At 36.2% G+C, this 144179-nt stretch overlaps 2 protein-coding genes across 2 annotated transcripts in view; one reads left to right on the top strand and one right to left on the bottom strand.

The window, feature by feature from the left end:
* The window catches only part of LOC115430443 (sorting nexin-18-like), a 37902-nt gene extending 24897 nt beyond the window's left edge, over positions 1–13005 (top strand). The window contains exon 4 of the mRNA XM_030150451.1: positions 11891–13005. Within this exon, the coding sequence (XP_030006311.1) occupies positions 11891–12114 (224 nt within the window). The 3' untranslated portion in view covers positions 12115–13005. The remainder of the gene's footprint in view (positions 1–11890) is intronic.
* A 20244-nt stretch (positions 13006–33249) lies between these two features.
* Positions 33250–109254, bottom strand: LOC115430434 (chondroitin sulfate proteoglycan 4-like). Its single transcript, XM_030150435.1, is given in 24 exon segments — positions 33250–33688; positions 35455–36252; positions 36254–36606; positions 38640–39221; positions 40619–40771; positions 43248–43671; positions 46434–46605; positions 51726–51918; positions 55465–55640; positions 61139–61270; positions 63762–63960; positions 64706–64882; positions 66102–66284; positions 66448–66633; positions 70242–70382; positions 72685–73182; positions 76894–76986; positions 82585–83913; positions 87123–87231; positions 90971–91092; positions 91176–91586; positions 95068–96189; positions 100407–100570; positions 109051–109254. Coding segments are annotated over 23 exon segments (7743 nt in total). The 5' UTR covers positions 109115–109254; the 3' UTR covers positions 33250–33688; positions 35455–35492.
* Between the last annotated feature and the right edge of the window lie 34925 nt (positions 109255–144179).

Below are 144179 nucleotides of genomic sequence, written 5' to 3'. Positions count from 1 at the left end.
AATGTAACACACATACTGTAATTCCTTGATCCCAATTTAGTTGTGCCACCGTTCACATATGATTTTGGTCAATTTAAAAGATCCTTTTACAAATTAAGGAACAATTTGTGGTGAAAATAGTGAAATATGATGTAGTTTTATGTAAAACCGTAATTTCTCATCAGATGAGATTGACGTCAAAAACAGCTGCCAACTCTGTTAAACAGCGAGGTTGTCAGTAGTATAAGCAGTGAAAATCACTTCAAGTCTGGTCATGTTTAGTTAGCTTCTGTGACTGTGAACAGACTGGAAAGAGAAAGATAAGATAACGTCAGATCTGGAACTTTTTGTTTACATGTTTTCACCGCCTGATCCTTCAGAAGTTTTAGTACAAACTGACTCTCTGGATTTATCTGTAAACTTCAAAACATGATATAAATAAATGATGAGGTAATTCAAAGAGGAGAAAAAAAATTACATGTTTCTTACAACTGACTGTGATACACTGTTTTTTTTCCAAAATAAGGTCCTGTGGGCACAACTGGAAAATGTGAGACTTTGACTCTATTGGGATTTAGTTTCTTCTGCATAGATGTCAGTGTGAAGGCTGTTGTCGTGGATGTTGGTGATACGTAGTTGACATAGATGATGTTAACTAAGGTCAACAAATGTCCATTCCCAACACACATCAGCCTTCAGTATAGACCTCAAACACATAAGGATGCAGAAATGTTATTGGGAGAACTTTCAAAAGGTTTTTTTTTTTCCACACCTAGGTTTCATTATTATTTTTATTATCTTATCTATACTACACAGGTATCAAACATGCGGCCCGGGCACCAAATCTGGCCCGCCAAACGGTCCAATCTGGCCCGTGGGATGAATTTGTGAAATGCAAAAATTACACTGAAGATATTAACAATCAGTGGTGTCAAAATCATTTTAATTCAGGTTCCACATACAGACACATACGGTCCAATTCGATTTCAAGTGGGTCAGACCAGCAAAATATTATCATAATAACCTATAAATAATGACAACCCCAAATTTTCCTTTATTTTTTTGGTGTAAAAAAAGTAAAATAACATGAAAATGTTTACATTACCAAACTATACTTTTTCAAAAAATGTGAAGAACCTGAACGAATATGAACAAATGGAAATGTCTTAAGAAAAGTAAATGCAATTTTACCAATATTCTGCCTGTTACTAAATGTTTTGTCCAATTGTAATGCACATGTGTAAACAATAAACTGATAAACTGAGGCATAATATTGTTAAAATTGCACTTGTTTTCTCTTAAGACAATTTAAGTTTTTCATCTTATTCAGATTTTTAAGGAAACTTTGTAGATGTAAACATGATCACAATATAATTTTACTTTTTTCCCAGTTATTATTTTACTGGTCCGGCCCACTGGAGATCAAATTGGGCTGAATGTGGAACTGAACTAAAATGAGTTTGACACCTCTGCCATATTATAAAAGCCAAGTGGACTCTGTGTGCATGTGTGTGGAGTAGTAGTAGTTGTTATTTATTTGTCCATTCAACAAAACATGATATATATGTACATACAGTTTGAATTTTTATATTAAATACGGGTGAAGAGGCATAGACTGAAGCAACAGCTTATTTATGCCTACTCTATTTACAAGAAGGAAAATTGCAGAAACAAAACAACATAACAAGATGGCACAGGGTTTTTTTTTAATACTCTATTTTTTAACAGATTTCACATTTTTTAACAGGCAATAAAAAAACGAAAATGTAAAGACATAAGAAGCAAAAGATGCCAACAAGCACAGACAAGGCAGTATCAGAACTTAAAGTACAACGGTAAAGAAGTGGGTCAGTGAGTCACAATATTATCCCATCATGATAAGAGGGTGGAGTCCTGTTTCAGTCCATGTCAGATCACTCAGATATATTCTCATGTTGCATTAGATCATGTCCAGGTGTCAGAAATTATTCCTCTGTGACATCACTTTGTATTCATTAAGGAGTTTCATACATCCACCCACAAGACTACAAATATAAGCATATGTACAAATTGTTGTGGCACACAAACAACTACTTAATAGTATCCCAATAGATACATATACACCTTCTGACATGATTATACATCCATCATTTTCATAAACATTTGTGCACATTTTCCTGGAGTGCGTATTTACATATGTTGATAATGAAACACATAGATGCTGAGATGTATGTGTATTTTTCATGAGAAAAACAAGGTGTTGTCCTATTGGGGTGTCACATCTTCTGGGATAGTTGTCCATTTTAGCCAATAAAAGACGGCGCAGTTTTAAACAATAATATAGATAAAACAAATAATATAATCTAAGCAAAATCTTAGATTCATACTGATAATTGGCTTAGTTTAGCCCAGGCATGTCCAAAGTCCGGCCTGGGGGCCAATCACGGCCCGCGGTCAGATTTAATACGGCCCACAGCTTGGGTTTTAGAATGTATTATTTACGGCCCTCTTGGACTGTTGAACCGAGTACATGAATCATAAAAGGTTCAAAATGCAGTTTCTCCTTTCACCTCATGGTGGCAGCACCACTCTAACTCTATCTGGCTCTGTGACCTCGTCATGAACCCTTTTCGCTAATTTCTAACCACGGCACCTGTAAATAAAAAAACAAAGTTGACAGTGAGGGCCGCCGCTTCCAGGAGAGATGGGACTTATAATTTTTTTTCACTGAAAATCAAGGCGATTGTGTTTGCCTAATTTTTCAAGAGACTGTTGCCTTGTTCAAGGAATTCAATGTAAAGAGACACGAGCAGACAAAACATGCTAACACATATGACAAGCTAGCAGGGAGTGAAGCAAATTCAAGCTGCTTTAAACTCAACAGTGACTCTTCATGTGAACCTGGAGTTCGATGAATTCGCCACCAAGGCAAGCTACCAATTTGCCAGGTTAGTTGCCTCTAACTGCTGGTGTTGTGTACTTGTAGATGTGACACAAAATATTACTGTCTGAATGATTTTGTGAAAGACAAGAGTAAGAGTCATATGTTTTCATCTTAAATGTTAACAGACTTTGCATTACTGAGTAATATATGAGTAATGATTACTCATATAAGTAATGTTTAAAATGAATGTGGGGTTAAGATTTTTACCAACTTGGAAGTTTAAGATACTCCACACAGTTTGTTCTGTTATCTGACTCCAGATGTAAAAGGAAGGCAGATTTTTTTTTTTTTTTTAATTTGTTCAGACCTGAGTGGCCTAGATTTAGTTACATTGCCATTTAAAAAAATGATATTGTGACAATGAAAATTAAATTGTTGTAGAACAGCGTTTTTATATGTAATTTTTACTGTTTAAAAAACATCCGAAGGGACCACTGGCCCCTGGCAATCTCCACATCATCAGATCTGGCCCTCTTGAAAAAAAGTTTGGACACCCCTGGTTTAGCCTAATATTTTATTTATTGGATACCTTAGTTTTAAGCACTAGCGGCATTGTACCCGTGGTGCCATTGTACGATAGCATGATAAGTAGAACTTGTCTGCCACCACTATCCATTTGCAAACTATCATTTAATCATGCATTGTGCAGGTAATAATTTGAGCCAACATGTAAGGCATGAAGGGAGGAGCATGTATTTGTTTGGTCTGTGAAGCATGATTAAATTCATACAGCGGTAGTGAACTGCAGCCTTCACATTTTAGCATCGTCTGCTAGCAGTAGAAATTTCATGAACGGCAGCATAACCACTTCCGAAAATGGAGTATGGCGGCAGGGATGAAGAATTTAAAGTAGAGAGAAGCTAAAATCACCCAGCATACCTCACAACATTTGAATACAGACTTAAAATTGTGCCTCGTAGATAGTCAGGTAATGTTTCTATTCATTTGGCGAGTTTGGCGGCAATCGGGCCTGTGAAGGCTGAGGAAAACCTGTACAAACGCCCTCCTGTGCTGCAACATCGATCGGACAGATGGACACGGAAAGTGCATAATATAGTAGGATTCTTTTAAATGTAATGACTAGTGATGGGACTTTTGGTTCTTTGAAGGGAGCCGTTCAATCAGGAGCCGTTCACTGAAAAGAGCCGTTCAAAAGACTGGCTCTTTTAGGTTTTTTGCATTATTTTGAAACATGAATGTTTTAATGACTAAATAGGCTACATGTGATGATTGACATTACATTTTAAAGGTGTTTAATTGGCGCGGCAGTAAATATTATCTTACTGTAAAAAAGAATAGTTAGTTCAAATATGTGGGCTAAATCCATGACATGAGAGGTGACATTAGGCAAATGCTGGAATTGGACCAAAAACATCACGGTACATTATGTGGACTAGTCTGTAGCCTACAAATGAAGAAGAAAATAAAACATTATCTTATGAAATAACATTTTTCTTTGGCTCATTACTCACAGGTGGTCAGTCACTCACTCACTCTCAAACTTTTCTCCGGTTTCGACCAGTCTTCCAGCTCCGCCTTCTCCAGTATGCTCACCTCACGCTTCAAACTGTAGTTTTTTTTTAACTTCTTGCCATGAGACATGCGATGTGTGCAAGCGCTCTTTTTTTTTTTTCCTGCTCGAACATTCTCCTCCAGCCCAATGCCTCCCCAGTGACGCTAAATTGACAGGCAATCGGACACTCCCTCCTTAAAAAAAAAAAAAAAAAAAAAAATGAACGGCTCTTTACAAAGACTCGGTTCTCATTGTTCATTTCAAAGAGCCGTTCAAAAGATTCGATTCATTCGTGAACATCACATCACTAGTAATGACTGACGTGCATGTTTTGAATTCTTTATCAAGGTTGTTCCATAATTATTATTGTTAGTATATTTTTTTGTGAGGGTCTTCGCCATGTTCTTCTTTCTTTTTCTCCCCCCTTCACTCTTTCCTTCTCTTCTCCCCCTTTCTTCTCCTTCCCCCTGTTCTTTTATGTCAGGTTCAGTATCGAAATGTGGTTCAATGAAACTCAAAATAAAGATACTTTATGAAGTTTCCCTTGGCAAAGCAAATTTTTTAAGCACCAAAAGGCAGCCAGACTACCATTCTGCTGTTATGATGCTGGAAAGACAAGTTTAAAAAAAAAAAAAAGGTTATTCCATAATTTTACTCCAATTACACATATGCATTTGCCTTTTGTGTTGGTCCTTGCCTTTGCTTTCTTGAACATCCATGTCCCCCTAAGGTTGGACTGGGACTGTCGGACTGAGAACAGCTCCTGTATGCAGGTGGAAGTAGGCTGTTGTGTGCCTTATAGATCAGGGGTGTCAAACTCATTTTAGTTCAGGGGCCACATTCAGGCCAATATGATCTCAAATGGGCCAGACCAGTAAAATAATAACAGTGACAAATGTACAATTACATTATGAAAATGTTTACATCTACAAAGTTTCCTGAATAACACAAACATCCTGAAATGTCTTGAGTGCAATTTTAACAGTATTATGCCTTAGTTTATCATTTACACATGTGCAGTGCAACTTAAATTACAATTACAAATACACAAAACATTTAGTAACAGGCAGATTATTGTTAAAATTACACTCACTTTTCTTAAGACACTTCAGTTTGTTTCTTATTTGTTCAGGTTATTCACCTTTTTTTGTAAAAGCATTGTTTGTAAATGTGAATATTTTCATGTAATTTTACTTTTTTTATGCACAAAAATAAAGAAAAATGTGCAGTTTTCATTATTTCTTGGATATTATGATAGTATTTAACTGGTCTGACCCACTTTAGATCATATTGTTCTGAATGTGGAATCTGAACTACAACGATTAACGTCTTCAATGTAATTTGTGCATTTCACAAATTCCTCCCGCGGGCCGGATTGGACCCTTTGGCGGGCCAGTTTTGGCCCCCGGGCCGCATATTTGACACCTGTGTTATAGATGAATACAGCAGTGTGGAGGTTAACCAGATCTAATAATTTCAGAATATTTGTAGTGATAAAAAGTGGATTGGTTGGTGTGTGTGTGTGTGTGTGTGTCTCAGACATCACACTAACTCCGTACAAAGCTGACTGCTGCACTTTGTCATACTTATATGCTTTGGGTCAAGGAAGACAGTAGCGAAAACAACAAGTTGATAGGACCAATATTTTGGGAGATATTAGTAATTTTGAGTACAATAGCCTTACAATCACTTTGCTATGCCCAGAAGGCTTTGGTGGTGAATGCAGGACAAATGCGGTACAACATGCACGAATACACACCAGCAGAAAAACTACCACATCTAGAACCTGTGGATCTACACGGTCAATACACTACTTTTTTTTTTTTTTTTTTGCAATATATTTTATTGATTTCACAAACAACAAACAATGAACAACACAGCACAGATACAGCCAAACCACAGAAGAAAACAACGATTCACATACATAAACTGCACATATAGCTTATATAAATTTACACTGGGGCTATACAAAGGAGGGGATAAAGAGAATAAAAATATTCTATGACTTATTAGTGAAGACAAAATACGGCCGCCCTTTCTTCAACAAGTTAGCGGTATCGTCGGGAAGGTAATTCAGGAAGGGATGCCAGACATTATAAAACAAGTTGTCATTGCCCTTTAGTGTAGCAATGCGCTACTTTTATTTTATTCTTTGTGCACACATAACTTTTTGACAACAAATAGTTCTCTGGTAGATGGACTTCATAATCTAATCATAAGCGCTAATGTTTCGGATCCACTTAGTGAGAAACAACAGAAGGAAGTGAGTGATGATAGGAACAGGAGTGTAAGTCAATACAGAAACTCAAGTTGTGTTTTAATTTTGCATTAGTCATTTTAGTTCTGATTCAGGTTTCATGTTTTTGAGAACTGTCAGATTAGTTTGTTCAGTTAAATTTTATTCTTCCTCAACCATTTTCAGTTTTAGGCTTAGTTTTCATGAACTATTACAGCTGTGGACAGAAGCAGAAACTCTAAAAAGACACTTGTCCCCTTGTTAAAGCTCCAGTTCGTTGTTGACCTGGTGTTGGAGTTCCTCATGTCTGCATTATTTCCTCCCAAAACGTTAGTCACACTTAAGATGAAACTCTGAGTCACAGCTTTTAACCCCATAAAGACCCAAACATCCACTGGTGACTAAAACCATCTGCTGATCTAAGCTGTTTAATAACTTTAGAATCACTCATCCTATCAATACATGTCAATAATTGGTGTAAAATACAGTTCTTCATCTTTTCATGGTCATCAGATATGACCCATTTGAATGTTCAGAGGCTCCGTAGTTACCGTGGAAACATCGTTATCTTCTACAACACTGAGCCTGTTTACATGACCATGAAAGTATGATATCTGGGAGTAATCGGATTATTGTAATAATCAGATCTCACACATTTACATGCACTTAAGAAATGTGATAATTAGGTCTTACTGGCGAGTTAAAGACCATTACAGAATACTGGCTGAAGAGAGAATGCCCTCCGATGACTGTCTTTACCAGTACTGTAAAACATCTCCATTTACTAGATCCAGGGCCAGATTAACACTTCATTGTACCCTGGGCAAACAATATTCAAGGGCCCCATCATCACAACCCCAGGATCCCTATAATCTGGCAAAATACAGAATAAGTTCCAGGAATATATGTAAATATACCCCATACTTCAATATCTAACTATCATCAAATGCATTTTGATGTACAAATGTGTAAATGCTCATAGAACTAGAAAAGCACTCTGAGAGCGCAGACCTCCGCCAAGGCAGATCAGTGCCCCCCCCCCCCCCCCCCCCCGATCACCACCAAAATGTAATCATTTGTTCCTTGTGCCAGTATCAATATTTCCTGAAATTTTCATCCAAATCTGTCCATAACTTTTTGAAAGATCTGGATCAGTCTTTGCCATTTGATAGAACACCCCATTGTAAATTCCTGAGTCAAACTGCATGTGATTTGCACAATTCCCCCATATTGTGATTTCCACCATAAATATTAGTCCCATATTTATTTTACCTATATTTTAAGATTCCTTGACCATGAAAACATACCATTAGCAACTGGATTCATAATTATATCCTTATTAGTTCAGTAGTTATTCACGAAAATCACATTTCTCGTGATGGCGGTTTTCTTCTGGATCTAGCTCCTTAAGTATTAAAGCTACATGAAATCCGGTGGCGTACTCCCGATGTGGAACTGGCTGAGCTACACGATGGCGCTTGTCAGAAATTTCTACCTTTAATATTAAAGGCACAGTAGGCCAAAAAGTAAGGGCACCCCCATTTTTTATATAAATTAGATAAAATCCGCCTTCTGGATCAGATCCGGATCAGCCTTTGAAATGTGATAGAGGACCCCATTGTCAATTCCTGAGTTACATTTCATGAGTTTTGGTCAATAATTAAGCGAGATATTGGGAAACGAAAATTTTGGCCCCATTTACCACAATGTTAACGAAAATTTCAAAGTGATCCAGAATCCAGGATTTCTTCCGGATCACCCCCAAAAGTTAATCATTTCTTCCTTATCCCATTTCCAACAAACCCTGAAAATTTCATCAAAATCTGTCCATAACTTTTTGAGTTATGTTGCACACTAACGGACAGACAAACAGACAAACAAACAAACAAACCCTGACAAAAACACAACCTCCTTGGCGGAGGTAATAACTGAAGAACTACCTCTAAAAGAGCTTCCTGTACAATACAGTAAATAAAGACTTCTGGTTGTATTTGCACATTCCAGGGCAGTGATTTAAAGTGAAACAGTGGAAAATAAAGTGTAGCAGTGATCTAAAGTGAATCGGTGATGTAAGTGTAACAGTGATTTAAGTGATCTACGGTGGTTTGAAAAGTAGGTGTGGCACAGCTACATAAGGTGCGTGGATATTTTAAAGTCTCTTCGTATTAGTCCTGCTGTGGTCATGACCTACACAATATGAATGAATGAATATTTTATTTCAGTTATGTACAAAAACACATACATATAAAAAAAAAAAACAACGTAAAAATGAACACAATTGGTAACTGAAAAAGGCAGAAGCTGAAGCCAGAGTTTTATTTCTGCTTCACCTACTCCCATCCTTAACTTAAAGCATTTTTAAAACTCAACAGTGAGCTACACAATTTTAGTTCATCCTTCAACTGGTTCCATAATTTGACCCAATAACAGAAACACAGTGATATTTACCTCCGCCAGCAGGTATTGTGATCGCTTTGCTTTGTGTGTTAACTCAATAAGTCAAAAAGTTATGGACGAATTTTCATGAAATTTTCAGGAAATGTTGATACTGGCACAAGGAAGAAATGATTAAATTTTGGTGATGATCAGGGGTGGGGGGGCTTGACGATGCTCAACTGATTTATTGTGCAGCTCTATTTGAAACATTTCAGTCAGCGTACGTCATTATTGAATCATCACAGCTGAAGTGAAACTCCTGAGGCAGGACAGGGGCAGGGTTAGGCGTGTCGTCGCAGATATGTTGAGGAGGAACTGGGCCCATGTGGCAGAATAAACGCACTGGAATCCTTTGACTAACAGAAGTGTGTGCCTTCAATTCAAATCCTGAAGTGTAAAACCCAAATCTGGACTCACTGAGCAAATTTTGCTGTTAATTTTCCGTTTCCCACCGATGTATGACATCTTTGTATAGATGGTAGGGGGTTCACATGTCAATATTTTTGTCCTGTTTTATGTATGTAAGTAAAAGACCAATGGAACTTTTCATCCATGGTGTCAGATCTCATATGAACCCTTACACTTCCATGTGCAAAAGACTTTTATTTTGCACAATTCCAAATTCCAGGGCCATTTTTAAGTGCCGGTCTGTCTGGCTCCACCAATCAGCAGCTTCCTGCATGGGAAACAAAAGGGCAAAAGACAAACACAGCACCCCTACAGGACTGGGGGGAGAATACAACTCACCATTAGACAAAATATATACACTGAACAAAAATATAAATGCCCCACTTTTGTTTTTGCTCCCATTTTTCATGAGCTGAACTCAAAGATCTAAAACTTTTTCTATGGACACAAAAGGCCTATTTCTCTCAAATATTGTTCATAAATTTGTCTAAATCTGTGTTAGTGAGCACTTCTCCTTTGTCCTTTGCTGAGATAATCCATCCACTTCACAGGTGTGGCATATCAAGATGCTGATTAGACAGCAGGATTATTGCACAGGTGTGACTTAGGCTGGCCACAATAAAAGGCCACTCTAAAATGTGCAGTTTTACAGTATTGGGTGGTCCAGGGGGGTCAGAAAACCAGTCAGTATTTGGTGTGACCACCATTTTCCTCGCACAGTCTTCTTCATGAATTCTCTGAAACAGCTTTGGAGATGGCTTATGGTAGAGAAATGAACATTCAATTCACAGGCAAAAGCTCTGGTGGAGATTCCTGAAGTCCGCATGCCAATTGCATATTCCCTCAAAACTTGTGACATCTGTGGTATTGTGCTGTGTGATAAAACTGCACATTTTAGAGTGGCCTTTTATTGTGGCCAGCCTAAGGCACACCTGTGCAAAAATCATGCTGTCTAATCAGCATCTTGATATGCCACACCTGTGAGGTGGATGGATCATCTCAGCAAAGAAGAAGTGTTCACTAACACAAATTTAGACAGATTTGTGAACAATATTTGAGAGAAATTAACCTTGTGTGTACACAGAAAAAGTTTTAGATCTTTGAGTTCAGCTCATGACAAATGGGAGCAAAAACAAAAGTGGAGCATTTATATTTTTGTTCAGTGTATTTATAAACATAAATAGACCAATTATGACCCAGGGTCATAACAACACATATGAGCAGATTTTCAAAATGTCTTCACATTTTGGTTGTTGTTTTTATTGGGGGTCTTCTTTTTTCCCGATACACCCTGTAGTAAATGGTGATAAATCATTTCAGAAAGGTGACAATTCACTTGGGAACTCCCACAAAAGTTACACTGAGTTAAAAACACTACCATCTAAATCTTGGTTTGTGGATCTTTTACATCATTTAACATTGGAAAAAATCAGATATTCTATAAGAGGATGTGTCAATTAGTTTTTCAGTACCTGGCAACCTGTTCTGAATCACATAAAAGAGGTAGATCCTTCACTTATTCCACAGTAGTTTTAGTAATACGAGTCTGTGTCTAATATCTGTGTTCCTTATTTATTTATTTATTTATTATTATTATTATTATTATTGTAAATTACACTGGGTTACAAACAAATGTTTTTTGCAAGTTGTCTAGGTTTTTTTCAACTGAATTAGGACCATTTTGCATCGCTAAATCCAAAAATGACATCTGTTTTTCTCAATCAGGTCAGGTTTTTTTGCTAATTTGATTTTGAAAAATTTGATCTTCTCACAAAATGTAATAATTAATACCAAAATAAGATTGGTAAGCACACTTTATGAAACTTGTGACTTGATTCCTGTTAGGTACAATGGTGTATTCACCGCAGATGTAGCAGAATACATCAGGCTTATTTTTGCAAGATCTTCTAGTCGAAGCCATTTCATTCACCTGTAATATTAAAAAAACCCATTAATCATAAATTGGCAAAAGTAAAGTCTTCAGAACTCATTTATTGCAAGAAATATGAAAGAATTTTGTATCATATGATGTGAAAATGCCCATAAATGTAAGCAAAAATGATAAAAAGCCAATATGTAGCATAGTTCAGAAAGTTGACCTGATTGAGCAAAATTAATGTGATTTTTGGATTCAGCACACCAAAATTATCCTAAATCAGCTCAAAAAACTTAAACAACAAATTTGTTGTTGACCAGTGTTATCTTTTCTTTTTTTTGGGGTGCAACATGGTGGGAATGTTCATGGGTTTGGGTTAAAAAACAACAAAAAAAAAAACAATGACTGTATTATGCTTTTCTGTGACTCGATATATGATAAAAATAACTTTGGACAAAAAAAAAAACAAAAAACACTACCATCTGAACGTCCTCTCTTCTCTCTGCTGTTTTCTTCCAGGTGCTTTGACCAAGGTGAAAGACTGTCCGAAGCAGGAGGGGGACCTTCACGACCGATGCAACATCATTTCCTGCGCCACGCTAGCAGAGATCCAGCACTTTCACCGCACTCGTGTACGGGACTTCCGAGCCCAGATGCAGCACCACCTCAGTCAGCAGATCAGCTTCTTCCAAAAGATCACCGCCAAGCTGGAGGACGCGCTGCAGAGTTACGACGACCAGTAGAACCAGACGGAAAACAGAGGAGGAACCGAACTGAGAACGAGGATTACATAGGACAGGAAAACATCTGAATATCCTTAAGAGACAGAACCTTGGACTCTTGTCTGGTCTGGGCCCAGTATGAGTGTTGGATGAAAAATAGAGGCCACTGGACTTTAAAATGACGACTTGTTGGACTTTGTGTACAGCTCTGATGAATGTACCAGTACCGGGGATTTGCTGACGCTCCAGGCATCTCAGATATTAAAACCAGCTGCTGTGGGTCTGACGAGGCAGCCCGCTGGATCCCGGCGTCAGCGTCACGTGATCCCTGGTCTTATTCCTCACCACTTCATGGAAACGTTCTGCCAGTTTGGCACCCAAACACACTTAGTCCGACAGAAGCTGGGGTAACTTCAACTGGATGTTTTCATTCTCCTTTTAGTTGGTTTTTACTTGAATGACCTGCTCAGTATTGTTTTCATAGAGGACGACAGTAGACGAGTGATACTCTGTAGAAAGAGAAAAGTCACTTTAACCCATAAAGACCCAGGGCTAACTTCTGTCTTTTCAACTTTTCTTAAAGGGCTCATATTTACTTTATCTAAACACACTTTTCTTAGTCTGTGGTTCATTTATTTGTGTATTTGGACCCTGATAGTTCATAGAGTTTGAATTTGAACCCTCCAGCTGCTGCAAAACTATCTTTATATTCATTTGGGCAAAAATCTAGTGGATTTCTATAACACACACACACACACACACACACAGAGGCCACTTGGCTTTTATAACATAGATTAAAGGGGCAGTCAGTACTATTGTGCCTATTGTCTGGTATTTGATTTTTGGTTTGTATTTTTGGTGTCTTATAAGCCCATGTAAGGGCTGGGCATGTTTTAACCCTCCGGTATCCAGGTGTGCTTTTTAGGCACACTTTGCACTTCGTGTTAAAAAACTTCATATTATTTTTCACAATTTAAATAAGGTTAGAATTCAAAAGTTGTTCATTTGTGCATGATCTTTAAAATTCTGACCACCAACTAAAATTTGCACATTGTAAAACAAAAGAAAATTACAAGACTAACATCTGTCTCCCAAGTGTGCCTAAAACGCACTACTTCTTCCATTATAACCACTGTTTTTGATCTGAAAGCCATTAAGTCATAAATCCTGCTTTTACTGATATCTGGGCTTCATTTGAGAAGTGAGGGTCTAAATTAATTTATTAACGTTGTTAAAGTTGCTGTTTCATTGACATATGCCAGGCTGCAAAAATCAAATAATATGTAATCCAATTTTTCTGTAGTATTTTGAAAACAAAACAAAACAAAACATATTTTGTGTTTTTTGCATCAAAAAGTATAGTGACATCATGATGAAAAGAGATCATTTATAGCAGGGGTGTCCAAACTTTTTTTCAAGAGGGCCAGATCTGATGATGTGGAGACTGCCAGGGGCCAGTGGTCCCTTCGGATGTTTTTTAAACAGTAAAAATTACATATAAAAACGCTGTTCTACAACAATTTAATTTTCATTGTCACAATATCATTTTTTTAAATGGCAATGTAACTAAATCTAGGTCACTCAGGTCTGAACAAATTAAAAAAAAAAAAAAAATCTGCCTTCCTTTTACATCTGGAGTCAGATAACAGAACAAACTGTGTGGAGTATCTTAAACTTCCAAGTTGGTAAAAATCTTAACCCCACATTCATTTTAAACATTACTTATATGAGTAATCATTACTCATATATTACTCAGTAATGCAAAGTCTGTTAACATTTAAGATGAAAACATATGACTCTTACTCTTGTCTTTCACAAAATCATTCAGACAGTAATATTTTGTGTCACATCTACAAGTACACAACACCAGCAGTTAGAGGCAACTAACCTGGCAAATTGGTAGCTTGCCTTGGTGGCGAATTCATCGAACTCCAGGTTCACATGAAGAGTCACTGTTGAGTTTAAAGCAGCTTGAATTTGCTTCACTCCCTGCTAGCTTGTCGTATGTGTTAGCATGTTTTGTCTGCTTGTGTCTCTTTACATTGAATTCCTTAAACAAGGCAACAGTCTCTTGAAAAATTAGGCAAACACAATCGCCTTGATTTTCAGTGAAAAAAAATTATAAGTCCCATCTCTCCTGGAAGCGGCGGCCCTCACTGTCAACTTTGTTTTTTTATTTACAGGTGCCGTGGTTAGAAATTAGCGAAAAGGGTTCATGACGAGGTCACAGAGCCAGATAGAGTTAGAGTGGTGCTGCCACCATGAGGTGAAAGGAGAAACTGCATTTTGAACCTTTTATGATTCATGTACTCGGTTCAACAGTCCAAGAGGGCTGTAAATAATACATTCTAAAACCCAAGCTGTGGGCCGTATTAAATCTGACCGCGGGCCGTGATTGGCCCCCGGGCCGGACTTTGGACATGCCTGATTTATAGGGTTAAAAAAAATCTAAAATGAATGATTATTTGATATGTATGATTAGGGCTGACCTTGATTTACAAAAATAAATTCAGATTAAAGCAGAAAAATAAATCAATATATAATATTTAATAGTTTGATTTATAGGTGTGCCATTTTGGCACACTTGGTGACAGATGCTAGTATTTTTGAACATTTGACCTAGCACCAAAAATAATCATGCAAATTAACCAATGTTGAAGTTATTCATTGACATATGCCAGGATGAAAAAATCAAATAATATGTGATTCACTTTTATGTAGTATATTGAAAAAAAAAAATTTTTTGTGTTTTTTGCTTCCAAAAAAATGGTTTGTTTACATTACAAACACGGCATTTAAAGGGTTAAAAAATGTGACAATTATTGAGTATTTGGTGTTTTTATTCACGGCTCAAGTTAATGAAATAGAAAAAAGTGTAAAAGAATTAAAAACAAACTGTATGAACATTTTTTTGACATTATTCCACAAGTGTGCAAAAAAGGCACACTTGGTGCTTAGTAAGGGCCTTGCTGGACGGGATACCGGAGGGTTAATGCAAGACACAATAATAAAAACAATTAATTCAGTCATTCATTCATTCATTCACTAGTCTGATGATGCTAAGCAGACTTTAGAGCAGGGTGTCAAACTCATTTTAGTTCAGTTCCACATTCAGTCCAATTTAATCCCAAGTGGGCTGTAAAATAATAGCATACATAAAACTATAAATAATGATAACTTTGAATTTTTGTCTTTGTTTTAATGTAATAAAGTAAAATTACAAAAATACATTGTAATTTTACAGTAAATCAAATAAAATTGATTTATATAGCATCACATTACAACAAAAGTTATCTCATGACACTTTACATTTAGAGCTGGTCTAAACCAGACTGTTAAAGGGCTCATATTTAACTAAACCCACTTATATTAGTCTGTGGTTCATTTATTTGTGTATTTGGACCCTAACAGTTCATACAGTTTGAATTTGAACCCTCCAGCTCCTGCAGAACTATCTTTATATTCATTTGGACAAACATCCAGTGGATTTCTACAACCTGTTTTAATTCCTGCTTAATTTGTTACACTTTATAACTAGTTCCGTCTCCGCATTTGCACATATAAGGTCCAGACTTCAGACGAACATTTCTCCAGTATTTCTCCATAATTGTTTGTCAGCAGCATCGGTTGTAGTCCACACTGAAAATATTTCCAAACTTGGAGCCGATTACCTAAAATGTTCAATTGTTGGTTGAACGGGACAGAGCAGCACAGCTGACAACCTGGAGGGGGCGGGGCCTGAAGTGGCTCATGTGCATTTAAAGGGCCAGCGCTCCAAACCACCTTTCTGGTGTCATTACTCAGAAATAGGGTTGAAGATGGATCTGTGGAGTTGAATGAATGAAGAATTCAGACCCAAGCAAAACATTTACAGTTTATGGAGACCACAGGGAAATGTGGGAAAATGAAGAATTCCATTTTTAAAAAAAAGCAAAATATCACTCCTTTAAGGGATTTATCATCATTTATAACAATATTATCCTCTGTATTTTGCATTTTTTCAATGAAAAAATTATATTTTGCTATATTTATTTACCTATCATGTAGATGTTCATAAAAGCGCAGATTAAAGTTGAGGGATATTAGATCAAAACAGAAAAAAACTGAAGAAAAACTGATTTACTCAGTAAAATATACCATGATCTGAACATAAACGCAGTGTGTCCATCCACTGTCATTGATCCGACTCCATGGGTTTTACTGGTGAATCAATGTTGTAGAAGATGACGGTGTTTCCACGGTAACTACAGAGCCTCTGAACGTCCAAATGGGTCATATCTGATGACCATGAAAAGATGAAGAACTGTATTTTACACCAATTATTTACATATATTGACAGGATTAGTGGATCAACAGGTATTAAACAGTTTAGATCAGCAGATGGTTTTGGTTGACGGTGCTGTTTGGGTCTTTATGGGTTAATACATAGTTTGATTTGCATTATGACTAACCCCTATCACACAGTGGACAAATTTAAGCCTCATATTATTGTACAGGGTGTCCATAAAGTCTCTTTATAATGAAACAAATTTATTATTAAAGCAAATGAATAGACAAATCTGTGGGAATTATTCCAAAAATAAAAAGTAGATGTTGAATTTTGTTTTGCCTCATTGAATCCACCACTGTATGGACTAGGGCTGCATGATATTGGAAAAAAATGACATTGCAGTTTTTTTTAACCCTGCGATATAAAAAAATATTCAGGAGGATATAATATCTGTGTGGTGCTGACATAAATGGTCAAACAAATTAGTTGTGTTTCCTCTCGTCGTGTCGACAGGTGGAAGACACTGTCGACACAGAACACGTGTTTCAGTTTCATCCTTCTTGTAGCTGAAATAATTCCAGATAACTGACGTTGCTTTTCTTTTTAGCACCAAGTCTTAGTTTTAGGTGATTTTCACACGTACATTGTGATGACGATGCTCAAACGATATACTGTGCAGCTCTAATATGGACACCATTAGTTACACGCAGCACATCAACCCTGAAGGTGTTCTCTGTCATCCACTCCTACTTTTATCCAACTCTGTCCCTGTCTCCTTACGTTTCTTATGCCATGCGCGAATTGACGGACGTGATGGTGGATATCTTCGATACTTAATCCTGTAGTTTTGCTGAGTCTGCGTATCTGATTTAGTTACAAAAACCCACGATACACATTGTGCCTTTTATTGAGGAGCAGGGTTTATTTAACAGCAGAGTACCTGAAATACACAAAGACAATATGATTAAAAACTGTGATCACCACTGAGTGCATACTAGGGCTGCACGATGTTGGAAAAAACTGACATTGGGATTTTTTTTAACCCTGTGATTTGCAAAAAATACTCAGGAGGATATAATAGCTGTGTGGTCAATCAGATTAGTTGTGTTTCCTCTTGTTGTGGCTACAGGTGTAAGACACCGTCAACACAGAACAGGTGTATTAACCCTCGTGTGGTGTTTGGGTCTGTGGGACCCATTTGAATTTTTTATTTAAAGAAAAATGATGAGTAATTATTTAGGTTATTTTAATTTTTTCCTCATATCTTGATTACATTACATTTTATTTAAAAAAAAACAAACTAAAAATGGGAAGCACTTCAATTCATAAATCAGAATCAGTTTATTTGCCATTTGCAGAAAAATTGCATTGGAAGACAAGTTGCAAGAGTTCAGAGTAAAAATACATAAAAGACAGAACAAAGTAAAAGACAATGAAAAATTACATGAATAAGAGTAATAAAAAGACAGATGCCCCCGTAGATCAACCGACACTCACTTTGTAATGATCAGTGTACGAAAACTGAACCCAGATGCAGAACCCAGAGACAGATGTAAAAGTTCACAGTGTTTATTGAACACCCAGCTCACTGACAGATCAATGAAAATGATAAAGAACAAAATCTTGAGGACAATGGACGCTGAGTTCTTCTCCGGGTTAGAACTCCGGACTGGGGATGAGAACCCTCCGTCCGATTTGGTTGTACACGTCGGTACCCCGACTAGGGAGAAGCAGAGGGAGGTCAGTGGCGGAAACAGGTCATACACGGGAAAGCAGTCAGACAGGCAACAGGACATAGGGATCAGGCTAGCTCATGTACCGTATGTAGTCAGGCGAGGAGATCCAAAACCAGGAGGTCAGAATGAGACAGACAAAACCGACAGGGATAAGGCAGACAGGCAAAAACAAGATGGCAAACCGGGTCAAAAAACAGGTAGGCAGACAGGATCAAAAACGCTGGTAAGTACTTCACAAGGAAAATACGAACTGGCGACTGACAAGGGGTAAAGACAGGGCTTAAATACACAAAAGGGAGGGAAGACAACGAGACACAGGTGGAACAAATTAGGGCGGAGTCAGGTAATCAGGAGCAGGTGGACACAATCAGGGAAAGGAAGTAAAGACACCAGACAAGACACACGAGGGAAACTTAACAAAATAAACCAGGAAATGACAGACAACATAAAAGACAGACAAAACCAGACTATCGTCTGGGGACAGGCTTGACACACTTGGACAAAGCGCATGGATAGAAAGTGCGTTATTTATACACAAATGCAAAAATAAAACAAGTGTTCAGAGAACGCAAACCTCCGCCAAGCACCCCGAATGGTGTGCATGTGTGGATCGACTATTTCTTTTTACACAATTTTGTGCCAGATACCATGATATTGTTTTAAGCTATGGGTGGATCAAATTGGAGGCTAAACGGAATTGTTTTGATTTTTTTATGAATTTTTGAAAATTGCTCAATGATGACAGATAGGAAAATTGTAGATTTTGTGACCTTGCTGTGACCTTGAACTTTGGCCTACTTGGCCCAAAATTTAATGGGTTGGTCCCAGGGCCTAGGCCTATCTGTGGGTACAATTTGGCAAAGATGGTTGGAATACTTTTCCAGTAAAGTTGCTCACAAACAAATAAACAAACAAGAAAAGCACTCGGAGAGCGCAGACCTCCACCAAGACAGATTCCCCCCCCCCCCATCACCACCAAAATTTAATCATTTATTCCTTGTGCCAGTATCAACATTTCCTGAAAATTTCATGAAAATCCATCCATAACTTTTTGAGTTATCTTGCTAACAAACAAACACGCACACAAACACACAAAGCAAAGTGATCACAATACCCCCTGGTGGAGGTAACATACATTGTGATATGGAGTTGTGGAGGCTACACACAGCACTGGGAAAGAAAATGTGATCTAGCAAATGCAAAAGGCAAATATTACACATATATGTTTTTTATGTTGCTTGTAACTGGGATGACATAAACATCTGTTGAGTATTTTCACATAAAATTGTTTGATTGTGTTGAATTAAAAACCCACAAATGCAGCGGATCGACTAGCCCCACAAATACTGGCTGAATAACAAACAGGTGAACACCACACAAGGGTTAATATCATCCTTCTTGTAGCTGAAATAATTCCAGATAACTGATGTTGCTTTCGTTTTTGGCACCAAGTCTTCATTTACAGTGATTTTCTCTGATTTGTCACTCAGTTTTCAATGTTGTTACCAGTGACTCACTCCAAACCAAGGTTATTATCGTTAACGAAAACTAATGAAATGACGAAAACTAGATTTGAAGAAACATTTTCGTTCACTGAAATAAATAAAACCTATAATTAAAAGAAAAAAAAAAGACAACTAACTGAAACTGTATTGTGTGCTTACAAAACTAACTAAAATGGATAAAAATTATGGATAAAATTCCCTTCATTTTCGTCTCTGTCAGTGTCGGATTGATATGAAATCGATTTATTTCGCTCTAGCAATTTTAGCTAGCGGCACCATACGACACTTCACAGTCCGTCATTTGTGGTTTATAGTCGTCTTCTGGTCCCCACTCTACCTGGAAACATGGAGACTAAAGTTGGGAGAAAGCAGCAGAGTCCTGTCTGGGATTTATTTGAATACGACGGAGAAGAAGAGAAAAGATATGACAAAACTAAAATTCATACTAGAACTAAACTACAACTAAGCATGTAGAAAAAAATGAAAACCAATAAAAACTAGGAAACCTGCTCTAAAAATGAATTAAAACTAAGTGAATTAGAGAAAAAAAAAAGTCAAAACTAAATAAAACTAAACTATTATGAAAAATCCAAAACTATTAAGAATGAATGTGATTGGTGGATGGCTGTGCCCAGTGTGTGTCAGGTACCCTTGAATTAGACGAAAACCCACTGAGTTCATTTTCCTCCTACATTACAGGATCTGCGATGTGACTATTACGGACACATACATTGCAATGACGATGCTCAAACGATATATTGTGCAGCTCTGGTTCATAGAACACATCTGATTAACATATGTCAGGGGTGTCAAACTCATTTTCTTCTGGGGGCTACATTCAACCCAATTTAATCTGAAGTGGGCCAGACCAGTACAATAATAGCATGATAGCCAATTAATAATGACAACTCCAAATTGTCTTAGCGCAAAAAATAACATTCAATTATGCCAATATTTACATTTACAAACTATTCAAACAAAAAGGATGTGAATAACCTGAAAAAAAAAAAATTTGTTAAGAAATGTGATTACAATTTTATCAATATTCTGCTTTCACTTATCATTTATACATATTGATGGCCAAAAAACAAAACCTCCTATCTGCAAATGTTTAGATTTTGAGTTTTCACATTAAATGGTGAGAAAAAGGATGACTCCACATTTTCAGTCTATCTGCAAGATAATCCCGCCCTTTCTTATGACATGAAGGTCACCTGACAACAACAACAAAGACCATACTATAATGAAACTAAACCATCGACCAATCAATCCAATTTTATTTATATAGCGCCAAATCATAACAAAAGTTATCTCATGACACTTTACATATAGAGTTGGTCAAAACCAGACTCTAAGCTCATTTTAGTTCAGGGGCCACATCCAGCCTAATATGATATAAAGTGAGCCGGACCAGTAAAATAATATAAATAATAGGATAAGAACTTTTGAGTGAAAAAAGTAAATTCCGTAAAATAAAAAATACACTTAAATATGCTTAAATATCCTACAATACACACAAAAATACACTTAAAATTCCGTAATTAAAATGTTTACATCTACGAATTGTACTTGAACATGACATGAACAAATACAGACAACCTGAAAATTCTTTAGTAAATAAGTGCAATGTTAACAATATTACACCTTAGTTTATCATTTATATATGTGCTTCACAACTTAGAGATCACAGTGGATCAACAAATACAACAAACATTAAATAACAGGGAGAATATTATTAAAATTCCACATACTTCTCTTAAGACATTTCAGATATTCACATTTTTTTGTAAAAAACTAGTCTGTAAATGTGAACATTTTTGTGTAATTTTACATTTTTTACACTAAAACAAAGCGACAAATTTGCAGTTTTCATTATTTATAGTTTATTATGATAGTATTTTACTGTTCTGATCCACTTTAGAATTAATTGACCTAAAATTATTTTAACATCCTAGATTGTTAATATTTTCAGTGTAATTTTTGTATTTCACAAATTCATCCCATGGGCCGGACTGAACCCTTTGGTGGGCTGGATTTGGTCCCCGGGCCGCATGTTTGACACCCCTGCTCTAAGCCAATTTACAGAAACCCAACAGAATCCTCCAGGATCCATGTTTTTTTTTTTTTGTTTCCTGAAAAAAGTAATTTTTTCAGATAGGAGGTTTTGTATTTTGGCCATTGATATGCATTACAGATCTGATCTACAAAGGCACAAAACATGTGGTAACAGGCACAATATTGTTAAAACTGTACTTAATTTACTCCAGACATTTCAGGTTATTCACATTTTATTGTTAAAGAATAGTTTGTTAATGTAAACATTTTCATAATTTAATGTTTCTTGCACTAAAACAAGGAGAAAAAATTGGTGTTGTCATTATTTATAGGTTATTATGGTATTATTTTTTAGTTTGATGTCCTGACTTGCACTTTGCAAATTCATCCCATGGGCCAGATTGGAACCATTGGTGGGCCGGTTTTGGCCCCCGGGCCGCATGTTTGACACCCCTGCTCTAAGCCAATTTACAGAAACCCAACAGAATCCTCCAGGATCCATGTTTTTTTTTTTTGTTTCCTGAAAAAAGTAATTTTTTCAGATAGGAGGTTTTGTATTTTGGCCATTGATATGCATTACAGATCTGATCTACAAAGGCACAAAACATGTGGTAACAGGCACAATATTGTTAAAACTGTACTTAATTTACTCCAGACATTTCAGGTTATTCACATTTTATTGTTAAAGAATAGTTTGTTAATGTAAACATTTTCTTAATTTAATGTTTCTTGCACTAAAACAAGGAGAAACTAAAAGCACTCGGAGAGCGCAGACCTCCGCCAAGGCTGATCAGTGGCCCCCCCTGTGGGCCCCCCCCACGCCAAGGAGGTTATGTTTTTGCCAGGGTTTGTTTGTTTGTCTGTCTGTCTGTTTGTCTGTCCATTAGTGTGCAACATAACTCAAAAAGTTATGGACAGATTTTGATGAAATTTTCAGGGTTTGTTGGAAATGGGCCCCCCCGTGGGCCCCCCCACCCCCGATCACCACCAAAATTTAATAATTTCTTCCTTATCCCATTTCCAACAAACCCTGAAAATTTCATCAAAATCTGTCCATAACTTTTTGAGTTATGTTGCACACTAACGGACAGACAAACAGACAGACAAACAGACAAACAAACAAACAAACAAACAAACAAACAAACAAACCCTGGCAAAAACATAACCTCCTTGGCGGAGGTAAAAATTGGTGTTGTCATTATTTATAGGTTATTATGGTATTATTTTTTAGTTTGATGTCCTGACTTGCACTTTGCAAATTCATCCCATGGGCCAGATTGGAACCGTTGGTGGGCCGGTTTTGGCCCCCGGGCCGCATGTTTGACACCTGTGACAGATGCCATCAGTAGCTTTTGTAAAACATGTTTTAAGTTGTAAAGAGCCTTTGTGGACACCCTGTATTTTCCATTTTCTGTCCTAATATCGAACAGAGCTCAGACGGTCATTTGTAGCTGAACGGCTGCTTGTACCAGAAACAGCTTCACGACTCGCTCTTTCTTGATGCTTTATCGAAACCTGATCTGTTTTTAGACACGAGATGAAAGCTTGGAGGCCGGACCCTGCAGTTTGATGTACTTTAATGCAGATGTACAACCCTGGTAAACCTTAAAGGAATGTATTTTTGAATAGTACCACTAGGAGGGCTGGAAGTCCGATTTATACAATTTTTAACCTAAAGCAGGTTGAAATACTGACGGAAAAATCTAGTTTTCATTGCAATGACAATGTGGACAGATGATAAAGTCACTGCAAAAAACCACTTTCACACATCATACAAATGTTCGACAAATCGGACGAAACTTTTGGATTAATTGTAGTTAAACTACGTTAGTTTACTTATTGTCATGACAATACTGAACAGTGTCTCCATCACACTTTGTAGATTTTCCTCTTGTCATGTGACTCCATCTGTTGAACCGGATCCAGACCAATAGAAATTCTGCGACTGTCTAGAAAATCTGTACTTTTTTAGCAAGCGTGAAGTATAGAGAAACATGACGTAAATCCTAAAAACATAAAATCAATAGTTAATAAATGTGTTACCATGTTGTGTAAGTGTCTTCAGTATTTCTGCTAAAATGTTGAACTGGTACAGACGTTCATCCTGGTGAACCATCTCACCTCGATAATATAGGATTTAAGTTCTGAAAATGTAACTCAAAAAGGACAATGTTGCTGGAAATGAATAGAATATATGTGTCATGGCTGTTTATTATTAACAGTTTTCACTAAATATCATCTGTCTGATTTATGGTTTTGTTTGTGTTTTCCTGTAAATTATATGTCATCAAGTCGTGGGTCAGTGTATTTGGAGTACACAGTGTAATTGGATTTTCTTTTCAGAAATAAAACAAAAACTAGTAGTTAATTGATTTTACTTTTAACCCTTTCATGCTGTTAATCCTCCGGCGTTACTAACCGTGGTTCAGCTCTCCGTTTAAATAGGGTCCTGACCTCTTGTGTCTGAACTGGGGTCTTACCCTCACGAACTAACCCGAAGAGGTACTACTCAGCTGAACTTATTTTGGAACACTCGCCTGTCTTCTAACTACCTTTAATCCCAACCTCTGCCCCGCTAACCCTGGTACCAGAACTGCCAGGAGAAACCCACTCTGTGGTCAGTAATAATACCAGTCCAGTTGGTTTTTGGTAGCTGTTCCACATGGATTAGTGCACTTGTTACATGACAGGTAATAATTTAAAAGCCAGGAAAATAGGCTTTCGGGACATAAAAATGGTAGGTGGATAAAGGCTAAAATACTTTCAGGACCTTTGAGACTTTTGATGTTATGCACACAATAAACCTAACGTTTTACATTCACCAGCATATTATGCCACACAGGGAAATAACTCAAGGAGAATTTAGAATTTACTTTTTATAAATTTATTGTAGGCAATTTTAGCAAAGCAAAGCATATACATAAATCATCAATCAATTAATCCCTAATAAAATCATTAAACTGAACTTCTAAAACCATAAATCAATATCCTGATTATTAAACCTAAACTGTCCTCAATTTTCCTTACTTCAACGCAATCCCTGTTGTAATCTCTCAACCCACAGTTCAGCCTTGTGAAAATGTCCCTAATTGTTGCCGGAGAATTCGGATAAAAATCAAAAATTAAAACTTAATCAATATCAAAAACGTAAATAGGAAAAAGTCATGAAGTTAGAGAAATTGAATAAATGTAGAAAAATCAAAAACCAAATTTAATCTAATTACTGTAAAAAGTCAAAAGGTAAAAATTAATTTAATTTGAAAAGACAACCTCAACAGCTTGATCAGGGCTGCCGAGTTTGTCTTAAAATACTGGGTAAAAGAAAAGAAATAAGAAAATGTAAAAATTCTTCTTCTTTTCCAGTCCAGGCCAAAGTGGAGAAAAATACCAAAAGTCTGTTAAACAGATGGTCCGTCGGCAAATGTTCCCCAAAAGGTGGTAAAAGCTCTTAAAATACAGTTCTTGCCTTTAAGAGTCTTTGGTCCTTTGTCATCTGAAGAAATAAGTCTTTGCTTTTAAAAGTTCGATCCGTCGATGCAAAGTTATTCTATCAGATGAGCCTCCAGCATTATTTGAGAAGTAAGATTAACTCCGAAGCCAATCTGCCACGCTCCTTTCGGGTCTCAAAAGAGCATCGCTCAGAGTTATCTTCTCTACGTTTTACAACGTAGGGCACGCAACTTCTTAGAGCGTCTCGCACTTCTGAAAATGCTATAATAGCGGTTCTGGTTTTTAACCAAACTCTAGGCATTACCTCATTGATGCCTAGACAGTTGACTTCATTGATAGATGAGTAATGTCTAAATACCTCTGGCAGAACTTCCCTTTTTTACCGGTCTTGACCAGTTTTGGGTGCAGAAAATAGCCTATTGTTTATGTCACTTCTCTTTTCTTAACGTTATCAGTTAGCTTCAGCTGCAGATGGCTCGGTGCTGCTTACTTTACTTCTCCTTTTCTGCCGGACTTTGCCCTAACATGCCCCTTCACTGCTTTAACATGTCTCAACTTGTCTCCTCTACACACAGTAATCACAAATGAATCAACATTCATTTAAACATTCTTTTCTTAGCTATACTTATTGATCACATTACATATATCTAATTCAATGCAATACATCAGTTCAAATCATCTTTTTAATACTAAGCTGTACTTAACATTGGTTAAAATGCTGGGTGTTACACTTCTTTATGAGGCCTTCTGGTGCCTGGTGTGACCTGTGGGGCCCTGACCTCTGCCTAACTTGACAATGCATACTGGTCACTCCAGTGGACAGTTCTTCTCCAGCTGTTCTCTTATATATTCATGGGTTTTTGTTGTTTTAGTTCCATATCAGCCGACACAGTGGACGCTTATGCATCATCACATAATGCATTATAATTCATACCATTACTGTAAGTTTTTGCATATTTTCTGCATGAAGTTAGTGATAACTGGTATTAGAGTATTTTAAAATGTGACAAAATATCAGATTAGCTGCATGAAAAATGTTTTTATTTCATGGTTTTCATGTAGTTTATCACTTTTGACGATAGGCTTTAAATACATGTTTTTTTGCTTCAAAAATTGGTGTCCAGCTGAGTGGACATTTTTGTAACTCCATGAAAAATAGGTTCATAAAAAACATTTCAATCGCATTGTTTTTTTCATGCCTAAAGAGAAATAAAAACACTCAGGAAAAAAAACTCAACTAAGGTTCTCATAATTCATGCATGAAAGGGTTAATTTACAGGAATTAAAATTGAATTTCAAAGCGTTTTTCTTTTTCAGTGTCAAAACAGATAAACCAAATTTTACAAAACACTGATTGATTTTAATTTTCTCTTTATAATAGCAAAAAAGAAAGTTACTACCTGACAGAAATGGAAAAATGGGTTTTTCATTTTCTGAGACCAGATGTTATTATTTTTAAGGAAAGAGCGCTAATGCCATTGAGGTCACAAAGATTCTTACGAACGATGGGTTTGTACGAATCTTCCAGTTCGTACAAAATCTGGAGTTCGTAGACATTCATAGAGGGAGCATGTCTACGATGTCCAGATTCTGTATAAACCCATCATTTGTAAGAATCTTTGTGACCTCGATGGCATTAGCACTTTTTCTGTAAAATGACAACATCCGGTCTCAGAAAATGAAAAAAACAGGTGTTTTTGGTCAGTTTTTCTATTTCTGTCAGGTAGTAACTTTATTTATTGTTTTTAGAAAGAGAAAACAAAAATCAATCTGTTTTTTTAAATTTGTTTTTTCTGTTTTGACACTGAAAAAGAAAAACACCTTGAAATTCAATTTTAATTCTTTTATTTTAAAACGAAAATCAATTAACCACTAGTTTTTGTTTTGTTTCTGAAAAGAAAATCCAGTTACCAGCAAATATACACTGCCCGGTTTTGCCACACCGATATTTACAAGTTAATTTGATTGTGTTCACAGTGAGACAAAAAGACTGTGGTAAAGAAAAATCTATGGAAAATAACTGACACTCCTGTTGGGATATTGATAAAGCTTTAGAACAGGGGTGTCAAACTCATTTTAGTTCAGGGGCCACATTCAGCTAAATTTGATCTGCAGTGGGCCGGACTAGTAAAAAAATAACATAATAATATATAAATAATGACAAATCCAAATTTTTGTCTTTGTTTTAGGGTAAAGAAAAAAAAAAACATTAAATTATGAAAATACATACTTTTATAAACTATCCAAATGAAAAAGATGTGAATAACCTGAAAAAACTGAAATTTCTTGAGAAAAATAAGTGCAATTTTAACAATATTATGCCTCAACTTATCATTTCTACATGTGCATTATGGATCAGATCTACAAAGACACTAAACACTGATGTAACAGGCAGAAAATAGTTAAAATTGTGCTTAATTTTCTTTAGACATTTCAGATTGTTCGTATTTGTTCAGGTTATTCACATTTTATTGTTATAGGATAGTTTGTAAATGTAAATATTTTCATAATTTGATGTTATTTTTTGCACTAAAACAAAGACAAAAATTTGAAGTTGTTAATTCAAGATTTTTTGCTTAATTCAAGATTTTTTGCTGAATTTAAGATTTTGTTTTTTTACTTAATTGAAGATTTTTTTTTTTTTTTTGCTTAATTCAACATTTTTTCCTTAATTCAAGCTGTTTTTTTTGCTTAATTCAATTCAAGACTGTGGAATTTTTGACTTTGCAAAAACATCCCAAGGGCTGGACTGGACCCTTTGGCGGGCCGCATTTGGCCCCCGGGCCGCATGTTTGACACCCCTGCTTTAGAAGCTGATTAATCAGTTAATCTGGAACAGACGCAAGCATATTATGTCATCTCATTTTGTAGAATAGAATAGAATAGAATAGAATAGAATAGAATAGAATAGAATAGAATAGAACAGCTTTAATTGTCGTGTTTAAAGTCAAATTTGTAGTACTATTCCAGTCAGTGCAACAATATTAATAAGAAAACTAATACTTCAGAAAATAAGAATAGAATGATCATAAAATCACAAAAACTAAAAATAAGGAACAGAAATAGAATATAAAATTTTACAGAAATAAAAATATTTGCCCAATCACAGCATAAAACACCTGCAGGATCATATTATCTGAAAAGAACTGCCAGTGTAATAGGTGTTTTGTGAGTCAGTACAAAGGTATTTTTAAGACGCATGTTTCCACGGGTTGTTTTTTTGTTTCTGTTGAGGCAGTAACATGCGCCGGCAGTGGCGTTCAGAGCATCCAGTCCCTGATATTTGACACCAGCGTTAACAGACTGCAGGTCGAGTTACTGCAGCCACAGGCTTTTTATTATTTAGAGAAGCTGCTCTTCTCTTCTATCAGTTTTCAGCCTTTTTTCAATTAAATTTGTTGATTTGTTGTTCAATTGATTTTTCCTGACTGCTCTGAATATTTGACATATAGGTTTTAATTTAGAAACTGTAATATTGAGAAAGCAGAAATAAAATTAAACAACATTTATTCAGGGTAATTTAAACTTGTTGTGGTGATGGATCATGTGGAAATAATGTACATTTAAAGTACTTCAGATAAGAAATGACCAATGAATGAGCATCACTGTGTGTTAGATTGTTTCTTTTTTACATGTTCTCATTTGACCTGAGGCCTATTTAACCCAATTACATAACACCTGGTAAGTGGATTATGTAATGGTCACACAATAGTCAACCTTGGGTTTTTTTTAGGTTGAAGTGCTTGTTTTTTAATTGTGCATTTCCAGTGTCAGCAGCAAAACACACAAAAAGACAACTGACAGAAAACACTGGAAAAAATCTAAATCTTACCAAGTGTATTTTTCTTATTTGTTGTCAAAATATCTCATCACACTTAAAATGAGACATAATCACCTAAAGAGCAGTGGCGGCTGCTCGTCTTTCAGACAGGGGAAGCTCATTGTCGGCTTACATAAAAAAAAAATTGTCAAGTTATTTAAATATAAATTCGGCCCTCCGTTCCTTTATAAGAAAATGCTCAGTGCCCTTATCGCACCAAGTAGGCGTCTTTTCCAGGGACTGGACCAGTGTCCTCTGAATGTCCAGCAGAGCTGGGCTGCTTAGACGGCCTTGGCCCATTGTGTTGTGGGTGTAAGACTTCAGCCTTTTACACAAGAGAAGCTCCTTTCACTGCGACCTAGCCAACAGTTTGATTTAACTATCTACAAAACGATATTAAACTCGAACAAGAAATGATTAAATTATGGAACTGAAACAAGAAAACGCTGAAATTATGTTAAATTGAAACAAGGAAGTACAATGAGTGTGTTTTATTTATGGTGTAAGAAATGAACAAGTAATTTTCTAGTGGTTTCTCTCTCGATTTCACAGCAGAATGTGCGACGGTATTAAACTGAAAGCAGTAGATCTGAAAATAGCTGTCAATCAAACGGGACTCAGTCTTTCAACTGATCCTCCAATCAGCACGTGGGATTCTGGCGTCCAGCCCAGCCAAGCTCCGCCCACAGCTCCATTCACCCCCAGAGACGCCCGGCGTCTGGGGGCGGGACAACATCGTGGCATTTATCCAATTACCGTCCAGTTTTGAGGCAATGAAAAAAACTGTTCCATTCAGTCCCATTGAAGCCCAGAGACGCCCGCAGTCTACGGACAAATGCACTGAGCAGAGATGGAGGAGAAAACAGCGACACGGGAATGGATGAGAAGTGAACAACATCGAGTACGATGATTTGTGATAAAGCTGATTCTGAACGAACTCATCTGTGAGATGAACGTGTTCTAACACATTTGTAGTCAATGAAATGTCAACACAACCGAACATATTCAACCATTTAATTTTCGTAATTTTAGGGGAAGCTGAGCTTCCCTTGCAGTCTGTGAGAAATCACCTCTGATGCAGAACCTGAACATTTAAACACAAAGTGCAAATGATTTTGCAACAGCGGTCATTTTTGTCAAACACTCTCCCTTGCATAATTACTTCAATTCCCAGCGTGTACCTGTGAGAGAATAAAGAGATATTTAAAAAAAAAAATAGTAGTGTGTAATTTTCATGTCCTTTTGATCATGTTACATGTGGATTTTTGCATTAAATATAATAATATAAAATAATATTTAAAAAAAAAAAAATCTGAAAACCTCAGTAAATATTTCTTTTTAAAACAGACCCAAAGTGCTTCTAAACCTGCTTCGTAACATTAGTCTACATCTGGTTTGAATTTTTAGCCCCATGTCCTGTTTTTAGGACCAGTTTCATAGAAGAACCCATTTACATATGAGAGGAGACCAAATCTTAAACAAGTATCTTTATTAAAAATAAATCTTTCACAGTGTCCATTGAATAGATGCAGACAGAAGTGACACACATGCATGTCTATCACATACAGTACCTGGTTATCGACAGCGTATCGCAATTAAATTAAACCAAGGAAAATAAGGGAAAGACACCTGCGTCTGTGAGGAGTAAATGCCATAAAAATCAGTGAACGTGGATGGATGTGGATCCTTACAGTACTTGGAGTCACATAATCAAACACACACTATGATCTACTGGCTGATGCACATCAAGTCTGTACAGTTATGGTGGTTTCAGGTCAGTGGGTGGAGTTACAAAAATAACACACAGCTGCGCTAACTGGGACTAATGCTACTTTAAATCTGGCAAAACAACCAACCGCCCATGTTTCACTTCCTTGTTCAGCAACAGTTACAAAAATATAATTCTGCTTTCACCTCCACTATGGATGTTACAACATGTACATTTATGGGATTAGACAGAAAATGCTTCGACACACATTTCTGGTGGTCATGTGACTTTACTGCAATTAATGCTGCAAAACTATAACATCTTGAAATAGCTGTGAAAAACAGCTGCTCAAGCTGCAATAATAGATTCTGTATATTTTTAATTAGGTTTGTGACTCTTACAAAGGTGCATCATGTCTTATAGATGTTAGCTATAATATCTGTGTATTCATTGTTTAGTACGACAAAGATAATTTGTCATTTCATGTAAAATTCAGTGAAATTACTGAACCCATAAAGACAAGGTTGAAACTTTGAGTATGATTATTGTGACATTATTGTGAAAAAAAATATTGTGGAATAAATGTATGCCTTTCCTGCAGTGTCTTGTGTTGAATTTATTGGAAAAATTGTGTAGTTTCAGAATATAACATAAAAAAATCATATCACTTGTCCTTGTGTGACTTTTTGCATGATGTTTGCTGAAAAGTGGGCAAAAATTACCCTTTTTCAGTGACAAATAATTTGAAAACCCATATTAATCCTGTTGCTGCTTGTAAATGTTCATTGAACTTGCTTCCTTTTAACCTTAGAAGCAGAGCTTATGGTCTGGCCTTTTGAATGAGCATCAGTTTCAGTGATTTCAGTTCAAAGTCAATGACGTCATATCAGCCAGTTCCTCAGAAGACGCCCTGGGACTATTTGGTTTGGATTTTTTGGCTTCTACGTAAGAATTGGACTTAGAATTCTTTATGTAGAGTTGATATTATCATAAATCTGTATGTATTACACACCATTCTCTTTCTTTTTCTGTTGTGAATAAAAACCCAACAATTAAGTATATTCTAATATTAGATCAGTCAAATCATTACTTTTACTAACCCTGCCCCCATCAGTTTTTAGTTTGTGAAAAAAATACATTAAAAAAACTTGCATTCACTCAATTTTCAATATCTAGCCTCCAAAATTGAATCAATTCTGCCCACCTACATGGGCTACAGTTAGTTTATATTATTTAGGCCCATTTACTTTCCTAAAGTGACATCAATTTTTTTTACAACCACATTTTCATATTTGTTTCTGAAACTGCCCAGCAATTTGTTAGATTTGGACTTGTTCTGTCAATGATGAAGCCAATGTAAGCAGCCAGAATCCCTTTAGGAAGGCTTCTATAGATCAGTTTATAGTTAAACTAATAAAACAGCTCTTACACATGTTATGGAGTAATGCCTGATTGATATATATATATATTTTTTTAAATTCCAGACTGACTGAATAGGGCTAAGATGCCCAGACCAAAGCCATCCAGGGGTGGAGGAAGGAAGGCCTCCTGGGGGGGATTCAAAGCTCACAGATGAAGAGAAGAAAGAATGTTAGGTTGGATTTTTGACACAAATTGAATGGTTAAATCAAGTAGTGCATCGGCCAAATGTCATGTTTTTTTGTTTCAACCTTGTGTCAATAAAGGCTCAGTGATTTGAAAACCACAAAAGATTTTGCATAAATGATTTCAGATTCAGATTCCTGAGAAAATTTGACCCTAAACTGATATATTTTCAGTCCAGAACCAAGAACTTGAATTTTTGCCCTTAATGTCACTAAAATGCAACTCGAACCATGAACGTCGACATAAAGACCCAGTTTTAAGGAATGAATGAATGAATGGATGGATGGTTTATTTTTAGTTTCCACAGTAATCACCACACACAGCACAACAACCACAATAAACACAAAAACCAATAAAGGAATAGGTTCGAAACAAAAGCTTATTTTTCGCCTTTTCTTTTCACCTGACACATGCTTACATTTAATTAAATGTGTACATCATTGGCTTTTGTGGCAGTTCCAAAATATTTTTCTTCTCTATATTTAACTTTTCTTAAGCAATTTATCACCATTTATTATGACATTATCCTCTGTATTTTGTGTTTTTTTCAGTGAGCATAAGGTATTTTCCTATATTTAATTCAGTGGTCATGTAGATGTTCATAAAAGCTCAGATTAAAGTTGAGGGTTATTCTATCAAAAACAGAGAAAACTGAAGAAAAAGTGACTTTTTTTAGTAAAATCTCTCATTATCTGAACATAAACCCAGTGTGTCCATCCACTGTCATTGATCCAACTCCATGGGTTTTACTGGTGAATGAATGTTGAAGATGACAGTGTTTCCACGGTAACTACGGAGCCTCTGAACGTCCAAATGGGTCATATCTGATGACCATGAAAAGATGAAGAACTGTATTTTACACCAATTATTTCCATGTATTGATAGGATTATTGAGTCTTAGGTTATTAAACAGTACAGATCAGTAGATGGTTTTGGTCGTCAGTGGTTGTTTGGGTCTTTATGGGTTAATTAAGATTAGAGGTTTTTTTTTTTTTTGTAAGTTTTTTTTAGTCTTTTAGCTTAGTTTTTGATTGAGTCTTGGTTTCTAGTGCATAAGTAGTTTTAGTTTTGTACTGACTGTTTCATTAGTTATTGAAGTGTGCAAAGACACCATGAACATTAAGAGAAAACAAAAACAAATTGATTTTATGTGCAACTCTACATCATTTTATTCCGTGTTGCACCATAATTTTTCATGTAGTTTTTGTGTTTTTTATTGCAGGTAACAAAACTATTTTTCTTGCTAGTTTTACTTTTAATTTCTTTGTGATTCAGGGAGAACATGGTCATTTTTTTTTTTTTTTTTTGTCTGTTCCCTTTTTAAGTTTCTACCCTATCACAACGTTCAGATTCTTCTTTCAAAAACGTCCATATTTTGGTTGTCTCAGATGTGCCTTAGTCGACCACAGATGTACCTGCCGAGTACATCATTTAGAACAGGGGTGTCAAACTCATTTTCTTTCAGGGGCCACATTCAGCCCGATTTGATCTCCAGTGGGCCGGACCGGTAAAATAACAGCAGAATAGCCTAGAAATAATGACAACTCCAAATTTTTTAGTGCATAAAATAACATTAAATGATGAAACTATTTCTATCCAAAACAGATAAGATGTGAAAACCCTGAAAAAACTGAAATTTCGGAAGAAAAATAAGTACAATTTTATCAATATTATCCCTCAACTTATGATTTATACATGTGCATTAAAGATCAGGGCCCGTATTCCTAAAGATTCTGAGAATCCTCTCACAGAGCTCCTAACTTCACCTAAAAATTCCTAGCAAGGAGTCTTAGCTTAGGAGTGATTCCAGAACACTCAGAGAACTCTGAGTAAGGAATGGACAGAAATTCCTATCTTAGTGAGGAGGTGTGGTTGACCCCGTTGCTAGGTATGAGTCATCATTTCAAAAGCTGTGATTGGTTGATCCTAAATGCTAGAAAAAAATATACTTTTGGTGATAATGGTCAAGGGATGGATCCTCAAATGGTTAAACTTAATCACAGAATCTAATCTTATGAAGACTGTGTAATTGTAAATAATATTTCACATAAAAGAAAATATCTGTTCAATGAATAGTAAGCTATACTTTAAAATTATCCGACAAAATGTGTGAAAAAACTCAGGCCCACTGGCACAGTATTCACATAGTGATGGTTATATTTATTTGCTCATATTAATTGGCATGTTGGTAATTTTTGCACTTCCAACTTTCAACATTTCAACTCAATTTGGTATTAACGAGGGTAAAACATCTCAGCTTTCATCAGTGTCTGTGATCGCTGACCGGCCTCAGGAGGCTGATGACCCTGCAGATGGACGGTTGTGACAGACCCAGGTCATCACTGCGGCATTGTTCCATTTCCCCTGTTGCCAAATACCTCAGTGTTGTGATGACTTTCATTTGGGTGGTGTTGCATTGTGGCGTTGGGTTGGAGAAGTAAGTGCATCTCTAATGAGATCAACCACAAACATGATTCCTGTACGAGCCAATCTGTAGCGTTTAATTAATTCACTGTCATTCAGTGTTTGGAGAATATCCCTCCTGCCTCTTCCGTCAGCCATTTTGTCCCTTAGCATAGGGAACTCTTAAGCCCCTTAAAAGTCCTCTTCCCTGCTCTGAACAGATCTCACCTTAGGAGCTCTCTTAAGGGCTAGGATTCTTTAGGAATAGCTTTTATCTTTACTAGGATCTACTCTTCATATTTAGGGGAAATTCTGAGAAAACATCATGATTCTAAGAATTTTCTTAGAATTTGGGCACTAGGGGCAACAGTTTTGCACTAAGAATCTCTAAGAACAGGGGCCCAGATCTACCAAGACAGAAAACAGGCAGAATGTTAAAATTGCACTGATTTTTCTTAAGACATTTCAGGTTGTTCATATGTGTTCTGGTTATTCACATTTTCTTGTTAAAGGAGATCAGAATTTAATGTTCTTTGCAATAAATCAAAGAGAAAAAGTTGGTGTTGCCATTATTTATAGGCATAATGTCATATTATTTTTTTCACATTAAACCAAGAACATTGGGAGTCATTACTTCTAGGTTATTACGCTGTTATTTTCGAGTTTGATGCTCTTGACTGTTAATAATCTTCAGGGTAATTTTTGCATTTTGTACTTTGTAAATTCATCCTGCGGGCCAGATTGGAACCTTTGACGGGCCGGTTTTGGCCCCCGGGCCACATGTTTGACACCTATGATTTAGAACCTTCACACTTCTAAGGCACAGTTTTTCTTCCGATTCTACGGCTCAGACCCAGTACTGGCGTTTTTTAAGCGTCGGAGTGGGGGACTTCAAAGGGGTTTTTCCTCCTGAAGCCTGAAGAGAATTCCTATGAGGTACATTCTCTTTCTCTTGACTACGTCTGTCTCTAACGATGCCGTCCTCTTCGACTGGACCCCAGAATGTCATCCCGGGGGCCAGGCTCCTCCTCCTGGGGCTGATGGGTACTCTGGGTGAAGTAGGGCAACTGGCAGCGCCCAGCGGGGTGACGACCACCGAAGGCATGGCGACGCTCCGCTCTGGGCGACCCGCGTAAGGGCTGCCCTCCGCGGGTACCGCCACGGCCGCCAGCTCCTGGATGAGCCGGATCTGGGCCTGCTTCTCCTTACGATGACGGAAGACCAGAATCAGAACCACGAGGATTATGATGAGGAGCAAACAGGCCAACAGCGGCAGGATAATGAGGAGGGGGTCCGAAGCGGGGCGTGGGAGGATCTCGAAGTGAACAAGATGAGTGTCAGGAGGGTTTTCGGGATGTTGTTTCACGGGGTTGGAGGGGGTTTGGGGTTGCTGGCCTTGGGCGTGACCCGGTCCATCTCCACCTCCTCCTGACCGTCCTCCGTGGTGGGAGCGGTGCGTGTGGTTCCCCCAGCGGTGGTGAGGCCTCGGCTTGTGTTGCGTCCTGTTGTGGTGCTTATGCGACAGAATGTGAGGGTGCATATTGACCCCGCTGTGCGCCGTGGTGGACCCCCCCCCCTCGCCCACCTCCACCTCCACCTCCTCTCTCCCCGGTGGTCGTCTTGTTGTGCGTGGGCAGTCGGGTGGTGGTGTGTTCTCGACTGGCACCGTCCGCTTTATTCGAACCGCTCTGACCGTGGTGCATCTGGTGGTGTGGAAAGATGGTGAAGTGCAGCTCACCTTTAGCCGGGGGGATGTTTCCAGCCTTTAACAGGAAGATGAAGGAGTCATTGAGTGGCGTAGCGGGGGCGTGGCCTCGTGCCGTCGTGAGCCCTGATTTGTTATTCTGGCTTTGGTTGTCGCTGTCACTCAGAGTCTCCTCGATAGCGACCCGGCCTTGGACCACATCTCGAAAGGTGAATGACTTCAGGACCTCAGATGCTCGGTTAGGGTCAGAGGTCATCTGTACAGACAAACAAGACAGGAGACGATGAAATAAACAACAGGTTTGACATTTAAAGCAGAGCGGGTGCTTTTATCAGTCACATGTTCTTCCCTGGAGTCTCTGTGCTTTATGTCCTCACAGGTTTTCCCTGGATCATCTCTGGACCTGCTGCTGTGCTCCTGCTTCTCTCCTCCTCCATCATCATTATTCATTTATCCATAGAGTTGTGATAGTGTTTAATATATAGTTCCATAGACGGTAGAGGTTTATATTATTGGTACTAACAGCTGCAGTAGTAGTATACCAAATGGTAGTACTTGGATTTGATTCATGAGTTAGGAGTTATTCATCACTAATTCACCCCATAACCCGACCCTTATTAATAAGAATAATAATTAATAAAATTGAAATCAAGTGCTTTCGTTTTTAAGCCTTTTCAAACTCTTATTAGTGAAATAAACTGTGTCTCTCAGAAGCAGTGGCTATTTCTTGTTCCTCTTATCTATGATAAAACTTAAACCATGTGCTTTGTAAATGTTGTATCTATGATTTATGACCAAAAAATACGGAACCGTATTGCATTCACATGAAAAAATAAAAATTGTCTCTGTTTTTCTGAATTAACAAGATAGGTTTAATGAAAAAATAAAAAATCTGCTCTGTTTTTGCTAGATAATTATCTCGTTAATTCAGAAAAACTGAGCTGATTTTCATTTTACCATGAGAATGCAATAAGCTTCCATAAGAAAAAGTAAAAAAAAAAAAAAAGGAGCACACATCTCCATCATACAACTTTCGAGCTGCAGTTTTCTAATTCAAAAGACACTAAACACAAAGTTACTGTTAAATAAAAAGCTGCGCAGTAATTGTATTATACAAGCACATGACTACAATTTGTGATATTTTCAACATTGTTAATAAATCATTTTACCATGTGATGCTTAACACAAAACATCCAAATAACTTCATGTTTACTGCGGCTAAAATTTACTTAGGGGGTCAAATGAGTGTGCATTTTTGTCAAAAAAAAAAAGTTGTCATAAATGCATAGAACTGTGTTGAAATAATGCTAATACATTTGTGCACAGACTACTGATATTATTTGACAGTGGAAGCTATATTTTCAGAAATACTGGATTTTGAATAGCACGTGTATGTGAAAACTTTTGCTGGTGGACAGATGTGACATTACCCATGATGCTCTGGTCAGTACCAGTACTTTATTAGTAATAAACTTATAGACTTACTATTGCTAATTCTCCTCTTATTCATAAATGTTAGTATTGTGGATCTAAAACAATAACAGCTGACACAAATACACAAAATGTGGCAGTAGACGGATGTGACATGGTTGTTACAGATCCCATCATACTGATGCTGGGCAGCCATGTCACCGTTTCCACAAATGATCCCTGTGCAAAAACTAGGATCATAATTATTTATTGTATAGTTTATCATCATACTAAAGAGTAAATAACAATAGAGAATTGTTATTTCTTTATAAAAATGCTTATTATTAGAAAACTGTTGATTTAAAAAGTGACGTGTGGCATTCTTCATGTATGTATTGGCGTAACATAAGCAGGATGGCTCAGCACCATACTCCATATTGAACCTGTAAAAATAAAACATGTGATATGTAGGATAGAATCTTGTAAGAAAAATTGGGGAATCTAAAAGAATTTGTTTATATATAATATATAACATATAATATAATATAATATAATATTTGTTTTTCAGGTAAATTCAGTTCAAATATAACTTGGCCATTTGTGACATGAAAATATAGCATTAATTGTGATGAAATTGGACATTTTTGACCTGAAAACATAGTTCATATGACCATCAACATGTTGCAACAGAACTGAAATCCTGTCAATTTGCATAACTTGCATTTACCAACACAAAGTTCCTTTGGGGATTCACTTCTATTGATTTCTTATGCACAAAGACAGAAATAAGACCTCTAAGCAAATTTTAGCCGACTGATAAATAACATGTTATTATTATGACGGTGCATGCATCTCAGACATTCCACTGACCCAGTTTACCTTGACTAGTTTTCCGTGTTTTGGTGGAGACAGAACCTCAAACACTGGGTTGACTCGGCTGATTCTGGCCAGTTCAGACGCATCGATCATGGCCTTCCCCAGTTTGACAGCGATGCCGCTGGGTACTCGGACCGGCTCCCTCAGGTAGATCAGAGGCAGCACAGTCACATTCACAGTCTGTCCGGTGACGTTTCCGTAGTCAACACCATGTGACCAGGCTGAAACTGAGATTTGGAAGCTGTCCTCTGATTCGCTCAGATCAGTCATGTGATACACAACACGACCAAACTGTAGGTCCTCGTGGCAGAACGTTGTGACCTCATGGTCGTTGATGGCAATGCGGCCGTGACGAGGGTGTGCGGTGACGGTGTAGGTGACGTTGGCCTGGCTGCGGCCGTTGGTTTGTGCTGCCAACTGGTTGGTTGTCAAGACAACAGCGGTCCTGCCTTGGACCAATGACAGGCCGGTGTTGTTCACTATGGAGACAGATGGCTTAATCACCTCCAAATTAAACAGTTTGTAGAGTGGACGGTGATGACCATCAGTCACATTGAAGTAGAAAACGCCGGTCGATGGTTCACCCTGATGGAGAGAACAGAAGTTTGGAAGCAGAGAATATTTAACAGCAAAAGAGGCTTAAAACTGGGCCAACATTCCAAGCTCTTTATAGCATTAATGCAAGGTAATGGTAAAGGTTTTATAGATAGACCGGAAAAAAAAGATGCCTCTGTGAAATGAATGGAAACTCTGATGGAAAAATGTGTCCATGTCATTAAAGTGAAGAGTGAGCAGTTAAAGCAGTGTTTTTCAACCTTGGGGTCGGGACCCCACGTGGGGTCGCCTGGAATTCAAATGGGGTCGCCGGAAATTTCTAGTAATTCATTTAAAAAAAAAAAAAAAAAAAAATTACTAAAGTGGCAAGGCAAGGTTTCACTGTAAAAGGATCGATGTTATTCCAATGCAAACTTTGGTGCTGCTGGTGGATCTACACCCCAGGTGAGCCTCTAAATAAGACCCTCTTTCCTCCTCATTCCAGTTTAACCCCTTGAACACTGGTTTCAGATGTTTGTGGTGCAAGATTTTATCAGTTTGAGAAAGACCAGACTGTACCAACCAACTTAAAAAGGGGATTGGGAGCAGTTAATGCAGTGTTTATTAACCTTAGGGTCTGGACCCCACTTGAAGCCGAAACGCGTTGAAGTTTTTTAGGTCTAGATATGACCATGCCATGATAATAAAGAAATTTTAATGTTGAAAGAGAGTGCCTTGGATTTTTCTTCCAGTGTGATAAATACTTTTTGAATCCCTTTTTCCAAAGAGCACCTCGAACAAACTCTTTTTTGGTCCGAGAAGCATTCCTTCCCAAACATTTTTTGTTTTGTGTATTTGTAGATCCGCTGTGATCTGTAAGTTATAATGTTCATGTGTAAATGATAAACTGAGGCAGAATATTGTTAAAATTACACTTTTTTTTCAGTTTGTTCATGTTATTCACATCTTTTGAAAGGATGGTTTGTAGATGTAAACCTTTTCATAATGTAAATTTACTTTTTTCGCTCTAAAACATAAAGAAAAGTTTGGAGTTGACATTATTTATGTATTATTATACTATTATTTTACTGGTTTGGCCTCCTTCAAATCAAATTTAGCTGAATGCGGCCCCTGAACGAGAATGAGTTTGACACCCATGCTCTATGGATTCATAAAAAATAACGTACAGTAACAAAACAGTAAACTGAGGTTTAACAACACTATAAAATGTGATCTATGTCCAAAACATTGCTTGGTTCTTTTATTTAGAAGGGAGCTTATCAGCACTGGGTTGACTTGTAGTCTTGTTAACTCTATCACTAATAAAAACAAAAAAAGACATTTGGGCTATCAGAATCATTTCATGCAGTATGATTTGACCTAAAGGAAGAATTCTATGTAAGTCCTAAAGAGCGACATAGTCTGGACTGTGAGGAAAGACTCTTCACCTGCTGTGTGAAGTGCAGCCGGCCGTGGTTGACGTCGTACTGGGTGAAGGAGGTCACTGGCTCTGGTCTTTCCCCCAGTGTCAGGTAGCCATTGTTGGGTTTACTGATTACAAGGTAGTGCAGCTCTTCTGGTGGGGTGTCATGGTCCTCCACCTAAATGGACAGGACAAGACATACGGTAACTACGAAATCATATGGACTGTTAAAATTAGAACATATTAAGCCTCCTGGAAAAAGCAGAGTGAGTTTGAGAAGTGGATGTAAGTTAACAAGTGCACCTAAACTAACGCTGGTTTGCATTTAAATTAAGTGCAATGTTCAATTTCCTTCTGCTTTAACCCATAAAGAGCCAAACATCCACCATTGACCAAAACCATCTACTAGGGATGTCCGATATTGGCTTTTTTGCCAAAAACCGATGTGCCGATATTGTCCAACGCTTAATTTCCGATTCCGATATCTAACGATACCGCTGCCGATATATGTGGGATATTAAACTAATTTTAGGTAACATCACCTATCTCCTGTCATGGAATTAACACATCATGCCTAATTTTATTGTGATGCCCCATTGGATGCATTCTCAAATGCAACAAGGCTTTCAAAATGTAAACACTGTCTGTGCAAAGAATACATACTTCAACTTAAGTTGTGGAAAAAATGCCATATTTATTTATTTTCTCTCCCTCCCTCCATGAGTCTATTACAGTGTGGCAACTCTACTGTACAATTTTGAAAACTGCATATTATGCTTCATTTACGCGTCGGTAAATGCCGGCAAAATCAAGGCATTTTTTTATTGGTTTTAATGATAGGCAAAAAAAAACGATAACGATATTCACCGATATTACATTTTTATGCCAATATCAGGCCAATAATGTCGGTGGGCTGATATTATCGGACATCCCTACCATCTACTGATATAAACTGTCTAATAATAACTGTTGACCTACTAATAAACGCAAATTATTGGTGTAAAATACAGTTTGTCATCTTTTCATAGTCGTCAGATATGACCCATTTGGACGTTCAGAGGCTCCATAGTTACCATGGAAACACTGTCATCTTCTACAACATTGATTCACCAGTAAAACCCATGGAGTTGAATCAATGACAGTGGATGGACACACTGGATTTATGTTCAGTTAATGATAGATTTTGTTGAAGAAGTTTATTTTTCCTAATGTTTCTCCGATTTTATACCTTTGAATTTACTTACAACCTTATAAACATCTACATGATCAGTGAATGAATACGAGGAAAATACATGGTTTACACTGAAAAATGCAACATGCAGAGGAAAATATTAGAATAGTGATAAATCATCTAGGAAAGACAAAAAAAAAAAAAAAGGACATTTGTTTGACTTTTCAAGGTCACTCAAGGTCAGAGATCATGGCACCAAAGGAAAGCCCATATATGTCTTCCTATCTATTGCCAATAGTAATTGTATCAATGTATTCAACTGTTTGGAAGTTATAACACTTTGAAATGTGTCCCATTATAAACCAATGGGAATTTTTAAAATCCTACTATATAATGCACATTCTGTGTCCGTCCGCCCGGCGTCACATCAATGTCCGCCATCCCATCGATGTTCGCTCGGCGTCCCATCGATGTCCGATCGATGTTGCAGCACAGGAGGGTGTTTTACAGGTTTTCCTCAGCCTTCACAGGCCCGATCGCCGCCAAACTCACCAAATGAATAGAAACATTACCTGACTATCTACTAGGCACACTTTTATGTTCATATTCAAATGTTGTGAGGTATGCTGGGCGATTTTAACAGGGTCCCACCTCACCACAGACCAGGTCCAACCTCTCCACAGACAGGGTCCCAGCTCACCACAGACCAGGTCCCAGCTCACCTCGGAACGGGTCAGAGCTCACCATAGACAGGGTCCCAGCTGACCTTGGAACGGGTCAGAGCTCACCATAGACAGGGTCCCAGCTGACCTTGGAACGGGTCAGAGCTCACCACAGACCAGGTCCCAGCTGACCTCGGAACGGGTCAGAGCTCACCACAGACCAGGTCCCAGCTCACCTCGGAACGGGTCAGAGCTCACCACAGACAGGGTCCCAGCTCACCTAGGACCAGGTCCGACCTCACCACAGACAGGGTCCCTGCTCACCACAGACCGGATCCCAGCTCACGTCGGACCAAGTCCCTGCTCACCTCAGACCAAGTCCGACCTCACCACAGACCTTCACAGGCCCGATCGCCGCCAAACTCGCCAAATGAATACAAACATTACCTGACTACTACTAGGCACAATTTCATGTCCATATTCAAATGTTGTGAGGTATGCTGGGCCCTTTTAGCCTCTCATGCTAGCGTGCCATGGCACCACGGGTACAATGCCGCTAGTTACAAAAATTCATAAAAAATTAAAAAATCAATATTTCTCAATTCTTGGAACAAACTTGGTAGACCTTACCCCAAAGATGTTCCACAACAAATATCAAGTCATTCTGACTGACGGTTTCAGAGAAGATTCTTGAAAAATTATTTACGGACGATAATTGATACCAATCGTCCATCGGACCCTTCAGGCCGTGTGACTAAAAAAAGGAATTTGGAAGTTGTGACAAAAATAACCTTGGTCTTTACAGGTTAAGACCAGTCTACCTGTAGATTATCTGGTCCAAGGACAACCCTCTCTCCAATCACGACCTTCATGCTCGGAGATCGGCTCCTGATGAGCGGCGGCTGATCGTTGACCGGCGTCACTGTGATGTTGAACATCTCTGTCACTGCCATGCTGTTCTTAGTGCGACGATGAGAAACCTGATCTGATGATGAAGGGGAGGAGGATGAGGCTGAATAAAGAGGAGAGAAGGAAGAGGAGGAAGAGGAGGAATCTGAGGAGTACGCGGAGAAGGTGGACGAGGAAGAGAAAGAGGAGGAGGAGGAGGAAGAGGAAGAGGAGGAGAAATCCAAAGGAGCCACCCAAGCACGGAACGTGAAGCTGTCGTTTGTCGTCTCAGAGTCATCATGGACGTATGTGATGCCGAATTTGTTTAGGGTGGCCTGGGAAAAATCTGGATGGACCCTGGAGAAAAAAAAAAATTCAAAGCAATGTTCATTTTTATTCATATTTGTAAAGTTGCCTCTGAATATTTTAACCCTCATAGACCCAAACAGCCACCGGTGACCAAAATCTACTGAAGTAAACTGTTTAACCCTTTCATGCATGAATTATGAGAACCCTAATTGAGATTTTTTTTTTTCCTGAGTGTTTTTATTCCTCTTTAGGCATGAAAAAAAAAATCATGCGATTGAAATTGTTTTTTATGAACCTATTTTTAATGGAGTTGCAAAAATGTCTACTCAGCTGGACACCATGTGTTTATTTTTTGAAGCAATGAAACATGTATTTACTGATACACTGTGTGAAAACTATGAAATCATTTTAAAAATATTCTTAATCTGATGTTTTGTCACATTTTAACAAACTCTAATACTAGTTATTACTCACTTTATGGAGATTATAAGCAAAAAAAACCCCAAAAAATTAATGTTAATGACAGTCTAACAACAATAACAACCACTTAATTTACACTCAAACATGTTAGCGCAGATCAGCTTTACCAAGAACAGCAAAGTTACAGTAATGGTATGAATTACAGTGTGTGGGATGATGCTTAAGCGTCCACTGTGTTGGCTAATATGGAACTAAAATAATAAAATCCTTGAATATACGAGAGAACAGCTGTAGAATAGCTGTCCACTGTAGTGACAACTATGCATGAAAGGGTTAATACCTACTGATCCACTAATACTATCAAAATATGTCAACAACAATATGAGGCTTAAATTTGTCCACTGTGTGATAGGGATTAGTCATAATGCAAATCAAACTATGTATTAACCCATAAAGACCCAAACAGCACCATCAACCAAAACCATCTACTGATCTATACTGTTTAATAACTTTGGAATCAGTAATCGTATCAGTCCATGTCAATGACTGGTGCAAAATACAGTTCTTCATCTTTTCATGGTCATCAAATATGACCCATTTGGACGTTCAGAGGCTCCGTAGTTACTGTGGAAACACCATCATCTTCTACAACACAGGAGTCAAACATGCAGCCCGGGGGCCAAAACTGGCCCGCCAAAGGGTCCAATGCGGCCCGTGGGATGAATTTGTGAAATGCAAAACTTACACTGAAGTTATTAACGATCAATGATGTTAGAATCATTTTAGGTCAATTCAATCTGAAGTGGGTCAGACCAGTAAAATACTATCAGAATAAATAAAGAAAACTACAAATTTCTCTCTTTGTTTTAGTGTAAAAAAGGTAAAATTACACAAATATTTACATTTACAGACTAGCCTTTTACAAAAAAATGTGAACAACCTGAAATGTCTTTAGAGCAGTCTGTGGAATTGTACCAATATTCTGCCCGTTACTAAATGTTTTGTGTATTTGTAGATCCACTGTGATCTGTAAGTTGTGATGTACATGTGTAAATGATAAACTACGGTGTAATATTCTTAAAATTGCGCTTATTTTTCTTAAGAATTTTCAGGTCGTTCATATTTGTTCGTGTTATGTTTGAGTACAGTTTGTAGATGTAAACATTTTCATTATGGAATTTGACTTATTTCACTCAAAAATATTAGAAAAAACTTTGGAGTTGATACTATTTATCAGTTCTTATCCTATTATTTATGTTATTTTACTGGTCTGGCCCACTTCGGATCATATTAGGATGAATGTGGCCCCTGAACTAAAATGAGTTTGACATTCCCGTTCAACAACATTGATTCACCAGTAAAACCCATGAAGTTGGATCAATGACAGTGGATGGACACACTGGGTTTATGTTCAGTTAATGGTATATTTTAGTGAATAAATCAGTTTTTCTTCAGTTTTTTTCTGTTTTTGATATATCCCTCAACTTTAATCTGAGCTTTTATGAACATCTACATGAGAGGTAAATTAAATATAGGAAAATATCAGATTTTCACTGAAAAAATGCAAAATACAGAGGATAATATTGCTATAAATGGTGATAAATCCCTTAAAGGAGTGATATTTTGCTTTTTTAAATGGAGTTCTTCCTTTTCCAACATTTCCCTGTGGTCTACATAAACTGTAAATGCTCTGCTTGGGTCTGAATTCTTCATTCATTCAACTCCACAGGTCCATCGTCAACCCTATTTCTGAGTAATGACAACAGAAAGGTGGTTTGGAGCGCTGGCCCTTTAAATGCACATGAGCCACTTCAGGCCCCGCCCCCTCCAGGTTGTAGGCTGTGCTGCTCTGTCCCGTTCAACCAACAACTGAACATTTTAGGTAATCGGTTCGAAGTTTGGACATATTTTCAGTATGGACTACAACCGCTGCTTCTACAACATTGATTCAATAGTAAAACCCATTGAGTTGTATCAATGACAGTGGTTGAAACACTTGTTTTATGTTCAGTTAAGGATATATTTTGTTGAAAAAGTCACTTTGTCTTCAGTTTTCTCTGTTTCTGATATAGCAACCCTCAACTTAAATCTGATCTTTTATGAACATCTACATGATCAGTCAATTCAATATAGGAATATACCAGATTTTCACTGAAAAAACACAAAATATAGAGAATAATACTACAATAAATGGTGATAAATCACTTAAGAAAGGTTACATAGAGAGGAAAAAGTCATTTTGGAACTGCCATAAAAGAGGCACTGGGTCTTTATGGGTTAAATGTGAAATAAAGGAGTCATTAGATTTTTACTCTAGAACAGCAGGTATTTAATACTTGAAATCTAAACAAACATTTTTTTCTGCGGTTTCAATAGTGAACAAACGTCACCTGGACAGGTTGTGTCCTCGTATAGACAGAGCTCCGTGCTGAGGCAGTGAAATAACACGGTACATGATGTGGTGGTCTTTCCTTTGGGGTTCTGGTAATTTCCCCAGAAGGTTGGAGGCATCGAGTTTGGATCTGTCGATTGTAACTCTGCCTCCTTCGGCCACAACAGCACCTGACACACAGACATGAAGACCACAGGTTAGAAAATAATTACAATCGAAGAAGGAAATGTCAAATGCACTGATTACACTGGTCAACAACAAATTTATTGTTGAAGTTTTTTGAGCTGATTTAGGATAATTTTGGTGTGCTGAATCCAAAAATCACATTAATTTTGCTCAATCAGGTCAACTTTCTGAACTATGCTACATATTGGCTTTTTAACATTTTTGCTTACATTTATGGGGATTTTCACATCATATGATACAAAATTCTTTCATATTTCTTGCAATAAATGAGTTCTGAAGATTTTACTTTTGCCAATTTATGATTAATGTTTTTTTTTAATATTACAGGTGAATGAAATAGCTTCGACTAGAAGATCTTGCAAAAATAAGCCTGACGTATTCTGCTACATCTGCGGTGAATACACCATTGTACCTAACAGGAATCGAGTCACAAGTTTCATAAAGTGTGCTTACCAATCTTATTTTGGTATCAATTATTATATTTTGTGAGAAGATCAAATTTTTCAAAATCAAATTAGCAAAAAAACCTGACCTGATTGAGAAAAACAGATGTCATTTTTTAATTTAGTGGTGAAAAGTGGTCCTAATTCAGCTGAAAAAACCTAGACAACTTGCAAAAAACATTTTTTTGTAACCCAGTGTTATCCACTGGTTAACCCTTAAAGACTCTTCTGTTTTAAAGACGCACCTGTTTGTACCGGCTTTTAATACAAGTGTGTGTTTGTTTTATCTTCTGTCTTAGATGTTGTTTATCCTATTATTGTGTGTCTGTTTTTATCAGTTTTACTATATCGTATATATCTACATTTTCACTAGTTTTATCATTTCTTGTATTTTTACCAGTTTTGTATAATAGAGCTGCGCAATATATCGTTTGAGAATTGTCATCGCAATGTATGTGTTCGCAATATCTGATCCAATCCAGTCCAATCCAACTTTATTTGTAAAACACTTTAAAACAACTGCAGTGGACCAAAGTGCTGCGCAGAAGAATAATTAAAACCAAAACAGAAGAATAAAATACAGAATACGTTTAAAGACATCGAAACTGTACAAAAAAGAAAAAAGTGCGATACAGAAGAATAAATAAAACCCAAAACAAAAGAATAAAATACAAGAATAGATTAAAAAGCCATACAATTAAAAACAACATAAATAAATAAATAAAATAGATAAAGAAGAACAATAAACCACTACCAAATAAAAACAATAGAATAAAGATAGTACCTTCAAACATCTCACATAGTTTCAAAGCGCCAAGGAGAAAAGATGGGTTTTAAGAAGGGATTTAAAAACAGACACAGAGGAGGCCGGTCTGATACGGAGAGGCAGATGGTTCCATAGTTTAGGAGCTGCTGCTGCAAAGGCACGCTCACCCCTGAACTGGTGCACAGTTTTTGGTACACTCAGGAGGAGCTGTTCAGCTGACTTGAGAGAGTGTGGGGGGGGGGTATGTAAAGCTGCAGCAGCTCAGAGGGGTAGGGCGGGGCGAGGCCATTTAGGGATTTAAAAGTAAATAAAAGAATTTTAAAACGGATTCTAAAATGTATGGGCAGCCAGTGGAGTGAGGCTAAAACGGGGGAAATGTGCTTGTGTTTACGTGTGCCAGTTAAAAGACGTGCAGCAGCGTTTTGCACCATCTGAAGACGGGTGACGGAGGAACCACTAGCCCCCCACAGAAAGTCAGTTACAATAATCCAATAGTCACATTCCAGGTCCTGCAATGTAGGAGGTAAATGAACTCAATGTGTTCTCATCTAAGTTCAACCTGAGTACCTGACACACACCGAACACAGCGATCCACCAATCACAGTTGTTCTTAATCGGTTTGCCGAAGCAGACCACGCCCCTGCACATGGAGTGGGTCTCTGGTAACAACATTTAAAAATGAGCAACGAACAAGAGAAAATCACCGAAAACGAAGACTTGGTGCCAAAAGGAAAAGCAACGTCAGTTATCTGGAATTATTTCAGCTACAAGAAGGATGATTTTAAAACACCTGTTCTGTGTCGACAGTGCCTTACATCTGTCGCTACAACAAGAGGAAACACAACTAATTAGTCTGACCATTTACGTCAGCACCACACAACTATTATCAGAATCAGAATCAGCTTTAGTGGCCAAGTATGTGAACACATACAAGGAATATGGCTTCGGTTTTTACATTGCTCACGACATACAGTTCTGACATGAACCCAGAACATGTGGACCTAGACACAATATAGACAAACATTCAACTAGAGACAGAGACAACAATGGGTTGAGATTTACAGTGGATTTACACTGTGATATGTACAGAGTGCAAACTGGAGTTTTTATACAGTGTGTGGGTGTGTGGGTCTGGTCTATTACATGTATACATTATTTACAGTGGGTTTTATATCGTAATATATACAGAAAGTGCAGATTGAAGTATTTATACAGTGAGTGGATATGTACAGGAATAATATTATATCCTATTATATAGGAGACAGATGTAGGCTCGGTGATGTAGCAGCTACGTAATGATGTATTTTAATTGGATCACGTGGTGTTGGTGACAGCAGCAATTTGTGATATATATCACTGGTTCACTTTAGAGGGGGTTTTGTAGCGAGTGGGTGATGGGGGGAGGCTCACTTTTTGCTGACTGCTTTGTTTTGTCCTTTTAAGTATACTTTTTCTTATGGATTAATTTAACGCCAATGAACTACATCACAAGATGTTTTAATGCTTGGATGCCTGAAGATTTTATTGAGATACAAAATAAAGGAGTCTTGTTTAAACACTGGATTGTTCTTTGGACTGAGGTGCGTTGGGCAGTTTCCCCCAGTTCAGCTGCTCGGCGACATGAACTTTGTTAGATAATCGCTAAAATATTATATCCTCCTGAGTATTTTTTCATATTAATATATATAGCAATATATTTCACAGGATTAAAAAAATAGCAATGTCAGTTTTTTCCAATATCGTGCTGCCCTACTGTATAGTAACAAGTACTAATACTTCACTACTCTACTCAAGTATGTTTTGGGAGAATTTGTACTTTACTGAGTATGTTGACCTCCGCCAAGGAGGTTATGTTTTTGCCAGGGTTTGTTTGTTTGTTTGTCTGTTTGTTTGTTTGTCTGTCCGTTAGTGTGCAACATAACTCAAAAAGTTATGGACAGATTTGGATGAAATTTTCAGGGTTTGTTGGAAATGGGATAAGGAAGAAATGATTAAATTTTGGTGGTGATCGGGGGTGGGGGGGTCCACGGGGGGGCCCACTGATCAGCCTTGGCGGAGGTCTGCGCTCTCCGAGTGCTTCTAGTTTATTCTGTTTTCTTTTGTTTTGACTTTGACTACATTTCCTAACTCAATCTCATACTTTTACTCCCATACATTTTTAATGCATAGTATCGTTACTCATTTAAAACATTAATTAAAGGAAATTTAGTGTTTTCACTGTGGTGCTGAGATTACTGGTGACTGCAACAAAGTCAGGAAGATGATTTATCATTGGGCCAAACATGTAATGAACAAGTACAAACGATGGTCCACATTCCACCTGTAGGCAGTCTGTTTATGGAACACCAGTGGTTGGCTGGAGTTCCATAAGCAGCAGCTGTTGAAGAAGTGCACACGCACAATTGTGTGTAAACGCCCCATGTTATATATTCATTGCAGCAGACACACTAACTCACAGGTGTCAAACATCCGGCCCAGAATTTGTGAAATGCAAAAATTACACTGACAATATTAGCAATCAGTGGTGTCAAAATCATTTTATTTCAGGTTCCATACATACACATACAGACCAATTAGATCTCAATTGGGTCAGACCAGAAAAATACTATCATAATAATGTATAAATAATGACAACTGCAGATTTTATCTTTGTTTTAGCGTAAAAAAGTAAAATTACATGAAATGTTTACATTTTAAACAAACTATCCTTTTACAAAAAAATGCGAATAACCTGAATAAATATGAACAATGTGAAATGTCTTGAGAAAAGTAAATGCAATTTTATCAACATTATATCTGTTACTAAATGTTTTGTGTAATTGAAACTGTAATGCAAGTTATAACGCACATGTGTAAATGATAAACTGAGGCAGAATGTTGTTAAAACTGCACTTGTTTTTCTTAGGACATTTCAAGCTGTTCACGTTATTCATATTTTTAAGGAAACGTAGATGTAAACATTATCATAATGCAATTTTACTTTCTTCACGAGTATTATTTTACTGGTCTAGCTCACTTGACTTCATATTGGGGTGAATGTGGCCCCTGAAATAAAATGAGTTTGACACCCCGCCACTAACTGGATGCAGACGTGCTATTTTGCAGCTTTGAAAGATGCAACCGTTAGTGCACACTGTTAGTAAATCAGTTTGTACATTTTTCTCCGTGTGCAATGAGTTTGCACACATTTTTATATATGCAAACCTTTAGTAGATCTGGCCCTGAATGTCTTTTCTAAGGATAAATAAAGTTGAAAGGTGAAGTTGATAATACTAAGAATGATATGGTTTTGTACATAATTCAGGGTTCATACAAAATTTTCAAGGTCAAATTCAAGCACTTTTCAAGCACTTTTAAGGGTCATTGTCAAAGTTTTCCAGCACAGCCCCTTATCACTGGAATAAAATCCATATCTACAGGAATACATGTACTCATACATATATTTTTTTCACTTTTTATCACAATGATGTACATTGTATTACGCTATAAACATCTAAAATTATGTTTCATAATAGCAAAAAGTTTAGAAATGACAGGAGAACGCAAAGTTTTATCCAAAAAAGGGAAGCCACTTGGTGTTCTTCACACTCGCTTTGACACAAAGATTAAGATAAAAATGTAACTGGAGTTGACCTGAGAACAGGAATTTTCTTTTTTGACATAAAGTTTTATTTTTCAAAACGTATCACCTCTCTGTAAGTAGCTTTGGCTGGACATCCAACCTGGCAGAGTTAACATTAAAAATCAATAAATAAACCACATCTCAGAGTTGCAAGCACCTTCAAGCACTTCAACTAAAATATAAGCCCTTTTCAGACCTTGAAATTCAAGCATTTTCAAAAGGGAAGGAAAAAGGGGAGGAGCTTGATTGGATTTTTCCACAGTTGCACATTACCTGCATTGTTCAGCAGTCTGGTCCTGTACGGATGGTCATGATGTTCATTGGCCTGAAAAGAGACTAAGATGGTGAAGGTGTGTGGAGGGAGGAAAGCAGGAGGTGAAGATACGGTGAAAGTGAAAACGTCTGCAGCCGACCATCCGACCGACTCCGGCTTATTCTGGTCATACAGGATAACTCCCTCATTCACCTCGGAGAGAAAGAAAAATGAAAAAACACAAGTTATAATAGAAATCATGTCATTTAACAGGAAAAAGATGGTGCAAGTGCTGACGAATGACAATGTTATCAAGTTCTCTGATGATCAGTAGTATATGACCTGATATATATGAGTATATGACCTGATATATATGAGTATATGACCTGATATATATGAGTATATGACCTGATATATATGAGTATATGACCTAATATATATGAGTATATGACCTGATATATATGAGTATATGACCTGATATATATGAGTATATGACCTGATATATATGAGTATATGACCTGATATATATGAGTATATGACCTAATATATATGAGTATATGACCTGATATATATGAGTACATGACCTGATATATATGAGTATATGACCTAATATATATGAGTATATGACCTGATATATATGAGTACATGACCTGATATATATGAGTATATGACCTAACATATATGAGTATATGACCTGATATATATGAGTATATGACCTGATATATATGAGTATATGACCTGATATATATGAGTACATGACCTGATATATATGAGTATATGACCTAATATATATGAGTATATGACCTGATATATATGAGTACATGACCTGATATATATGAGTATATGACCTGATATATATGAGTATATGACCTGATATATATGAGTATATGACCTGATATATATGAGTATATGACCTGATATATATGAGTATATGACCTGATATATATGAGTACATGACCTGATATATATGAGTATATGACCTAATATATATGAGTATATGACCTGATATATATGAGTACATGACCTGATATATATGAGTATATGACCTAATATATATGAGTATATGACCTGATATATATGAGTATATGACCTAATATATATGAGTACATGACCTGATATATATGAGTACATGACCTGATATATATGAGTATATGACCTAATATATATGAGTATATGACCTGATATATATGAGTATATGACCTGATATATATGAATACATGACCTGATATATATGAGTATATGACCTAATATATATGAGTATATGACCTGATATATATGAGTATATGACCTGATATATATGAGTACATGACCTGATATATATGAGTATATGACCTAATATATATGAGTACATGACCTGATATATATGAGTATATGACCTAATATATATGAGTACATGACCTGATATATATGAGTACATGACCTGATATATATGAGTATATGACCTAATATATATGAGTATATGACCTGATATATATGAGTATATGACCCGATATATATGAGTATATGACCCGATATATATGAGTATATGACCTGATATATATGAGTATATGACCTGATATATATGAGTATATGACCTAATATATATGAGTACATGACCTGATATATATGAGTACATGACCCGATATATATGAGTATATGACCTGATATATATGAGTACATGACCCGATATATATGAGTATATGACCTGATATATATGAGTATATGACCTAATATATATGAGTACATGACCTGATATATATGAGTACATGACCCGATATATATGAGTATATGACCTGATATATATGAGTATATGACCTGATATATATGAGTACATGACCTGATATATATGAGTACATGACCCGATATATATGAGTATATGACCTAATATATATGAGTACATGACCCGATATATATGAGTATATGACCCGATATATATGAGTATATGACCCGATAAATATGAGTATATGACCTGATATATATGAGTACATGACCCGATATATATGAGTATATGACCCAATATATATGAGTACATGACCCGATATATATGAGTATATGACCCGATATATATGAGTATATGACCCGATATATATGAGTATATGACCTAATATATATGAGTACATGACCCGATATATATGAGTATATGACCTGATATATATGAGTATATGACCTTATATATATGTGTATATGACGTAATATATATGAGTATATGACCTGATATATATGAGTATATGACCTGATATTAATGAGTACATGACCTTATATATATATGTGTATATAACGTAATATATATGGGTATATGACCTGATATGTATGAGTATATGACCTAATATATATGAGTATATGACCCGATATATATGAGCATATGACCCTATATATGTGAGCATATGACCCGATGTATATGAGCATATGACCCGATATATATGAGTATATGACCCGATATATATGAGTACATGACCTGATATATATGAGTACATGACCTGATATATATGAGTATATGACCTAATATATATGAGTATATGACCTGATGTATATGAGTACATGACCTGATATATATGAGTATATGACGTAATATATAAGAGTATATGACCTGATATATATGAGTATATGACCTGATGTATATGAGTATATAACCTGGTATATATGAGTATGTGACCTGATATATATGAGTATATGACCTAATATATATGACCTGATGTATATGAGTACATGACCTGATATATATGAGTATATGACGTAATATATATGAGTATATGACCTGATGTATATGAGTATATAACCTGGTATATATGAGTATGTGACCTGATATATATGAGTATATGACCTGATATATATGAGTATATGACCTAATATATATGAGTACATGACCTGATATATATGAGTATATGACCTGATATATATGAGTATATGACCTGATATATATGAGTATATGACCTGATATATATGAGTATATGACCTGATATATATGAGTATATGACCTGATATATATGAGTATATGACCTGATATACACTATATAAGTATATGACCTTATATATATGAGTATATGACCTAATGGATATATGAGTATATGACCTGATATATATGAGTATATAACCTGTTATATATGTATGTGACTATATAACCTGTTATATACGTATGTGAGTATATAACCTGTATGTATGTGAGTATATGACCTGTTATATACGTATGTGAGTCTATAACCTGTTATATACGTATGTGAGTATATGACCTGTTATATACGTATGTGAGTATATAACCTCTACGTATGTGAGTATATGACCTGTTATATACGTATGTGAGTATATAACATGTTATATACGTATGTGAGTATATGACCTGTTATATACGTATGTGAGTATATAACCTGATATATACGTATGTGAGTCTATAACCTGTTATATACGTATGTGAGTCTATAACCTGTTATATCCGTATGTGAGTATATAACCTGTTATATACGTATGCGAGCCTATAACCTGTTATATACGTATGCCAGTCTATAACCTGTTATATACGTATGCGAGCCTATAACCTGTTATATACGTATGCGAGTCTATAACCTGTTATATACGCATGTGAGTCTATAACCTGTTATATACGTATGTGAGTATATAACCTGTTATTTCCGTATGTGAGTCTATAACCTGTTATATATGTATGTGAGTCTATAACCTGTTATATATGTATGTGAGTCTATAACCTGTTATATATGTATGTGAGTCTATAACCTGATGTCCTTGCTGAATGGCACAAACAGACGAACACAGATGCACAGCTCCTACCATGCTCTGAGTGAAGGTTGTAATGTTTTGTGTGGAGTTGTCTGGCATTCGGCGGACCAGGCGACCGAGTTTAGGAGGAGCAGTGAGTGCAAACACCACCGAGTGGTTTCTTTTGATGTGGCTGTCATCACTGGTTACAACCTGCAGCTCCTGCTCTGTGATTGGTGTGACAGAACCTTTAATGGGAACAGAGACACAGTTAGAGATAGAAGGAATGGCTTTACTACTGCAGACAGGATTAAACCTCTAAAACCACAATAAAACGACACAGTGAGTGAATAAATAATTCAATATGTAGTAAAAGAAAGGACTTAAGTGCAACATCCACTTACACACAACTTAACACTGCTTTAAACTCTCAGATTGGGTGATCACGCATCTAAAAATGAATACTCTTTCCATTTGAGCTGTAACTGCAGTGGCTGCTTAAGACAATTACAGATGTTTGTAAAAGATGCCAGAGCAAATCACTGACATACATTACTTTTTGTTCTTTACTAAAACTTCAGATAAGAGTATATAATATATTGTTCATGTTCAACATATTATAGCACCTCCTTGAGGCCAACTAGTGTAAATTCAGAACACACAATGCTTCGTCCTTGCAAAGTAAACTGAGTAAAATTATAAACATCCCATGTGACAGTTTAGATTTCTAAGAGTATTTGGTGTTGCACAATATATTAAATCACATTTCATCATTGTGGTGCAGATTAGTGTCCATTAGAACACAATAGTGGCGTCTGGCATTCAGGGACATTCATGTGGACACGGTGGGGGCCGGCTGAAAGAAATCCCCACTCAGTGTCTTGTGTGTCCACCTTTGGCTTCACGTACAGCAGGGGTCGGCAAGCTTTACAACCAAAAGAGCCATTTTTGTCCCAAAAAAGAAGAAAGAAATCTGACTGGAGCCATGAAAAAAATATTTAAACCTATTATCTCCATTTTACCATGAGGTGTCTGCTCTGCTGTAGCCGATTTGAGATCAGTTTGTGATTTAATTTTGTATTTCTATTACAATAATGCAATGTCTGGTGCATTTATGAAATTATACAACAACAATAAAGAAAACATTCAATATTTGTATGATTTTTTTTTTAACAATGGACACTATTTCCAAGACATAATTTGGCTAAAATTTGCTTAGAGGTCTTATTTCTGTCTTTGTGCATAAGAAATCAATAGAAGTGAATCCCCAAAGAAACTTTGTGTTGGTAAATGCAAGTTATGCAAATTTACAGGATTTCAGTTCTGTTGCAACATGTTGATGGTCATATGAACTATGTTTTCAGGTCAAACATGTCCAATTTCATCACAATTAATGTTATATTTTCATGTCACAAATGGCCAAGTTATATTTGAACTGAATTTACCTGAAAAACAAATATTCTATTCTTTTAGATTCCCTGGTTTTTCTTACAAGATTCTATCCTACATATCACGTTTTATTTTTACAGGTTCAATATGGAGTATGGTGCTGATCCATCCTGCTTATGTTACACCAATACATACATTAAGAATGTCACACGTCACTTTTTAAATCAACAGTTTTCTAATAATAAGCATTTTTATAAAGAAATAACAATTCTATATTGTTATTTACTCTTTAGTATGACGATAAACTATACAATAAATAATTCTGATACTAGTTTTTGCACAGGGATCATTAGTGTAAACGGTGACATGGCTGCCGAGCATCAGTATGATGGGATCTGTAACAACCATGTCACATCCGTCCACTGCCACATTTTGTGTTTTTGTATCAGCTGTTATTGTTTTAGATCCACAATACTAACATTTATGAATAAGAGGAGAATTAGCAATAGTAAGTATATAAGTTTATTACTAATAAAGTACTGGTACTGACCAGAGCATCATGGGTAATGTCACGTCCGTCCACCAGCAAAAGTTTTCACATACACGTGCTATTCAAAAGCCAATATTTCTGAAAATATAGCTTCCACTGTCAAATAATATCAGTAGTCTGTGCACAAATGTATTAGCATTATTTCAACACAGTTCTATGCATTTATGACAACTTATTTTTTTTTTGACAAAAATGACCACTCATTTGACCCCCTAAGTAAATTCTAGCTGAATTACATTGTGTAAAAGAGAAAAAGCTCAACTTTCATGTTTCGAGGCTTACTTTTAAACAAACTGTGAACAAATGCCAATTGAGCATCTTGTATTGAATTTGGCAAGAAAATAATACATTTTGGTTTGTATACTGTAAAAAAAAAAAAAAAAAATTGTTATTCTGTGTATAGCCTGTGCATTTTTGCAGATGCACAAAGTTAGAACAGATTTAGGCCTAAAACAGTTTTACAAAGTAATTACTCATTCAGTTCAGTTCAAAATGCTCCTTATGCTCGTTGTTATATGCGCCCCCTGTTGGTGACACTTTGCCCCTGCTTTATTTGTGTGTAACCTGTCTGTTGACTGTCTGTTAAGCAGCTGATGAGATCTACCTGAGGTGATGAGTGGAGGCAGGCTGTAAGAGTGGAGAGTGGAACGACAGCACCTGACATGAAGACACGTGTCTCTTTTGTTAATCATTTTTGCATTGTGCTTTGAGTTGGAGGTTTCCAATGGTCCTGTTTTGGGTTTTGGTTCTTAGGTAAGTTTTGACCTTTTGGTTAGGGGACAGAGTTGGATCAGATGGCCCATTGCGTGGCTTGGTTCAAATACTCTTCCCACCTTTTGTTACTTTGACCAGGGCCTCCAACTCCCTTTTGTTTGGCTATTTTTGTGAATTTGTTTATGATTAAAATCACTTTCAATGTAGTTTTTGCCTGTGGCATTTTACATGTTGTGGTCTGGCTGAGCCTTAACTTATTTTTCCCTTTGAGACCATAACACTTGTTGACCAGGGCAGCCATAGAGAGGCTAAAGAGCCACATTTGGCCCCGGAGCCATGGGTTCCAGACCCCTGATGTAGAGCAACCCGTCGTCTTATCATCGAGTTGACGAGGTTGTCAATTGTGGCCCGTGGAATGTTATTCCACTCCACTTTGAGGGCCTGATCTGTGCAGTATTTGTGACATCTGATGTAATGTGACATTTGGAGGTGTTCTTTTATTGTTCCCAGTTTAAGGAGTGCCTTACGTAGTAGTAGTAGTAGTAGTAGTAGTAGTAGTAGTAGTAGTAGTAGTAGTTTTACTTCGAGCACATAGAATCATTTATTTATATATTTATTTATTTTTTATTTTATTTTGAACATGCAAAGAAAATAAGACAAAACAAAGCAAATTAAGACATAAAAAAAATAACATTTAAATGGACAGAATCTATCTTCAAGCACATACAAGTCTGAATTTTGCATGGTCGAAAAGGAGTAGGAAGAAGTATAAACTTATTTAATCCTACCCCTCAGTGCTTTTACACCTTTATCATTAACTTTATACAACAATCAGCCTATACTATTTCCCTAATTTTAGCATCGAACCACACCACATCATCACATAAAGAATCATACAACATGGTCTAAATAAATAAATAAAATTTTTTCTGCACTCGAAAAGGAATGGGAAAAAGTTTAACTTATTGACTCCCACCCCTTTTTACAAACTAATAATCAAACTAGATCTGCTTTATCATGTGCAGACAGTGTTTTGAGTAGATCTGGAGGCTCTGACACGAATATTCCTTTGGAGTTAAACCCATTCTGTCAGTAATTCTCGAATTTCATATTTTGACCCAAGCCTGTACCTGTGAAACTTCATTGCACTATTGTCTATACAAACCCTCCCTCTATGCATATGTGTACTAGCAAGGAATTTCATGACAATATGAATGTAAAACTTCAAATTGTTACTTGTCACTTGTTAAGCACAAGCTGTAATTGAAAATAAAGTTGTCCTCTGAAGAGGGGTGGTGGTGGTGGGTTAAAAAATAAAAAATAAAAAAAAAATCTCAAATTTCACTTTTTGACCCAAGCCTGTATCTGTGAAACTTCATTTTCGTTGTAGACCAGCGTTACAAGACATCATGAGCTCATTTTAGGCCACGTCTTGTGTTACACAAATACTGTACATGAGGCGTTTATATTATAGTTCAGTGTAATAATCTAAAATCTATCAAAATTTGTGTGTAAATCCTAGGCTGGGGCATAATTAACCTTGTTAAAGCAGCTCTTTGTGAAGGTATTTTACATACTTTCCCTGAGAAATGACACAAACAAATCAGAACAGAACACACACCCCCTTGCCCCCTCTACTACTCGCCCCCCCCACACCAACTTTTCTATCTTAGCATTCAACTTCCATGCCTCACTCCTTATCATTTACATAATAATTATATACACCCACACACACACACCACATTTACGCCAACACAATACATGTGATCAACATTAGTATCTACAACAGCAATCACTTAGTTTGTCTGTTCAATTGTCTTATGTCTGTTCTGCACCACTGTCTTGTGTCAATCTGTCACTTTATTACATCCTGTCCCTGTGCACTATTGTCTATACAAACCCTCCCTCTATGCATATGTGTACTAGCAAGGAATTTCATGACAATATGAGAGTAAAACTTCAAATTGTTACTTGTTACTTGTTAAGCACAAGCTGTAATTAAACATGAAGTTGTCCTCCGAAGAGGGGTGGTGGTGGGTTAAAGAAAAAAAAAAAATCTTAAATTTCACTTTTTGACCCAAGATTATATCTTAGAAACTTGATTTTCCTTGTAGACCAGAGTTATAAGACATCATGAGCTCATTTTTGGCTACGTCTTGTGTTACATAAATACTGTACATGGGGCGTTTATATTATAGCTCAGTGTAATAATCTAAAATCTATCAATATCTGTGTGTAAATCCTAGGCTGGGGCATAAATAAACCTTGTCAAAGCAGAACTTTGTGAAGGTATTTTACATACTTTCCCTGAAAAATGATACAAACAAAAAATGTAAATCCTCAGATGTTCACATATTTTCAAATGTTAAGCAATATATAATACATTTTTTATGGAAAACATAAAAGTCGACTGTTTTGATATCTTTATCACCACAACCAATGGCAGAAGGAGAAACCACTGAATGGTTCATTCATGGTTATCTCTGTTAAGCTTTATTTGTGCAACCTTGACCAGAATGACAGGAGATAAGTTTTTCTGTTTGCAGCCTAGAGGTACTTTACGTTCTCATGGAGCGGTGCCATCAGCCTCACTCAAAGTATGTACATTCTGGAATCTGTTCATGTAAGTTTATGGACTGCAGATGCCACCAAGCGCCACTGTTACACAACTGCATATCTGTTCTTTTTGCTCTATTTCAAAATTAATACAAAACTTAAACCAATATAATTCTTTTTGAATTTTTCTTGTCAAAAAATGTACCTCAATCAGTAAAATATATGATGTTCTATGAATAGCGTGGAATCGCAGTAATGATTTTGGTCTATTTATCAGGTGTTCATCTGCTTTGATCCCAAATTTTCCAGCTAATGTGATGAATTATGTCAAAAAGATCAAATCATTTCTACTTTCCAAGATATCACATCTTTAAATATCTCAAATAGTTCCCATGAACTTGTGGGAAAGATGAACATTTTGATTCCAGTGATGGGAGTTCCTAGATAAGCTGGTATGTGATGACCCAGTAAACCTGAGGTAGAAACCTGAACAGAAGCGAATGATGAGGTCAGAGTGTTTCTTCACAGGGGTCGTACCTGGGTAGACCTCCAGCGGATGGTTCCTCTGCAGGGTGAGGACCAGGGAATGAGCAGTGGTGCTGAAAATCTGACGAGGGGCAAAGTTCACGCCATCGTTTACTTGGAAGTGAAAGCCGCCTGTCAAAGCACCTGCACGAGAAAAGAGTCAGCGTCAATTTTACGGAATATTTTTTAACCTTTGCTTTATTTGATTTCATTTAAAAACAAAAACAGACTCAAGGACAGTTTTTACCTACAAGCAGTTAAAAGCCCCCCCCCCCCCCCCACACACACACACACTGACTGACCGCTATATTCACAACCCATGCTCCTTCTCTTTTAATCATACCTTGCACATGTCTAATACTGCCTGTATATATCCTTATATTATTATGACCCAGGGTCATAATATAGGTTTGTATATGTGTATGATGTACTAATGTGTTCTCCCCCAGGCCTGTAGGGGTGTTGTGTTTTTCCTTTTCTCCTTGTTGTCCATGCAGGAGGAAGCGGCCGATTGCTGGAGCCAAATTGAAAGCTGCCTTCAAAAATGACCCTGGCTGCAGCAGATCTGTCTCTCATTCGTCCCTTCCCAGTTCCCAATGGAGGTCATGTCTGTGTGTGTTTCCCGTGGCCAGCGCTTGTGTTTTAATGCGTATCTGTTTTGTAGTTTTTGTTTCCTGTACATAGATACATCAGTGGTCAGCCGTCAGGGCCTGCAAGGCCTTCTCTGCTGGCCTAAAAAAATATCTGAATCACAGACTGACGTTAATCATATTTTGTCTATGAATACTTATTAAATCATTCCAAATGATCTGTCTGCTTCCTTTCATAGCTTTTCCCCTGGTTGTGCTGCTTCCAGACATGTATTTTCATATTAAAGCATTTAACCAATCACATTTCAGCCATCATTTGTTGCCAGGCAGGGTCAAAGTCAAAGAAATCCGCCTGGAGGCCTTCACCGTCAGTTCTGCAGGACCTCTAGCAAAACATAAGCCTCGATGAAAATGTTGCTTCAACCAATCAGATTTTGAGTTGGCAACACCAGGGCCCTCTAGCAGGCGTACGGTAACGTCAGCATATTCACACCTTGTGATTGGATAGTCAGAGAGTGAACTAGCCAAAGCTAGCAAACTGCATCTGTAGTGAGCTGCACCAACAGAAATATAGTTGTGTTGGTTTAACAGCTGTTTTGTCAAAACACAATGGCTGAAGGAGGAGAAGAAATGGATTTGGTTGCAGATTTATATTCAAAGCCATTTCCAAGATGGACTTCTCAAGAAAAGCTAGACATCATTAAGAAAGGTCGGACAATTCCGAAGCTAGCAAGCCGGTCACAACCAGGAAAAGGATTTGTACGTCACTTTCACTCCACTAACTACGCCCGGTACCCCCGGTACCCACATGGATAGTCTGTACAACAGAGGAGTTGAACTCTTTTTGAGGAAAAAAAAGACGATTGATTTTGTGTACAAATAATCAGAATTTTGGGGGAGTAAAATGTTGATATTTTCCTAAATATTATTGCAAGTTTATGGGGTTATTATTGATGCTTTTTTGTGTGTCGCAGCTGTAGCTGCAGTAGAAGGAGACGTGTGCACCCTGGGTTTGTTTATTCAGTAAAGGCATTTATTATGGCTACACCAGTTATCTATCTACGATGCAACAGCTCTTTATACTGCATTTCTGCATAATACGATGGTTTTTCGAACCATAAAATAGTTATTGAGGGGTGGATTGATTCAGATGGAGCACTACTGAAGGCCTAGGTATGAAATGCATGGTCCACCACTGATGCATAAATAATTCTCATCACAGCCCAAATTTCTGGTAGGTTTTTTTTTTTTTTTTTTTTTAAACCTTTTTCTCTTGTTTTTGGTTAAGAGAGTTAGGATTAGTTTATTTTATTTTTATTTCCTGAATTTATTCTTTTGAGAGGTAATTTAGTGTGACTTCAGAGATTGTTTTGGTTGTTGTTTTGGCAGGGCCCTCCCTGAACTTTATTGAAGTATACAAATAAATACAATTTTGTACTATAGTTTTCTGGTCTGGCACTTGCGCTTGGGAGTTGGGAAAGGACAAGGGAGCATAGTATGGGCCGGATCTACTAAAGGTCTGCGTGTATTAAAACGTGCGCAAACTCATTGCACACGCAAAAAAATGTACAAACTGATTTACTAACAGTGCGCACTAAGGGTTGCGTCTTTCAAAGGTGCAAAATAGCACGTCTCCATCCAGTTAGTACGTTTGACACAATGAATATGAAATATGGGGCGTTTACACGCAATTGTGCGTGTGGTGGGAGGAGAAAATGAAAATATATTGATTTAGCACACGCAAAGTGATTTATCAAACCCGAAAGCAATTTTGCTCATAGAAATTGAATCTATATTTACCATGTCTCAAAAGGAGGTGCAAACGGTTTATATGCGTAATTGCGCACACATGGAAGTGGTTAGGAGACATTGAAATAATGAAACGAGATGCAGAGAACGCATTTTTCATCCTTGTATGAACATTTTTGGAGTTTATGCTGCTAAATAAGAAACAGAGCTGCTAATCTGATTATTACTGTTCCTGTAACAGTGATAATAAAGATCTATTCTATTCTATTCTATTCTATTCTACTGTATTTTCTCACCACTGTGGACAAACACCAGCTGTCCACTATCGATGTGGCTCTGGGTGAAGTTCAGGATGTGCCTGGAGGGGGCGCTCCTCAGAGCCAAGTGGCCGTTGCTGGGTGGTGTGATGACAAACTCCAGCCCTTCAGGAGGAGAGTCAGAATCCTCGGCGCTAAGATCATTAATGGATATTTCTGTCACTGAACCCACCCACACCTGAAGAGAGGGGACAGAAAGAAAATGACAGGATCTTTCAAATCTTAGCATTGATTATTTTTTTTATTGGCATTTTTCTTTGGTTCGAGTGAACATACAGAGCCAAACTATCCTGCACTAATATAAAAACACTGTAAGATCTGTTCTGTTCTGGAGATTCTGACCCACAGACTGAGGATCCAAGAAGAGCAGTGTCATGATAAATGGAAGAAATTACAAGTTTCATTTCAACGCCGCATTGCTAAAACCAACTGTTAGTCACAAAGGTTTATTATGGTCAATGTATCCCAAATGTCCCTTAGGTTTGTTTTGTATTGTATAGAAATCAAACAATAAAAATAAAGTAAAAACAAACAAACAGACAAACAAAAAAGATTCGTCCTATTCAGTCAGAATGTGTATTTGTGTTTTATTTCATACGTGACTGAATGTTTTCATCATTTAATAATCTTGGTATGAAGCATGAAGAATGAAGTATTTGGATTCTGAATACCACAAATCATTGGTGAAGTGATGCAAAAAAGAGGTTTATTCAAAGAGCAAAAAGGGAAAAGTGAGAATATTTGTGACAATTAAAAATGGATGGACTGGATGATGAAATTAATTTAGTCCAAAGAAGTCAAAAATGAAAACTCACTTTTGACCAATGTTGTATATCCATGTGGATCCCTCATTTTATCTGTAAACAAACCTAACGCTCCCTTTCTTTGAACAAATCCTCTGCCTGTACACTTTCATTCCCCACCTTCAGTCCCTGGTTTGTTGTAACGACTGGAGTCTCGTCGTTAACAGGTATGACGTCAATATGGGCGGTGCAGGGCAGACTGTGCTTCCTGATTTCAGTCTGATTGGCCACGATGGTGAAGTTGTCGCTCAACGTCTCACTGCCGTCGTGGATGTACGAGATGTACTCGCGCTCCAGCTGGGAACAGAAGCACAAAGAATAATGTCCAGATGGATTCCACCGATAAAATGACAATAGACAAAACCATTACAGGACAAGTCTGTCGGACCAAACCATCCAGCACGTCCTTTCAGAGTGGTCGTCAAAAGAACCTAAAGAAGGGGTCTCATACTCATGGCCTGGGGGCCAATTGCGGCTCGCGGGATGATATTTTGTGGCCCCCTACTTGACATCAAAGTTTAGTGTTTCTGCGGCCCACACATACAGGGGTTGGACAAAATAATGGAAACACCTTCACCTCAAGATGATAATGCCCCAATCCATACAGCTAGAATTGTTAAAGAATGGCATGAGGAACATTCTAATGAAGTTGAGCATCTCGTATGGCCGGCACAGTCTCCAGACCTCAACATTATTGAGCATTTATGGTCAGTTTTAGAGATTCAAGTAAGACATCGATTTCCACCGCCATCGTCTCTAAAAGAGTTGGAGGGTATTCTAACTGAAGAATGGCTTAAAATTCCTTTGGAAACAATTCACAAGTTGTATGAATCAATACCTCGGAGAATTGAGGCTGTAATTGCCGCAAAAGGCGGACCTACACCATATTAAATTATATTTTGTTGATGTTTTAAGGTGTTTCCATTATTTGTCCAACCCCTGTAGTTCTCAAATGCACCTTTTTGCTGAGTCTCACCACGTTTTTATTTTAGTTATTTTTTATCTCTTATGGGCTACCATAGATAGTTTTGTCACAGCTTCCAGCAGCATTTGTTGTCAACGGTTGTCAAGCTAGCAAACCGCGAAGTACCTGGGGAAGTATGAACGTTAGTCACTAAGTTGAAACATATTCCGGAGTGACACTAAGTGGACAGAAACTATCTGCCATCACCCAGTTCCAGTCATGTCTGTCTCAAAATGTGCCATGAAAAGAAAGGTTGGCAATGAGCAAAAGGCAATTTCAGGAAAAGTGGGAAATGGAATATTTGTTTGTGGAGCACAGGGGCACTACTACGTGTCTCATATGCGCAGAGGAAGTTGCGATGTATAAGGAATACAACATCTGACGTCATTACTGAACTACACATGCTGAGGAGTTCACAAAATACCAATACCAAATACTGATCTGCCTTGGTGGAGGTCTGCGCTCTCCAAGTGCTTTTCTAGTTATTATTATTATTATTATTAAAGGTGTTTGAAGCTTCTATCTATAACGTGCTACTGAGTTCAGTCCAACCTCAGTGTGAGTGAAGGCTGTGATGGGCATCCCAGGGATCCTGTTGTGCTCCAGGTGTCCGTGTCGTGGTGGAGTGATGACCTGGTACAGGAAGTTCATTCCAGAAAAGTGATGATTGGCCACTTTAATAATGTCAGTGGTCAATGGCAGGGATGAGCCCTCGTCAAGTGTCAAATCAGCCACCTAAGGAATCCAGACAGAAGACAGTGTTGACAGATTCAGTCACAAGTAAGTGACTGATGCTCCTTTTACATTATTTAGTCATGATTACTCTTATTTTTTATTTATTTTATTTTTTTTTACCATCACTCATTTACAACACCACAGCCCAGATAAATATGAATACCTGCAGAGGGAGGAGGATGGGGATGATGTCGATCTCCAGCCTGATAGGCCCGACCTTTGTGACCCCGTTGGTGGCCTCCAGTAGAATGGAGTCATTGGTTTGTCCTGCAGCCTGTTGACTGTAGACAATCAGTCCCCGGTTGAGGTCCTCTTGGCTAAAGGAGGTTGTTGTTGGCTCAGTCACTCCCTGTAGAAAGGACAACGGCAAATAAACCCAGAGGAATTATGAAAAAGCACCAATACTACACCATTATCCCTGTGCTTTTATCCATGTACTGTATGTTTTAGAACAGGGGTGTCAAACTCATTTGAGTTCAGGGGCCACATTCAGCCTAATATGATCTCAAGTGGGCCGGACCAGTAAAACAATACCAGTGAAGAAGTAAAATTACATTATGATAATGTTTATATCTACATTGTTTCCTTAAAAATCTGAATAATGTGAACAACTTGAAATGTCTTAAGAAAAACAAGCGCAGTTTTAACAATATTCTGCCTCAGTTTGTCAGTTTATTATTTATACATGTGCATTACAACTTAGATTACAATTACAAATACACAACATTTAGTAACAGGTGTAATATTGATAAAACTGCATTTACTTTTCTGAAGACATTTTACATTGTTCATATTTCTTCAGGTTATTCAATTTTTTTGTAAAAGAATAGGGTTTTTTTGTAAAAGGTTTGTTAATGTACACATTTTCATGTAATTTTACTTTTTTACACTGAAAAAAAGATAAAATCTGCAGGTGTCATTATTTATAGGTTATTATGGCAGTATTTTTCTGGTCTGACCCAATTTAGATCTAATTGGTTTATATGTGTATGTATGGAACCTGAAATAACGTGCTTTTTACACTATTGATTAATATCTTCAGTGTAATTTTTGTATTTCACAAATTCATCCTGGCCAGATTGGACCCTTTGGCGGGTCGGATTTGGCCCCCGCGCCGCATGTTTGACACTTGTGTTTTAGAGTGAAGTGTCAAACTCATTTGAGTTCAGGGGCCTCATTCAGCCCAATATTATAAAATAATAAAATAGTCACATATAAATAATGTCAGCTCTAGGGCTGGGAATCATGGCCAGTTTCCTCAGTCAATTCAATTTTGATTCATAAGGTTCTGAAGCGATTAATCACAATTCGATTCAATTCGATATCTTAAATAATGAACAGGACACAAACATTACCATATTTCTACAGTGGCTCAGAACAGACTTCTTCGTCATCTTATTCTGTTTTATGGCTGGTGCTTCTAGCCTTAAGGCACATTACTATCACCCTGGGGCACTGACACCAATTTGGCGCCCCTGAAACAGAATCATGTTGGGTCCTAGGTACAAGAAACTCACTGGAGGGGTAGGGTGGGCGGAGCTTCATGATTTCCGCTTTACTATTCCTCTAACTCCACACTCAGCCATAGATGATCCAAGTTAATATTTCTAGAACGACCGGCTTCTGCGACCCGCCTCCGCCGGCCAGTTCCTCTGCACTGCGGGTACGAGTCAGTTGTCGGCTGCATCCAGGTCATTTACTCGCGGTCCTGCTCTGAAACATCAGTCTCATCCACTATTAATTGATTACGCTAAATGAAAATGGAATCCATCCAAAATCGATCACATCAATTTTTTTACCCAACCCTAGTCAACTCCAAACTTTACACTATGTTTTAGAGTGAAAAGAGTAAAATTACATTAAGGAAAATGTTTGTCTATAAACTATCCTTTAATTCCGTGTTTCCCAATCACTGTGCCCTGAGAAATCCTCAGGTGTGCCGTGGAAGATGGTCCAATTTCACCTGATTGGTGTAAGTGAGTGGCGTGACATAGATCTGTATGACTGCATGCACCAATGATCCACTCTACAACAACTGTTTCCCTTTGCAAAGTGAAAATGAAAGTGAACCGGCCCCAATGTGGTGCGTTCTATTAACCCTTTCATGCGTAGTGGTCACTACAGTGGACAGCTATTCTACAGCTGTTCTCTTGTATATTCATGGATTTTTTTTTACCTCTGCCAAGGAGGTTATGTTTTTGCCGACATTGGTTTGTTTGTTTGTTTGTTTGTTTGTCTGTCTGTGTTCAAAATAACTCAAAAAGTTATGGACGGATTTGGCTGAAAATTTCAAGAAATGTTGATACTGGCACAAGGAACAAATGATTAAATTTTGGTGGTGATCAGGGGTGGAGACTAATCTGCCTTGGTGGAGGTCTGCGCTCTCCGAGTGCTTTTCTAGTTGTTTTAGTTTCATATCAGCCAACACACTGGACTCTTACGCATCATCCCATACACTGCAATTGATAAAATTACTGTAACTTTGCTGTTCTAACATATTTGGGTGTAAATCCATTGCTTGTTATTGTTATTAGACTGTAATTAACAACAAAAAGTTTTTTGGTTTGTTTTGCATATTATCTCCATGAAGTGAGTAACGACAAGTATTAGAGTATGTTAAAATGTTAGAAAACACCAGATTAGCAGCATTAAAATGTTTTTATTTCATAATTTTCACACAGTATCAGTAAATACATGTTTCCTTACTTCAAAAATTAAAGGCAGGGTGTCCAGCTTAGGGGACATTTTTGCAACTAAATTACAAATAGCTTCATAAAAATTTTTTCAATCGCATTATTTTTTTAATACCTAGAGGAACCAAAACATCTTGATTAAGGTTCTCATAATTCATGCATGAAAAGGTTAATAAACCCCCCACACTAGAGGTGCGCGGACCCTTGGATTGGGTTGGGGGGCATATGCCTTTATTATATGGGTCTCAATCCGGAAGCTGGGGTTCAGTCTGAGGGGTCGCTGACGTACCCCTCTCAGCTTTCTAGTTCCAAACGCCTCACATCTTACTTCAGTTCCTGCAAGAATATCAGCTTTATGTTCCACTAAACAGGCCCAGGTTTCACACTGAGGAAGTAAACTGAGACTAGATTTGCATTATATTTCAGTAAATATACTTTTTGTGACATGTTTGTTTGGTGGTGTACCTTGTGATTTTTCTCATGTAAAATATGTGCCGCGGCTCAAAAAGGTTAGAAACACTGCTTTAAAAAATGTGAATAACATGAACGAACATGAACAACATGAAATTTCCCAAGAAAAATCTGTGCAATTTTAAAAATATTCTGCCTCACTTTATTAGTTACACATGTACAACTTACACATCACAGTGGATCTATAAATACACAAAATATTTAGTAACAGACAGAATATTGCACTTATTTCTCGTAAGACATTTCAGGTTGTACATGTTTGTTCAGGTTATTCACATTTTTTTTGTGACAAGATTGTTTGTAAATGTAAACATATTCAGGTAATGTTACTTTTTTTTCCACTAAAACAAAAAGAAACATTCAGATTTGTCATTATTTTTAAGTTATTATGTTATTTTTTTTATGCGTCTGAGCTGTTTGACACCATATTGGTCTCTATGCGGAACCTGAACTAGATGATTTTAACGCCTTTGACTTTTAACCTCCTAAGACCCAGGAAATGTAAGCAAAGTACACGCTTTTTTTGTTTTTTATTAAATAAGTGCCTATATTGGAAACATCATGATGCAACAGTTTTTTCAGATGCAGTTTTTAAAATTTTTATGGAATGTCCTTTGTAGTGGACAGTTTTCTATTCTTTTTTTTTTGGTATAAAGTTGTGAAACTCTTGTCCACAAATGTGGACAGAAAACCCATAGCTGGATCTTAGGTGGTTAATATAACTGTAATTTTTGCATGTAGGTGTTGGCTGTACATTTGACACCTCTGTTTTATAGGGTGTGAACTTGTAAACCTGGTAGAAGTGTTGATAGTGCTGGTCTCCGTTGTTCTTTCTATGCCTCTTGTCACGGGAAATCCTCCGCAGGAAGCCCATTGAGGGGGGTGTTTGGACAGTAAAAACTATTTCTGATGGCTGACTGTCTTCATGGACCACCTGTAGAAAAAGATAGTGTCATTTTTTCAGGTTGTCTAGGCTTTGGCTGATCAGAATTGACCATCTTTTAGTGAAATGTTTCAGATAATACAGTGTTTCTCAACTTTGGGGTCGGGACCCCACGTGGGGTTTCTAGTAATTGATTAAAAAAAAAAAAAAAATGTACTAATATAAAAATACATGGTGAGTTGAGAGAGACATTCACAATACATAAAAGACAAACTGTAAGTGTGAAACTGAAGCACTGTGGTTCTGTTTATCTGTCAAACGTTCATTGTGGTCAGTTTCAGATGCTGCAGCTCTTTCATAATTCATAGTTTGAGTTCTTGTTTGTTCAGTATTAACTGTCAGCCTTGTAAATACAAGCTGGACTGACTGTACATATCCTGACCAAGGAAAATCTAATTCTCCCTTTGTGCAGTAATCTACACCTGGCTTTTCTGCCTCCATCCACAATAATATACATTATATAGACTAAATGTCGTCTAAACTTAACATTTATTTGCAACATAGTACAGCAAACTATTACATGATCAAAAACAAATTTTAGAAAAAAAAAAAAAAAAAAAATAATTTTAGCAAAAAAAAATGTCTCCGCTTTGAATGTCTGGGGCAAGGTTTTTATCGTTAATAAAAACTAACGAAATGACGAAAACTAGAATTGAAAAAACATTTTCGTTAACTGAAATAAATAAAAACTATAATTAAAAGAAAAAAAACAATAACTAACTGAAACTGCATTGTGTGTTTACAAAACTAACTAAAACATATAAAAATTATGGATAAAATTCCCTTTGTTTTCGTCTTTGTCAATGTTGGATTGATATAAAATCGATTTATTTTGCTCAAGCAATTTTAACTAGCGGCACCATATGGCACTTCACGGTCCATCATTTCTTGTCACTTGACATTTAGAGTTGTCTTCTGGTCCACACTCTACCTGGAAACATGGAGACTAAAGTTGGGAGAAAGCAGCAGAGTCCTGTCTGGGATTTATTTGAACATGACGGCAGTGGTGATTTCTCATAGACTGCAGTGGAAGCCCGGCTTCCCCTAAAATTACGAAAATTAAATGGTTACATATGTACAGTTGTGTTGACATTTTATTGACTACAAATGTGTTAGAACACGTTCATCTCAAAGACGAGTTCGTTCAGAATCAGCTTTATCACAAACCGACGGACGCGATGTTGTTCACTTCTCATACATTCCCGTTGCGCTATTTTCTCATTCGATCTCTGCTCAGTGCATTTGTCCGTAGACTGCGGGCGTCTCTGGGCTTCAGTGGGACTGAGTGGAACAGTTTTTTTCATTGCGTCAAAACTGGACGGTAATTGGATAAATGCCACAATGTTGTCCCGCCCCCGGATGCCAGGCGTCTCTGGGGGTGAATGGAGCTGGGGGCGGAGCTCGGCCGGGCTGGACGCCAGAATCCCACATGCTGATTGGAGGATCGGTCGAAAGGCTGAATCCCATTTGATTGACAGCTATTTTCAGATCTCCTCCTTCACTGACACAGTTCAGTTCAATACCGTCGCACATTCTGCTGTGAAATCAAGAGAGAAACTACTACGAAATTACTCATTCATTTCTTGCACTGTAAATAAATCACACACATTGTACTTCCTTGTTTCAATTTAACATAATTGCAGCGTTTTCTTGTTTCAGTTACATAATTTAATCATTTGTTGTTCGAGTTTAATATCATTTTGTAGATAGTTAAATCAATCAAACTGCCGGCTAGGTCGGAGTGAAAGGAGCATCTCTTGTTTAAAAATGGCTGAAGTCTAACACCCACAACACACTGGGCCAAGGCAATGTAGGCCGCCCAGCTCTGATGATATTGAGAGGACACTGGTCCAGTCCCTGGGAAAGACACCTACTTGGTACGATAAGGTCACTGAGCATTTTCTTAATTCTTTTTTTTTTTTTTTTTTTTTTTTTTTATGTAAGCCAACAATGAACTTCCCCTGTCTGAAAGACGAGCAGCCGCCACTGCATGATGGCGAAAAAGATAAAACATACAACAAAACTAAAATTAATACTAAAACTAAACTAAAACTAAGCATTTAGAAAAAAAAAGAAAACTAATACAAACTAGCAAACCTGCTCTAAAAACAAATTAAAACTAACTGAATTAGAGAAAAAAAGTCAAAACTAAATAAAACTAAACTAATGAAACTAATGAAAAATGAAATGAAAAATCCAAAACTATTAGAACCTTGTTCTGGGGTCGCCAGAAATTTGTGACGATGAAATCGGGTCATGAGCCAAAAAAGTTTGGGAACCACTGAGATAATACCTCTAAATGTTCCTTGCTGATGGTGGCGTTGTGTCCCTCTGCCACCACCAGTGGACTGTTACTCAGGACTGTCGGCGGCCTCTGGTGACTCTCCAGGTAGATTTTCACAGACACTCCTATGTCCAGGTGGACTTCTCTCCTCCCTGCATCTGATCGCCGCTCTGTGGTCCTTTCTCTTGCTCTCGCCGTCACATTGAACACATCTGACAAATCGTGGCTGCCGTCGTGGTGATACGCCAGGCGACCCGCTACCAAGTCCCTCTGGGTGAATATGGAAATTGCATCTTCTTCTGTGATAGTATCGCGGTCCTTATCGTTAAAGCAGAGGACGCCATGTTTAGGCAGGATGAAGACCTCATATGTCACTTCCTGCGGGTCTCGGATGTCAAGATTGCTGAAGACGCTGAGGTTGGTAGAAGTTAGGGGTGTCATTCCGCCACGCTGGACCATAAGGCCTGTGTTGTTTTCCACCTGTAGGTAAGGATCCTGAGCCATCACCTGCACCAATCAGAGAAGGGAATCAATTAATTACAGCACAGGTGTCAAACATACAGCCTGTGGGCCAAAAACGGCCCGCCAAAGGGTCCAGTCCAGCCCATGAGGTGAATTTGTGAAATGCAAAAATTACACTGAAGATATTAACAATCAGGGGTTTTAAAGTCATTTTAGTTCATATTCCACATACAGACCAATATGACCTAAAGTGGATCAGACCAGTAAAATACTATCATAATAACCTATAAAAAATGACAACTACTAATTTTTCTCTTTTGTTTTAGTGTAAAACAGTAAAATTACATAAAAATGTTGATATTTACAGGGTGGGGAAGCAAAATTTACAATATTTTAAGGCAGGGATTGAAAGACAGTGTATGACCAATTAGTTTATTGAAAGTCATGAGAATTTATTTGCCACAAGAAAATTTCCATAATAGAAAATGTTTTTATTCTATGTGTCCTCCTTCTTTCTCAATAACTGCCTTCACACGCTTCCTGAAACTTGCGCAAGTGTTCCTCAAATATTCGGGTGACAACTTCTCCCATTCTTCTTTAATAGTATCTTCCAGACTTTCTCGTAATAGTTTTGCTCATAGTCATTCTCTTCTTTCCATTCTAAACAGTCTTTATGGACACTCCAACTATTTTTGAAATCTCCTTTGGTGTGACGAGTGCATTCAGCAAATCACACACTCTTTGACGTTTGCTTTCCTGATTACTCATATGGGCAAAAGTTTCTGAAAAGGTATGGATAATAGTGTTAGGTATGATTATGACATCAATATATGTTTGGTTTCTAAACAATTGACGTAGTGCCTGCTGAGAAAAAAACAACTAAATGTTCATTGTAAATTTTGCTTCCCCACCCTGTACAAACTATCTTATCACAAAAAATTTGAATAATTTGAACAAATATGAACAACATGAAGTGTCTTAACCCTTTCATGCATTGTGGTCACTACAGTGGACAGTTATTCAAAGCTGTTCTTTTGTATATTCATGGATTTTATTGTTTTAGTTCCATATCAGCCAACACAGTGGATTATCCCATACACTGACAATCATATCATTACTGTAACTTTACTGTTCTTGATTAACCTGATCTGTACTGACATGTTTTAGTTCAAATCAATTGCTTGTTATTATTATTAGACTGTAATTAACTGTTTTTTTTAACAAAAATTTTTTTTTTTCATGTTATCTCCATAAAATGAGCAATAACTAGTAACAGAGTATGTTAAAATGTGACAAAATATCAGATTAGCAATATTTTTGTAAAAATTATTTATAGTTTTCACACGGTATGCTGGTAAATACATGTTTCTTTGTTTCAAAAACTAAACACATGGTGTCCCGCTGATTGAACATTTTTTGCAACTCCATCAAAAATAGGTTCGTAACAAAATGTTCAATCGCTTTTTTTTTTTCATGCCCAAAGAGGAATAAAAACACTCAGGAATCTTGATTAAGGTTCTCATAATTCATGCATGAAAGGGTTAAGGGAAGTCAGTGCAATTTTAACAAGTGGTTCCAGGCACAACAAACCCCGCCCCTCAACACATATTGTAGTTTATTTTGGCATCAATCCAGCTGATGTCACTACGTCTATGTGTGTGCTGATGTCATATCAATTACCTCTATATAGGTGCCAAGTTTGAAGTAAATTGTAACGAAATTGATGTTTTTATAGATGTGAAATTTCGCTCATTATAAGTAAAAGGGGGGAAAAATATTTTAAAAATTCCAAAAAATTTGAAACATAGATCTACTTTTCCCAAAATGTAATGACATCTATTCTGCATTACTGGCAATCTATAAACCAAATTTAGTATGAATTCAACCAATAGTTTTGCTGCTACAGACATTTGAAATTTCGCCCATTTTAAGTAAATGGGGAAAAAAAGATTTTAAAAATTCATAAAAAATTTGAACTCTGTCCTACTGTTCCCAACATATAATGAGATCTATTCTGGATCACTGGCAATCTATAACCCAAATTTGGTATGAATCCAACCAAATACTTTGCTGCTCGAGTGTTAACAAATAAACAAACAAACATTCAGACTGAACCAAAAATGATAACTCTTGCCTCCCCTTCGGGGCGGGGGGGGGGGGTGGGGGGTAACAATATTCTGCCAGTTACTAAACGTTTTGTGTATTTATAGATCCACTGTGATCTATTAGTTTTAATGAACATGTGTAAATGATAAACTGAGGCAGAATATTGTTAAAATTGCACTTCAGAATCTTAAGAAATTTCAGGTTGTTCATGTTGTTCACATTTTTAAGGAAACTTTGTACATGTAAATAAACACTTTCACAAGGTAATTTTACTTATTTCACTGTTATTATTTTACTGGTCTGGCCCACTTCAGATCATATTGTGCTGAATGCGGAACAGAATTAAATAACTGAATTAAAATCTAAAAAAAGTATATATATATATATATATATATATATATATATAAAAATAAAAGAATGTGGAACTGAACTAAAATGAGTTTGACAGCCGTGATTTACAGCATCAGCCACTGCACACTATGTTTATGAAACATGGATCTAATGACTTAGACTTAGACAGACTTTATTTGTCATTAAGATTTCCATCCAAATGAAATTACAATACAATGGCTCAGTGCACAACAAGAACAATGACACTCTTTATATAAAAGGATAAATATACATATTAAAAATAAAAATAGAAAAACTTGAATAAAAGATAAATAAGGATAAATATCTAACTATATTCTAAAATATTGCACGGTACTATCTAGAGCACAGGTGTCAAACGTGCGGCCCGGGGGCCAAATCCGGCCCACCAAAGGGTTTAGTCCGGCCCTTTGGATGAGTGTGTGAAATGCAAAAATTCCACTAAGACATTAACAATCATTTTAGTTCAGTTTCCACATTCAGACCAATATAATTTAAAGTGGGTTGGGTCAGTAAAATACTACGGTAATAACCTATAAATACTCACAACTCCAAATTTTTCTCTTTGTAAATGTAAACATTTTCATATATTTACACTAAAACAAAGTATAATTTCGCAAAAACTGTGAATAACCTGAACAAACATGAACCACCTGAAATGTCTTAAGAGAAGTAAGTACAATTTTAACAATATTATGTCTGTAAATGATAAACTAAAGCATAATATTGTAAAAATTGCACTTATTTATTCAGTTTGTTCATGTTATTCACATGGTTTTGAAGGGTAGTTTGTAGATGTCAACATTTTCATAAAGTAATCCTACTTTTTTCACACTAAAACATAGAGGGAAGTTTGGAGTTGACACTATTTATATATTATTATGATGTTATTTTACAGGTCCGGCCCACTTCAGATTAAATTTAGCTGAATGTGGCCCCTGAACTATGATGAGTTTGACATCCCTGATCTAGTGCCATTGCAGCTGCAGCCGACCTGGGCACGGCCATCTAATGCTGCCCCTTGTTTCACTGACCCACATCCAAACCTGTCCACCTGACCACCTTAGACTGGGAATAATTTATGAGACTTTTTTTTTGCATCTCTCATTATAAAAAAAGTAAATAATTTAAAAGTATAAGCGCTACAGTTCACCAAGAAAAAAACACTGAGTACCAAACATGCTTTGTGTGGGAATATAAATACAAAAAGGAGGAAACATGTCTAAACTGAAAGGACTGTAAAGCTAAATGAGACGGTGAAATGCAAAACAGAATAATCACCTCCAGCAGCGTCGAAACATAATGCTTCCCATCAGTCACAAAAAGCACAAAACGGCCAAAACTCACTCCTCTGTGGACAAACAGGACCTTTTTCTGCAGGGATAGAAGAGACAAGAGTATCAGAGGTTTGGCAACAAATGGACTCACTGTTTTAGTCATAACATCATTACTCAACTTTTTTACAAGGCTTTATAATTTCTACTCTGTCAGTCTACAAACCGGGCAGTTCATTATTCATTCACACATTAAACTAAAATTATTTTCGTCTTTGAATGTCATTCTAAAGACATAGCGTATATGTCCCGAAAAAAAATAGCAATCGGACTTTCTGCAATGATAACTTTAAAAATAGTGAATCGATCAAAATGCAATTTCAGGGCATGAAAATATAACTTATTACCTCCATCTTGCAGAAAACCACATTTAATTTGCTTCAGTGGTTACGGAGAAATGTGGATCTTTGTAAAACATGTCAGAAGTCCCTTCCCTCCAAGTTTTGCAAGGAGACACGTTGTCCATTGTGTTCATTGTGTTCTCGCACAAAAATATCTGTTTTGAAAAATTGACTGCTTGTTTCTTTTCATTTTCAACTAATGAAATGAATAATGAAATAAATGAAAAAGGAAGCAGATTTCTGAGTTTTGCAAACGTTGGTAAGGTGTGAAAATGAATGATTAAAAAAAGATATTAAATTATTATTAACACAATGAATGTTCTCTGTGCAGGAGTTAGTTACTGACCAACCATAAGGAATTTGCAGTTTGAGAATTGGAACGGTAAGAATCCAAATGAAATTTTTGTCAACAGATGCTAGCTTCTTGGGGAACAAATGCAAAATGGTAATTGACAGATCAATACATCTTCCAACAACAAAACCTCACACGAGTACACACCATTGATATAATGTTATGCACAGAATTTGAATTCATTTGTTCGTTGCCCTGTCAGCTGTGAGCTAAATATTGTCATTCATATGGATGTCTAGAGCATGCAAGAGCTGAACTTGGAAGAAACGAACCCATGACATGTTTTACAAAGACCCACATTTTTCCGTGACCACTGAACCAAATTAAATGGGGTTTTCTGCAAGATGTCGGTAACAAGTTATAGTTTCATACCCTGAAATAGTATTTACACTGTAAAAAATGACTGTAGAATTAATACCAATAAGTTGTAAAATTGCAACATAAAAAAAACTAAGTGACAATACAAAGCAAAGCTGTTTATTTGAAAAGATTTTTGTGTTAACGATTAAATCAAATATAGCTGTAGTTTTTACAGGAAGAGTATGTGAACAAAACCAGATTTGTATGTAGAGATGATGTATTTCTGTTGTTTTTAGAAAATAAAACTGTAAATTCAAAAACAATGTGGTGCCGTTTAAAATGCAAGACCATAATGTTGAAATAACAGCCCATTTGCTTTTTTTTTTTTTTTTTTTAATAAAAAAGTTATTTAAAAAAGTAAATATTTACAATTTAACATTTTAAACTTGTAAATTAATGGGTTGGTGGAGTTGGTAGAGCGACTCGTCCTATAACACTGGTCTACAAGGAAAATGCCTCCAGAATAAAAGTCATGAAATTTTACCACATGAGAGTCACTGATAAAGAAAAATCAAGTCAAAAATGCTGGTTGGCTGAACTTTCCAAGATACAGCCTTGGGTCAAAATGTGAAATTCAAGAATTAACGAGAGAATGGGTTTGACTCAAAAGGAATATTTGTCTCAGAGCTACAAGATCTACTTCAAAACACTGTCTGCACATTAGAATACATTCACTTTACAGGTTCTATTTAGTGGAAGATTTATAAAACTATTATATAAATGTACATAAACCAATATATATGTGTAATAACACTTAATCGTATACCTTGAAAACATGAGCAAACCGGCACTTTTGTCATTTATTTTCCAACTAATCTTATTAAAATACGTAACATTTAGCACATTTAATGTCTGAAGCAAATCATTTCTAAAAAATTGTAGACCAGTGTAACCAAAGGGTTGATGGTTCGAATCCTGGCTCTGACTGTCCATATGTTAAAGTGTCCATGGAAGACACTGAACCCTAAATTGTTTCCAGTTGGACCTGGTGGTTTTGGAAAGTGCTTTGGACACCATGAAGGTGGAGAAAATGTGCTAAATAAGTGCAGTCCATTTACCAGTTAAATCCAGTGTTAAATCTACATGTTTAAAATGTTAAATCTACATGTTACTCCGTAAATATGTTTACAGTTGGATATGTTTTTTTACAGTATTGTTCTGGAAACCACAGCTGCCAGTTTTTTCCTGTAAAAACAACAGGATTATTTTTTTTACAGTGTAGATCGTTTAATTATTTAGAAAGTTATCATTGCGGAAAGTCTGATTGTAAATTTTTTTGTTACATATTGTCTATCTATCAAACAAAATTAAGACAATATGAAAACTGCACATTAAAGAAGAAATTTGGATTCATTTGGACATGTTTTTCATTGCAGACCTGTGTTTTGTTCCAAACAATGTTGAGATTTTAGGACTAGTAATGAGGCAAAAACTTTGTGTGTTTTGATGTGTTTGAAACAAGTGATGTAAAAACAATTTATGAAACAAATAAGGACCAGCGATTTATGATTTGGGGTGAAAAAAAAAAACATTCAAAGGTTTGAAAATCTCTAAATAACCATAATTTATCTGTAAGTGACAGAACAGGGCACCACATTATGTTGTTGGCGGTCTATGTCAAGTACTGCAATATGTAGTTACATCAAAATGTCTAAAAGATGCTTTATGTTAACAGTATTTCCAGAAGTTCATTTCATTTTTTTAATCTTGGAGGTATCAGTGCTGGTCCGTCATATAATAGAAATGTGTCTGATTTCTGTCAGGTTGACCAGACAAAGCATTCAGTATCTGGTCCTCACACTGTCTGCAATGCAAAACAAGTCAATTAGTAAACGGGTGCTTCTGTGAAACTGGGTTTATTTTAGTATCTGTCACTTTTCCATCTTTTTAGACCCAATAATAAAAGGTAAATGTAGATATATTTCCCCCCAGGATGGACCTAATGATGACCGAAAAGGACAGAGTTTATTTTAATGTGAAATGTTGCTGCAAAATGGACAATCTATGCTTGATATGTACAGCAATTATGTGTTTTGTGTAGAAATGTAGGGTAGGTTGAAGGATGGGGTAAGGGGGCGGGAGATTATAAATTAAACTTCATCCTGCTCCTTTTCGAATGTTGGACTTTTTTTTATATAATCCTTTTGTTGTTTGGTTTTAATGCAAATTCAAAACAAACAAACAAATAAATCTCAGTTAAATGCAAAAAAATTACACTCTTGTTCTGAGCCATCCCATAATTAATGAATTTTTAATCAAATATTGGGTCCAAAAAAAGGACCCAAAAATGGACATTAAATCTCCCTAGGTGTCAGTGCATTAGATGTGAAAACATGTGTGTAAATGGTCTTCTGCAGACTATAAATAAAGACACTGTGTTAAATGTGTCGATCCCAGTGGTTTTTCTAATCCGCACATGTGGGTTTTTCATCAGTCTCAGTCTCATTCCAAGTTTGGTGTGGAACCCATTGTGTCCACTTGCGTTACATGCAGAACCTGCCCAGTTAAACGCATATAAATCGCAAATAATTTTGCAACAGCGGCCATTTTTGTGAAACACTCTGCCTTGCATAATTAGTTCAATTCCTAAAATGCACCTGTGAGAGAATATTCAAAAATGTAAAATAAATAAATAAATAAATAAAAAAATAGTAGTGTGTAATTTTCTTGTCCTTTTGACTGTTTTACATCCAAATTTCTGTTTTAAAAATAATGTAAAATAGTATAAAAATGTGTTTTATCTGAAAAATAGTTTCTCTTTTATCTCCGTAAGTATTTATTTTTATACTCTTGATCTGAGCCATCTCAAAATTAATGAATTTTTAATAAAATATTGGGTCCAAAAATAGGACCCAAATATGAATATTAAATCTCCCTAGGTGTCAGTGCATTAGATGCGAAAACCTGTGTGTAAATGGTCTTATATAGACTATAAATAAAGACACTGTGTTAAATGTGTTGATCCCAGTGGTTTTTCTAATCCACACATTGGGTTTTTCATCAGTCTCAGTCTCATTCCAGGTTCGGTGTGGAACCCATCGTGTCCACTCATGTTACATGCAGAACCTGAACATTTAAACAAATAAATCGCGAATGATTTTGCAACAGCGGTCATTTTTGTGAAACACTCTGCCTTGTATAATTAGTTTGATTCCCAAAATGTACCTGTGAGAGAATAAAGAGATATTTAAAAAAAAAATAGTAGTGTGTAATTTTCGTGTCCTTTTGACCGTGTTACATGCAGATTTTTGTATTAAAAATGAAGTATAATAGTATAAAAATGTGTTTTATCTGAAAAATAGTTTCTCTTTTATCTCAGTAAGTATTTATTTTGATACTCTTGCTCTGAGCCATCCCAAAATTAATGAATTTTTAATAACATATTGGATCCAAAAATAGGACCCAAATATGGACATTAAATCTCCCTAGGTGTCAGTGCATTAGAAGTGAAAACGTGTGTAAATGGTCTTCTATAGACTATAAATAAAGACACTGTGGTAAATGTGTCGATCCAAGTGGTTTTTCTAATCCACACATGAGTTTTTCATGAATCTCAGTCTCATTCCAGGTTTGGTGTGGAACCCATCGTGTCCACTGGTGTTACATGCAGAACCTGAACATTTAAACCCAAATATATTGCAAATGATTTTGCAACAGCGGTCATTTTTGTGAAACCCTCCACCTTGCATATTTACTTCGAATTCCCAAAATGCACCTGTGAGAGAATATTAAATTTTTTTTAAAAAAAAGTAGCACATTTTTGTGTCGTTTTGATCATGTTACATGCAGATTTTTATACAAATGTGTTTTATCTGAAAAATAGTTTCTTTATCTCAGTAATTTTTTTTTTTATACTCTTGTTCTGAGCCATCCCGAAGTTAATGAATTTTTGACAAAATATTGGGTCCAAAAATAGGACCCAAATATGAACATTAAATCTCCCTAGGTGTCAGTGCATTAGATGCGAAAACATGTGTGTAAATGGTCTTATATAGACTATAAATAAAGACACTGTGTTAAATGTGTTGATCCTAGTGGTTTTTCTAATCCACACATTGGGTTTTTCATCAATCTCAGTCTCATTCCAGGTTTGGTGTGGAACCCATCGTGTCCACTCATGTTACATGCAGAACCTGAACATTTAAACACAAATACATCGCAAATGATTTTGCAAAAGCGGTCATTTTTGTGAAACACTCTGCCTTGTATAATTAGTTCAATTCCCAAAATGTACCTGTGACAAAATAAAAAGATATTTACAAAAAATAGCGTGTAATTTTCGTGTCCTTTTGACCGTGTTACATGCAGATTTTTGTATTAAAAATTAAGTATAATAATATAAAAATGTGTTTTATCTGAAAAATAGTTTCTCTCTTATCTCAGTGAGTATTTCTTTTTCAAACAGACCCAAAGTGCTTCCAAATCTGCTTCAAAACATTAATCTACATCTGGTTTGAATTTTTAGCCCCATGTCCAGTTTCATAGAAGCACCCAAATTTAGTCTGTTTCTGCACATTTTCCATACTGTCCCAACTTTTTTTTCTGAGTTTAGGGAAAGGTTTTTGAGGCCAAACTTCATGCTAACCTGCTCCAGGTCCCGCTGTGTGAACTCATAGAGCTTGTGATTGGTATCGTTGGAGAGCACCAGATCCCCCATTGGGATCCCCCTCCGTGTGTAAACCAACCAGCTGTCCTCAAAGTCTGAGTCGTCATCCCGGTAACGAAGATCATTGACAGTCACCAACTTCTGACCGTCACGTGCCACATGGAAAACCTTATCGACCACCCTGACAGGTCTCTGATCGTTGACGAGCTGCACCGAAATATTAAACATGTGCTCGTCCGGGTGTCTGTCCTCCTTCTTGCTGGTGTGTTTGTGCGGTTTGAAAACCAAGATCTGGAACGTGAACGAGTCCTGCTTGGTCTCACTGTCATCGTGAACATACATAATCCTCTCCTCCATGATATCCTGATTGGTGAACGTCACTACGTGGTCATTGATGGAGGTTGAATTGGACAGGTTGATCCTTCGTATGTGTCCGTGTCTTGGACTCGCTGTGATGCTGTACTCCACCTCCCGGTTACTTGCCGTGTGAGTGAACAGGACATCTTTAGTGATGACTTTCCGTCCCCCCTCCAGGACTGAGAGGCCTTTATTTACCACCGTGACGGCGTTGGACTCTGCTCTGATGTTAATTCTGAAGTCGTAGCTTGTGGAGTTCGCCTGTTGTGAAAACACCTGGAAGCTGAACGTGTCTCTGGTGTCATCGTGGACCCGACTGAGGAGCTCGTATTTTACCAAACCATCTGAGATGTTCTTCTGGCTGAAGGTTGAGCTCCTATGTAGGACTTGGTCGTCGAGGTAAAGCTGTCCTTTTTTAGGAACCGTTAGGAGCCGGAAGTAGAGCTCACTTTCATTGAGTTTGACACCCTTGGAAATGGCGTGAAGGTCCTCAGAAGTGAAAACAGCCTCGTGGACACCGTTGAGCTCAGTCTTGCTTCGTGTTACCTTGAAGTGGATCCAGTGCACCACGATGCGGAACACAACCTCCTCTGTAGCCAGTGAACCGATGCTGATTTTGCATTTGAAGTGATCGGTAACGTTGCTATGAGTCTGAAGGCCGTGGTACGTGTTGAGGTATCTGATGCGTTCCTTCTCTAGAAGTTTCTGACTGAAGGCAATGATCGGTTTCCAGTCACCGCTCGAGTGCAGCCGCTGGAGCTCGCCGTACTGTGGCGGCTGAATAATGTCGTAACGGACTTCTACTGCCTGGTCCGGTACATTAAGTTGTACTGCGAGGTGACTGGTTGAAATGACTGCAGCTCTTCCTTGGCTCACCTCCAAGCCCGTATTGTTCACCAGTTTGTGTTCAAGCGCTACAGCCATGATCCTCAAAACTACGGTGTTGCTCACCTGCAAAAACAAGGGAAGACCGATGAAAAATTAGCAAAGTTAAGAAGTGAGACGACGGAAAAGTAGAGGAAATGTGGAAGAGGGTGGATAAAGAGAAGGAGAGGAAGATCAGAGGAGACCGGAAAAAAAATTACAAAAAGTGAGACAGTGATGCTGAAATGGCATGTTTTTTTTTTTGTTTTTTTTTTAACCCTTTCATGCATAGTGGTCACTACAGTGGACAGTTATTCTCCAGCTGTTCTCTTGCACAGGTTTTGTTGTTTTAGTTGCATATCAGCCAACACAGTGGACGCTTATGCACCATCCCATACACTGCAGTTCAAACCATTACTGTAACTTTATGTTCATGATAAACCTGATCTGCAGTAACATGTTTGAGTGTAAATCAATTGCTAATTGTTATAAGACTGTAATTAACATTTTTTTTTTTTATATTATCTCCATGAAGTGAGTAAGAACTAGTATTAGAGTACGATAAAAGGCGAGAAAACATCAGATTAGCTGCATCAAAAATGCTTTTGTTTCATAGTTTTCACACAGTTTATCACTTTCTGATATTGCATTTTAAATACACGTTTGCTTCAAAAATTAAACACATGGTGTCCAAATGAGTGGACATTTTTGTAACTCCATGAAAAATAGGATAATTAAAAAAAAATAAAAATCAATTTCATTGTTTTTTTCATGACTAAAGAGGAATAAAAACACTCAGGAGAAAAAAATCTTGACTAAGGTTCTCATAATTCATGCATCAACGGGTTAAAAAAACGTTTTATGTCTAAATCTATACAAATCCATAAAACATATTATTGCTAATTTGCACAAATGTGACATACCTAAATTCCATGTTTTGTGAAACCATAATTAGTCTGTCCTTTTTAATTATGACATATTTTCTGTTGTGGTAGAGTCAAGATTATTTGAAATTCTGATATTTATTCTTTTTTTGTTATATTTGACAATGAGGCCTATAAAAATCTAAAGTTATTATGTAATCTTATTATCTTTGATAAGTTGCCATTTGTTGATTGACGGTTTAGACTAAATAGTGATCAGTTCTGACCTTGATTGTTTGATTCCTTTTTTTTTTCTTTTTTACTTGTCTTTTCCAGCATCATTACAGCAGAATGGTGGTCTGACTCCTTGTTGCGCTGAACATATTTGCTTTGCCAAGGGGAACTTCAGAAAGTATATGAGGCTCCCCTTGATATTCTACTGTCTTTATTTTGGGTTTCGTTGACTGTTCGATTTCAAACAGATCTTTAGTGCAGCTGTTGACAACACAAACCGTATAGAAAACAGAGGTGATTTGTGGTTTTAACTGTGACTGTGTGGCTAAAAACAGAGCTAAGTTAACAGAGCTATGATGTAAACCACAGGTGTCAAACATGTGGTCCGCCGAAGGGTCCATTCCGGCCTGTGGGATGAATTTGTGAAATGCAAAAATTACACTGAAGATATTAGCAATCAAGGATGTGAAAATCATTTTAGGTCAGTTCAATCTAATGTGGGTCAGACCAGTAAAATACTATCATAATAACCTATAAATAATGAAAAAAGTTATTTTTTCTCTTTCTTTTTAAGTGTAAAAAAAAAAAAAAAAAAAGGAAAATTACACAAACATGTTTACATTTACAGACTAGTATGTGGAGTTGTACCAATATTCTGCCTGTTACTGAATGTTTTGTGTATTCGAAGATCCACTGTGATCTGTAAGTTGTTAGAAAAATGATAAACTAAGGCGAAATATTGTTAAAATTGCCCTTATTTTTTAAGCCGTTCATATTTGTCCATGTTATGTTAAAGCACAGTTCATAGATGTAAACATATTTATTTTTCACTCAAAAACATAGAGAAGACTTTGGAGTTGATATTATTTATAAGTTCTTATCCTATTATTTATATTATTTTACTGCTCCGGCCCACTTTATATCATATTAGACTGTATGTGGCCCCTGAACTAAAATGAGTTTGGCACCCCTGATGTAAACTATCAGCTGATGCAGCACGAGAAGATAATGAGACACTGTTATTTTGACAATCGGTCAAAATAACCAGCTGTGAGTTTCAGTTTGAAGAACAAAACTTGATGATACCACATTACAAATATGAGAGAACAATGAGCTTTGTACTTTATTCAGTGTTTGAGACAGTCTGTGAATACGTAGTGTTGTTGGTGGTTTTGGTCCTAAGTATGTTCTGGTAAATGACTTCCCCCTACTGTTGAGTTTCAGTACTACATATAATCACTGGTGTAGTCCAGGGTATACAGCAGTGTACGAAGTATACCTCCATATTTTTCAGTCATTGTGTATACCCACTTCTAAATCTCCCCTGATGTGCACCATTCAGTCTTATCTGCAACCAAATTGCCCATGTTTTCCTCTAGGATGGTGAAGCCATGACCCGCCCTACTCTGCCTCTAATTGGCTAGTACTCACTGTCTTCACTGATTAGATTGGTTAACTTTAGGCACGAGGACTAATGAGCCAATCAGAAGCACAGTAGGGTGGGTCATGCCGAGGAAACTAGTGCTGTCCACCTCTGGAACCTGATTGGACACCTCAGTTGCCAGTTCCACCTCAGTTGATTGACAGGTCACTGCACGTCTCATTGAAAGAAGCGCAATTATTGGAAATGTGAACAAGAAAGGCAGAATAAACGTCTTTTAAGTGAGTGACACATATTGAGAGAACCTACTTTCATGGAATGCATAATTCTGAGGTAAGTTTTAAGGTGGTTTCAGAATGAGTCACTGTTTTAAACTATATGACTGCATATTTAGAGGAGAGATGTTGTCGCCAATAGTAAAATTGTGCGAGTAGGCTAATGTTATGAAAGGCTAACGTTATGAAAGGCTAACGTTATCCTATGTTTGCCTCATGTTGATTCCATTTCCATTCATGCAGCTGCTTGTGTGACCAGTTAAACCCACAAACTGCTCCTGATCAAGTCATGATAATCTTATAATAGTGAGCAAATACTACTGATGGATTTTTGGGTAAACTAAATAGAGTAGTCTGACCTGTCACTGTTTGTACAACAGTGTTTTTCTGGACTACTTTAAAATAAATTTTTTAAAAATGTGTGTATACCCACTTCTCCAGGGACTGCTACACCACCACATATAACCCCTGTAATAAGTCTAAATCCTTCTTTCTATGGACTGTAGTAACCTTTCCTCCTTTTATATAGTTCGCTTTACTTACCTTCTGTCCGTCGCTAACCCTTAGTCCAAGTCTGGAGGTAGGAGCCCCACTGTGGACGAAGTAGATCTTATCCTCCTCCAGATCATGCCATGAGAACAAGTTAATGGCCCTGGAAAAAATAAAGAGACAGACGATAGATCAACAGGAAGGCTATGTTTAGCTTTAAAGCTCAAACACTTTAATAAATATATGACTGAACATGTATCTTGATTATTAATTCATGATTATTTAACATTTACCCTTTTTACTCTCAGTCCTGCTGCAGGGTATTGGCATCAGTTTGTCTGTCTGTCCATCTGAATATGCAAAAACTTTGGTGTGCACCAGTAGTTCTTGAATGTTCAAGACCCAAAAGCATGTTTGAGCAGATGTAAAAGAGTTGAAAGTTTATTTTGCAATCTCAAAAGTTTTCGTTATGGACATTCACAGTTGTTTCTGTTAATAAATATGCTAAAAACTTTAAGTTGTTTTTTTTTTTTCTTTTTTACTAAAACACACTGTTTTAATAATAATAATAATAATAATAATAATAATAATAATAATAATAATAATAATAATAATAATAATGGATTGGATTTATGTAGCACTTTTGAGCATTTATTATTTACACAGTCGTGGAAAAAAAATTAGACCATCAAAAGTCATCAAAAACAATGGTTATGCAATCAAGTACTAACTCCTGTGTGTATCATGTGACTAAACAGACAGAAAAGAAAACATGGAATGTCTAAAAGCACTGTTTTTGTCAGTTACCGATGTAAGAACTGACGTGATTTTGGTTATTGTGAAGAAAACATGTTAAATGGATAGATATCAGCTCTGAAATTAAACTATTACGAGCTATTTTTGTTGTTATCATTATATTTGTCCAAACAAATGTACCTTTAGTTGTACCAGGCATTAAAATGAAAAAGAAATTGAAGAAAACAAGGGGTGGTCTAACAATTTTTTCCACAACTGTAGGCTTGGACAGAGTTTATTTTTGATGTGTAATATTTTGTGTCTCGTGGAGGTGTGGACAGAGCTTAATTTTGATATGTGTAACATTTTGGAGTTATTTTGTCATGTTGTGGTGTCAGTTATGGTGTCTAGGAATTTTTTCCGCAACTGCAACAATGATAATTAATGGCCAGATATTGAAAATGTAGTTCTTCCTGAAAACAAATGTGCAAAAGAAATGGCTAAAAAGACATTTTCTGACACTTTTAGTGGAAAGAAAAAAATGAAGACACCTGTTGTGTGTCCGAGTCCTGTTATAATGGCAGTGTTAAAAGGGTTAAAAAAAAGAAAAGAAAAAAAGATGTGTGACATGCTAAACCAGTGGTTCCCAACCTTTTTTGACTCGTGACTCCATTTTAACATCACAAATTTCTGGCGACCACAGACATTCTCAAGGGAGACTTTTTTTTTTGCTAAATTTAATTTGTTTTTGATCATGTAATAGTTTGCTATACTATGTTGTAAATAAAGGTTAATTTTAGATGACATTTAGTCTATATAATGTATATTATTCTGGATGGAGGCAGAAGAGCCAGGTGTAGATTACTGCACAAAGGGAGAATTTTATTTTCCTTGGTCAGGATATGTACAGTCAGTCCAGCTTGGATTTACAAGGCTGACAATTAATACTGAACAAACAAGAACTCAAACTATGAATTATGAAAGAGCTGCAGCATCTGAAACTGACCACAATGAACATTTGACAGATAAACAGAACCACAGTGCTTCAGTTTCAGACTCACAGTTTGTCTTTTATGGATTATGATTGTCTGTCAACTCACCATTTATACTTATTAGTAAGTCTTTTGTATTTTTCATCAATTACTAGAAATTTCAGGCGACACCATTTGAATTCCAGGCGACCCCACGTTGAGTCCCGACCCCAAGGTTGACAAACACTGTGCTAAACCAGTGTTTCCCAACCACTGTGCCGTGGCACATAAATGTGCCGTGAGAAACCATCAGGTGTACCGTGGAAGATTATCCAATTTCACCCGGCTGGTACTCTAAGCGAGCAGTATGATTTAAATACGTACGACTGCACATGCCAACGATCCACTGTACAACAACAGTGTCCTGTTCCCTTTTGCAAAGTGAAAGTGAAAGTAAACCGGCCCCTATGCTTTGCGTTCTGCTGATAATGCCCCCCTCCCTAGTGATGCGCGGATCAGTCTCATCAGACCCGCGGATGGGGTTGGTGCAGGAGGGTAAGCCTCTATTATACTATTATACACAGACCTCAATCCCACAACAATGTTGCCCCCCCCCCGGAACTGAAAACCCCCCACAAACAATTCAATTCCTGCAAGAATGTCAGCTTTGTGTTCAACTAAACAGACCCAGGGTTTCACACCAAGTAAATTGAGACTAGATTTCTATTATATTTCAATTAAAATACTTTTTGTGACATTTTTGTTTGGTGGTGTGCCTTGTGATTTCTCTAATGCAGGGGTGTCAAACTCATTTTAGTTCAGGGGCCATATTCATCTAAATTTGATCTGCAGTGGGCCAAACCAGTAAAATAATAACATAATAACCTATAAATAATGACAACTCCCAATTTTTGTCTGTTTTAGTGCAAAAAAAACCCCCATTAAATCACGAAAATACTTACTTTTATAAACTATCCAAAAAAAAAGATGTGAATAACTTGATTAAACTGAAATTTCTTAAGAAAAATCAGTGCAATTTTAACAATATTCAGCCTCAACTTCTCATTTTTCCATGTGCGTTATGGATCAGATCTACAAAGACACTAAACACTGAGGAACAGGAAGAAAAGAGTTCAAATTGTGCTGAATTTTCTTTAGACATTTCAGGTTGTTCATATTTGTTCAGGTTATTCACATTTTATTGTTACAGAATAGTTTGTAAATGTAAATATTTTCATAATTTAATGTTATTTTTTGCACACAAAGACAAAAATTTGAAGTTTTTTTTTACTTAATTCAAGATTTTTTTTACTTAACTGAAGTTTTTTTTTTTTACTTAATTGAAGATTTTCTCCTTAATTCAAGCTTGTTTTTTTTTACTTAATTCAAGATTTTTTGTCAAATTTGAGATTTTTTTTTGTTTAATTCAAGATTTTTTTTTACATTTATTTAATTTAAGATTTTTTTGCTTAATTCAAGATTTTTTTTACTTAATTGAAGTTTTTTTTTTTTACTTAATTCAAGATTTTCTCCTTAATTCAAGCTATTTTTTTTTGTGCTTAATTCAAGATTTTTGTTAAATTTGAGATTTTTTTTTTTGTTTAATTTAAGATTTTTTTTTTCCTTAATTGAAGATTTTTTTTTTTTTGCTTAATTCAAGATTTTTTTTACTTAATTGAAGATTTTTTTTTTTTTTTTACTTAATTCAAGATTTTCTACTTAATTCAAGCTAAATTTTTTGTGCTTAATTCAAGATTTTTTGCTAAATTTGAGATTTTTTTTGGGTTTAATTCAAGATTTTTTTTTTTACTTAATTTAAATTTTTTTTTTTCTTAATTCAAGATTTTTTTTTTTTACTTAGTTGGAGATTTTTTTTAACTTAATTCAAGATTTTTTCCTTAATTCAAGCAAATTTTTTTGCTTAATTCAAGATTTTTGCTAAATTTAAGATTTTTTTTACTTAATTCAACATTTTTTCCTTAATTCAAGCAAAATTTTTTAAAATTTTTTTTTGCTTAATTCAGTTCAAAAGTGTTGAATTTTTGCACTTCGTAAATTCTTCCCAGGGGCTGGATTGGACCCACATTTGGCCCCCGGGCCGCATGTTTGCCACCCCTGCTCTAATGTAAAATATGTGCCATGGCTCAAAAAGGTTGGGAAACACTGTACTAAACCCTCATGAGATGCAGCACTAACCTTCCGGGGTAATCCTGGTGTTCGAGGTACCCGGCCTCAGTGTTCAGGTTTCCCAGGGAGCTGAACACCAAGTCCGCAAGACCGCTGTCCGGGTCCGACACTCTCAGCAAATCTGTTGTCAGCTGAAGATTTATACATTCATTAATGCATATTTTCAGATTTTTTTATGCAGGTAGATATCATGGGTGACTTCTGCTTGACTTACCTGTCGTTTGGAGTTTTCCAGAACAGTGAACAGGTTTCCCTCCGGCAGACTGAGCACAGGCGCGTCATTCACAGGACTGATGCTGATGTCAAAGCGGTGCAGACGGCTGCCTTTCAGGAGAACAGGAAGCTCCTTCTTGTTGCTGCTGAACACTGAAAACATGAAGAAGTCGCTCTGGTCCTCTGAGCCGCTGTGAACGTACATCACCCGGCCCTGCCACAGGTCCACCATACTGAAAGTCCGGTCTTTCTCCTCTGCCCCTAATGTTATGATCCTCTCCAGCCCCTCGTTAAACAGCCCGTCAGAGTTTGGGCCCAGGTCCAGTCTGAGATGACCGTGGATGGGCTGCGCCTCGATACGGAACATTAGCTGGGATGGGTGGATGTCCAGTTTACGAAAATCTAGGTTCACCTACAATACGAGAACCAAACAGACCTTTAGATCTTCATGTGAAAACTACATTACACCTTTGATGGATTGATTAATTGATGTATTTATTTCGAATATGAATGTCAAAACAGAAGAAAATAAATAAATAAAACACTTAACCCTTTCATGCATGAATTATGAGAACCTTAAGATTTTTTTTCCTGAGTGTTTTTATTCTTCTTTAGGCATGAAAAAAAAACAATGTGATAGAATTTTTTTTTTTTTTTTAATTAACCTGTTTTTCATGGAGTTACAAAAATGTCCACTCAGCTACAACATGAATTTTATTCTTGAAGCAAAGAAACATGTATTTAAAACCCAATATCATAAAGTGATATGAAAACAGCGAAATGAAACCATGTTTAATACAGCTAATCTGATGTTTTCTCACATTTTAACATATTCTAATACTAGTTATTACTCACTTGGAGATAATATGCAAAAAATAAATATTAACAATTGATTTCCACTCAAGAACCAACCAAGAACAGCAAAGTTACAATAATGGTATGAAGTGCAGTTTATGAGATGATGCGTAAGTGTTCACTGTGTTGGTTGATATGGAACTAAAACAACAAAACCCATGAATATACAAGATTAAAGCTGTGAAGTAACTGTCCGCTGTAGTGACCACTATGCATGAAAGGGTTAAACATAAGACATATAACACATATTCGAAAAGGAGTGAGAAGAAGCAGAATTTATAAACTCCCACTTCTTCTCCTTAAATCAGTGGTTTCCAACCTTTTTTGGCTCGTGACCCCATTTTAACATCTCAAATTTCTGGCGACCCCAGACATTCAAAATGGAGAATTTTTTTTTTTGCAAAAATTAATTTGTGTCTGATCATGTAATAGTTTGTTATACTATGTTGCAAATAAACGTTAATTTTAGAGGACATTTAGTCTATATAATGTATATTATTATGGACGGAGGCAGAAAAGCCAGGTGTAGATTACTGCACAAAGTGAGAATTTGATTTTCCTTGGTCAGGATATGTACAGTCAGTCCAGCTTGGATTTACAAGACATTGATATTTTGACCTTCAGATTATTCCTGTAAGTGATCTATAAAAGGTTAAACTACTTCTTTTGTAGGCTTTTCAAATAGATTTTTATATTTATGTGATTTCCTTTTTTCCCCATGTTCTTTATCATCTTCCACGTATATTCCAAATGGGATCACTTTCACCATGATGATAACTTTTGCCCCATGATGCCAGGTGTGGATTTTTTGGTGACACAAACATTGTGTGCTGCCATCTGCTGGTAAACAACTCCAACAGCACTTGCACTAAAAGTCGACTGAAACTCTGAGCATTTCAGTCGTATTTTAGTCAGAATAATACATGACTGTTTTCGTCGAGTTTTAGTCAACGAAAAGTGATGACATTTTAGTCTTGTTTTAGTCAATGAAAGTTGTATTTTAGTCTCTTTTCAGTCATGCAATTCTATTTAATCTGGTCAATATAGTCTTGATAAATCCAACATTTTCTTTTAATTCAACCCATTTTAGTTCAAACAAGGTTATTTTATCATTCTTATGGACTCAGAAATATATGCTGTCAATAACCATACAAAAAACTGGACTCCAGTTTTAATTATTTTGTTAATAATACTAATACTAATACTAATAATAATAATAAATTGCATATACATAGCACTTTTCATTCAACAGAATCTCAAACAGCTACAGAGAAAGAGAGTCCTACATTTAAAAAAACAAACAAACAAACAAAAAAAAAACATTAAACATGTTATGTTAATGCAGTGTTTTTCAACCTTGGGGTCGGGACCCCATGTGGGGTCACCTGGAATTCAAATGGGGTCGCCTGAAATTGCTAGTAATTGATAAAGATTTAAAAAAAGACTTAACAAAACATACCAATAAAACATAAATGTTGAGCTGAGAGAGACAATTACGATACATAAAAGACATGACAAACTCTGAAGCTAAAACTGAAGCACTGTGGTACTGTTTATCTGTCAAATGTTCATTGTGGTCGGTTTAAGAGGCTGCAGCTTTTTCGCAATTCACAGTTTGAGTTTTTTTTTTTTTTTTCAGTATTAACCCATAAAGACCCAGTGCTACTTTTGTGTCAGTTCCCAAATGAACTGCTCTCTCTATTTAAACTTTGTGAAGTGATTTAACACCATTTATAATAATATTATCCTCTGAATTTAGCATTTTTCACTATAAATCATGGATATTTCTATATTTAATTAAGATATTCATGAAAACTCACAATAAATTCAAGAGGTTTTTATATCAAAAGAGAGAAAACTGAAGAAAAAGGGACTTTTTCCAGTAAAATCTATCATTAACTGAACACAAACCCAGTGTGTCCATCCACTGTCATTGATCCAACTCATCTTGGGTTTTACTCGTGAATCTGCGTTGTAGAAGATGACGGTGTTTCCACATTTACTACTCGGAGCCTCTGAACGTCCAGATGGGTCATATCTGATGACCATGAAAAGATGACAAACTGTATTTTACACCAATTATTTACATGTAGTGATTGGATTAATGGATCAATAGGTATTAAACAATTTAGATCAGTAGATGCTTTTGGTCACCAGTGGATGTTTGGGTCTTTATGGGTTAATTGTCAGCCTTGTAAATCCAAGCTGGACTGACTGTACATATCGTGACCAAGGAAAATCAAAGTCTCCCTTCGTGCAGTAATCTACACCTGGCTCTTCTGCCTCTGTCCACAATAATATACATTATATAGACTAAATGTCCTCTAAAATTAACCTTTATTTGCAACATAGTATAGCAAACTATTACATGATCAAAAACAAATTACTTTTAGCAAATAAAAGTCTCTGTTTTGAATGTCTGGGGTCGCCAGAAATTTGTGACGTTAAAATGGGGTCACGAACCCCTTCAGCCTGAACCAGGACTTGCTATTTTTGGCTGTTCTCAGACTGTTGGGAATATACCTGCAACATTACAGCGTCCACTGGAACTTGGAATGATAATCGCTAAGAGACTGATATTAAAAGAATGGAAGTCTCCAAACCCTCCATCTTTTCAAGCGTGGGTCAATAATATGCTGTCATTAATACCGATGGAAAAGCTCAGGTCTTTGAGGACCTGTTCTGTGAACACTTTTTCAAATACTTGGACTCCGTCTCTCACATACTTGGAGGAAGTTAAATTGGACTAGGGGGTATATCTGTGTACCAGTGACTGTCTTCAGCCTCTGTCCCTGTTTCTTTCTTTCTTTGAACAAAGACTGACTAGTTAATTAATTGATCAGTTGTTACACACATCTGAGCCTTTGTGTTTTGTTTTTTTGTGTTTTTTTTTTTTTTTTTGTGTATGTGTATGTTTTACATAATTGAAAACTGTAAAATAAAATATTATAAAAAAAAAAAAAAATGGGGTCACAAGCCAAAAAAGGTTGGGAAACACTGCGTTAATGACATTCAAAGTTTTAAAAGAAGACAAAAACCTTAATATGTTTGGGTTCCAGCGGTGCCCGGCCTCCCTCTGTTACTTCCAGCGTCCGCAGCATCAGAAAATTGGGGTTCTTCCTGTTGCTACTGAATGAATGAGGTGTGGTTAAAACCATCCCAGGACTGTCTGGAGCGTCGGTGGTGGTAATCATCATCACCGTAGTTAGCTCTGTGTCACAACCAACAGAGATATCCTTGGTGACGGTAGCGTGAGGGAAGCCTGTTCTTTGACCATTTACCCTTATTTCTCTGAGACACCCTTTAAAAGAGCCCCCTCCTCTGGCCAGTTGCCCCTCTGGCGGGGCGGACAGTAGCCCTGCTCGCCTGGCCTCCCCCCTCGCTTGTTCATCCAACCCTCCAAGGAACAGAGGCCCTTTCATTTGGATGGACTGAAGCTCCACGCTCAGGTTGGCTCGAATCATCTCCGCCCCCACCTTCAGCTGGACCCTCCGGGGCAGCAGGTGCAGCTGGATGGGGTACCATGAGGGGTTACTGTGGAGGTGTGATAAGGAGTGGAGCTCAGTCTTACTCCCCTCTCCATTCCCCACTGTGGCCACCAGGTAACCATCTCTGATCTCTATAGCAACAAACCCTCCCTGACTCCCAGAGCTAAATAAAACCAAGCCATCTGCTTCTTTCGTAGAGGGTTGGAGTTCGCATTCAAACACCCCCTCTTGTGGCACCTCCCACACCGGGAGAGACATGAAAGCTTTGGAGCTAAAAAAACTAACTGGATCTTCTTCTGTTGCTGAAAACTGAAGGCTGCATCCCATAGTTACTTCATGGACGCTCTTATAACCGGAGTACGCCCTGAGGTTGGACAGCAAGTTATGCTCATTGAACACCACTTCATCCATACAACCTCTAAACCCCGTGGAGTTGCTCTGAAGGTAGGGGTGGTTGAAGCCAGCGGTCCCGCCCACAAAGAGCCCGTCGTCGACGCTGAGCTCCAGATCCGGACCCGGTATATGGATGCTGGTGTGGGAGTTTCGATCCACAGTAATGGTGACATTGTGGCGGTTGTGGGTCAGCTCCACAGAGTGCCATGCCAGGTCACTAAGATGGACGCCGTGTTCGGAGCGCATCACACGCTCGCCAGACCCCAAATCCAAACGAACCTAAAAGCCAAGGGTCAGCAGTACAGAGATGTGGAAGTGAGGACAGCGACAGGAAGGATGGAGGTCAAATGATACGAGCAATTTCACCAACCTTAAACCAATATGGACTGAAGATAGATAGATAGATAGATAGATGGATGGATGGATGGATGGATGGATGGATGGATGGATGGATGGATGGATAGATAGATAGATAGATAGATAGATAGATAGATAGATAGATAGATAGATAGATAGATAGATAGATAGATAGATAGATAGATAGATAGATACAGTCTACTCTCGTTATACCGCCAACTTCCGTTCACGGCCAAATTGGCGGTATAGCGAAAATGGCGTTACAACAGGTTGCGTCCATAATGTGCATGTCTTTACTATATGATGTCTATGCTGCCTCCGTTAACCCGTTCTAATTGCGTTTCTAAATAAATCTTGATTCTGTTATGTTGTAAGGCAGGGATCGGCAACCTTTAACACTCAAAGAGCCATTTCGACCCGGTTTCCACGGAAAAGACAACACTGGGAGCCGCACCTCGGAGGTGCCGCGCCGCAGCGGCGCACCTCAGAGGTGCCACGGCGGCGCACCTCGGAGGTGCCGCGACGCTGGTGGTATAACGGTCGGGAAATCAATGGTATAAGTGTTGTTTGTGCATGGAACGGGCTGGCGGATGGCGATAAGCGGACATGGTGGTAGCTAATGGAATAATGCATTGGGGATTTTTGTGCAATGGTTTTGGTCAGCAGTGAGCGAAAATGGCGGTATAACGGCGGGCGGTTTAACGAGAGTAGACTGTAGATAGATAGATAGATCGATAGATCGATAGATCGATAGATAGATAGATAGATAGATAGATAGATAGATAGATAGATAGATAGATAGATAGATAGATAGATAGATGGATTGTTAATATCTTAGTGTAATTTTTGCATTTCACAAATTCATCCCAAGGGCCCGACTGGACCCTTTGGTGGGCCGGGTTTGGCCCCCGGGTGTTTGACATGTTTGACACCTGTGCCTTATGTAGTGATTATACTGATGAAAACATAATTCTGAATACTATTTCCATTTCTGAATCAAGCCACCTAATCTTCATGCAAAACTGAACAAGTGACATCTGCAGTAAAATATCAACTAAGTTCAACTAAACAGTCCAATAAACTCTGGTATGTTTTAGTATGTGGACAGTTGATGAAGTTGAAGACAAAATTCCTGAGTTTTTAATGCTAGCAAGGAAAGCTATAATGGTCAAATAGGTAGGAGAAGACACCCCCCCCCCCCCTACACTCCTGTGTGGAAATTTCTGAGCTCAGAAGTTGTGATACTGGTAAAACTAGAACACTGTGTTAACCCTTTCATGCATGGCGTCCACGTTTGTGGACACATAGTTTAAGCTCATTTTCCAAAGGGTTATAAAGGTGATATTCTCCAAACCACGTTGGTTTCCCCTCTATAGACCCTAAGCCAGGGGTGTCAAACATGCGGCCCAGGGGCCAAATGCAGCCCGCCAAAGGTTCCAATCCGGCCCATGGGATAAATTTGTAAAGTGCAAAAATTCCACAGTCTTGAATTGAATGAAGCCAAAATTTTTTTTTTTTAAATTTAGCTTGAATTAAGGAAAAAATGCTAAATTAAGCAAAAAAAACCCCAACAACTTGTATTTAGCAAAAAAGGAGGGAGAAAAGGAGTGAGAAGAAGCAGAACTTATAAACTTCCACTCCTCCTTCTCCTTAAATAATTCATAACAGTAATAATCGTCCTAATCTAAGCATATCTATATTATATACCAGGGGTGTCAACCATGCAGCCCGGGGGCCAAATGCGGCCCGCCAAAGGGTCCAATCTGGCCCCTGGGAAGAATTTACAAAGTGCAAAAATTCCACACTTTTGAACTGAATTAAACAAACAAAAAAATTTGCTTGAATTAAGGAAAAAATGTTTAATTAGGCAAAAAATCTTAAATTTAGCAAAAAATCTTAAATTAAGCAAAAAAAAAAGTTTGCTTAAATTAAGGAAAAAATCTTGAATTAAGCCAAAAAAAATCTTAAATTTAGCAAAAAATCTTGAATTAAGCAAAAATCTAGAATTAGCAACTTCAAATATTTGTCTTTGTTTTAGTGCAAAAAAAATAACCTTAAATTATGAAAATATTTACATTTACAAACTATCCTGTAACAATAAAATGTGAATAACCTGAACAAATATATGAAATATCTAAAGAAAATTCAGCACAATTTGAACTCTTTTCTGCCTGTTCCTCTGTGTTTAGTGTCTTTGTAGATCTGATCCATAATGCACATGGACAAATGATAAGTTGAGGCAGAATATTGTTAAAACTGCACTGATTTTTCTTAAGAAATTTCAGCTTTTTTCAGGTTATTCACATCTTTTTTTTTGTTTGGATAGTTTAGAAAAGTAAGTATTTTCATAATTTAATGTTGTTTTTTTTCCCCTTTACACTAAAACAAAGACAAAAATTTGAAGTCGTCATTATTTACATGTTATTCTGTTATTATTTTACTGGTCTGGCCCACTGGAGATCAAATCGGACTGAATGTGGCCCCTGAAAAAAAATGAGTTTGACACCCCTGCCCTAAGCAATACAATGAAAAGAAGTGTCATCTCAGTTTTAGAATTTTAACTGCTCTGTGATCTCAAAAAGTTATCCTCCTAAGACCCATCTATGGGTTTTCTGTCCACGTTTGCAGACAGGAGTCATATCTTTATACAAAAAAATCCCAAAAACAAACAAAAAACAGCTGTCCACCGCAATGGACATTCCATAAAAATTTTTAAAAATGTGTCTGAAAAAAATATTGCATCGTGATGTTTCCAATATAGGCAATTATTTAATTAAAAAAAGTCAAAACTCATTTATTAAATATCTTCTTAATAAAGCCGTATTAAAAAGAAAAAAAAAAGTTCAAAATGCGTTTCAACGTAAGCCTAATTTTGAGCAATAAAATCAATCTAAAAAAAAAATCTACATCATTTTTTTTCATAATTCATGCATGAAAGGGTTAATAAAAGGACTCATATTTTCCTACAGAAATGGAGGAAGTCACTGGAACTTTTGGGAGCGCAGTATAACTTGGACTTAAATATATCTATCACTTTTTGTTTTGCTTTCTCTGCTTGTCTTCCTTTTCACTTTCTAGATTCACATACTTTTGTGTTTTCTTTTACTACATGATACGACCTACTGAGCAAACATTATGTACCTCTGTGTCCTAGTGATGTTGCACAAGCATGTGTTACATAAACCAGTCTTGTAGCATCATTGTACTTTTAATTTTTACCGACTGTTTTTTATGTTTGTTTATTGTTTGTAACGTCGTCATAAAACTTGAATAAATAGAAGTTTAAAAAAAAAATCCTGAGTTTACGAGACAGTTAAAAATAGCACTTTCATAAATAATGCATAAAAAGTCATGTTTTTCTTGGGAAGGAGTCCTTGGGCGTGCACATTTGATTCCAGAATATGGAAATAGGGGTTATTGTTAGATTAAAGGGGCCATAATTATTAATTAATAATTGTGTGGAATGCTGAATGTTGTCCAGAGTATATGATGTTTTATATCTCTTTTATACTTCTAGTAACACTTTTTTTTATGCTGCTTTTTAGATATTTATGCTATCAGGGTTTTCTTTTTATATTTTAGTTTTTATACTCTTTTATATACATTATTTATACTTTTTTTATGGCACCTAGGACGATTGCACTTTTTAATTTCGTTGTACCTGTACAATGACAATAAAGACATTCTATTCTATAAAGGATGATTCCGCAGACTGCAACAACTGTTTTGTGGGCAGCTTCCTCTCCTTATACTCAGAGCTTTCATTAAACTATTTTGGTCCTCTCTTAAACTTGGTCAAGAATGAACTTGTTCTGAAATGAATTCAGTGCCAGGGTTTTTTTTTTTGTTTTTTTTCTCTCTGTGAGCAATCTGACACCAACATGTGTGTATTCAGCTGCCTGGGGCTCTGCTCAGGATAGTAAATACCAGTACATTATATATACGCGCTAAAAATGGCCCTGAGGACAAATATTTTCACTGTTTACAGAGTGTTAGGCACCTTTGTAAGACTGAAATGATCCTTTCTTTGCCAGCATAAAAACTGATCCTAGAAAATTGTATCTGTCAGCTTGTTGTTAGACATCTATGAACATATCTCTTTGAAACATTGACTTATGCTTCTGTGTTTTATACTTTACCTGCAGGCGTCCAGAGATCAGCTCCAGCAGCAGAAAGTCCCTGCGTCCTGCAGCCAGAAACAGCAGCCCGGCTTGACTTAATGTTCGAAATCGCACATGGACAATGGTCTGAACGGACGCCTCAACTGTTCGCAGGTGGATGGAGCCATCGCCATAAAACGATACTGCAACAACAAAACGGTGACAGATAGAAAGTTGAGACATACAGTAGTAATTCTGTCAGATAAAGTGGTTTCATAGAAGGTTTAAGGAGGGTTTTTACCAACCAGCATTTAAATAGAGAAACTTTTTCAGGGGTCAAAAAAATTAGGCAATGTCTACACTGTAAAAAAAATCCTGTTGTTTTTACGGAAAAAAACTGGCAGCTGTGGTTTCCAGAACAATACTGTAAAAAACACATCCAACTGTAAACATATTTATGGAGTAACATGTAGATTTAACATTTTAAACATGTAGATTTATCATTTTAAACATGTAGATTTAAATGGTAAATGGACTGCACATATTTAGTACATTTTCTCCACCTTCATGGTGTCCAAAGTACTTTCCAAAGCCACCAGGTCCAACTGGGAACAGTTTAGGGTTCAGTGTCTTCCATGGACACTTTGACATATGGACAGTCAGAGCCAGGATTTGAACCACCAACCCTTTAGTTATTGAACGAGCCGCCACCAACTCTACCAACCCATTAATTTACAAATTTAAAACGTTACATTGGTAAATGTTTACTTTTTTTTATAACTTTTTTATATATATATATATATATAAAAATGCAAATATGCCGTTATTTCAATATTATGGTCTTGCAGTTTAAATGGCACCACATTGTTTTTCAATTTACAGTTTTATTTTCTAAAAACAATAGAAATACATAATTTCTGCATACAAATTGGTTTCGTTCACATACTCTTCCTGTAAAAACTACAGCTATATTTGATTCAATCGTTAACACAAAAATCTTTTCAAATAAACAACTTTGCTTTGTATTTTCACTTACAATTTGTTTATGCTGCAATTTTACAGTTTTTTGGTGTTAATTCTACAGTCATTTTTTACAGTGTACTGCCACAGTACTGTGGCATAAAATATGGGTTTGTCTATTGCCACAGACCAGTCAAATGTTAGCATTTGTACTACAGCCAATCAGGGATACTGTTCCATGAATTCATTAGCCCAGGGGTGTCAAACTCATTTTCTTCCGGGGGCCACATTCAGCCCAATTTAATCTGAAGTGGGCCGGACCAGTAGAATAATTGCATGATAACCAATAAATAATGACAACTCCAAATTGTTTTAGTGCAAAAAATGACATTAAATTATGCCAATATTTACGTTTACAAACTATCCAAACAAAAAGGATGTGAATAACTTGAAAAACATGAAATTTGTAAAGAAATATAAGTACAACTTGATCAATATTATGCCTCTACTTATCATTTGTTCATATGCATTACAGATCAGAGCTACAAATACAAAAACATTTAGTAACAGGCAGAATATTATTAAATTGCACTTAATTTTCTTTAGACATTTCAGGTTGTTCATATTTGTTCAGGTTATTCACATTTTATTGTTTAAGGATGGTTTGTTAATGTAAACATTTTCATAATTTAATGTTTTTTGCACGAAATGAAAGAGAAAAAATTGGTGTTATCATTATTTATAGGTTGTTATATTATGTTTGAGTTTGATGCCCTAACTTGCATTTTGCAAATTCATCCAGCGGGCCGGATTGGAATCTTTGGCGGGCCAGTTTTGGCCCCCGGGCCACATGTTTGACACCTGTGCATTAGCCTATTGTTGCCACAGTACTGTGGTGATATATGGCATATACTTCAGTGCATTTTGCTACCACAGTACTGTGAGAATTGATGGAAGACACGACAAATTGGTGATAATATATCATATAGAATAGGAGTTATTGTTCTAAATACTCTATATGTTGGTTTGTGGTGTAGTTTGCTCTGGAGGCTGGAGAAGGTGGGTGGAGCTACATGTTAGATGCAGCAGTGTGCTGTGTGAAAACTAAAATAAAATGCTATTCCGACTGGAAATTGAACCCCAGTCTTCTGTATTGCAGTCCAATACGTTACTGAGTGAGCTAAATGTCCACTGCGTCTGAAACTGACCTATTTGTTATCTGAGTGCCTTGGTGCTTTTTTGGGATGTGCGTTACCAGTCTAGACATGATATAACGAGGGCGCTGATTGGCTCTGTGGTAATAGACAAACCGATATTTTGTGCTACAGTACTGTGTCAATTGCCACTTTGATAAAATTATGAACACATGGATAATCAACTGCAGTTCAACCCTACATACAGTAACGCTGCTTCAACAGATCATGGAATACAGGCCAAGGTTATAATAGTTTTGGATTTTTCATTCTAGTTTAGTTTTATTTAGTTTTGACTTTTTTTCTCAAATTCAGTTAGTTTTAATTAGTTTTTAGAGCAGGTTTGCTAGTTTTTATTAGTTTTTGTTTTTTTCTAAATGCTTAGTTTTATTTTAGTTTTAGTTTTTTCATATCTTTTATTCACATAAATCCCAGACAGGACTCTATACTCTCTCCAACTTTAGTCTCCATGTTTCCAGGTAGAGTGAGGACGAGCTAGATGACTCTAAACCACAAGTGATGAGAAGTGACGGACCATGAACTGTCATATGGTGCCGCTAGCTAAAACTGCTCGAGTGAAATATCGATTTCATATCAATCCGATGTTGACAAACATGAAAACGAAGGGAATTTTATCTGTAATTTTTATTCGTTTTAGTTAGTTTGGTAAGCACACAATACAGTTTCAGTTAGTTTTTGTATTTTCTTTTAATTATAGTTTTTATTTATTTCAATTAACAAAAATGTTTTCTCAATTCTAGTTTTCATCATTTTGTTAACGATAATAACCCTGATATAAGCTTAAATGAATAGCAATGCTGTATGAAACTACACAAACTCTAATATCATCTAATATCCAGATTTTGTCAGAATACAGGTTCGCACAGACGTACATACAGGTTTAAATTTAGATTACGATTCGACTGGGATCCCATCAGAAGAGAACCAACAAACATAGAAAGACATTTTATCAATTTGATTGAAAATGATGGTGTAATGAAAAAACAAGTGTCCTTGATATATCAGAAGCTGTTGTTAGATTTTTCAGATAATACACAGCACATAAAGCAACAATGGGAACTGGAATTAAACGTAATATTGGATGAGGATAATCTGGGGAAATGTTTGCTTTGGTTGTCACAGGGGGGTGGGGAGTCAGCTTTGGAAGGAATTTGACTGGAAGGTTAAAATACGATTTTTCAGAACCCCATTAAAATCTTCTCTCTCTCAAAGTGGTGTTAGCAACAAGTGTTGGAGAAACTGTGGTCTTGTCGGTGATCAGACACACATACAGGGTGAGGAAGCAAAATTTACAATATTTTGAGGTAGGGATTGAAAGAGTGTATGACCAATTAGTTTATTGAAAGTCATGAGAATTTATTTGCCACAAGAAAATTTACGTAATAGAAAATGTTTTTATTCTATGTGTCCTCCTTCTTTCTCAATAACTGCCTTCACACGCTTCCTGTAACTTGCACAAGTGTTCCTCAAATATTGGGGTGACAACTTCTCCCATTCTTCTTTAATAGTATCTTCCAGACTTTCTGGTAATAGTTTTGCTCATAGTCATTCTCTTCTTTACATTATAAACAGTCTTTATGGACACTCCAACTATTTTTGAAATCTCCTTTGGTGTGACGAGTGCATTCAGCAAATCACACACTCTTTGACGTTCGCTTTCCTGATTACTCATATGGGCAAAAGTTTCTGAAAAGGTATGGATAATAGTGTTAGGTATGATTATGACATCAATATATGTTTGGTTTCAAAACAATTGACGTAGTGCCTGCTGAGAAAAAACAACTAAATGTTCATTGTAAATTTTGCTTCCCCACCCTGTATTTTGGGAGTGCCCCATTGTGAAACACTTCTGGACTAATGTAAAAGGCATATTGGATAGTTTACTTAAAGTGAACCTCTCTATGGACCCATTATTATTTTTACTGGACATATTCCCTGATGGTCTATCCCACGACCAAGAATTCATACTCCATCTTTTTCTGATGACTGCGAAAAAAATGATAACAATGTTATGGCTGAAACCTGAATCACCTACAATTGGACAATGGATACAAAAAATTAAACAAGTCTGTCTAATGGAACAGTTAACAGCACAGCTACAGCTGAAGACTCCGACCTTTGAAAGAAGATGGAGACCAGTATTCAGTCTTATTGGAATGGATATTTAAGCCTGGATTGTTTTCTTTTTTTTTTTTTTTCTCTCCTTTTCTTCATTGTAACCAAATATTTTATATTGTAACCTTGGGCCCAATCTCAGGACAAACGTTGTTACTCTGTACATTGTTTTTTTCTGTGTTTTATTTTGTTTTCTTCAATAAAAGTTAAAAAAAAAAAAAAAATTAGATTACGATTCTATTCACAAAAACAGCTGCCAAGGCAAACACAGACCTGTCCATGCAGTGATCTGATGCCTTTGTCCACATCGGACATGTTCCATTTAAATACATTGAGTTCGGAGATGTCAGGGTGACGTCTACCCTGCACTTTACGCCGGCTATCTGAATTCAATTAATGACAGCTAATGCACTTTGAGGCAGGTCACTTTAAAATGTTCGGATCTTTAATTGATTTGACCTGCAGAGTAGCATCCGTTTGTGGAAACAGTGTCACACACTGAAAATCGGTCAGGGATGGGAAAGGATGGGTGGCAATGGTACTGAAAACAGTCACCAGTACCATTTCTTATATCATCTCTAAAGGCATTTGCAGTTGTCTCACTACCATTTAATTCTGTTGTAGCGATGTAACGATTACCGGTGTAACAATAAACCGCGGTAAAATTGCAGATGGTTAGTATTACCGTTTAAATTCTAATTATCATGATAACCGTGTTTGATTACCGTGTTTTTCCGGAAAAACCCTATGTAAAGATCTGCTTTGATGTCAAATATTTGAGTATCGTTTTATTACAATTTTAATTTTATATATCTAATATTTGGAACCAATATTCACTTTTAAAGTCTTTGAAAAGGTTCGTTAAGCATCTGTGTGTTATTTATGCAATAAATTATATACATTTTTCAAATCGAATTTTATATATTTTTGTGTGTTTTCTGGCCTTTTGTGTTGATATAGTACACAGGTGTCACATATGTGGCCGCCAAAGGGTCCAATCCAGCCCCTGGGATGAATTTGTGAAATGCAAAAATCACACTGAAGATATGAACAATCAAGGATGTTAAAATCATTTTAGGTCAATTTCAATCTAAAAATGATCAGACCAGTGAAATACTACCATAATAACTTATAAATAATGAAAACTGTAAATTTTTCTCTTTATTTTAGTGTAAAAAAAGTAAAATTACACAAATGTTTACATTAACAGACTAGTCTTTTATATATTAAAAAAAAAGTGAACAACCTGAAATCTCTTTAGAGAAGTATGTGGAATTTTAATAATATTCTGTCTGTTATTTAATGTTTTGTGTATTTGTAGATCCACTGTGATCTCTAAGTTGTGATGCATATGGATAAATAATAAACTAAGGTGTAATATCGTTAACATTGCACTTGTTTTCCTTAAGAATGTTCAGGTTGTTCATATTTGATCATGTTATGTTCGAGTACAATTTGTGGATATAAACATTTTCATCTTGGAATTTTACTTTTTTCATTCAAAAGTTCTTATCCTATTATTTTTTATTATTTTACCGGACCGGCCCACTTTATATCATATTAGGCTGAATGTAGCCCCTGAACTAAAATGAGTTTGAGACCACTGATATAGTAGGTTAAAGTGAAAAAATAATAGACAGATGATACAGATGAAGCTGAAAAAACAGATCCCAAACATGGGTATAGTAAACATTTGTTTATATAGTATATAAAGGCAAAATCAAAAACACTGAAAAACAAACAAAATAGGCTCAGACCACTAAGGGTTAATATTTGAATGTTTCTGCAACAGAAGGTACATTGTGCCAATTATTATTATTATTAGTTATTTTTTTTTCCAAAATACAACTTGGTTAAATTATTTCAGTGTGTATATAAGTACTTTTTGAACATTCTGAGCACAATTTCAACAATACCATGATAATAATGATAACCGTGATAATTTTAGTCACAATATTGGTGATATAAAATTTTCATATGGTTACATCCCTATTCTGTTGTAATTCTTTGATGATCATGGATTTAATTATTTGTTATTACGCAAGCAAACATCTTGTGAGAAGCACTCAGTCAGCAGCACCGGCCCAGCATGCCACAGTGGATAAAGCTTATAAGCCCGCTGTCAGTATAACTCATGTCTGTCCATCTATTTCTAATCTGCCTCTATGGGACCAGAGAACACTGGATTATTAGTAATCTTCCTACAGTAACAGACACACGTCCAATGTTAATGCACGTCTTTAATGGGCTGTCGGGTGCTACTATAAGGGAGCAGGAGACACTTTCTGTAGAGCAAAGCAGTCTGGAAAGTGTTCTAAAACTGCACTATGTAAAAAACTTTGACTAATTTGCACTACAATAATATATACATAAATAGGGGTGTAAGGAAATATCGGCTGTGCAATATATCGTGATATTTCATTTCACAATACTGTATCAATATTAAAAAGTACTGTATTGATATTTTTGGGTATTTATTCAAATGCAGATATTGTGGAGGTTCATTTTTCATTTTTTTGTTTTTTATATTTTATTTATTATTATTCAACACTCTTTTATTAAATAATGTTAGTTCCTTTGTTGGGATTGAACTAAAATACTGTTCTGATGTTAGTTCTGAACTAATAGAATATGAACATTTGAACAGGATCTTAAACTGTAATGTCTGTAAAATATAATTTAAGTTTGAACACAGGAACATTTTGTGATATAGCATTAGATCCTGTTGTGATCAAATAAAAATGTGTTTAGTATTTGTGCAGATTTCTGGTGTAATTCAATTCAAGGAAATAATGATTAAAAAAAAAAAGAAAAAGAAACAAACAAAAAATTGTCTTTTTAACAGTATCATGATATATCGCGATATATCGTATCGTGATCCTAGTATTGTGATTTGTATCATATCGCCAGATTCTTGCCAATACACACCCCTATGCATAAACATATATGTTTAATGTAATAGATCAGATCCCTGTACACATTCACTCACTGTATAAAAACTCCAATTTGCACTCTGTACATATTACAATATAAAACTCAACCCATTCTGGAAAAAAAAAAAGCTTGTCTCTAGTCGGATGTTTGTCTATATTAGGTCTATGTTCAGGTGTGATGGGGTTCATGTTGAAATGTTAGTGTATATATGTTAGTGTATATATATATATATATGTATAATACCTTCTTCTCTTTTTCACTTCAGAAGGCAAACACTTCTGTTTTTCTATATTCTTATAATTTTTATTTTGGTATCTGGTTCTTTTAACTGTTTGCACCAACAGAACCAAGACAAATTCCTTATAATGTGAAAATTACTTAATAATAATAATAATAATAATAATAATAATAATAATAATAATAAATGTAATTTATAGGCACCTTTCAGGACACTCGAGGTCACCATACAAAGTTGTTAAAAGTAAATAAAATAAATAAAACACAATTAAAATTACACATATACACTTGGCAATAAATCTGATTCTGAAATTGTATGTCATGAGCAAAGAAAAACCGTCTAGAGACAATATGAGGATGAATTAAAAAAAATAAGATGCCAATCATCACAGACAAACAACAGTATTACCTCTATTTCAACATGATCATTAGTGTTATCATTTATCATAATTAAAAATGTATTATTAAAGGATTACAACTTACAAAAAACACAGAGCAATGAATGAGTGAATAAGTTAGAGATAATATTGTTGGGTTTTTCTGTGATGACTGGCAAACTTTATATAACTGATTCTGATTCCGATAAAATTATATTTTAATGGCATTTTTCAAACTCAAAGATTGACTGAAATGTTGTTGCTTTGCCGACTGCTCTAACCTAACTGTGAATGACGTGCTGATGTTTATTTTAACAGTCATAATCATCATGAACTTTATAAAGTTTGTCATTTCTGTGTCCAGAAGGTCATTTTGCAGTGTGACATCAGACCAGGTACACATGTATCTTACATATAACATCAAACAGTTAAAAAAAATATATAATCCTACATATTTCCATACGTCTAGAGACAATATTAGGATGGATTAAAAAAATAAGATGCCAATCATCACAGACAAACACAACAGTAATACCTCTATTTCAACATGATCATCAGTGTTATCATTTTATCATAATTAAAATGTATTATTAAAGGATTACAACTTACAAAAAACACAGAGCAATGAATAAGTAAATAAGTTAGAGGTATACACAAGTCTTTACACCTTTTATGTGCATCTATGAGGGAAGCCTTTTTACAGCCTTACAAACCTCTAATATGATAATGAAACATACAGTTTAATAATTCAACATTAATAACTACAGTACAATTGTTGACATGGTTTGGGTTTCCTCCTATATCTCAGTGAACAGAAGTGATTTTCTCTCCTCTCCAACACCTTACCTCCATAAACTTGTCCTGTGGAAGTCACCAGGAAAAGTAGGAAAGCAGCCATAAAACGCCCCATCTTTCATTTGGCTCAGTTTGGTCTCGGTTACTTTGCATCTGGCTGTTTGACTGTGCACTCCATTGTCTTTACTGTGCAGCGCTGGCTCGACATGTCCTTTGCAACAACTTCCAGACAGACTCTACATGTGCTGCAGGATTACAGCCCTGAGGAAAAAAAAAAAAAAAAAAAAAAAAGTGTACCTGTGCCTGTGAGCAAAGCAGAATGAGGTGGAGCTCCACCCTCCAACCCTCCAACCCTCCCCTGTGGATCAGAGAACCTGACTGAAGTCATCTGCAATACCGCGTTTCAACACAAGAGAGAGGTGTTGGAGCAGAAAGAAGTAGAAGGATGACGTCAGGATGAGTCAAAGTGAGCTGATATGATTGACTTTAAGGAGACACAGACTGAGGAAATACAGTAATGTTGATGAAAATTATACAATATACAGGGTGTTTGCTCTTTATCCAAATAAAAATTCCAGACTTTTTCAAAAACTGCTATTTTTATCCTGTAGATCTTGACTTAATGTACTTTTATACTTGAGTGCCTCTGTTTTTGGTTGAGATTGTACCTGTTATGTGTATTACAAAAGTTAATTTTAATAAATGTATGAATGAATGAATGCATAATTCACAGTTAATTATGTTTTACTAACAGAAACATTTTCAAAACATATGAAAACAAGTGTTCAGAGAACGCAAACCTGCGCCAAGCACCCCGAACGGTGTGCATGTGTGTATCGACTATTTCTTTTTAAATTAAACAGTTTCCAGGTTGTTCCATACAGCAGAAGAAGTTGAAGCTTGGTACCAGTCATGTGTATGTCAAATTATATTTAAATTCCAATCAATATTTGTTGAGTTATAATGAAAAATGTGTGGTAAATGGGATTTTCAATGTTAAATGGAAATGTCTACAGAGTCCACATTCCACAGTGGATGTGGACAATTTTGTGCCAGATACAAGATATTGTTATAAGCTACAGGTGGATCAAATTGGAGGCTAATTGGAGTCGTTTTGAATTTTTAAAATAAATTTTCAAAAATTGCTCAGTGATGAGAGATAGGAAAATTGTAGATTTTGTGACCTTGCTGTGACCTTGAACTTTGGCCTACTTGGCCCAAAATTTAATGGGTCGGTGCCAGGTCCTAGGCCTATCTGTGGGTACAATTTGGTAAAGATGGTTGGAATAGTTTTCCCGTAAAGTTGCTAACAAACAAACAAACAAACAAACACACAAAGCAAAGTGATCACAATACTTCCTGGTGGAGGTAATTACAAAAGTGCATGAATATCACACAAACAAGTTTCACTAGAATCATTCCAGTTTCGACCAGTAATGGAATCAGATTATGTTTTTTTTTTATATATATACTTTCCTCATGTATTTCTATTTATCTTACAAGATTATGTGCCTTTGACCATACTCTAAAATTCAACTAAGAAAGAACTTTTTTTTTCGTCTTTATTAAGATTTTCACACAAAATTCCAGACTTTTCAAAGTCTGGAAAACAGCGTTTCAAGACCTGTGCAAGTACCCTGAATATAAGAGTAAGCGTTTAAAACATCCAGCTGAAACTGTATTTTCAGATGCATTTCCCCTCTGTTGTTAACTCTTTCGGTGCCAGACAGTTAAGGGGCTAATAAGCCTTAAAAGTGCCACAGAATTTGGCTGTTTTTCAGTATTTTGCGTCGTTTTTATAATCGAAGTCTGAATCGTCATCAGAACTCATTTTCTAGCAGATGGGACTGTTTTGACAGATCGCTGTGTTTACGATATTACTACAAAATGGCCATCTAATTTGCATATGATTTCATTCATAAATTCATTCATAAAATTTCCCAAGCAGAAAACAAAACGCAAGCTCTTCCTTGGTCAAAAACCGTTCGGTAACATCCGACCGATTGCTACTTAGATTCAAAACGCACCGGACGCAGCCGTTTCATTATTGATCGTAATTTGCAAGAAGATTTGAAAGAACGTCATCGAAATGTGAGAAAGAAATGGGGGTGGATGGTTTGTTTGTACACAAATATGGCGTGTTCTCCAAAGCCGATCTGATCGGCCCGTGGCACTTTAAAGGTTGTATTCGTAAAGCCGATTTAATCGGCCCATGGCACTGAAAGAGTTAATATGTATATAGTCTATATAGTTTTTACTAGTTTTTATTATTATTAAGTTTTTATTTTATTTTATACTTTTTTTTTTTTTTGCACTATCTTTATGCATGCACACTTTCACACTTTATTCTATTGCTGCCTTGACTGTTGAATTTCCCCCATTGTGGGATCAATAAAGTCTAATTGCATCGAATCAAATCGAATCAAATGTAATGTAATGTAATGTAATGTAATGTAATCTAATCTAAATTAAAGATGCAAGCAGCAATTGAATTTTACCAAAGCAAATGTTTAGGAGGAGTTGATGAAAATATAACGCGAGTAAAGTGCAAAAATTAGCAGAAAATTCAAGATGGCAGACCTCTTGTTGAATTCAGGTGATGGGACCAATTCTGTTTTTTGCAGGTGACAGAACTTTAGATCAAATTTTGCACATGTACATGAATGTGGTCAGTCACAGAGCTGCAGTGTTGGGAGGCACTAGTGAGCCATTTTTATATGTATATAAATAAACCCCTGCCTGATGTGTTCACCTAGTTTGGTGCATTTTTCTGGCATGTTTATTCTCCAAAAATCACATTTGTTCCAATCCAAAATAAGGTATAATAAAAAAAGAATAGAAGATTTAACTGGGTCTTATCCATGTGGCTCAGACACTTATAAGCTAAAAGTTTGGTGAAAATGTCATTATTTTTTGTTTCTATCTGTTCATTTGATATATAGAACAAGTACTTTTTATTACATAAAACTTGTTCTGATGCTTTTGAAAGTCCCTCTGACAAACACATGAAATTAAAAAGTCTAAAACCAACTAAAAAGTAAACAAAGATAAAGTGAAATAGAAAACACGCCATTTTTTTCCCAGACAGCTAATTTATTATTATAACCTTTACAGAGGCTTGATTGTAGCTCTTTTTAGACTAAAATGAAGTTCATATATATTCAGAAAAATATGTTATGAATTGACATCATCAGATGATAAAAAAATATTAAAAACATATATTGTTTCCTCTTACAGATCATCAGTAAACTTTTTCCCCATACTTTATTAAGACTTTCACACAAAATTCCAGACTCTTCATGGTCTGGAAAACAGCATTTTGAAATGTCATGTTTTTTAAGACTTTCAAGACCTGTGCAAGTACCCTGAATATAAGAGGAAGCTTTAAAAACATTTTTTTTACACTAGATGAAATTCTCCTCTGCTGTTAATATGAATATAGATTATATAGTTTTTACTAGGTTTTATTAGTATTATGCTTTTGTTTTGTTTTTTTTTAATTTCATGTTTTGTCTTTTTTTTGTACTATTCAGTCATTCATTTATTTGTTTATTTCGAGCATTTACAGAATACATACAAGTTCAGAAATTCCAAAATCATTCATTTACACTCGTAAAGGTACAGAAGAGGATTAGGGGCACTGAAAAAAAAAGGTCCTATATATATATATATTTTTTTTTTATTATTATTTTGAGAAAAAAAAGTCAGAATTCTGAGATTAAAGTCAGAATTCTGACATTTTTCTAAGAATTCTGACTTTAATCTCAGAATTCTGACTTTTTTTTCTCAGGATTCTGACTTTAATCTCAGAATTTTGATTTTTTGTCTCAGGATTCTGACTTTAATCTCAGAATTCTGACTTTTTTTTTTCTCAGGATTCTGACTTTAATCTCAGAATTCTGATTTTTTTGTCTCAGGATTCTGACTTTAATCTCAGAATTCTGACTTTTTTGTCTCAGGATTCTGACTTTAATCTCAGAATTCTGACTTTTTTGTCTCAGGATTCTGACTTTAATCTCAGAATTCTGATTTTTTGTCTCAGGATTCTGACTTTAATCTCAGAATTCTGACTTTTTTTTCTCAGGATTCTGACTTTAATCTCAGAATTCTGATTTTTTTTGTCTCAGGATTCTGACTTTAATCTCAGAATTCTGACTTTTTTGTCTCAGGATTCTGACTTTAATCTCAGAATTCTGACTTTTTTGTCTCAGGATTCTGACTTTAATCTCAGAATTCTGACTTTTTTTGTCTCAGAATTCTGACTTTAATCTCAGAATTCTGACTTTTTTGTCTCAGGATTCTGACTTTAATCTCAGAATTCTGACTTTTTTGTCTCAGGATTCTGACTTTAATCTCAGAATTCTGATTTTTTGTCTCAGGATTCTGACTTTAATCTCAGAATTCTGACTTTTTTTTTCTCAGGATTCTGACTTTAATCTCAGAATTCTGATTTTTTTGTCTCAGGATTCTGACTTTAATCTCAGAATTCTGACTTTTTTGTCTCAGGATTCTGACTTTAATCTCAGAATTCTGACTTTAATCTCACAAGTTTTACTTTAATCTCAGAATTGTGACTTTTTTCTCAGAACAATAATAATAAAAAATATTGGACCTATATTTTTTTTTCTTCTTTCAGTGGCCCTAATCCTCTTCCGTAAAAAGAAATGGGAAGAAGAAAAATGTATTTAATCCCATCCCCATTCTCATCATCAAATAACACAATAACATTATGCACACTTTTTCTTGCACTTTATTCTGTTGCTGCCTTGACTGTTGAATTTCCCCCATTGTGGGATCAGTCAAGTCTAATCTAATCTAATCTAAAAATCTAATCTAAAGGTCAAAATCTTTTTCTGTCATTTCTGTCAACTACTGCCCCTGTCCCATCACTTGTCAGTCGGAGTTAGTGTCTGCCATTGTGTCTTCTGTATACCACCACTAGGGGGCGACAGTGTCTTCATTATCTGAGTCAATGCACAGTAACTACAGTGGAGAGTTCAGCCGCTTATGTAAAAGTACAGTGAAGGTTTTCAAAGTCCACTCACACTGACAAAGATGCCAGTAAATGTCAGTGAAGCAGCCATTTAAAGTGAACTGTAATGAAATAGCCTTTGCAGACAGAGAGAAAACACAGGAGGAGTACATTCAGGGAAAAGAAAACATTCGTGTGAAATCTGGATGGAAATTGGAACGGGAGAGGAAGCGAAAAGGAACAAAAGGTTAAAGGAGGGAAACAGGCACTTTCTGACGGAGGGAAAGTGGAAGTTTGGGTGTGATTGTTCAAGCTGCAGGACACACTCCCTGGTCTGCATCCTGAACCCCTCCCACCCTTAACCTACAAACCCCCTCACATACAAACCCAGAGAAATGCACCTTTTAAGCAGCAGCTTGAGAGAATTCAGTCCATTAAAATGTTAAAAGAGCACATAAGGGCTTTCATTCAGCTGCTAAATCAAACTGGCTTTGGCTCACACACCAAAGCGGAGCTGTGTTTAGGTTTAGTTCCCAGGAGGTTGAATAAAAGACAGTGCAGCCTGGTGTCTTAAATGAAGGGGTCACACCCAAAATGGGTCACAGTTCAGCTGCTGACGGGTCCTCTAATGACAACAGGGGTTGGAGTGTTTTAATGAGCATGGATCCCACGCTGGGAGGATTACCGTCTTGTCTTTTGGACTAGAAAAGAATCAGGCTAAACCGGCAGACGACACGTAGACAGATACACAAAGCTCTCATTTCTACACTTCACAGGAATCTCACACTTTACACAGTTATAGTGATAATGCTATTATTAAGATTAGCCCTAACATACTGCAGATATTTCATTAGCATTCTGTTCTCTAAAAGAACGAACTGTGAACAATAATGCACCTGCAGCCATAGATGATCTGTATGGGTTAATTAAAACAAATCTGTCATTATCATTAGTGTTCAGTGTACTAATGTATGGAGCTAATTTTAAACCAAAACCCAACAAACAAATAAAATGAAATACGTTCTGTGATTCACAATACAATTTGGTCTGCAAATACAAAACAAGATTACTTACTAATGCAACAAATGCATTTTATTAACCCATAAAGACCCAGTGCTACTTTTGTGTCAGTTCCCAAACGAATTTTTTCTCTCTATTTAATTGTTCTCTAGTGATTTATCATCATTTATTATAATATTATCTTCTGTATTTTGCATTATTCAGTGTAAATCATGTATTTTCCTATATTTAATTCCCTATAGTCAATTTAGATGTTCATGAAAACTCAAAGTAAATTCAAAGGTTACTAGATTAAAACAGAGAAAACTGATGAAAAAGTGATTTTTTTCAGTGAAATATATCATTAATTGAACATTAACCAAGTGTCTCCATTTACTGTCATTTGCCCCGTTTCCACTACGTGGTATCGGATCGGCTTGACTCAGCTCGGCCTTTTTGCGTTTCCATTACGAAAAAGGACCTGGAATCTGGTACCCAGTACTACTTTTTTGGTATCACCTCCACCGAGGTTCCAGGACTGGGGACCAGATACTAAAACGTGACGTGTAAACACTGCAGACCACTGATTGGTCAAAGTGTTGTCTCTGTGACCCGCCACTTTACAAAAAACAGATGCAGAAGTGGACAATAAATATAGTGGTGCATTAATTCACATGATAACAGCCCAAAACTACACCATGGTCGGTCGAGGAGATTCAGTCTTTGGTGGCCGACGTAAAAATTCAGACAAGACAACACGCAACGAGCGAGTTTATCAGCAACTCACTGAACAGACGACACGGAAGTAACGCGCCGTATCGCTATGACGTCCAGGTACTGTAAAGTCGGTAGTATCTTGTAATGGAAACGGTCTCCAGGAATACCGAGTCGAGCTGAGCTGAACCGAGTTGGTTCCATGTAATGGAAACGTGGTAACTGATTCAACTCCATGGGTTTTACTGGTGAATCAATGTTGTAGAAGATGACGGTGTTTCCACGGTAACTACAGAGCCTCTGAGCGTCCAAATGGGTCATATCTGATGACCATGAAAAGATGAAGAACTGTATTTTACACCAATTATTTACATGTATTGATAGGATTAATGGATCAGCAGGTATTAGTTTACATCAGCATTGTTTTTAATATTTCCTGCTTCAGAAACATCTACAACCTGTCTTAGAGAGAGCCAAAAAAATAAAAATGTAAAAAAAAAAATCTGCAACGTGACTTTAGTTACATTCACAAATCCCCCCCCCCCCTCACAATAGCAGTTAACACTATGAGTCATTAGTCAGTTTAAAAGTAATAATTACCACTCATTTACACATTTTATTCCTGTGGCGAAGCATTAATCAAAAGCGTTGATTTTATATCTGCATTTCTTCTGTTTTCTCAACTATTTCAAGTCAGACTGATTTAAAACTTGGTGGGTGCATCACTATAACTGAGATGCTGCAAATACAAAGACAATGCAAGCATCGTTTATCTTTTTTTTATCTTTATCTTTTTTTAAGATGAGTGTTAAATGCATCAAATTCACAATAAGCTAAAACAGGATAATATATAATGTGGGTGAGATAATTTGATTCTTATTATTTGGACAATGGAAAATAAACTAAAATGGGGCCATTATTTGGCAGAACTGCGCCCCCTGTTGTTTGGAAGGTAAATCAGAATGTGTGAAAATCATCAGCACAAACATAATAGAAGGACTGAGCTAAAAATCAGATGAGTCTTTGGAATTTGTGTGACAAATATTTATAGTTGTATGGAATATTGTATTTGTCTCTGAAGTACGATGTATTATAATCATGTTGCATATTTGTACCATGATGCTTTATATTTGGGTGCTTTGATGAAACTGGGTTTATTTTAGTATCTGTCACTGTTCCAGCTTTTTTAGACTCAATAATAAAAGGTAAATGTAGACATATTTCCCTCCAGGATGGGCCTAATGATGACCTCAGATAAATGCAAAAAAATCATACTCTTGCTCTTAGCCATCCCATAATTAATGAATTTATAATCAAATATTTGGGCCAAAAATAGGACCCAAATATGGACATTAAATCTACCTAGGTTTCAGTGCATTAGATGTGAATATGTGTGTAAATGGTCTTCTATAGACGATAAATAAAGACACTGTGTTAAATGTGTCGATCCTAGTGGTTCGTGGGTTTTTCATCAATCTCAGTCTCATTCCAGGTTTGGTGTGAAACCCATCGTGTCCACTGGTGTTACATACAGAACCTGAACATTTAAAAGCATATAAATTGTGAATGATTTTGCAACAGCGGTCATTTTTGTCAAACACTCTGCCTTGCATAATTAGTCCAATTCCCAAAATGTAACTGTGAGAGAATAAAAAGATATAAAAAAAAAAATAGTACTGTGTAATTTTGGTGTCCTTTTGACCATGTTACATGCAGATTTTTGTGCTAAATATAATGTAAAATAATATAAAAATGTGTTTTATCTGAAAAATAGTTTCTCTTTTATTTCAGTAAGTATTTATTTTTAAAACAGACCCAAAGTGCTTCCAAACCTGCTTCATAACATCAGTCTATATCTGGTTTGAATTTTGCCACATGTCCTGTTTTTAGGACCGGTTTCATAGACATTTACAAACCACACTATGTTTGTTAATGAATCACTTATCATTTATAAGGTGCGTTTTGTTTGTTACATTTTGGCAGGTATTTACTCCATAGAATTAACAATATTTTACTAAATAAATATGGATTTCTCATTTTTCAACTATAAATCAAGTGTCTTTATTAAATTATACTTTATGAATTTGTACATTTCAAGGTTATTATTGTTAACGAAAACTAACGAAATGACAAAAACTCGAATTGAAAAACCATTTTTGTTAACTGAAATAAACAAAAACTATAATTAAAAGAAAAAAACGATAACTGAAACTGTATTGTGTGTTTGCAAAACTAACTAAAACGTATAAAAATTATGGATAAAATTCCCTTCGTTTTTGTCAATGTTGGATTGACACGAAATCGATTTATTTCGCTATGGTAAATTTAGCTAATGGCACCATACGACACTTCATGGTCCGTCACTTGTCGTCACTTGTGGTTTAGAGTCGTCTTCTGGTCCCCACTCTACCTGGAAACATGGAGACTAAAGTTGGGAGAAAGCAGCAGAGTCCTGTCTGGGATTTATGTGAATATGACGGAGAAGAAGATAAAAGATATAGAAAAACTAAAACTAAGCATTTACAAAATAACGAAAACTAATAAAAACTAGCAAACCTGCTCCAAAAACGAATTAAAACTAACTGAATTAGAAAAAAAAAGTCAAAACTAAATAAAACTAAACTATAATGAAAAATCCAAAACTACTATAACCTTGGTACATTTATAGTTATAGTTATTTATAAAGCAAAAACCAGTTTTACTGTAATATTTATCTGGAAATCTCAAGTTTTTGCTTCTGTCAGTTTGCATTTTTACCTTGTAATGCATGATTATAAAGCACTCGCTGGGAATTTCACTTTCACATACACTGTTTATTTAAAGACGGTACACTGGGGATTTGTGGTAAGAAAATCTTGGCATGATGTTTGCAAAAGCACAAAAACACCATGACTATCCACTGAAATCCTTTCAGTTTGTGGGTTGAGTCTTGTACCACCGCTAAAAATAGGTGGGCGGTAAAAATATCAAGCAGAAAACATTTTACCTGAGAGTTGATGGTGGTTTGCTCAGAGCAGTGCCCAGATCTTTCAAAATGGTCAAACACAAGCGAACAGGAACCACCTGGCTGAGGATAAAGCAAACAGGGTAGAGTAAACCAGGAAGAAATGTAGAATGGGGACTAATTTAAGTCCAGCAGCAGCTAAAACAACACAAACACATCACACAGCTGGAAGAACAAACCTCAGAGGTCGCTGGTTCTTAGCCTGTCGCTAACACTTAGCTGTTTGGGTAAGTGAATATGTAAAGGAATGGAAAAAAAGGACAAATCTGCTTCTCTCTTGGAATAACAATGGAAGACATTACTGTACATCTGTGTCTCCTCTCCCTGCTTCCTATCCTTCCTTCCTCACCTTTCCATCCCACATTTTCCAGTGCCAGCACCTGTGTAGGTTCCAGTTTTCAGGACGGTTTGATGCAGTTCCATTGATTTTTGATGGGCTGTAAAAAAGCAGAATAAAAAGTCCAACATTATCCACCTGTGCATTCGACATGAATGAGTCACTGTGTTTTGTTACTGGAGCAAAAATAAAGTTAATGGAAGGAGGATTAAAACACTGTGTGGGCACCGGTACAAACCTTGGCCTGAGCCTTTAGTCCATTTCCAGAATAAATGCAGTAATTGAGTGACACATCCATTTTCTATTTATGAGCTGGTTGCGTAAGAACAGAGACAGAAAAAGAGAAAAGGCCAAAGAGAGAAAAAAGAAATGCAGAGTTACATGGAAAGAAGCAGAGGGAGGATACAGATAAAACAAACAAGATCCAAAGATAGATGCATTTGTTTGACACATGTAAAAATACCTCTGTCACCGTTAAAGTTATCTGTTAACTTTAGTTGCAGCAGTCAGGAAATATCAACTTTTTCGTCAAATGCACTTCTTTTTAGCTCATCCGCTGTTAGGCCATCGTCTTTATCACGAATTTCTTCAAACATCATCTCCCGTGAAACTACTGGTCGGATTCATTCCAAATTTTATATGTAGCTTCTTTGGGACAATGTCTATAAAGTTTGCTCACAGTTTTAAGAAATTTCAATTTTTGTGTTTGTTTTTTAACAAATTTTTGAAATATTAAAAATTTGCCTTACTCATAATGGGCCATATTTTTAGTCTAATGGCCCAAAAGGCCTGATGGACTGTTGGTATCAGCTGTTGTCTGTCCATTGTCCATCTGTCCGTAAACAATTTTTCAAGAATCTTCTTCAGTCAGACTGACTTGATATTTATTGTGGAACATCTTTGGGGTAAGGTCTACCACGTTTGTTCAAAGAATTGGGAATTATTGATTTTTGAATTTTTTAATGAATTTTTGAAATGTTAAAAATCCCCAGTGGTTTATAATGGGACAAAGTGTTATAACTTCAAAACAGTTGAAGATATTAATATAATTACTATTGGCCATTGATAGAAAGTCACATATGGGCTTTCACTTGGTGCCATGACCTCTGACCTTGAGTGCAGAGATACATGGAAAGAAGCAGAGGGAGGATACAGATAAAACAAACAAGATCCAAAGATAGATGCATTTGTTTGACACATGTAAAAATACCTCTGTCACCGTTAAAGTTATCTGTTAACTTTAGTTGCAGCAGTCAGGAAATATCAACTTTTTCGTCAAATGCACTTCTTTTTAGCTCATCCGTTGTTAGGCCATCGTCTTTATCACGAATTTCTTCAAACATCATCTCCCGTGAAACTACTGGTCGGATTCATTCCAAATTTTATATGTAGCTTCTTTGGGACAACGTCTACAAAGTTCGCTCACAGTTTTAAGAAACTTAGATTTTTGTGTTTGTTTTTTTTTTTACAAATTTTTTAAAGATTAAAAATTTGCCTTTACTCATAATGGGCCATATTTTTAGTCTAACACCCCAAAAGGCCTGATGGACTGTTGGTATCAGTCGTCATCTGTCCATCGTCCATTGTCCGTCCGTCCGTAAACAATTTTTCAAGAATCTTCTTTACCAAAACCATCAGTCAGACTGACTTGATATTTACTGTGGAACATCTTTGGGGTAAGGTCTACCACGTTTGTTCAAACAATTGGGAATTATTTATTTTTGAATTTTTTAATAAATTTTTGAAATGTTAAAAATCCCCATTGGTTTATAATGGGACAAAGTGTTATAACTTCAAAACAGTTGAAGATATTAATATAATTACTATTGGCAACAGATAGGAAGTCACATTTGGGCTTTCACTTGGTGCCATGTAGAGCTGCAACCGATTAATCGACTAGGTGCTTGAAGCCAATGCAAAAATTCCCGATTCAATTAATCGACTTGAATTGATTGAAGGAAGATATTCTATTGCAGTTTTCCTGAACTGAAGCTTCTTTGTGCGTCACAATAAGCGTCCGTGTGAAACACAACAGTGGAACCAATGTTTAACAGCAGAGAAATGAAGGAAACAAAGCTTTGATTCAGGAGAATTGTGGTTGAATGATTTTTTTGGATCACTCTGAGTCGATTAATCGGTTGCAGCTCTAGTGCCATGACCTCTGACCTTGAGTGACCTTGAAAGGTCAAACGAATGTCAGTTAATGTCTTTAAATATGCCCTTGGACTACAGGAGCCTTGGTCCTATTTTTATGGTTTGTAACACGGTAATGGTTCCAGATATCAATATAGTTCCTATTGATTACTGATAGAAGTCATATATGGACTTTAATTTAATTAGTTGAGTTCTCCTCCAGTGAAAGTACCCCCCACTTCTATTGGGAGATTGATCTGCTGCATCCAGACCACAGGACTGGAACATAGAACAGCACTTGACAACCTCATAAATTCAACTTGTTATTGATTCTTGATAGAACATGCCTGTTAGATACAGGGACATTAGTGCTCCCATGTATCTGAGTACAACTGCCTTCTGCCTAACTTGTGTCAGAACATCTTGTCAGACCACCATGGCCCCTATGTGGAGATATAAATGGTCCTACTCATGGAACCCAATCACTCTGACAACTGGATCCGTATCCTGACCATTTAACAGGTTTGTACACACCTCTGCTCTGCCGTCTTTACGTCAACAATGCCAATGAATTATTTAGCTGTTTATTTCACGCCGTTAGCAACCAAAATGGTTTCCATGGATCAAGCTTTCATGAATAGCAGCAGTCAGTGCGAACACTGTAGACCAATCAGTATCAAGGAGGAGTAGCCTCAGATTACTGTCAAAGTTTGAGGGGGTCTTCCTCGCTCCAGCTCTTCACCAAATTTCATGAAAATCTGTGCAGTGCCATCTATGTATGGATCGTCCTCAACACAAGAAGTGTTCTTCCCCTTCCCTTCAAACACCTCCCATGCATCTAATTTGTTGGAAATTGGAGCCGTATTTTATTTATTTATTTATTTTTTACATAAGCCTGCTTCCACATGCACACACATAGAGTTGGAGGAAAATAGGGCCTAAGTAAAATAAAATAAAAAAATCTTAAAATTGTGGGAAGATTGGGACATTGGTACTTTTATTTGTGGGAAGCTTCAAGATAACGGAGAGCGCAGAGCTCTGCCAAGGCAGATCAGTCCCCCCCACCATCACCAAAATTTAATCATTTGTTCCTTGTGCCAGTATCAACATTTACTGACAATTTCATCAAAATCCGTCCATAACTTTTTGAGTTATCTTGGTAACAGACAAACAAACAAACAAACCCAGATGAAAACATAACCCCCTGGGTGGAGGTAACAACTATTGATATTGATATTTAATCAAATGGAATAGTTGTTTAATTAACCCATCAAAACCCAGTGCTACTTTTGTGGCCATTCCCGGATGATTTTTTTCTCTATATTTAAGATTACCGAAGTGATTTATCATCAGTTATTCTAAAATTATCCTCTGCATTTTGTGGTTCTTCAGGTCTTGTCCTATATTTAATTCACCGATCATGCAGATGTTCATTAAAGCTCAGAGTAAATTTGAGGGTAATTGTGTCAGAAACAGAGAAAAAAAAGTGACTTTTTCAACAAATACATCAGTAACCAAGAGAAGCACTCAGAGAGCACAGACCTTCACCAAGAAACACCCACCCCCCCACACCCCCCCTGCCGATCACCACCAAAACGTCCCATATCGCAGGTGTGGCCGTCGCAGAAAATTAAATGTTTCATGTATTTTTAGTTTGCATTAAAGATGAATGTCCAACTGTTTGACATGTAATAGGGCTGACCATTTAGGCCTGTTGATTGCTTGCTTTTTCATGACTAAACCCCCCCCCCCCCCCCCGTTTTTTCGACAAATTACACCCTGTATATAAATATAAATGGTGCATGTGTAGTAGACCCCCTCCAATACAAGAGATAGAAAAGCCTCGAAGTGCTAAAATTTGCATCCAAGCACCACCCACAGTAGTAACAAGAAAAGTACTTGAAGAGCACAGACCAAGACAGACCCCCCCCCCCCCCCGTATCAACATTTCCTGAAAATTTCATGAAAATCCGTCCATAACTTTTTGAGTTATCTTGCTAACAAACAAACAAATACACAAAGCAAAGTGATCACAATACCTCCTGGCAGAGGTAATTAATGTTAGTTCACCAGTGACGCACTACTCACCAACTAACACAACAAACAATTCGATGGCTGATATAAACACAATCACATGACTGTAGCATTGTATATGGTAATGTTACAGCAGTGTTACGCATGAAGAAGTAAGTAGTAAGTAAGTAAATTTTATTTATAGAGCACTTTTCACAGACAGAGTCACAAAGTGCATTATCAAATCAAATCAAAATCAAATCAAAGTTACAGAAACCCAACAGAAGTCCCGACCTTAAGTCTGGGAAAGGAAGCCGTCCATAAATAAGGTGCCTTTTTTCTGTTCTTTTGGCATTTCTAGTATTTGGCCCAAATATCCTGACATTTTTAACAAACCCCATCTGAAAGCCGCTCAGGACATTTGATCTGTCTGGTAGGTTAATGCCTGTTTGTGTTTTCCAGTGTTTAAAGGAGGCCAGAGGTTGATGAGCCGTTCATTAGGTGTACTCTATCCACTCCTGGCAGATGCCAGTTGCATTAAGCTGTAAGACACACCACACCATTCACACTCGCTGTGTTTTGTTCACTCTCTCTTTTCTGTGTGTGTCCAGAGGCACCTCTTCAAATGTTTAGGGGAACTTTTCAGATATTCGATATTTCTCTCCTACAACATGCAATGTGATGCTGGGAACAGCTGCTGCCTTTGCTTCAGGACACCTTTGAGTCTTTGTGTGTGTTTGAGTGTGTGCGTATATGTGTGTGCGTATATGCCCACATGCACAGGAAAGTGACTGAGGTGTGAGTCACTTTGAGTCATAGCTACTTAATTTAGCTCACTTGTTGAAAGGAAGAATAAGACACAAGGAGAGGAGAGAAGAAGCGATTGAATCACAAAGGCAAATGACTTGAGATAAGATAAAGTAAGATAACTGTAGTTTTTACTTTTTAATTAGTGAGCCTGAAATAAAACTGGATGAGGAGGGGTAGTTATACACACATTGCGTAGGTGCAATTCTTTCTAAATCTGGATACTGTTAAAAAAAGTGAAGGCTCAGAGTGAGTGTGCAGGCGTCACCTTCATCATGGTATGAAACAGGATGATAGATGTGTTATGTGACAGGGAACATCACCACACTCTTAATATAACCATAAAATGGGAGCAAAAACCTAAATAATAAAATGATTGATTGATTGATGTATTTATTTCAAATATGAATGTCAAAACAGAAGAAAATAAATAAACACTTAAACATAAGACATATAATACATCCTCGAAAAGGAGTGAGAAGAAGCATAACTTACAAACTCCCACCCCTTCTCCGTAAATAGTTAATATAACAGCAATAATCTTCCTCGTCAAAGCATATCTGTACTGTATACTATAATATGACTAGGGCTGTAAGAAAATATTGGTTCTGCAATATATCGCGATATTTCATTTCACAATACTGTATCGATACTAAAAAGTACTGTATCAATATTTTTAGGTATTTATTAGTGTTGGGCAACGATTAAAATGTTTAATCGCAATTAATCACGTGGATTTCTGCGATTAATCACAATTAATCGCAGAGTTATATGTGGGGGAGGGGGTTGCTGGCATCAACAGTGTGTATTGCCTTTAGGTAATATTTCAGACTTGAAGTACTCCAGTGATAAAAATAATTCCACATTGCAGTGCTTCCAAACAACTTTGTCCTTCTCACCCCCACCATCTGAAGACATTTAAAATGAAAATGTCCATGTAGAAGACCGCTACTTTTCTCCATGTTTATGTCTCCACCAGTTTATTTCCGCTTGTGAGTGACTGACAGGAGTCTTGAGGTCACTAATAAGTACTAATACTAATAAGCCCAATAATATGTGATGTTCAGTTGTTAAAACGAAGCAAAGGGGGCCCTCTAGTGGTCGGAATAAATTGCACTAACGTATGTTTGGTCCTTTGGGTGTTACTGTAGTCAGTTCAGACATAAGAAGGAACTAACAGACACGTTTCTTTCACTCTGTTTGTATGGCCCGAAAAACATTTGCCTGTGAGTATTTTATGTTCAGTTGTTGTACAAATGAATAGTATAAAATATCTGTGATGTGAACCTTTGTTGCTGGATAAAAAGACGTAAATCTTAAATTAATCTGTAAATGCTAATTGTTAGCGTGTCTATGGATTTTCCCATTCAAGTTAGCATCGAGCTAGCGATCTTTTTCCCTTTCATTTAAATATATAATGACATGTAAATGTACTAAGGCAATGAACATAACTAAGACATATTTGGTGTGTATGTTGCAGTTTTACATTGAGTCTCAAGTAAAAGATTTGGAGAGAAGTTTTGGGCGTCTCGCTTTTCTTGGGAAACCTGTTGTCTATCTGCTGAGCTAATCGCTACATGCACACAAGCAGGGTCAGAAGAATAGGAGTTACAATAAAGTGGCATTAATGTGAAATTTAAAAAATTGTCGGCGTTATTTAAAGAATGCGTTAACGCAGTAATAACGCGTTAACTTGCCCAGCCCTAGTATTTATCCAAATGCAGATATTGTGGAGGTTCATTTTTCTTTTTTGTTTATATTTTATTTATTATTATTTAACATTGTTTTATTCAATAATGTTAGTTCCTTTGTTGCGATCGCACAAAAATAATGTTACGATGTTAGTTCTGAACTAATAGAATATGAACATTTGAACAGGATCTTAAACTGTAATGTCTGTAAAACATAATTTCAGTTTGAACACAGGAACATTTTGTGATATAGCATTAGATCCTGTTCTGATCAAATAAAAATGTGTTTAGTATTTGTGCATATTTCTGGTGCAATGCAATTATTCAAGGAAATAATCATTTTAAAAAAAGAAACAAACAAAAAAAATTGCCTTTTTAACAATATCGTGATATATCAAGATATATTGTATCGTGATCCTAGTATTGTGATTTGTATTGTATCACCAGATTCTTGCCAATGCACAACCCTAAATATGACTGATACTTATTATTAAATAATTTGGTTTCTGGCTTTATATTATTATGAACAAATATAATATGATTTACATAAACACATAATACAATAACACATATATGTAAATACATATTCATACACAGATATATACATACATACATACACACATGTACACATACATGCCTGCACATACATATACATACACAACATATAGACACACGACATATACACAACATATACATACACAACATATACATACACAACATATAGACACAACATATACACAACATATAGACACACAACATATACACAACATATACATATACATACACAACATATACATATACATACACCATAATAATAGCAATGATAAGAAACTCTTCTCTAAAGTTCACTGGCTTATATCACCTTTTAACCGTTGCTCTCATGTTTTCCACCAGCCAATTTGTAAAAACAATATTAAGAAAACAAAGATGAGCACGATCAGCAGTGTTAAGTGACAGGAAGGGAAATAAAAGGACGGATGGGATGAGAGGAAACAACTTGTGATTGTCTCCAAAGATGTATTTTTTTTCCCACATTGGAATTAAAGTTGAAGAAATGGAATAAAGCCTGGCACAACTCACGAGTACGTCCATGTTGTCTGTTTTGGCTCTAAACACAAGTAGGAGGAGAGGTGGGAGTATTTAAGACAGGGGTGTCAAACATACGGCCTGTGGGCCAGAACAGACCCGCCACAGAGTCCAGTCCAGCCTGTGGGATGAATCTGTGAAATGCAAAAACTACACTGAGGAAATGATCAATAAATGGTGTCAAAATCATTTTAGTTCAGGTTCCACATACAGACCAATATGATGTCCAGTGGGCCAGACCTGTAAAATACTATCATAATAACCTATATTTAAAGACTACTCTTTGATTTAGTGTAAAAAAGTGAAATTACATGAAAATATCTATATTTACAAACTATCCTTTCACAAAAAATTTGAACAGCCTCAACAGATATGAACAACCTGAAATGTCTTAAGAGAAATAAGCGCAATTTTACCAATATTCTGCCTGTTTCTAAATGTTTTGTGTATTTATAGATCTACTGTGATCTGTAATAATAATAATAATAATAATAATAATAATAATAATAATAATAACTTTATTTGTATAGCACCTTTAAAAACAAAGTTTACAAAGTGCTTTGACAGAGGGCACAACAGCAGGATATACGAAGCAAGTAAAAACACTAAAACAGAAGCAACACAATTAGAGAGATGTATGAACAAGTTGATTATCAAACAGGATCAAATTTAAAAATTGAAATTAAAAATTAAGGTTAAAAAGGGGACAGACATCACATAAAAGCAAGTCTTTAAAAATGTGTTTTAAGAAGTGATTTAAAAGATGTTACTGATTCCACAAGCCTTATCTCCTCGGGCAGGCCGTTCCAAAGTCGAGGGGCCCTGATGGAAAATGTAAGTTGTAATGCACATGTGTAAAAGATAAAATGAGGCAGAATTTTACTAAAATTGCATTCTTTTTCTTAAGAAATTTCAAGTTGTTCATGATTGTTCATGTTATTCACATTTCATAAAAGGATCGTTTGTAGATGTAAACATTTTCATAGTGTAATTCTACTTTTTTCACTCTATAACATTAGGGAAAAGTGTGGAGTTGGCATAATTTATGGGTTATTATGTTATTATTTTAGTGGTCTGACCCTCTTGAGATCATATTGGTCCGTATGTGGCCCCTGAACTAAAATAACTTTGACAACCCTGATTTAAAGGACTCATATTTCTCTAAACCCACTTTTATTAGTCTGTGGTTCATTTATTTGTGTATTTGGACCCTAATAATTCATACAGTTTGAATTTGAACCCTCCAGCTGCTGCAAAACTATCTTTATATTCATTCCGGCAAAAATCGAGTGGATTTCTGCAACCTGTTTTGATTCGTAATTAATTTGTTACGTTTTATAACTAGTTCCGTCTCCACATTTGCACATATAAGGTCCAGACTCCAGACGAACATTTCTCCAGTATTTCTCCATAATTGTTTGTCAGCAGCAGTGGTTGTAGTCCACACTGAAAATATGTCCAAACTTGGAGCCAATTACCTAAAATGTTCAGTTGTTGGTTGAACGGGGACAGAGCAGCACAGCTGACAACCTGAAGGGGGCGGGGCCTGAAGTGGCTCATGTGCATTTAAAGGGCCAGCGCTCCAAACCACCTTTCTGGTGTCATTACTCAGAAATAGGGTTGAAGATGGACCTGTGGAGTTGAATGAATGAAGAATTCAGACCCAAGCAGAGCATTTACAGTTTATGGAGACCACAGGGAAATGTTTGAAAATGAAGAATTCCATTTTTTAAAAAAGCAAAATACCACTCCTTTAAGATAATTTTTGGACATCAGATAGTTTCTAAATCTCACCCAAAAATCTGCATCTTTGACAATGATGATGATGATGAAATCCTTTATTCAGTCATCACATAATACAACCACTGTCAACACTACAAACATTACCAGAAGGTTAATGACTGAAAAGGCACAGGCAGAAGCATAAAGCTTATATTAATGCCTGTGTTACATAACAAATTAAGCTACCAAGCATTCAATATAGGAAACAGAAAAAACAAAAATACAAACAAACAAACAAGCAAAAACATAAAGAAGTGAAACTAAACCAGAAAAACAGAAAACAAAACCAACCAATTTAAAGGTAATTTAATGTAGAGTGAAAAATTAATTATTTACGTATTAATAATTACATCTTAACAATTGTAACCTTCAAAAATTACACTGTAAAAAAAATACTGTTGTTTTTACGGAAAAAAACTGGCAGCTGTGGTTTCCAAAACAGTACTGTAAAAAACACATCCAACTGTAAACATATTTATGGAGTAACATGTAGATTTAACATTTTAAACATGTAGATGTAACATTTTAAACATGTAGATGTAACATTTTAAACATGTAGATTTAACACTGGATTTAACTGGAATGGATTCAGTGCATCATGTACACCTTTCTGGTATCCAAATCCACCAGGTCAATTCAGGATGCAGTGTCTTCCATCGACACTTTAACATATGGACAGTCTAAGCCAGGATTCGAACCACCAACCCTTTGGTTACTGGACAAGCCACTCTACCAACTCTACCAACCCATTAACTTACAAATTTAAAATGTCAAATTGTTAAATGTTTACTTTTTTATAACTTTTTTATAAAGAAAAAAAAAAAAAAAAGCAAATATGCCATTATTTCAACATTATGGTCTTTGCAGTTTAAACGGCACCACACTGTTTTTCAATTTACAGTTTTATTTTCTAAAAACAATAGAAATACATCATTTCTACATACAAATCTGGTTTTGTTCACATATTCTTTCTGTAAAAACTACAGCTATATTTGATTCAATCGTTAACACAAAAATCTTTTCAAATAAACAACTTTGCTTTGTATTGTCACTTACAGTTTTTTTATGTTGCAATTTTACAACTTTTTGGTGTTAATTCTACAATCATTTTTTACAGTAGGCACTAAATACCTTTTTAAAAAAAAAAAAAAAAAAAAAAAAAAACTAAAACAAAAATGAGCAACACATTCGTAAATCCATGCTGGCCTCATTCCATAGTTTAACTCCAACAACAGATGCAGGGTGGGGAAGCAAAATTTACAATATTTTGAGGCAGGGATTGAAAGACAGTGTATGACCAATTAGTTTATTGAAAGTCATGAGAATTTATTTGCCACAAGAAAATTTCCATAATAGAAAATATTTTTATTCTATGTGTCCTCCTTCTTTCTCAATAACTGCCTTCACACGCTTCCTGAAACTTGCGCAAGTGTTCCTCAAATATTGGGGTGACAACTTCTCCCATTCTTCTTTAATAGTATCTTCCAGACTTTCTCATAATAGTTTTGCTCATAGTCATTCTCTTCTTTCCATTATAAACAGTCTTTATGGACACTCCAACTATTTTTGAAATCTCCTTTGGTGTGACGAGTGCATTCAGCAAATCACACACTCTTTGACGTTTGCTTTCCTGATTACTCATATGGGCAAAAGTTTCTGAAAAGGTATGGATAATAGTGTTAGGTATGATTATGACATCAATATATGTTTGGTTTCAAAACAATTGATGTCGTGCCTGCTGAGAAAAAACAACTAAATGTTCATTGTAAATTTTGCTTCCCCACCCTGTATACATCTTCTTTTAGTCTCTTTTCTAACTTTTTGTACAACAAATTTACAAACATCTCGCACAAAACACAAAATCAAACAGCTTCAAAACATGAACGTGCACGTATGCAGCTATTCACACACAAAAGTTTTCCTCTCTCTTATTCTCTCTTATTCAGACACACCCCTCCACAAAAACAATATCAAGCATTCAGATGAGGACTGTTTCTGCCTCTTTTTAACCCTTCCTCTCCATCGCTGTGACAAAGGTCAGCCCCAAACCCAGTGGCTTCCAGCAGCTGCTCCTCTGACTCAGTGACAAACCATCTGACCCTGCAGTTCATCAGACCATTTAACATCGTTACAGATTTCTGAGCAAAACACTCCCTGAGTCACCGCCTCTGCGTTAGTCACAACAAGCGCTCGAAAACACTGCAGACACATCATGTCACAGGCAGAACTGAGCTTTGACATGTCGATCGCAAGTAAATCTGACACTGTGATGCATGTGATCAACGCAGGATGTGGTATTTTAAGTGTACGATATGCCTCTGAGTGAATACTACGCTCGCTATTGGGGATTAGGAACAGATTTGTTTCAGAGTTTAAATGCAAAAAAAATATGCTTGCTATTATGCAGTCTCTGGTGATTATCCACGGATTATCTATGGCGAAACAACCTCCCAACAATTCGCTCACAAAAGCTATTGAAAAGATTGTCCTACAAAACCTGACAAAGACCGCATACTGCAGAAACATGTGCAAAACATCAGGCTGTGGCAAACATTCAAGTAAGAGAATCTCTAATCAAATTTCCCTCTTATGTTATGTTCTTGAGAAATATTGTAATAAAATGCACGCGGGGTCGTCCATTGTTTTCAAAAGGCTGAGTTTAAAGAAGACTTTGGTGGAGGGTTGAGGGTTTGGGAACCGACCTAAAGAAGATACTTCACTTATCATGTCATTGTGGATTATTATTACCATATTTTTGTCAAATAAACATGGTAAATAAAACTAGAGCAGATCCCCCAAAATCTTAAAAACTAAACTGGGTAAATACAACCAAGTGCAATATTTAGTTTGCTGTATCTAATTACAGTCGGGGGGGGGGGGGAGTATGCAAGTCAGTTTTCAGATGTACTATAACCACATATAACCAACAGGCACATGCACCACTATTTTACAATATTAACTTAAATTAAAGTACAAGTTAGACTATGGCAGTGTCTATTCTTTTTAGGGGCATGGGAACATTGTTTATGGATGATGTATTGTTGTGTATTGATAAATCTGCTGTAATTATTGAAGAAAATGGTTGAATCATTGAGTCTGTTTGTATGACTGTACTGCCACAAACATTTTGTTGTGAACAATTCAGTTACTGCATTATGGATTTGTTGTGGTTTGATGTTAAAATTAGGAAAATAGTATTGTTTGACTCTTGTATCAAGTTAGTGATAAAGGTGTAAAAGCACTGGGGGGTAGGATTAACCCTTTCATGTATGAATTATGAGAACATTAATCAAGATTTTTCCCCTGAGTGTTTTTAGTCAACTTTAGGCATGAAAAAAACAACGTGATTGAAATTTTTTATGAGCCTATTTTTCATGGAGTTACAAAAATGTCCACTTAGCTGGACACCATTTAATTAATTTAATTTTTGAAGCGAAGAAACATGTATTTACTGATATACTGTGTGAAAACTATGAAATAAAAAAACATTTTTAAAACCGCTGATCTGATGTTTTCTCACATTTTATGCTAGTTATTATTCACTCAAATAATATGAAAAAAACCTTTTTGTTTAAAAAAAAAAAAAAAAAAAAAAAGTTAATTACAGTCTAGTAACAATTAGCAATTGATTTACCTCCAAATATGATAGTGCAGATAAGGTTTATCAAGAACAGGAAAGTTACAGTAATGGTCTGAATGTCATTGTTTGGGATGGTGCATGCGTATCCACTGTGTTGGCTGATATGAAACTAAAACAACAAAACCTGTGAATATACAAGAGAACAGCTGTAGAATAACTGTCCACTGGAGTGACCACTATGCACGAAAGGGTTAAATAAGTTTATACTTCTTCCTGCTCCTTTTTGACCATGCAAAATTCAGACTTCTATGTGTTTGGAGATAGATTCTGTCCATTTGAATGTTTCATTTATTTATTTATTTATTTATTTTATTTATTTTTTTGCATGGTCTAAACAAACAAACAAACAAACAAATAAATAAATAAATAAATAAATAAACATTCGCAAATTCCAAGACTGCCGACAGTTCGGTTTAGGTGAAAGTTAGTGCCAGTAATGTAGGATATAGGTGGAAGAAAACTGTCCCAACCTGCTGTTATTTCAATTAGTTTGTAATCATACAGGATGAAATTCATTCAGCAGAAGTAGGTATGTAAAAACCAGAGGGGGGGTTGATGGTTGATTCCCCCCCACACACACCCCTTTGATGGTTGCAGCTCTAGTTCGCTTTGATCTCCTCATTGATTTAGCTCAGGCGCTGCTGAAAACGTCTTGGGCGTTGCGCCTGAGCCTTATTATGGCAGGGATTGACCAACTCAGATCACAGATGCTCCAAGAAAACTTCAAACTGCAGAAAACTATGTCACTAATCACTGCTTCAGCGCAAAAGCTCTCTCCAAATGCTGGTATTTTGCGGTGATACCTCTTTATACCTATGACATAAGTCAGATTGACATCAGGACAGACTGTGCCTTCTACTGTTTTCAAAACTAGATGTTAGAGATTCCTCCGGCCCTGTCGAAACCAGCACGACAAGTACAGCAACTCCACAACCGTCTTGTCTTTTTAAAAAAAAAAAAAACAACAACACTGAGCCTGGGAAGAGTTTGAAGGATATGAAAGAGCCAATTGTAGACTTGAATTAATTAAGGGGCCATGTATGAGAGTCACAGAAGGAAAAAAAACAAAGGTTAAAAGGTCAAGCTTCAACCTGATCATGAAGTGAGTTATATTTGAAGCAGCTATTGTTGCCTACAGTCTGTCTAATTTTTTAAGCTCTTAATTGAGTTCTGCTGTAAAAAAACAAACAGAAAACATTCACTATATGAACCTTTTCCCAGAACGACGCTTGCGATGCTAACACTGCAGGACTCAGGTTAAATGCACTGTAAAAAAAATCCTGTTATGTTTACGGTAAAAAACTGGCAGCTGTGGTTTCCAGAACAATACTGTAAAAAACACATCCAACTGTAAAAATCTTTACAGCGTAACATGTAGATTTAACTGGTAAATGGACTGCACTTATTTAGCACATTTTCTACACTTTCATGGTGTCAAAAGCACTTTCCAAAACCACCAGGTTCAACTGGGAACAATTTAGGGTTCAGTGTCTTCCATGGACACTTTGACACATGGACAGTCTGAGCCAGGATTCGAACCACCAACCCTTTGGTTATTGGATGAGCTGCTCTACCAAGTCTACCAAACCATTAATTTACAAATTTAAAATGTTACATTAATAAATGTCTACTTTTTAATAACTTTTTTATATATATATATACATACAGGGTGGGGAAGCAAAATTTACAATGAACATTTAGTTGTTTTTTCTCAGCAGGCACTACGTCAATTGTTTTGAAACCAAACATATATTGATGTCATAATCATACCTAACACTATTATCCATACCTTTTCAGAAACTTTTGCCCATATGAGTAATCAGGAAAGCAAACGTCACACCAAAGGAGATTTCAAAAATAGTTGGAGTGTCCATAAAGACTGTTTATAATGGAAAGAAGAGAATGACTATGAGCAAAACTATTACGAGAAAGTCTGGAAGATACTATTAAAGAAGAATGGGAGAAGTTGTCACCCCAATATTTGAGGAACACTTGCGCAAGTTTCAGGAAGCGTGTGAAGGCAGTTATTGAGAAAGAAGGAGGACACATAGAATAAAAACATTTTCTATTATGTCAATTTTCTTGTGGCAAATAAATTCTCATGACTTTCAATAAACTAATTGGTCATACACTGTCTTTCAATCCCTGCCTCAAAATATTGTAAATTTTGCTTCCCCACCCTGTATGTTATATATATATATATATATATATATATATATATATATATATATATATATATATACATATATATATATATATATATATATATATATATATATATATATATATATATATATATATATATATGTATAAAAAAGCAAATATGCTGTTATTTCAACATTATGGTCTTGCAATTTAAATGGCACCACATTGTTTTTCAATTTACAGTTTTATTTTCTAAAAACAATAGAAATACATCATTTCTACATACAAATCTGGTTTTGTTCACATACTCTTCCTGTAAAAACTACAGCTATATTTGATTTAATTGTTAACACAAAAATCTTTTCAAATAAACAACTTTGCTTTGTGTTGTCACTTACAGATTTTTTATGTTGCAATTTTACAACTTTTTGGTGTTAATTCTACAGTCATTTTTTACAGTGTGTGCTGTATGTCACACACTAATACGACTATGTTAGGAAACAGACTTTAAACCGTTATTTTGTCTTTATTCACACAGGCTCATGTGATGAACTCATCTTATTCAAAACTGCACATGGATCATGAGATTAAAAACACGTATAAAGTAAGGTTTTCACTTATCTGAGACAAAAGCTCATTCTCCACAGCAGAGTTGTCTTTTGCTCTTCGTAATTTTGTGGCAAAAATCAAGAATTTGCCCTATTTATCCTTATTTGCTGGCCTGCTTATGAGAAAAAGAGCTGATTTTTTGGTGATTCTCAGAAGGATCAGCTTTATTCCACATTACAGACAGTTGTTTGAATTCAGACCAATAACACATTTCTAATTCTCCTGCGTCAACGACAAACTCCCTACTGACTGTGATCCAGGCTGGGGTTTGTTTTTATCATCGCACACAAGCCTCCAATTCTGTATCCTTTTTACATATAATCTTGCCAAATTTCATAATTCCGGCTGATAAATAACATACCGCAACTGCCAGGCTGTATTATAGCTAGTCCTGCTCTTACATAACACCAGTTTGCTTAACCTCTGAACAGCCAACATTATTTTCAAATTCTTACTTAATTTTCCAGATGTCTCTCGATCTTTGCTCTTTTTCTCTCTCTCTCATGATTCACTCTCATGTCAGGAGCTGGAGTGGCGTTTCGCTCTAAAAACAAGCAAACTCTCCCCTACATTCTGGCCCAGATTCAGGTCACAAATCTGCTGCTGTCAAATCAAAACCTTATGTCCGGTTGTGCTGATTTAAGTGTTACGAAACTCCGCAAGGACGAAAAGAATAAAACCTGAAAACAACTAGCGGTAACACCACTATGACCCGCACCACAAACGGCCACAAAAATGCTGCGGTATGACATACTACAAAAGGAAATGGAATATTATCTGCAGAATATGTTTTTGTTTACAATCAGTACAGACAGCTGATTAAAGCACAAATCCCCTCATCTCAGACGCAAACAGTGTAATCAGTACACTGTAAAAAATGACTGTAGAATTAACACCAAAAAGTTGTAAAACTGCAACATAAAAAAAAAGTGACAATACAAAGCAAAGTTGTTTATTTGAAAAGATTTTTGTGTTAACAATTGAATCAAATATAGCTGTAGTTTTTACAGGAAGAGTATGTGAACAAAACCAGATTTGTATGTAGAAATGAAGTATTTCTATTGTTTTTAGAAAATAAAACTGTAATTTGAAAAACAATGTGGTGTTGTTTAAATTGCAAGACCATAATGTTGAAATAACGGCATATTGCTTTTCTATCTATCTATCTATCTATCTATCTATCTATCTATCTATCTATCTATCTATCTATAAAAGTTATAAAAAAGTGCACATGTAACAATGTCACATTTTAAATTTGTAAATTAATGGGTTGGTAGAGTTGGTAGAGCAGCTCGTCCAATAACCAAAGGGTTGGTGGTTCGAATCCTGGCTCAGACTGTCCATATGTTAAAGTGTCCATGGAAGACACTGAACCCTAAACTGTTCCCAGTTGGACCTGGTGGATTTGGAAAGTGCTTTGGACACCATGAAGGTGGAGAAAGTACACTAAATAAGTGCAGTCCATTTACCAGTTAAATCCAGTGTTAAATCTACATGTTTAAAATGTTAAATCTACATGTTACTCCGTAAATATGTTTACAGTTGGATGTGTTTTTTACAGTATTGTTCTGGAAACCACAGCTGCCAGTTTTTTTCTGTAAAAACAACAGGATTTTTTTTTTTACAGTGCATTTAACCTGAGTCCTACAGTGTTAGCATCACAGACATTGTCCTGGGAAAAGGTTCATATAGTGAATTTTTTGTTTTGTTTTGTTTTGTTTTTTACAGCAGAACTCAATTAAGAGCTTAAAAAATTAGACAGACTGTAAACAACAGTAGCTACTTCATATATAACTCACTTCATGATCAGGTTGAAGTTTGACCTTTTAACCCTTGTTTTTTTCCTTCCTTTACTTTTTTCCTTTCCTAAAATGTTAAATCTACATGTTACTCCGTAAATATGTTGACAGTTGGATGCGTTTTTTACAGTATTGTTCTGGAAACCACAGCTGCCAGTTTTTTTCTGTAAAAACAACAGGATTTTTTTTTTTACAGTGCATTTAACCTGAGTCCTACAGTGTTAGCATCACAGACGTTGTCCTGGGAAAAAGTTCATATAGTGAATTTTTTGTTTTGTTTTGTTTTGTTTTTTACAGCAGAACTCAATTAAGAGCTTAAAAAATTAGACAGACTGTAAACAACAGTAGCTACTTCATATATAACTCACTTCATGATCAGGTTGAAGTTTGACCTTTTAACCCTTGTTTTTTTCCTTCCTTTACTTTTTTCCTTTCCTAAAATGTTAAATCTACATGTTACTCCGTAAATATGTTGACAGTTGGATGCGTTTTTTACAGTATTGTTCTGGAAACCACAGCTGCCAGTTTTTATCTGTAAAAACAACAGGATTTTTTTTTTTTTTTTTTTACAGTATACAAAAACAATTGTGTCGGAGCCAGTCAGCAAACTCTGTTAAGTGACTAGAGAAAAACTTAAGAGCTTCACACACACAAACAGAGGACCCCTCCCATAAACAAACAGTTTTTTCCCCCAGAACACATTTCACTGGCGGGAATAAGTACGAAAAATGCAAACGCAGACAGGCAGGAATGTTTGCCGTGACTCGTTAGTGACGCACTATTTGTTGTTGTGCTACGCTGCAGTGCACTTATTGTTGAACAGGGACACTTCACACTTACAGGAGGAGGAGGAGGAGGAGGAGGAGGAGGAGGAGGGTGGGTAAAGGGACAGAGGGAGGGGTTGTGTTATTGAGGGTGTTCTCCTTTCGTTTCCTTCATTCCCTGAAAGCCCCCCCCCCCCTTGTTCTGACTCCCACTCCCCCAGCACTCCCGTTGTTTCTAATGTCTTTCCTGTACAAGAGTAGGATTTGTTCCCACACTGTGTGGGACAACACACACCACACAAACAACCAAAATAACTGTCCAGTCAGAGTGAACGCTGAGGTTTGAGGGATACAGTGGTAAACATTACATGACTTTTCTTTTGTTTTCTTGTTATACATTTAATTTGGGCATTTATGTTTGAGGACAATCTGATTTTGAGGATGAGTTCGGTTTATTAATCTCACTTTAGTGCTTGTATTTTTCAGAAATGTCCAATATTGAGTATTAACCCTACACTGTAAAAAGAAATCCGTAATTTAACAGAATTTTCACTGTTTTTTTTACAGATTCTTCCTGTATTTTCAAGATAGAGGAAAATATCAATGAAATGACAAAAACAGACTGTGATTTTACATGTCAAATGGAAATTAACAGGAAAAAACTGTAACTGTGAATAACCAGAAAATTTCCATTTTTTAAAAGAAATTTTTTCTTTTTTCATAGAAAAATACAATTAAAATTCATTTGCAAATGTACTGTCATTTCACAAATATTTATTTTCTATTCATGACATTAAACTGTTAATTTAAAGTTTAATACTGTAAAAAAATAATAAAAGATAAAATTACTGACAATTAACCGTAAAAGAAGTATTTGTTCTGTAAGTTTAACAAGACGTGTTTGTTAATTGACAAATATCTTGTGTAATTATGGGAGGTTTCACAACAAAAATGTTGAATAAATGTATTTTTGTGAATGTATAACGTGTAAGCACTGATAAACTGTCCAAATACAATTTTCATCGGTGGATTGTACAACTTAGTCTCATTGAAAATTATTCATATATATATTTATAGGAAATGTGATTGTTTTAATACATGAAAATATTCTTTGTTAAACATTAGAAAGTCAAAAAAATATGCAACATCTCATGTAAAGCTAGGGTAAAAAACTGTATTTTAATTCTGAAAAATTATCGTATTTTTATGAGATGGTTATTTTCCGTTATTTAACAGCATTTTTTTAGCACCCCTGCTACCAGAAAATTACCGTTTTTTATGTGTCGTTGTTGTTGTTGTTTTTGTTTTTTTTTACATTGTATAATGCTGAATGTATCATATTTGACACATGAGTTGTGAAGCCCTCTACATGATCAGTGTGTTAATTAAAAAAAAAAACCCTGATGTATACAATTAGATACATGCAATACACAGATAATCCACCAGGGGGAGGAATTCATTCACCAGAGGCCTTTCCAGTGACACTACAAGACTGTCATTAATGAGGAAGGAGGAAGAACTGTGACCATTTAGAAAAGGAATCACCAATTTGTTAGACATGTTTGTGTTATATTATGTTTTTGTTTGTTCAAAAATAATAATATTTGAGCATTGAGACCTGATGTATCAAATATGATACAAAATTGAAACTCAGACATAGAAATTGATGTTTTTGGTTGTTCAGAAGGACCAATAAAGGCTCCAGTTTCAAAGAACTGGAATTTTCTGTCAGTGATTTAATGGTTCAGGCTTTACAGGGTTAACTACAGTGATATATGAATTCAAGCAAAACAACACAAAATGGCCTGTTGCAAAAAAAAAAAAAAAAAAAAAAAAAAAAAAAAATCACCAATGTTCAAAAAGTAAGTAGTGGTAAAATACAACAGCCAGAAACAATTCCAAAGCACTCAGACATAAAAATAAATGTCCTTTATTTATTATTTATTGTCCTGTATTTATAGTTATTTGCTATAGGGACACCATAGACAATGTGTTCCACCTACACAGTCTTTATCGGACCATAATACCAAATACATTTTAAAACCTCAGTGCATCATGGGATACTAATCATGTTGCTCATGTGACAAGAACTGCCTTTAGGTAAAGCTATACTTAACCTCCTAAGACCCAGCTATGGGTTTTCTGTCCACATTTGTGGACAAGAGTTTCACAACTTTATACAAAAAAAAAGAAAAGAAAACTGTCCACCACAAAGGACATTCCATAAAAATTTTAAAAACTGCATCTGAAAAAACTGCTGCATCATGATGTTTCCAATATAGGCACTTATTTAATAAAAAACAAAAAAAGTTTGTACTTTGTTGACATTTCCTGGGTCTGAGGAGGTTAAAGGGATTTCTTCTTGTTGCTGTTTGTTTTGTATCCAAATGCCTCAGACATGTTTCTGACTGTTGTATTTTTGCACTTAATTTTGAACACTGATGATTTATTTATATATTTTTGCAAAAGTCCTATGTAATAATAATAATAATAATAATAATAATAATAATAATAATAATAATGATAATAATAATAATAATAACAATAATAATAATACATCAATTTTATATAGCACTTTTCTAGGTACTCAAAGACGCTTCATATTATATATAGCATAATAATAACTTGTTTGTGTTTTATATGAACATCCTCTCATCATGCACAGTAAATTAAAATATTGTTAAGAACTCATCCTTAATTCTGAGTCAGAAATGTAAATATACATCTATTTAACCAAATCGGAGTTAGATTTGACTAGAGCTAAATCACCACAATAATAATAATAATAATAATAATAATATTAATAATAATAATAATACATTGATTTTATATAGTGCTTTTCTAGGTACTAAAAGACGTTTAATATTATATATAGCATAATAATAACTTGTTTGTGTTTTATATGAACATCCTCTCATCATGCACAGTAAATTAAAATATTGTTAAGAACTCCTCCTTTATTCTGAGTCAGAAATGTAAATATACATCTATTTAACCAAATCAGAGTTAGATTTGACTAGAGCTAAATCACCAACGGAGGGTAGTTTTTCACTGTAAGTACAAAGTAACTCTGCTACAAAGGGAGTTTTTCTATTCCAGAGACACTGTCTGAACCTTCAAGTGCAGTCTGCCTGAAGCTCCATTATTTTCAGATGTGAAATTTATACGCACATAAAAGTCTGGTTGAAGTTTGATCAATGAGAGAGTGAATTAGAGAGTTTAGTAAGCTGATATCTTTCACCCTTTCCTCTTATGTAAGCTCCTGGCAGACGGTACTGTGTTAGATAAGCCCACAAAAGAGCTTCAGCAGGGACAAAGTTTGGAAGAAACCTTTCGTGTGTGCCACTAGAGCAGGACAGAACACAAAGCTTATTTCCTGTTTGTGTCACATTTAAACCCCTCCCCTCCATTTCCTTCCCTGGGGTGTGATCGTGCACCTGCGCCTAAAGGCCAGCAAAAACACTTTCAGCTGCTCGACCCTCCACTGGGCGCTAAATTCATCAACTGCAAACAACATATGTGGAGAAACAATGCAACTCCTGCTTGAAAACACGTTTGTTTTTCACTCATGCCTGACAGTATGAATAGAAAGTCCAGGATGTCTTCAGATTCCTCCGCCTGCTTTACTTTGGTTCTGAATGTTTGCATGAAGTCATACATCTGAGACTATACAGAAGAACGAGAGGAATGTGAGTCACAATGAGCAGCTGCTCTGCTCTTTGTTAAAACAAGGTCACAGTGATGGATACGGCGAAAAAACAGGACATTTAAGTGACTGAACAGTTGGGTAAAAGATGCCTAGAATGTGCAACACATTCCCTGCGTTTACATTGACAACTTTTATCATTATTTACAGCAGGGGTCTCAAACATGCGGCCCGGGGGCCAAATGCGGCCCGCCAAAGGTTCCAATCCGGCCCGTGGGATGAATTTACAAAGTGCAAAAATTCCACAGTCAAGGCTGTGGAACTCATTTTAGTTTGGGTTCCACATTCAGACCAATATGATCTACAGTAAAATAACAGCATAATAAACTACAAAAAATAACAACTCCATATTTTCTTCTCGGTTTGATGTGAAAAAAATATTACATTAGGCCTATAAATAATGACAACTTAAAATTTCTGTCTTTGTTTTAGTGCAAAAAATAACATTAAATAATGAAAATACTCACATTTACAAACGATCCTTTAACAATGAAATGTGAATAACCTGAACAAATATGAACAACCTGAAATGTCTAAAGAAAAGTGTTTAGTGTCTTTGTAGATTCGATCCATAATGCACATGTATAAATGATGGACTGAGGCATAATATTGTTAAAATTGCACTTATTTTTCTTCATAAATTTCAGTTTTTCCAAGTTATTCACACCTTTTTTGTTTGGATAATTTATAAAAATAATTATTTTCATAATTTAATAGGGTTTTTTTTGCACTAAAACAAAGACAACAATTTGGAGTTGTCATTATTTATAGGTTATTATACTATTATTTTACTGATCCGGCCCAGTTCAGATCAAACCAGGCTGAATCCGTGTGTTTACATGACAACTTTTATTCCTGGTTTAAACTGATTAAAGGTTCGATCCTATTTCAGATGCCCATGTAAACACCTTATTCCAGTTGAAAAAGAAAAGTTCGGATTAAATTTAAACCCGATTAAAGTCACTGGTTTGATCCACTTTTGAATCCGATCTAAATTCTTCCTGGGACATGTAAAGCCTTTATTCCATTTGGACTTTATTCCTTCCATTCTGCTCATGCTCGTTGTCTTGTCCTGTCGCGATGACGCACACATTCTGTGCTGGCGGAAGAATATGCAACGCAGTCTAGTCAACCCAAACCGTTCCAGTGGACTATTCTGATGGGATATACCAGCCTGGAAAACCCTGAAGGAAGAGTTCCCCACTTGTTTTTTATTCATTCATTTATCATGCACTAATGAGTTCGATAAGTGGGCAAATCAGTTTGCACTGCAGTGCACCGATTGCCTTGTTCTCGCAGCCCTTCCATTAGCTTAGCTTAGCCTAGCTTAGCATAATCGCTTCAGTCCTATGGTCAGATGTAGCCAGGCTTTTATAGGTGATTTGTGGTATTTTATGAGTGATTTTGTGAAATTCAATTCTCCCTAATCATTGCTTTAGTCCGGTGGGGTCAATATGATCACAAATTGAGGCTCAAATCATGGCCATGTGACTTACTGCAGTAAGAAAATCTTGGGAAATAAAAACTAATGCAACGCTAAAATGGTAAAACAAAGCTAACTTAGCGCATGCATCCCTTCCAACAAAAAGATTTTCCAACTTCCATCAACACAACAGTCCCAAGATTGTATGAGTGCAGTAAGTCGCGGATCTGAAGAAATAATTAGGGAGAATTTCACAAAATCACTTACAAAAGACAACAAATCACCTTTAAAAAACTGGCTATGCGTGACCATAGAAATGCAGTGACTATGCTAAGCTAAGCTAACAGAAGGGCTGCGAGAACCGAACGAGCGTTTCTCATTTAAACCTTTATTCGGGTTTAACATTTCCATGTAAACAGAAGAGAAAGTAATTAATTTCTTCTGGAAAAATAAATCGGATTTAAAAAACATCATATAACCGTACCCACTGTCTGATTAATTTGTTGTTTTACTTTTTTTTTTTTTACATTTTTATTTTACCTTTATTTAACCAGGAAGTCCCATTGAGATAAGGGATTTCTTTTGCAAGGGAGACCTGGCCAAGGTAACAGCCATACAAAGTCCAAACAACATAAAACACATACCTGACACCTAATGCTGCTCTGTCGACAGAGGCTGACTGATAGTACGACACCAAAAGATGATATGAGAAAACTAGCACCTTGACCCCCGGGCATCCATGGGTTCTAGATGTGGTAGTTTTTATGGTGTTGTGTGTTTGTGCATGCTGTACCGCATTTGTCCAGCAGTCACCGACAAAGCGTTCTGGCCATAGCAACGTGACTGTAAGACTTTTGTATTCCAAAATTACTAATATCTCCCAAAATATTGGTCCTATCAACTTGCTGTTTTCACTAGTCTATTCATTGACCAAAAATACATAAGTAAGACAAACTGCAGTGGTCAGCTCTGCATGGATTTGGTGTGAATCCCTGGACACACACACAAACACAGAGGCCACTTGGCTTTTATAATATAGATTAAAGGGGCAGTCAGTAGTATACCGGCTCGGCTTGGCTCGGCTCGGCTTGACTCAACTTGGGTACCAGGTCCTATTCCTGGAGACCGTTTCCATTACAAGATACAACGGACTTTACAGTACCTGGACGTCATAGTGATACAGAGCGTTACTTCTGTGTCGTTTGCTCAGAGAGTTGCTGATAAACTTGCTTGTTGCATGTTGTCTCGTCAAGCTCATGCTGAATTTTTACGTCTGAACCTCCTCGACAAACCATGGTGTAGTTTTGCGGGCTGTCATCATGTGGATTAACCTACCGCTATATTTACTGTCAACTTCCGCATCTGTTCTTTGTAAAACGAGGGTCACAAAGACAACTCTCTGACCAATGAGTGGTCTGCTGTGTTTACATCACGTTTTAGTATCTGGTCCCCAGTCCTGGAACCTCGGTGGAGGTGATACCAAAAAACTAGTACCGGGTACCAGATTCCAGGTCCTTTTCTGTAATGGAAACGCAAAAAGGCCAAGTCAAGTCGAG

This window comes from Sphaeramia orbicularis, chromosome 12, assembly GCF_902148855.1.
Source record: "Sphaeramia orbicularis chromosome 12, fSphaOr1.1, whole genome shotgun sequence".
NCBI classification, from domain to species: domain Eukaryota; kingdom Metazoa; phylum Chordata; class Actinopteri; order Kurtiformes; family Apogonidae; genus Sphaeramia; species Sphaeramia orbicularis.
Note: the sequence above shows the minus strand (reverse complement) of the source record. Positions and strands in the feature narration are given on the sequence as shown.